General features: G+C 40.8%; 1 protein-coding gene across 9 annotated transcripts; it reads left to right on the top strand.

The window, feature by feature from the left end:
- Positions 1-51,360: 51,360 nt before the first annotated feature.
- Positions 51,361-108,935, top strand: PXYLP1 (2-phosphoxylose phosphatase 1). Of its 9 annotated transcripts, XM_056358775.1 has the most exons (8): positions 52,563-52,607; positions 52,962-53,124; positions 65,779-65,918; positions 68,740-68,871; positions 92,613-92,774; positions 93,663-93,789; positions 104,105-104,244; positions 106,595-108,935. In XM_056358775.1, exons 4-8 carry the CDS (start codon positions 68,793-68,795, stop codon positions 107,524-107,526), a joined length of 1,440 nt encoding a protein of 479 aa, XP_056214750.1. In that variant the 5' UTR covers positions 52,563-52,607; positions 52,962-53,124; positions 65,779-65,918; positions 68,740-68,792; the 3' UTR covers positions 107,527-108,935. The 9 variants fall into 9 exon arrangements, with proteins under 9 accessions (XP_056214748.1, XP_056214751.1, XP_056214750.1 ...); XM_056358773.1 differs by lacking the exons at positions 52,563-52,607; positions 65,779-65,918 and adding an exon at positions 51,361-51,495; XM_056358774.1 differs by lacking the exon at positions 65,779-65,918 and having other exon boundaries at positions 52,962-53,112.
- Positions 108,936-144,179: the final 35,244 nt, after the last annotated feature.

Here is a 144,179-nt window from a genome sequence, read left to right as displayed (position 1 = left end):
GAAACAGAAGTGGGAATGGCTAAAGGTAGCTGGTACTGCAGGGGCAGCTGCAGCTCAGATGAGGCCTTGTTACAAGTATGCTAAGCAAGATAAAGCCCAAGGACTTGGCAGCAACAAAATGTGAGTAGGGTGTTAGTCCAAGGGGGAAAACTGTGAGCTGCTTCCACGAGGAAGACAGAAATGAGGTTTTAAATTATAGCTTTTTGTGCTTTGGAAAAGGAATAGTGGGTGACTAAGGCTTCCTATTTTCATATTCTTTTCTATGTTCTACAAAGTGCATTTTTAAAAGTCATTTGATTCATCATTTGTGAATGGATGAAGTACAGCTTGTTAAACAGCCGGCATTAATTTCCTTGTATGTCTGGCTGAGAAATGAGACTTGACCTAGTGTTTATTAATGACACTGAGAAATTGAACTGCTTCATTACTGCTAATGAAGACCTGGCAGAAAGGTTAAATTTAGATGTAAAGTAAGCCTTTGGGAAGAAACTGGATGGGTTTCTTTAGTACGTGGTATATGAGATAAAGATAATTTGTTTTGATTTTTTGCTTTTAAATACCATTTGCCTCATGTTTTATCTAGTTTGTTTCCATAAACTGTTCAAAATGGGGGGAGATGATGGTTATGCTTTCACATACAGTGTTCTTTTTCTCGCTGCGAATATGTTCAGAGAGCTTTTAAATGAAGGTTTTAAACAAAAGAATGTTAAGACATATAAACCCCAAAATCTCAAGACTGCCCTATAAATAATGTGTTTTCTGACTTGTGTGACTCAGGCTTGAGTGATAAATACCATCAGCATAAATGATGAGATTATGCTTTTTGTTGCCAGGAGTTGACCATGTTGAAAGTTGTGGATCTGGAATCATTGCAAGACATTATAAGGTAGTTTTTTTAGCTCGTAAAGTATACTGGAAGTAAATAAAATGAGTGGGGTTTTGCTGCTCTTTTGAAACCGTAGAAATGAATTTGAGTTATGGTCTAAAGTACAATAGTTGGAGGACCTCTACTCCATCCTAGCAAAAGCTGACCACTTAACTCTCAGAAATTAAAAAAGTGCTGTGATTTTATTAATACTCTTCTATCAATCTGTATATGGATAAATTTTTAACTTTCACAAATAATGAAGCAGAATGAGACAAGTCAGTTGTTTAACTGAAGCCATTAGACAGATCACTGATGGATTTAGAAATAGCCTTTTGACAAATACAGTCAGCAGGGAGACTGTGGTAAACAACTTTCTCTATACTTTGTGTAGGTTGCCTTTTTCTTGAGAATGGAGCGGTCTTTGTACCTTGAGGACACATACATTTTTATGTCTGTTGCTCAGTGGCTTGTTTATCTGAAGTTTATAGCTTACAAAATCACGTTGGAAATATCCAGAAGGTAAAGCAGAAGACGACAGGGAAAAAGGATAATATGTAGGGAAAGAAGAAGAGAGGAGCTGCTGATCTTCTTTAAAAACAGGGTGGGGAATATCAATAGCATGAAAATGAGGACGGGGAGAGTGGTATAGGTAAGACTGAGAAAAACAGAAGGCAGGATGATTTGCAAACAAAGAGTGAAGGACAGGTCATATCAGTACCTGGAGGTGCTTGCTGGGGAGGGTATAAGCCCTATGTGTTGAAAATGGGATTTTAGAATTGGGAACATCCAGATCTGGAGAGACAAGGAAGCAGTTAATTCTATTGTGCGTGACCCTTGTGAGAGCTGAGGAAAACATTTTGCAGGACTTAGGCTGTCAGTTTTCAAGACAGGTGTATTAAAACGGAATCAGGTGTACAGAAGAGCCATTCAGGTTATCTGGGAAATGGATGGCTTATCACATCAGAGAACACTTAAAAGATTTGGTTTGTTTAGTCTGGGTAAATAAAGGCTAAGACAAGGTATGATTGCTGTCTATAAATACATCAAGGGAGTAAACTACAGGGACCAGAAAAAGTAAACCACCGCATAAGCTAAAGGTCAATGTTAGCAGAGTTACCAGAGGTCATGAATGAATTCAAGTTGAGAAAAAGTGAGTGTCACGTGTTTTTTCACAGCACCTGGAGTCTATAATGGAAGATTTAAAGTACTGTATGCACGTTATACTCAGATGAGTCTCAAATTGTGAGAATATGGGTAGGTTACTCTATCAAGGCATTCCTCTTTTGAAAGAGGCAAATCCATCACGCGATTGTGTTTCAGCCCATCTCTAAAGCACAGGCTTCTGTCCTTAGCTTGCTTTGAGTGCGATGCGTAAACAATATCCCATGGATTGGAAATTAGTTTCCTGGTATGAAAATTTTGAGAGATTTGAGGAATTCAGTCCTAAATAGAATGAAGCAGAACTTCTGCAGTTTTTAATCAAAAGCCAGAAGGAAGAGCAGCTCATTTAGAAAAGGTGCATTGTCCCTGCCTGTGGCAGGGGGGTTGAACTAGATGATCTTTAAGCTCCATTTGAACCCAAACCATTCTATGATTCTATTGTTCTGTGACTGCATAGGTTTTGTACAACTGGAGTAAAAACCAGGGAGCTTAGTAGTAGTGTGGTTAGTAACGGTACCTCACTGTTGTGTTTATTGGAAGAGGCTGGGTGTAAGTGGGGAGGGGGGATCACAGCAGTACATGTTGGTCTCTGTGGTCTGTTGGCCTGTAGGGTTTAATGTAAACAGCCTGATTTGGGCAACTGAGCAAATCCAACCATTTTAGATGAGCATGCAGGCTATAGAAGTGTTTTCAGGCCACTAGCAGTTGCCTAGGGAGTCAGCCACTCTGCTGCTTTCACTTGACAAATGTGGCTTAATAATTAATTTCCATCTGAAGGAGATGTTACTGCTTTAGCTTGTCTAGGCCTGGACAAGGAATTTGCTGACTGAGGTGTAAGTTAGGGAGCTAAGCTTCATTATTGTTAATGAACCAATGATGGAAGTATTGCAAGGAGGCTTTGATTTTTCAGGAGATAATGCATCTGAAGTTTTGGTACGTAGCTGTACAATATAGTTTTTATTTCCTGGGTTGCGCCCTGGATATCATGCATATGACACACAGCTCTGTTAAAACCTCAATTTTCAAGTGTAGCCACCATAATTAAAATAAAAACTGATCAGCTGCTGCTACAAATGGAGGATGTTAAAGTGTTGTTAATAGGTTGTTTATCTTAACAAGGCAAATGTTGCTTCAAATATTATTTTCAATTTATGAAGTCTTTGTTATTTTTTGTAGGCTATAGAAATGCCTTGTCATGTTTCAGATTGTTCTGGCACTATCCTCTTTTACTTTCAGAAACTGGGGGGAACGGACGGACGGAGGGATAGGGGACAAAGTTTGTTTTTTTTAAAAAGGGTGTTAGGTTATCAGGTTGTAGTTGATTTTCTGCCTCTGAACAACCTGTGGGAGTGATTCCTTTGCCTAAAAAAGGCACTTATAAGGAATGGAAAGAACCTGCTTGTAGTGTAAGCAATGCCAGTTTAAAAGTTGTTTAACAGTGTCAAAAAGGAAACTTATAAGTTGATCAATTTTATTCAAGATTTTGAGGAATAGAGATTTACTTGACCTTTGAAAACATCTTAACAAGATTATGATGAGCAATTAATGGTAGCTCTGGGAGAGGCCATCAGGTCAAACATGAAATCCTTACTTGTTCGGGAGTTTATATAGCACATGTAGGATCCTGCAAGTTTGGGAGATACATTGCGTCCCTCTCTCTTCCTTTGTCAGAGCTGTTATTTCCTCTAGAGCACAAACTCACTTTTTTAAACCTGTTTTCTAATCAAACACAACCCAATCAAATGAGTCGCATTCCCCTAGTTCTTTGAAGATACTCTGGAAAATTATTTGCACATTTTTTGTAAGTTTAGACAGAATGAACCTCAAGTAGTTGCATTCATATGCTTTAAGTCCCTAAGCCTTGGTGAAATTGCAGCTTCGATGAATTTGGTATTATCAGCCTTGTGGAAATAGCAGTGGGCTTAGCGATGTGTTACCAGTGAGACCGGATGGAGATGGTTTTGACAAATTTATCTTTCAAGCCTTGACTGGGTTGGGAGTTAGGTTGCTAGTAACTGTGGTGGGAAGAAATACATTTTTATCTGTGACAAATTAATGAGGGAATTTTATTGATTGTCTTGATTTCATGATAAAACATATGTCTAATTGGATGTATTTCTTCCCACAAATGAAATGGAAATTCTGTATTACCCAGCATGATTGGTGACCTACATTTCAAAACTCCTGTTTTTAATCATACTGTGAAATTTTACATCTGTCTTTTTAAAAAGACTCTTTTGAATTTTCATTTCTCAGAAGGCAAGAATTTCTGGCTAAGAATATACTCTTTATTCTTTTCCACAGTGTTCTTCCAGTTATAGTTGACTCTTATCTTAGTTTTAGTTTGCCATGTGAGCAAAGCAGCAGTCTATTATGTGTCCACAAAGCCCAGTCTGTGTGTGATTATGTAATACACATGTGCTTCAAGTATCTCTAAACAGAATTCAAATGTTCCTAAATCCAGCTGGGTGGTACAGTACTGCCTTTGTTTCCTGTTGCCCTTCAGGTTCTGAGGATAGATCAGTTGAAGTTTGATTCCTTGTCTGTGACACTGTTTTATCCAGACTAGTGCACAAGGTTGAAGTTCTGAGATATTTGGCCACGTTTTTACATGAAGTGGAGTCTGATGGGAGGTTTGCTGTCTAACTTGAGGCTTATGTCTGTTTTCCATTAAAGTACATGGTTTGAATTGTATTTTTTAGAATTTACTAATAGTTACTATAAATCAAGCTCTAGTTCCTAACAACCACCTCTCATTGCAAGGAAAGGAAGAGAGAGCCCTACTGCAATATTGGTACAGACTTAATTAAGAGACTGGGTGAGAGGAGCCTCTGTATTGCACCTTTATTTTCTTTGGAGGTGGAAAAGAACATCAGAGAAAAAAGGCTGAATTTTCGTGAACCCACTATGAGTCTGAATTTTCAGCAGTGGGTCCTAGAAGAGATGGCATGGATCCAGCTATGGGGCATACCCACCGCCTACCCAAGGGTCCTAAAGCCTTATCTAACCAGAGACCTGGGCCTTCAACCCTGGCCTAAGCTATATCACAGAGGTTGTACCTGTTCCCAGTCCTGTTCAGGAATTATTGTTTGTATTTCCCAGTTTGACCTTGGGTCTCACTTGTTGCTTTGCTTTTGTCTGATGGTCACTGGACTGTTGAGAGGATCTGTTGTCATCAGTCACCTTGGGTGCTGCGGGACTGTGCCCTGTGGGGGAGCTTGCTGCCCAGCCAGTGTTGTGGCCATCCTTGGCTCCCCTCTAGCCTTCCTTTAGGGAGCACCCTAGCTCTTACTGCTCCACCCCAGTGTCCTTAACAGCCTTTTACTGATTTTTATGGTGTCAATAGTAACGGTACTTAAATGATGAAACTCATCATTCTTGATGTTAGAATCATTCTCAGGGTAATTGGTCCTCCCAGGATGGATGTGGTCCATTCTGATATATAAAGAAGGGTGGATGGGGGAAGCATGCAACTTTTTTCAAGTAACTGTCAAATTTATATGTAGACCCCTGCATCTGTGGGATGGTGGTGGAGATATTAACAGTGGATTCTTATTTTGGCTTTTTCCTGAGATAAATGTTAATAATAGAATGGCAGCTTGTATTTTAGTGAAGTGTGAAGATGTCTTTTGAAGGGCTTTGTCTTCTAGTGTGAATGACAATACTTGGGTGGTTGGCTTCCTCCTTACGAAACTGAATTCGTAGTGTTTAGAGGCAAAAGTTACTGCCCATTCTGTAACAATTATTTCCAGATCAGTAGGCTAATGGTGAGCTGAATCTAAGACCGATATCTGCTGCTTCCTTCAGGTAAACATATCCTTAATTTAAGAATGTACCATTCTCAGAGCTTGGCAAGTAACAAAGATTTATCATGGTAAGAACAGTGATTGCCTGTTTAAATAAACCCTACAAAATAAACCCTCTAGGTTATAATCCAACTCCAGGCTGAGACATAAAAGCATTATTGATGGAATATGTCCAAACTGCCAATGAAATATGTGTGAAAAGCAGTTCAAAGTATACTGGCGAGCATTACAAGAAGAAAGATATGTGGCATTTACAGGAAACAGTCATTCCATATTATGCAAGAGAGTTACTGAAACCAATTGCAGTGATATATTTAATTTGCTTGGGGGGGGTGGGGGGAGTGGAGGGCGGAAATCCCGGGATCTCAACATATGTTAAATGTTAGAAGTGAGACTTTCAAACTTAAATTTAGTATGAACAGATGGGATTTTTGTTTCCTAATTCTGTGAGTTGCCTTTAAGAATTCCATCCTAGAGTGGATCTAAGACACTTCCCCGCACCCTCCCCCCCCCCCCCCCCCCCCCGGTTTAGTCACATATTAGAAAGGACTGGAGATCTGAGGATACGCTGATACTTTTATCTTCCTTTAAGAATTTCATAGAACAGCAAATAAATTGTGCTATACATGTGCAACTTGCTTCTATAAAAATAATGAAAACCTATAGAAAATAAATCATGAAAACTGTCGGATTGCCAGTGAATGAAGATAATAGACTTACTCTGTTTCTTTTAAAAGACAGCATATAGAGGAACTAACAAAGGCTTGCTGATACATCATGGCAAATATTAACATATGCTTATTGAAAACTGTTCTGCACTTTTTGCATTCTCCTGCCTGTAGTTATTAATGAGATTTTCTGAAAGGAGGAACTGTGTTTTCAAAATCATAGGACAAATATGTCCTGAAACCTTTAAATATGACAAATTTCCCAGCACTGCTAGCTGCCGATGTAATTTCAGAAACTTAGTTTTACTTTTGATATCGTAATGGGTTGCTGTGGAAGTTAATATTCAGTCTCAGCCTAGTTCTAGAAAGAAATAGATAAAAGGATAATTTAGAAATATAGATCAAATTTTTTCCATATTTTTGTCACTGCTTAGAAGAAAAATAATTATTGCTTAAGCAATATGTTGCTCATATATATTTAAACAACACTGATGCTGATGATGTGATGAATGCTGTAAAGGAGCATGTACCATGATGTCAACAATATGCAAGCAGGCAGCAGTCTGTAAAAAAACCCAACTGAACAGCTACTAGGTGATCAGAAGACAGGCTTATGTTTCACCGGGTCAGATAAGTATATCTGCTATTTTGACTACAGTTCTGAGAATTTCAGTAGCTGGAATTTGGGTTGCAGTGTCAATAGAAGCTTGACTTCATTGACTTTAATGATCTTTGGCCCAGCACTAAACACCAAACAGATATTTTTTTTTGGTTATACCAAGTGACTTCTCACAGTGAACTGGAGGTGATGCAACTGTGTGTGAAGTACTTCAGTATGAATAAAACTGAGCAATCCTCAAACAATGTGACACTTCCAGTTCCTCAGACTCTACATAGAACCTAATTCACACTGAATGTAACCAGTTACAGTTCAACATTGGCTAATCTTCAACTGAAATCAATAAATCAGCCTAGACAGGGAGAGATTAGGCAAGTCAGAAACATGTACTGTGATGTTTGCTTTTGTAGTCTTTTTGAGAGGTCAGATAATGGAGACATCAATTAAAGCAGGATAAATATCAGGTTTCTTCCAGTGCTGTAGCCTTTTCCTTTCTTAAATGGGAGTGTGAATTTAGCTTCAGAACAAGCTGAGAAATCATTGGTTATGTTTATATCCAATATATCACAGATTTGGCCAGTGAAAACTTCAGTGTTCAAACGTGCTTTATAGAAAGCAGTGGGTTTTTTCAACCTCATTCACTTTGCAGTGTTTGTTCCAATTATACCCGAATGACTTCAACATTCAGAGTGAAAGTTGGTTATGATGCATGTGTGTGTGAAGGAAGTACTTCAATTTGAATAAAACGAGCAAACCTCAAACAATGTGTCCCTTCCAGTTCCTCAGGCTCTAAGTAGAACCTAAGTGTACTATCTCCTAAGTGTCTTTGTCAACAATGATAATTTCTTCTGTGGGGTGAAACTACAATATTTATCCGTTGACCTTTATCATCCAGGCTTTTTCATGTAGACATCCTTTTTTCCTCCACTGCCTTGTAATCCAACAGGCTTGGTAAATACCATGGTTTCATCTTCCTCAGATGCGATTTTGTTGTTTGTATCTTTTTTTTTCAGGCCAGCCTTGTTTCATAGGCCCTAAACAATGACGCTTTAGAGGTGCCATCACTGAGGTAAAGTATATGGCTGAATCAGAACGTCTGCTGAGAAGTGGTTTGGCAGTGAGCTTGTCCTCAAAGCTAGAAAGTAGGCTGGCTGTTCTGATTTTAAGGGCCAGTAGTCTTGGGCTTGCAGAAGAGAGAGAAGTTCATGAGGGGCTTTATGGAGTTGCGTTCTGCTCCACAACAGATGCAGTCGTTTGTCTGTAGCTCAGAAAATTTACAGGCATCTTATTAGAAAAGCGAGCCAAAATGCAACACTCTCTGGTAGTTGATGGTGATTTCTTTACATTGTTTTTGATACCGCGTAGTTATTATGCAAGAAGGCATAGCCAGCTGTGAGACAGATGGAGCCACATATGTTTCCACACCCAAGAGGGAGGTTTGTGTGCAGAGCTACAGTCAGGAATAAGGCTGAGTGAATGATACCAAAGGTTATTTGTGCAGAGATGTCTGGATCTGTAGATAAATTCACTTGGATTGTATGGGTGATTGGTTGTTTTTGTGTTAACTCTGACTATAATAGAACTTTTCTTGCATCAAAGCCTATAAAGTGCTAAATAGTGAAGAGGTACTTGGAGATTATTCTGGTCGGCATTCTGAATTCAAGAATATTGTGTCACTTGTGCATGTGGTCTCTTTCCCAAACTGGGGTGGCTGTGCCACCTTCCTCCTTTTTCCCATAACCAATGGCACCTTGCCACCACCACCACCACCACCTAGAAATGTCTAGTGTAAAAAGAGATGTCAGTTTCTTTTCCTCTCTCACTCGATGCAGCACTGAAAAGCTCTGCAAAACAAAATTAGAGTTGCTGCTGTGCTGAGCCTTCAGGATCAGCTGAATGTGAAGATCAAGTCTTTGTTTATTTGTGGGGTTGTCTTTTCTCTCCTAAATCAATCAGAGCACAGAAGAGTTGCAAAGACAGGAAAGCAGAGAACAGTCACCAGCCAGGTTTCTGCTTGCTCGCTGTAACCTCAAGTAGAGGGAAGAAAGTTTATTCAACAGTGCTCTGATTCCAGTCAGCAGCGCCCCTGGACACTGGTCATGGCTGTAAGCAGGCAGATCAGGGGGTGCCAGTATTACCCAGGACAGCTAGAGTATGTGCCATCTCATAGCCAACATGTATAAAAGGAGTGCTATCTTTTAGTGTGAGGTAAAGTTGTTGTTTGGGGTTTTTTTTTGTTTTTTTTACAGTAAGTGTTCAGATTGTTATTCTCTGTTATAACTTCCTTCTTTAATCTCTTGCCTTTTTGGAGACAATGGGGCTGAAAAGATTTGTCCATGTTTCAGCCTTATGAACAGCTTCTTATGCTAACACAAAATTAGAACAGTGCTGTGGAGAACTGAGCTCCCAGAGTGCATACAGCTAGGAGCTGTCGAGGGCTGAGCGAATGCACCAAAAATAATTTGCAGATAGGTATCTGGATCTTCCTAACAAATCTCCCTCCCCTGTTACAGTCAGTCTAAGGTACCAGACTGCCATTTCTTCCTTTTGTAAGGAAAAAAACCAAAAACCATTGCTGGGATTAAAGCAAGTACAGAGAATTTCAGATGAGGGAGAAAGCCAAATGTCAGTAATCATAACAGTAAAGCTTCCATTCCTAGGCTATTCAGTGATTTCCAAAATGACTTTAAAAAAAGAATATAACATTTGAGGACAGATGTTTTATATCTTTTGTAATTTATCCCAGAAAAAATCACATACATATGATCTGTAATTTGTTTTTATTTCTCTACTATTTACCACACAAACTTCCTTGAAGAGATGTTAGTCTTTAGAAATACTGAGCATATCTTCAATTCAAGCTGAAATCAGAGAGCTGCAGACAACTGGCACTGCTAAAAAGCAGGCTGTGTTGTCTTGACTAAGACTAGTCTGCAAGGGGTAGATTTTAATGCTCTCAACAAAAGTAATTCTTGAAAGCGGGGACCCTACAGGCTGAGGGATTCTGCTTGGATTGTAAAACATCTTCAAGAAAACTTCCTGGCCAAATAAGATGTTGAAAATGATTTGAGGTGGGCTGTAAATATTAGCGTACCTAGCCTATTAGTGAGTCAATGCTGAAAAGTGGAGGCACAATTCAGGAAGATGAATTGGGTAATGGTGTGCCCGTTGAGCTGGGCACTTTAAGTCACAGCTCTACTAGAAACAACAACCAATGACCAAATATGAAGCTACAGATTCTGCTATATGTCATTACACACTGGGTGTGTCAGATGATTTGGGTGGTGTAGAGGGTCCTACCTTCTGTTGCAGTGTTGTCCTAGAGAACCAGCCAGCCAGACTATGTTTTTTTCACTCTATCCTGTAACATGATTTATTAAGTGTTTCTGAGGCTAGAAGGCCAGATACAATGCTGCATTCCCCTGTGGTAGATTAGCTCAATTTCTAATCAAGATGTGCTGAGCACTGTTTATATTGCCTAATACTACATAGACATTTTTACTGTAAGTTCTCTAGATATATGAAGTTCTGCCTACTTCAGGAAGAGCTGGTAGAAAGGTACATACCCAAAAGACATGATTCCCTTTATTCTAGCCTGTAACAGAAAAATAGAGGGCGAAACACCTCATATTTTGGCACCTATCTGTATTCTTGCTTTCTACCATTTTGGCTTCCTTTTTTTTACTGCTATGGTCCTGCAGTGACAGCAGGAGCTAGAAGAGCTGTCACATTAGTTCCCACTTGGCCTTCCTGGTAGTGGAGCTGCGTAGCTGTTGCACCAGCAGCAAGTCCCCCTGCTTGGAGCCTGCCCAGAAGAATGGGAAAGGCAGAGCAACTAGAGCTACTAGATAGATGCAGAGTAAGATACATCTTCAAAATACCAAACAGGGTATTTCATCCTAAATGTATTGCAATAGTTTTGCCACAATGTCATGGGAATTTTTAATTAAGCTTAAGGATGTAGTTTAATTTAAGCAATTTGGAGATTTGCAGTCAGCAGTTATGTCATCTGCAGTACTCTTCGAACGCTTCAATGGAAATAAGTTTGACTCTGAAGGCCATCTAAGGGATCAAACTTCATGGGGCAGTGAGAGAAACTAGCTCTTCAGAACTTACTCTGTCCTCTTTTGTGAGTGTGCAGACACTGGCAGCAGAGACAGCCAGTAACACCAGTGTGGCATTGCTCCTGCATTACACCCCTCCATAGACTGGCTGCTCAGTTTGTTGCCTCACAGTTTCCAGTATGTGCACTAACACCCCACATAAAGTGTGAGGTAGGTCTTCAGTTTTTAATCACAGGTAACTAGGGCAAGGCCGAGAACAGAAACAAGCCTTTGCAGTCTCCGTGCTATATGTATGGAGGGAAAGAGGCACTGTGGATAGTTAGTAAGCTCTAGTAGCTGAGCGAACACCACTGTGATTCTTGTTAGAGCTTTTGTTATACCAAACGATGTGCTTCCATCTTGAATGAGCTGAACCTTAGCTGCCTTTCTCCCTGTCCTAACATGCTGGTGAGATGTTAAACCACTTATTTTCAGTTAGAAGGACCTACATGAAGCTGATGTTGACATTGCCACAAAAGCCTTGCTCAGCAGCTTAACCCCAGGGTCTTTAAAAGCAGGAGTTTCGTCAGCCAAGTGTGATGACAGTCACAATTAAAGTCAGTAACACCATTAGGGGTGAAGTATTCAAGGCTGATGAGAGGCTTTACAATCATCACCAGAATGCCCAGTTATTTGTGTTCAGTTACTGAGGGGATGTTCAAGAAACAAGGCCAAAATGGCCTTTTTACAATACTATGGCAGCAGTTCGTTGTGGGCACCGAGGAATGCCTGTGGAGTTAAACTTTGCTTTTCAGTAGCAGTTCTTCAGACGAGCAGGTTGGAATGATATTGCTAATACCGTCAAATATTTAAGATGAACTTCAGAAGGAAATGAGTGGTAACCTTTGGAATAGTTAAATTATGACCCAAAAATGCATTTGTCATTTGTATATGAAATACACATTTGGCAAAGTGTGTGAAATACTTACCATGCCATAGTGCAGGTAAGCTGAGCCGTCTACCACGAGACCGGTTCTGCTGGACAAGATTTTTTGTCTGGTATTGCTGAAAACTTCTTCTTCCTACAGAACTACAGTGCAGGAAATTAAAAAGCTATATCTGCTTCAAGACAGACTGCAGTGGCTGCTCTAACCATTTTGCATCATTTCCAGAAGGTGTAATGTTAAAAAAAAAAAGAACATGATACTGACAATTAGATATTATGCAGGCAGTCTAGCCAGTTAACTTCCAGCTTTGCCATACAGAACAGCAAAGGAGGAGAAGGACAGCTTTTAGGAGGTTCTAAATTTACAGAAAATTCAGGGAGAAGTGGGACAGCTAAGTTCAGGCCTGACACGCTGCCTGTCCTCTTTCCTTGGCATTTACCCTCAGTTAAAACCAGCTGGATTCCAAAAAGTGGTTCAGTGCTTCCATGACCTCGAACTGGAGCAGTTATAACTGACAACAGTTCCCTTCCTTGTATTTGCCTCGAAAAGCAAAATCCTTTTCCTTTCAATGATGTTTTCAACGTACCTAGGTATGTTGCTTTCATCAATATCAGTGGCTGTTTGTTCGCTGGAGCCCTTTGGACTCTGCACTACTCGTATTCACATGATGCTCTCACATTCCTCCTGGAGGCAAAAATGCATGTTCATGCTGCTTGAGAGTGGAAACTTACTGATTGTACAGACGTTGGCAGAAGCTCTTTTTCCAGTCTCCTGACAGGAGCAAAAAGACAGGCTGCATTTTTGCAAGTGCTAAGTTGATAAAAGCCTTCCTATCTCTGCACTGATATTTCTTCTCAACCTGTCTGTCCCTTCCTCCAAACTCATGACAAGTATGCAAAGCAAGAAGGCTTCTTGTTTCTGTTCTAGTCAGTGATGGAGGCAGAGTTTGGAGCAAATGGAGTCTCATTGTAATAACATTTGTTAGAGCCCTGCAAGTGGAACTGCCTACAGCAAGTGCGCAGATTATGTTTAATGTCTGACACATCCATTTATATTAACATGTTATAGCAGAAGATGGATGTGTTCCTGTGGATTCCCCAATCGAATTAACAGTGCAAACTGGCTTTCTAGTGCTTGGAGCTCTGTTCACACTCCTTGTTTTAACTCTATGCTAGCCACAATTAAGACTGTGGAGAAAACTGCAGTGAAATTGTGAAGTGGCTGCTCTCTACTGTTACAGTTCAAAAACTGCATGAACTTTCATTTTTATTGTAATACTAATTTATTTATTGCCTGTAGTGGAAGTAGATACCTGTGTATTTCAAAAGCTGTATCAATGTGTGGCTACATTGGCAGAGAATAGCTCAATGCATAGGATATTTTCCCCATTTTCCTTTTTCAAGCATTACTGCTAGTAAGCTTATTCCTACTAGTAAGCTTTAAGAAAGTGGTTCAAACACACCTGCTGACCCCGAAGCCATAATTATGCAGATGCTTATGGGGAAGGCTTGGTGAGTTAGTCCTGAAGGTTCAGAGCAAAGGCAGCCAGTTTCTACTTTCCTTCTATCACTTAATGCCCTTTTTATGAAGTCCTATAAAACATGCATTCCAAATGAGATATACCATAGGCTCTTACATAGTCAGACATGCAGATGGATCAGCATTAAAGGTATGTTTCCAAATGTTCATCAAAATAACCAAGACTAGTTTTCAACTTGGTTGTGATAAATTGTATTTTTGCAGGCGTGCATTTGCATCCAGTATGCCTGAATTTGTGATATACATAATAAACCTAGCAGAACAAAGCCTTAATGATCTGTAAGTATGATACTAAAAGTGCCAGTCTGATATTTGGAAATTAAAATCTGAAAGCAGATTCTTATTATAATTCTTACAGGGTAGTAAGGAGCAGTGAAGAGCTAAGTCCAAGTCTCGCTAGGTTGTAGTGCAGTACTGAATGTAAATGCACTGTCACTAAACCTCTGATGGATATGAATGCCAAGGGAGAGGCGGATTAGTGCTGCACCATTAGTTATGTTGAGAGGTACTTTGAAGAATTTTGAAAAACTATTTTTGTTATCAGCAAAATCCATAAGCCTTAGGTTCAGTTAAAAGGTTCTGCTTTCCCAAGAAGTATTTAAAACTCTATTAAACACTGGGACCCAGCTTGAGCTTCCAAGAAGATAAGACAGGTGAGCTAAGACTTTTCCCCTCCTTGTCTTTTTGTTGTTCTTGGCTGCTGACTGGCCCTGCAGTGACTCACCAGCTGTTCCGCATGGGGAGCATTTGAGCTGGAAGTGAGTGAAGGACAGGTGAGTGGTTGGAGACTGTCCCCACGCTTGTCGGTCAGGTAGTTCCTCGCTTTGGGGAAAGAGTGCACAGCAACATGGGAACAACTGTGCTGTGGGACAGGTGGAGTGGTTACAGTTCAGCCCTGTATTAATGCAGAGAAAGAGGGTGCCACACTTGCTGGGGTTTTCAGCAGGACATTGACAAAAGATTGATTTGTTCTTCCGGATTTTTTTCCCCACTGTTGCAGCTTTCCCCTCTCCTAGCCGCACTCAGTCATTGGCAGGATGTCACAGCACATTCATGTATTATCTGTGCTGTATCACTTTTCTAAGAGGTGATTTTTCTCTGCAAGTGCTACCTCTCTTGAGAACCCCAAACCTTTATAGTCTGTAGTCATTTCAAAGGGACAGAATTGCCAGAATACGTGACAATGAAGAGGCTAGCTTAGCTAAAGTTTGGTAGCCTCTGGTTATAACCTCTGTAACACAAGCAAGGGGAGAGAAAATGTCAAGTAATGGATGGACAGAAAGTCAGACAGCTTGAATCCCAAGACGCTGTGTTATTGCTCAGGTTTTTTGTTCATGAGCATTGAGTACTTTCAGTTTCTTTCAATGGTTTATTTTTTTGTCGGCAAATGATTCTTGTGTTGTTTGCTTTTTATGTAAGAATTATTTTTTTAATGGAAAGAAGTGGGAGAACTTAAAAATTTTAAAACAAAGAACTTGTTTTATGGAGCCACGGCCAATATGAAAGTGCTTTTCTTACCTGAAAATCCTGAGAACAAGAAAAACTCAGTGAAAATGGAGAACTCTTCAATGCAATAAGTGATGAGAGCCCTTGTTTTGGTTAGCTGTTTGATTTCAAGAACAAAAAAGAATTTATGGATAACTGTGATGCTATGGAGACAGTTGTTTGAACTTTGGATTTACTAATACTAACAGCTTGCTGATATCCTTGGGAGGAAAGTCCTTGGTAGCAGTGCAAAAAAACCCAAGGCCAGTGCTTTCATCTGCGTTGGCAAAAGCTTTACTGAAAATATCACTACTGTGAGTACAAGGAGAAAGACTTGTTGTATGGTCTGCCTAGAAAAATAACAGATGAAGGAAGCAGTCTTCTGAGTCTGATATGGATGGAGTTAAGATTAGGATTGGGCACTTGGATTTGATTGCCTTGTGGTGTGGTGAGTTTCCTTAAGAGTTTGGTTGCATCTTTATGTAAAGCTTGTATTTCATTCTGAAGTTAGATTGTGCATTTCTTAGCAGGAGATATATCTTTGAGCTTATTTAGGAAAAGTGCACAGGGGTTTTGGAGAACAATCAGTTCAAAAAATTGCAAAATGGGAATCCAGAAGTCCTGGTTTAGGCCAGAAAAAATATTAAAGCCATAACACAGGCTTCCCCTCTTTTTAATACGTAGCAGGACTTGGATTTGGCTGTTAGGTTCTGTCTCCTATCTGACATGCAACAGCTCTGAAGAAACTTGTTGTGTCGACAACTCATGATAAGGCAAAGCAGAACTTGTACTGGAAATGTTGTCTTTTTTTCAGCCAGTTATCAAAGTCCTTGCAGCTTCCCATCAAACATGTAATGAACATGGTGGTTGATACCCTGAATAACTTAAAAACAAAACAGCATTAAGACACCCACATGATTGCTTTGGCTAATGCTAGCTGTTATTTAATTGTAATGTACATTTCCCACCCTTCACCTGTTTCCCTTTCTAGTCTTCCATCTTGCTTTCAAGTTACTATCTGCCAGGCTTTGAACTGTGCTTACCAATTCCCTTTGAACCCAGCTTCAACTGGGAGCAGGCCCAACCTGTGGTAGAAAGGGTCTAAAACTAATCTATTGTAGCAGAGATGTATTTGACTAGAAGCAGACAAGGATGTGCTTTATTATGTATTAGGGTTTCATGCTGCCTTCCAGCAAGGCAGAGCTGAAAACTGTAGCCCTTTTGAAAGCAGTAATGCAATTATGTGTTTCATAAACGCTTTAAAAATTATCTAGTGAAAAACAGCCAGCTCTGTTGTTAGCAGCAGTGCTGAGGAAGGCACAAGACTGTATATTTCAAGGCATCTCAGCAGTGGAATGATTAAAACAACCAGAAACACTACCACCCCTGAAATTGGTGTGTAAGTCACATGTTGGGCAGAGAGCTACAAAAACATTTTAACAGTACCTTCTAGACATTATATATGCATTGGGTTAAAAATTAAGTTAAAATTTACTACTACTGTACTATTGCTACCCCTACCACCTCTAAGCAGATCTTATTTTGAGGGCCTAACAAGTGTAGCTTTTGGAAGGTTGTTACATGTTTCTGCTGATGACTAAATGTGTGGATAGGTACAAGCTATTTGACAGCATATTTTAAGAAATCTGAGACATAATGCACAGCATAATATTGAAAAACAGTGGATTCATCTGTATTTCTTCTTTGCCTCAGCAAAGGTCCCTTTGAAAGAGCTTGAAAACTGTGCTTGCCAAAGTTCATCTGGAGTCCATGCAGTCAGCAGGATTGTTTCTGCTGACTTCATGAGCTTTTGATATAACAGTGCATATGAAATGGAATTTGTATATTTCATAAACGTTAGAGACAGAATTATCTCTACAATGAATCTGAAAAAATACATATTCTCTGTTAGTCTAACAGATTATTTTTTATGTAAAAATGGAAACTGGCATTCTTTTAAATAATCCCAAAGTTCATATCTAATATTAGTAACAAATTATATAACCCCTGTTGTGTGAGTCATAAAGAAATCTGGATCAGAGATGTCATTTTCCATATAATGGCTGCTTAGAAATCTTCCATTCATATGCTACCGTGTTTTTCCCCAGACTTTGGTTTAAACAGTGTAAACTTAATATCAGAATAATCAGATGTCACACAGAGGTTCAAACATCAAATGGATTGAGTAGTGGCTGGGATGAGATCAACCTTATCTTTTAGCAAGAAAAAAAGGACAAAGGAATGATGTGCAGCTTTATTGATTCTTTTCTGAATCCTAGCGCTTGGATTCCCAGGTGTTGAAGTGCTTCATCTACTCTAGTCCCAACCAGCTATCACACTGTTTGGCTTGTCTTTACCCTGATAGAGCAGCGTGCAGGACAACAGCAGCAGGATGACTGCATTCTAATAACAAGGTGTGCTGGCACAGATGTCTGGGGTAGCTGTCTGTAATACTGTTTGCCAGGGTACCAAGTACACACACACCCAAGCAGTTGCAGTCACTCACATTCTGTTTAATTAAACCAGAGCTCAGTTTCTCAAGTAGAAGGGTTAAATATGTGCATGACAGCACAGGAAAAAAATAAGCTTGCTGACCAAGCATATTTGAGTCATTAGGAAGGAAAACAAAAAGGCAGTTCATAAGCTAGCGATACTTCAGACAAATACAGATTTTATGTTAGATGTGTACAATGCTTCCTGCTTGCTTGGTTCTTTTTCCTCTACAGGTGAGATGTCTCAAATATCCTCTCATGAGAGGTGATACACAGGCAGAAGTTGATCAGTAATGCTGGGTGTAACTTCAACAGCTATTCTGATCTCTTCCTTTCTCACCTCATCCCATTTGAAAAGTCTGTAGGATAACTCCGCAGGCAGGGAGGGATTCTGCTTCCTCAGAGAGGTAGGAAAAATGAACAAACCTGTTTGAACGTGAAACATAGCTGAAATGGGCTAGGTCTTGCATTTGGATCCAGTGCAGGTAGTGCTCAGTTGGTCATGAGAGTTTTCCAGTTAGCTGCAATATTTAAAAGTGCATCTAAGAGTGCTGTCCAAGGGTTATCAGTGTCAAACATTAAGCGTTTGCATCAGACATGGAAGTTCATAATTATTTTAAAACAGGATTACACTTGTCATGGAGAACAAAATCATTTTACAGTAGAGTTTGGGATGCGGAAGAGTCCGTAGTCTCTGGAAAGTGTTGGCTGAACAAAAATCACACTGCCGGCATTTGGGAGCATGTCAACATTAATGTAGATGTTTGCTGCACCTCAGGAGGAGATAGAATTGAAGCTTATGAGGCTCCATCACCAGAGGGAACTGCGTATAGGTGAAACAGAGAAATGTATGTGCCCACATCCTGGGTAACCTCATGGTGCAGCTTTATGCTACTCTGTGATACTATGTCTAAGCAAATCAGCCATGGTCACAGTTAAATGGACCAAGAATACTTTGACAAATGTAATTGGTAAGACTAAGTAAGCTCAACCTATTTATCCTGTCACAGAGGACGAATAAATATTTGCAAGTGTATAAATGGAATTACTTTCAGCTGCTCACAACTTAGCTCTGACCTTCCCCTTTCTGCAAAACAGGGTAGTCTAGAAGAGGCATTTGAAATCAGGCATTTGTATTCACAGAGCTACATTGACCGGTTTCAGACTCAAAACACACCTCACAGCATGAGTCTCCAAATGCCTGAAAAAAATAAAGCAAAACTACTTAAATTGTTTGCATTCACTTGGATGAACACCAGCATTTACAAGACAGGTGTTATTGCAGGTGTTTAACTAGAGGCATATGAACTGAGGCAGATGCAACTGCTTACTGAAAGCTTCCCTTGACTCAGTCTGAGATCTGCCTGACTTGCTCAGTCTTGGAATAAGTTAATGCCAAGGCAAGGAAAAAGATTCATTTTGGTGATTCAAAGATCAGCAGCTTGTGCTGTTTCCCTTCAGTTCTATGGGGAACAAGCAGAGAAGAACAGGTTGGTAATTTGATGTATTTCCACGGTGTATATGGTGGTGCTGTTTGACCAAAAAGAGAAGGAAACATAATAGTGTAGCTGGTTCTCAAAGTGTTAACAAAATAAGGTCCACACCTCACTGATCCCCAAGGGGACACTGAAGTTGCTCTGACAACAGCAGTTCTGCTTTCTGGTATAATCTACTCTCACTGACACCTGGTTTTATTTGTATCACAAAGGTACTTTGTGCACAAAACGTGCTGCTGTGATGTCATTACCTGGCCACCAGGTTGGGAAAGAAAGCAACCTGTGATAGCAAGTAGGTATGGGAAGAAGGTGTTATTTCAGTTACATTTTAAGAGATATTTTTTTTTCACTCTAGTTCCCTGCTCTGTTCTGCTACAAGTCAGAAAGTATGTTTAGTTTTGGGACAGATTCTCTTTTCACTTGCTCTAATCAACAAGTCTCATTCCAGAATTTGTACAGTGGCATAAATGGTACAAATGAAAGCAACTGCCAATTTTTGGACTTTGAAATAAACAAGGTGTGTGTGCAATCCCTGAACCTTCTTAAAGTCCTTTGCAATAGTTCCCAGCGACCCCAGATGTGTGGTTGTGACGTTCAGTTACTGTGTTAGTGAAGTTGGCTTCAGTTTGGAATACCACACCAGGGCAGCCAGTGTGCATTTAGCACTCTGTGCAGTGATGCTCAAGCACCACGCAGCCACCTGCTCACTTGCCCTCACCCAGAGGGACAGGGAAGAGAATCAGAAAGGAATGTAAAACTCGAGGGTTGAGATAAGAACAATTTAATAGGAAAAGCAAAAGCCGTGTGCACAAGCAAAGCAAACAAGGAATTCATTCACTACTTCCTATGGGCAGGCAGGTGTTCAGCCATCGCCAGGAAAGCCGGGCTCCATCGCATGCAACGGTTACTTTGGAAGACAAACCCCCTATTGTATGTCCCCCATCTTCCTCCTTCTTCTCCCAGTTTATATACTCAGCATGACTTCCCATGGTATGGACTATCCCTTTGGCTAGCTTGGGTCACCTGTCCTGGCTGTGTCCCGTCTCAATTTCCTGTGCCCCTCCAGCCCTCTCGCTGGCAGGGCCCAACAAACTAAGTCCTTGACTTAGTATAAACATTACCCAGCAACAACTAAAAACATCAGTGTCCTATCAACATTGTTCTCACAGCAGAGTCAAAACACAGCGCTGTACTAACTACTAAGAAAACTATCTCTATTCCAGCTGAAACCAGGACAAATAAGCAGTTCTTTGTGTTGAAACACTTTCATCTCAGAGTAGGACCAGCGTTGATCCTCCTCCCATGAGGCAGAGAAAGCTAACACATTAGGAAAAAAACCCCAGCACAAACCAAATAAACCCCCAAAATTAAGTTCCTTTTTCAATATGGTTTTATCTATCTTATTATGTTACATTGAATTAATGGAGGACAGTTAGTGAGCCACATTCTTAACTGTTGCAGATCTCTACTAACTTTGGAAATTATACCCAGTTTGCGGTGGTGAACTTGGCCTACTTGTACAACACATAATTGTAGATATGAATTTGGGTACAGTTGAAATGGGGCTTAAAAATGAAGCCATTGCAATTAATCAATCCAGTTAGGAAGATGAATATTCAAAAAGGCAGGATAATTTTATAACTGATGCTATGGGCCCTGCAAGCTCAAGGTAATTCGATTTCATGCTTCACTGCTTGCACCTGAGCTGTTGCCTAAGGGACAGCAGAATTTCCTCCAGTGTTCATAAATCCAGTCCTGGCTGGAGAATCTCTGGACAATTCACTTGACAACTTTCCAGCATTTTGTTTTCTTGCTTCATTGATATAGAACCTACAATGTTACAGATAATTTACTGTAGCCACCACTTTTGGCTTAAGAAAATTGGTTATGTGACCTTCAGAATTAATCAGGCCTATCTTGAATCTCAGAAAAATTCCTGTAATTTTTTTTTTTCCTTACAGTAAAATAGATGTGTCTTTAAGAAAGGTTCTGAGTCTGGTAGAACAGTTCCTTTATGTGAAAAACATTCATCAGTGAAGGTTCATGCCAGCTCTGAGGAAAGCCATGCACTCGGGTACAGTATGGAAGAATGGAAACAGCAGCTGGTAGTGCTGCAAGTGCGAGGCATTGAGAAAATCTTGGAACTCGATCTCATGCTTATCTAGATAGTATCCACTTCTGTGCAGGTGAATTTTTGATTTCTTATATCCGGCTTCCTGAAAGTAGGGTCAGATTTCCTGAGATATGTAGAAACATGCAAAATGCTTGTTCTAGAGAAACTGAGAGCAAGTCTATTCAAAATCAAATCGGTGACACTCAGCATCACTTCCACAGGAGTAGCTCTCAGTCCAAGCAGTTGTATTCTTCTGTCCTTTTTTGATCTAAGTCATTAATAGTAAATACTGTAATTTATTTGGAAGTACAAAAAAAAAGGGAGACTGTTGGTTCAATTTTTGTTCAGGCTCCAAGAATTTTGTTACCCCCCTAGGAAGGTAGATTATATGGATTAGAGCAAAGAATCTAAAACTTCTGTATATTTTACATGTTCGGAAGAATTGTGTATAGACAACCTCCATTTATTTTGCTTGGATTTGTCCACAAAGAAACATGGAATGAGTAAAGTTTGAGATGTGTATTCCTCAGCTTCCCCAGAAGAGAAAATATTTTCAGGGAGACTGAAAAGGAAGAATTTTAGAAACCCCTGTTCCTTTTAATTGATTCAAGTTAATAAGATGATCTAATTTTCATGAAGAAGCTACACTAGTTTGAATCACTCAGAGGCAGATATTTGTCAGTCACTATTCTTGGAGACAGATATGCTACATTAGGAAAACCGCATAAAAACAGATAGGACAGAGAAAAGGAAGGAATTAGCAAAGGTAAAATATAAAGTCAATCTTATGCTCATGTGAATACTTCGCTTTTATCAAGCAAAGTACTAAACAATCCTCCCTGCCTTGTTAAAGAACAGAGGGCTGCGGTACTGGCTGTAAAAACTGCGTGAACAATGTAGCTCTAGGAAATTATGCACATCTAGGAAACAGTACTGCACATCCTTCTGTTTAGTTTCCATTTTGTTTACCTTCTCTTAATTCATCTATGTCTTTGCGATGCAAACACCATAACTGCATGCTGTATGTACTTAGGATGTGGGCAAAGCAAAGATTTATATAGCCACAAAATAATGCTTTCAAAATGTTGGTGATTTTTTTAAACAAAATATTTTGCACCTTTTTTCTCTTTATAATGCACTCAGAAATCAGAGTGCTAGAAATGTTGTTCATGCAGCTTTATTTGCTCTGAATCAGACATAGGAAGCAAAAAAGCATCTAAAGATTTACTCAGATTGAATTAGGCAGCAGTTGTGCCTTGTGTATTGTAGGCCCTTACATGACTAATTGGCAGGAGATGAAACAGCAGCTGCATTGTTGCTGTACTTGAAACGGCTGCCTCCTCGTGAGTGCCAGTGGTGAGACAAATTTTCTATCTCGCTCTTTCCCTGCAGGACAGTCCATTTGATGACGTATCTGGAAGATAATAGGTGGGTTTTGTTGAAAGTATCCCACATAAACAAGCCTTCTAGGTTTATGGCTGTTTCGTGGTGTTGCAGTAGCATCCGGTACTCTTTGTGTGAAGAAGTGGCCCCTGGACAACTAAATCTGCAAGTCATTTCTGTTTGCAGTCTGTCTTGATGGAGCTGGGGATCAGTTATCTCTCTGATCTAGGTATAAATAATACACTAGAAAAGGAGCTTAGTACCAGCAGTTCCTGAGATATCTGTCAGTGAATTATAAAACTCAGTGTTTAATTAGAAGATTAATGCAATCTCATGGCCAGAGAAGCTCAGAGTAGGCCATCTGAACGAGCAAGAACCTGTTTAGACTGATTTGTTCAGAGCACCACTCACAAAAGCATTGGTAGGGGAATTATTCTAGGAACACAGCTTTGTAAAGGGAAAGAAATCCCAGGGGCCTTGGAAATCAGTGCAGGGCCTGTTTTTAGCAGCTTCTGAAAACTGTTTGACCCTTTCATGGGAGTAACATGTATCTTATTGTCACAGATGCATTTTATTTTCTTTTTACTGTTACTACAGGAAAACAACTTAAATGTAAGCTTTACCGAGTTGAGCTTAACAGAACTTCATCTCAATCCAGTTTTCTTCCTACCTGTATTGCCCACACCTAAAACTTCATTCTAAATCATCACTCTAATCACTCTCTTACGCAAGTTGATTGCCCAGGGAGGACATGAGGGAGCAACTGTATCAGTTCCAGGCTGCTTTCCGTTGAGCAGAGATCAATGCATATCTCTGTTAAATAAGGTCTTGCTTCACGTGCTCTTTCTTGATACAAATCTGGAACATCAATCATTGCTTCTCTTCCTGCTTTCCAAAGATACTTGTTCCCTGTGATGACATTAATCATGGCTAACTTAATCTTTCAGGGTTTGAGCTACATCTCCACTCTGCCTACACAGATTCCCGTAAGGATTCCACAATTACAGACCAGTGGTTTACTGAGAGTTTTCTGCAGCAACATCTCTGGTTGGATATTGGAAGTTTTACTTGAAAAACTGATGTACGGTTTGACTTAAAAACTGGTAGATGTTTCGTTATCTTTGGCCCTAGGATAGTCCTTCCAATGACCAATATATGCAGGTTTTTTTACTGTTATGTATTTACAATTATTCTTTCATTTTTTCAGATGCTATACATTTATCTATGTTAGAAGCCTCCCTGTTGACTTTTGTCCAGTTCTTAGAATGGAGAAAGGTTGCACTTAATCTGCAGCTCTGGATTTACTTTTACATGCTCAAAGCCTATATAGAACTTCATGTGTGGACCCAGAGAAACTAAATGTTTAAGAAAGGAAAATCAGACTAACTGAAAATCTCTATTGTTTTTACATTGATTATGGAAAGGGAGTGAAGAAACTATTCAATAAGGACTTGAGTGTTAAGATAATGAAAAATATTTTTAGGGAGCACTGGAGGAAAAATTTCCAGGATAGGTGATATGTATTGAGTTACTAATTGTGCCACATATTTCTCACTGCTTCACTTCTACCCATGAGTATTTATTGGCCAATCTTTATATAGGAAGAACTCTTTTTGAGGTGAAAATATAGGTGAATTCACATTTTTACTCAAGTATTTGTTCACCTTTTGATACTGCCAAGATGCCACACATTAAAGCTAATTGCAGTGGAGGCAATTTGTCTCTGGAAAATTGGATTTGGGGCATGGAGTTTATCCAGGTTTCAACAGCAGCACCAAATTTCCTAAGTCTGATTTTTCAATATTATTCAAAACTGTTATTTTTGTAGTTTCTGTTCCCTCCTTCCTTTTAAAGCAGTAGAAACTCCATGAAAGAATGGACCCTTTAAATATCCCAAGTAAGATATGCACAAGAACACTACTTTTAATTGACAAAACAACCTTTTCTCAAAGTAGCTGAGTGCTTACCAAACCCTGAAAAGACCTGCTACCTCACTGCAGTGCTTTTTAAAAACCTGCTTTACAGACTGGTGAACTGGAGCATGACAAGTTAAACCAAGGCCAGAGTAAACCACAGCCAAAAATAAACCAAGACTAGAAAGCAAGTTATGTTTAGATTGCATAAATTTTAGAAATCTGGACCCTTAATCCGCCTGTGTGCTAATTTCTGTAATGCACTTCCTTTTACTCCGTTAGGCTCTGTCAATGACAGTATTTGCAGCAGTGATTTGGAGTGGTGTAGAAGTGAGCTCAACAGAGGTCCAGTGCCTCATGGTGAGCTAGTTGACTTCAGCCCACTTCTCACATGGCTTGCATGCATTTAGAAAACCTGGGACTGGCCTAGAAGGGTCTGTGGCCTTTTGGTATATACTGTGAGAAGAGCTCCTGCTATTCTCTTTCTGTTTTGAGTTACCTAGAAAAGGATTGAGAACATTCTGGCCTTCAGCATGAGATGTTGCCTGAACATTATTCATGCATGTGCCTTTTGTAATTTAAAGTTTGCTTTTATATAGGCTGGCTTTTTGCATCTATCTCTTACGAACTATGCAATATATCTTATATATGCATAGCTGGTGGGTGGTTATAGATGATAGCAACAAGATGTTGGATATTTCCTTCCTCTTGCCATAGGTACTAAACTTCACTGAATGGGTATGTTTCCTCATTGCCAGTGGTGTGTGCATGGAAAGAAGAGCTCTAAAAAAGGGCGATTGATTTTTCAGAGATAGATTCTCAGAGGAAACATTTGAAATCACTACTCTGTGTGTTCCCAGTTCCACACGGAATCCCAGCAGCAGATTGGTTTCTTTTCTGTATCAATATATTTTAGTTAGGATAGCCAGATGTTTTAGTTAAAAGAAGTTTACAAGATTTTGCCATATCTGCATTTATAAATATGGCTGTGTATTTAAAACTTCTGTTACATGAATTCCAAAAGCAAACTTTGAAGAATAGATGGCAGGTTTGCAAGTGTTTCATCTTCTGCCTTCAGGGGTTATTACTGAACAAATAAAATGATCTTTCTTGCTCTACAACATGGCAGGTATCTCTTAAAAATACTTAGGGACCTGGGTGACTTGTGGATGAATTAGAAATCATGAATGCTTTTAGCACCTTGATGGAAGAGAGAGATAAGCAAGCTGACGAGTGGCTGGTTGCGGTATTCTTATGCCTTGTTCCTCATCCAGTTATTACTTATCTTCAGACCATATTGCCAAGCTCTCAGCCCTGTTGTTGATTTCAACAAAATACTGTCACAGGTCACTGAATGGCAAGGCAAGAAAGAACATTCTTTCCACTCCTTGTTGCTATTTCTGTCTTTCCCAGCCATTCCTCTAAGCCAGCGTCTGCTCCCAGTTGCACCATCTATATTAATGGCATAGCTGGTCCTCCACAGAAAGTCTTTGTTTTATTTTTCTACTAGTTACATAAATGAGATAAGGAGCACATATAGATATTTTAATGCCTTTACTGGGTTCTCAAGCACTTACACAAAACACTGAAGCGGTCCCTTGATCTTACTTGGTTACTAGACAGACTCAGATTATGAACTGTTTGAGGGTGGCACTTCTAGCTGTTGCCATTTATTTTGAATTGTGTTATTTGAAAATACACCCTTAGATCCTTATACTTCACTTCTCAGTCTTCACTCACATTTTCTGCTTCAGAGTTCAGGTTAACGCATGAAAATTGAGGTGAAATACATAAACAAATGGTAGGAACCAGCTGCTTTGCTTTCAGGTAAAGCAGACTTTTACTCTAGCTAGGAAGTGGATTCTCCACTGAGACTTGTCAGTATTGTTGAGTGTTTCAGATCTGCTGGTCCCGTTGCTGCTCTCAGACTGTGCTCCGTGCTGTGATGCCTAACTCCTGTCATTCTGTGGCAGTCAGTCGTTTCTAAGAAATTATTATAAAGTCCTAGAAAGAGAAATATTTTCATTTTAGGTTTATTTTTTAATCAAAAAGAAACTCAGAACTAGTCAGTGCTGGAGGTGATGTGTAAAAATGCCATGTCTCATTAATTTCTTATTATGTTGTAGAAGAGTTGTTCAGTAAGGATTTTACTGTGTGAGCTATGTTTCTTTAGTTTTAAAAAGTTTCTGCAACTTACTACTTTTTGCAGCAACTTTGAGTGCCATCTCATATTTATCTAGAATGTTATAAAAGCAGAGAGAACAGTTTTCCCCAGGAAGTATATGTATGATTAATTCTGGGAATTAATATTAAATTATCTCTCTGAAAGTGAGGTAATGGTCTTAAAATTTTCTGTCTGGGAAGGATCATCAGCGCAGGAGAAAGGCATGACAAATAACAGAATGCATCCCCCAGTGCTAAGCATGCCTCTTGGCTCCGTGTTGCACTTTGGGCCAGAGGGTGCTTTAGACACGTGACACAGTCCTGCTTGCTTTTCCCCTGGGCATCTGCCGGAAGAGTTGTACTTTAACCACAGTTTAAAATGACAATCCACTGGAAAATGTTCAGAGAACAGTTGTTCTCAGATTGCAGTAGTGAGAAAACCCTTGAAGGTGATGCTCAGTGAAAGTCTAGGTTGTCCAAATACTCGGGGTGGGGCGGATCTGGAGGAAGGAAAAATCTTTCTTCATTTATTGTGGCCTTTAAGCAAATATTTAATAAAAGCATGGAAGGGGAATATCCTTCCATCTGTGCCAATCTGATTTAGACTGTTTATGCTGCATTAACAGATAGGAGATTGTGCATAGAAGATCTGTTTATTCATGACCTATTGATATTTCAGGCGTTAATTCATTAGCAAAGAACAAAGACCAGTACACTGAAACTATTTTCCTGAAATTCAGACACAGGCGTACACCCCAGAGGGCTTGTGGTTTATCTGTTGTTATACAAGAATTTTGTTCTAATTTGATAAGTCTACAATAACTGGAAAACACAGACATAGGATCCCAGGCTAAAGGAGAGATGATATGGTTTCTAAAGAGACAGTACTTTTTTTTTTTTTTCCTTCTCCTTTTTCCTTTTTTTTTTTTTTTCCTGTACCGCTATTAACTGTTTAGTATTGTCTAAGTTTTGGGACTATATTCTTTTCTTATTTGCGTAATCCTCTTGCTTTCTGGAAAGTTTACGTGCTTTGAAAATTCACTTCATGTTACACATTTTTGGTCAGGCTTTTGTGGAGCAGTTATATGAGAACTTCTTGCCCTCTAGTGGTGATGTAAGACTGGGCTCAGACGTTGCAAGAGCTGTTAAAAGCAATTTGCAGTATTGAACCACTGAAAAATCAGCTGGATAGATCATCATCCTTTGTGAGCTACGCTTCAAGGGTCAGTGGGCCATCGAAAAATTTTTAACTACAAGTGATTATTTATGCAAATAATGAAAATTGTTCTGAAGTGTCCAAGCAAAGTTTTTCAGTATTCATAGTAATAGTCATCGTTAGTTATTATTATTAGTGATAGTGTTCTTTGTAAAACAAAGGCAAAGGCTAATAATAAATGCCCTTTAAACTATTCCAGAAAACAAACAAGTGTACTACTTCAGTGTTATAATAAGGCTTTAGCCTGGAAAAAGAGAAGTTTAACCAAGTTCTAGAGATTTATAAAAGCTTCCTTTGAAAAGCCTTAATCTGTGAGATTAATATGTTAATTTAGAATAATTTTAATTATTAGTTGAGCTCAGGGTTCAGCTACTTTACCCTGGAATGTGTCTGTCTTAGTATTTTTTAACATCTCTTCATAATCGCTCAGGCATTAGAGAAACTACAGGATTACTGACATGCTCTTTGCCACTGATGATGCTTTTGGCTTCCAGAGCACAGAGAATTCCCTTTTGCTTATTCCAAAATATTTTCAGGCTTAAACAAGTCAGAGAAATGAGTTGCTGAGCTCCTGGCAAGCTGTCCATTAATCAGCTCCTCGGTAGTGCCATGCCAGTGTAGAGACAAGAGCTGTGTCTCAGGAGCTCTTTACAAATTGTGGTGGGTGGGTGCGTGTGTTTCCTGGATGCACAGCTGAGCGCCAGCTAGTGTGTAAAGGAAAGGACGCAGATGGAGCACTGACGACGCATGAAGTGGTTGCAGCGGACCACATATGCGGTCACATAAGTAATTTCCATTTACAGGCCTGGCAGTTTGTTTGCTGTGCTGGGTGTTTGCCTTCTCAAGGGGGTGTACAGGCTGCTAGTTCAGTACAAATTCTCTCTATCCAGCACAGGATCCCCCTAAGCCAGGCCTCCCTAAAGAGAATCTACAAAGAACTCATGGGACATCTGCACAGAACAGAGCAGATGAAACTGCAACCTTTTAAAAAAGCTGGTTGAGCAACCACTGTAGGAGGTTTGGGCTTTGAACCTGGCAGGGGGTCGCAGCACAAATTGTGCTCTTCAGCCCTGTGCTGTGCTATGGAGCGCACTAACCACAGGGAGGCAGGGCAGGCAGTCTTTAGTTATCGCGGAAATTATTCAGCATGTCAAGCGTTTCTGCACTCACCACATCCTAAAATAGCAAAAGGTTGCTCCTGTGTTCCTATTAACGGCATATTTCGCTTGTGCATTTAAGACACAGAAAAGTGATCAGATATCTGTGAAACGGTGAGAGATGGGGTGGGGTTGCTTCATTTTTCTTAAGCGTAACTGAACTGTAGCTGGTGTGCAAAGGAAATGACACAGATGGAACAATGGTGATGTACACCGTGGTTTTTAGGACACCACATAAGCAGCCCCATTTATTAATTTCCATGCCATGACCTTCATTTAAAATTTACATGCAAGGATAGGCAATTACAAAGGGAGCTGCAGGCTGGGGGGAGTTCCTCCCCATGCGCTTTTTTTCATTTTTAAAACTCTCTGCTCAGTAGCGTTGAAGCAAGCAGCAAGGTTCCCTCTCATGCATCATACAAACAACTGCTTTAGAAGTTACAGTTTACTATAGCTTCCCTTTAGCTAAATTACTTATAGCTCTTGTGTTTCCAGTTTTAAATTGAACACCGGCCAAGATCTGCAACACATTCCTCTGACACTAAATCAGATGCCACAAAACTGACAGCTTCTTCTAGAGCAGCTTCCCTCAATCTAGTGTGAAATGACACCCCCATCTAATGTTTCTGAGGACAGCTCTGTGCCAGATTGTGACACGTTATTGTAAAATCAGAATCCAATGAAGTTCAGCAAAGGCAAGTGTGAGGTCCTGCACCTAGGGAGGAACAGCCCCATGCACCAGTACAGGCTGGGGCTGACATGATGGAAGGCAGCTCTGCAGAGAAGGACCTGGGAGTTCTGGTGGACAGCAAGTTGCCCATGGGCCAGCAGTGTGCCCGTGTGGCCAAGAAGCCAGTGGGACCCTGGGGTGCACTGGGAGGACCGTGGCCAGCAGGTGGAGGGAGAGGATCCTCCCTCTGCTCTGCCCTGGTGGGGCCGCATCTGGAGCACGGTGCCCAGTGCTGGGCTGCCCAGGTCAAGAGAGACAGACTGCAGACGGTCCAGCGGAGGGCTACAAAGATGATGAGGGGACAGCAGCATCTCACTTGTGAGGAAAAGCTGAGGGAGCTGGGCCTGCTTAGCCTGGAGGAGAGAAGACTGAGAGGGAATCTTATGGATGTCTACAAATACCTTAAGGGCAGGTGTCTCGAGGACGGGGCCAGGCTCTTTTCACTGGTGCCCAGTGACAGGACAAGGGGCAATGGGCACAAACTGAAGCACAGGAAGATCCATCTGAATATAAGGAAAAACTTCTTTACTCCGAGGGTGACAGAGCACTCGAACTGGCTGCCCAGAGAGGTTGTGGAGTCTCCTTCTCTGAAGATATTAGAAACCTGCCTGGGCGTATATCCTATGCAACTTGACCTAGTAGCAGGGGGGTTGAACTAGATGATCTCCAGACGTCCCTTCCACTGTGAAGGGTTTTCAGTTGGAACCAAGGAAGAATTGGACAGAATTTGGAGTGGTCCTCAGCTGCTTCAGTTTCTCCTTTAATTTGTTTGTTGGTCTGAGAATATGTGTTTGGAAGAAGAAAGCTGCTTTTGAGAATTGGTGCTAGTGGTCATGAGAGGTCCTTCTGCCTATGTTATTGCCATTGAAATGTATTGTTTCTTTCTTTCCCAAGCTTGAAATACAACAGGCTGAAGTTATGGCATTTACCCTGCAGAGAGGTCTGAGAATCTGGGCACCCTGAAATGTTTTTAATCATACAAATACACTTTAAATAGCAGCAGTACCCTTAACCATAGCCATAGCTACTCTTAAACTTCATAACGTCCTGTAATTTTATCAGCTTTTTCTAAGCTTTCAAGAACAGGAAAAAGCACCATGTACATAACCTTGTAAACAGACTTCACCTTGTTATGGTGAGACATTCATTACCTGCCTGAAATAATTGCAAGCTATCACTTTGTCTATTCTTTTTCCTTGAAGGAAAAGGACAATTTCACCTTTGTTTTCTTTATAAAAGTACTAGTATGCCCCATCTAATTTATTCTGACATCTCTTTTATACACATGTGATACGGCTCATTAAAATATCCACAATGCAATAGGGCATTTCTGTATCTGTCTTTCAGAGCAAGTTTCCTTACAATGATTCTGATCCCTCTTTCATCTAGTCTTGAAAAAGAATAACTGTTACTTACATTCCCATCTTCCTGAAAAATGTTTTTCTTGGCTGAAACACAGCAGAGTGGCTTCCACTTTTGGGAAAAGATGATCAGACTAACTTACCACTTCAACAGTTTAAAGTACTAGCAAAGAAGCTGGCAGTGTAGGGTGGTGGGAGATTGTCTCTTGTACCCGTACTGAGGGAGACTGGGATTAGCACAAACAGACAGACAGTCCTTGCCCCTGCTGAGGGAGAGGGTACCTTGGGAAATAGGCAAGTATCTTCCTCCTAGCCCCACTTCTTTCTCAGCTTACAGAGCAAGCCCCAGCTCCTCTCGGGGCGTTGCTGGTGGAGGAGCAGTTGTTCCTTGCAAAACTGGCAATGAAGAGCAAGGAGCTGGATCTCCAGGAAGAGCAGTTATCTTACTCAAGTCTTCCAAAGCCTTCTACAAAGCCCCCAAAGCTTGCTGATGTGAGAGCTCTTGTCTGAAACCTTACTGACTGACTCTGCATTTCACAGCTGTCCTCAGGCTTATCCTGAGTTCCCAAATGACTCCTTGTCATTTTCCCCTTCCTCCTAAACCCTACTGACTATTTCTGTTCCGCAAGATGCCATTGGCCTTGTCTCACTGCCACCCCAAACCTGCTTTATTACAGCACTGTGGTTTTGCTGCTCAAAGGTTTTTGGGCCGGCAAAATTCAGTCTGATCTGTTCTTCTGGGGAGCTTTGAACCTGCTCTGAGCTGTAAAAACCAGAGTGATACGGTACCACATTGTCTCTTGGAATAACCCAGCTCTGCCTAGAAAGCTATTCAGCCTGTTAAACAAAATAGGGGTCATTGGCTGTTGAAATACCATTTGCAGTTATATATAGTAGCATGTTTCATGCAGACTTCCTATATGTTTTTCCCCATACTCTACTCCTTGCTTAGCTTGCCATTACTATGGAGGAAGCTATGGCTCATGTTTTTCCCCATCAGTAGTGTAGTAGGTAAGTAGAACTCTATGTGATCCATCCACCTCTGTAGATTACTAGAAATGTGTCATATTCACAGGGCCCCTACTCTCTCAAAGAAAGAAAAACACAGTATACAAGGAAAGGAACTTCACAGGGGTTTTTTTCTGCTTCACTTTCCATCCCCCTACTCTCAGAGCAGCTCTGCTTTAGAAGAACACTTTGCTTAAATTCTGAGTTCCTGTTTTCTGCTCTGTTGGCCCTCTGAGGGGCCACGACATAACAGAACTGTCATTTATCCTCATTTCCTGCTGATGGTACCTAGAATCTTTCAGGTTCAATATTCACATTTGCCTAAAGTCATTACTGTATCTGCTAAGTAGTGAATAATGAGGTTGCCAATACAGCAGCACTTTATTCATTTCATGAGGAAACTGTGCACTGACACTTAGCTAGGAGTCTCTTGAATTTTTCTGACTATTGATCTACCTTCTGAAGTGCACCTCAGACCTTCTGTCTCTTGACCTGATCATAATTTTTAGTCCTTCATTTACCATGAATTAAAGAAGCATTTCCAGTAAACCCAAGTATACCCCTGGAATGTTGCCTAATTTGTTGGAAAGTACTGTAACTGCTGTTTTCAGAAAGACATTTAGACTTACATCCTTAAAAAAGAGGCTCAGGGCCAACTACTGACTTCATTTGTACTGCAGTAACTATAAAGTAGTTATTCTGCTTGTAGTGGAACCCTTCTGTCTTGTAATTTTCTCCCTGTTTGGAATCTGCAGAATATTTGTCTGGAGTAGTAACAGTTTCCCATGAAAACGTCACCAGGAAATGGTCAGTGAGTGGCAGATCTCACATGATTTCCCTAGACTGGTCAGTGAAAAGACAGATAGATCAAGCAAGTTATTGCTTGGCCTCTAGTATCCAATGTCTCAAGATCTGTGCTGTATAGCATTTCTCAGAAACTAGGGAAAGATCTGGCACTTACTTAACTCCACTTTTAGCAGAAAGGCTCTTTCCTCATCCTCATTAGATTTTTATTTCCAAGCAAGAAACTGTCTGCTCAGGGAATGGGAGGAGAAGGGAGAACTGCAGATATATGCTCACGATATTACAAAACACTGCACCTCAGCTGAACTGTGATGACTTAGCGTAGATCCTGAGCTGTATTATCAAATATGAGGTAAATGACATTGACGGTAAAGGGAAAAAGGGTGCCAGTGCAGAGGGCACTGGGATGTCAATGCACACATTAGAATTCAAAGCACTCCTGTGTGTTTTCGGTCCCCTGAGACCAGGCCACAGATGGCTTGCAAGATGTACCTCAGCCTTTTGAATATGAACTTACAGCTGCCAGCTGATGCCCCGTTTCCCACTGCTGGTTGCAGTCTGGCTGGTGGAGATCAGACAATATTACATTGAGTTGACTGATATGCCTCCACCACATGCTTGCTCTTTAAAAAATACCCTCAAAAGCTCTGATGTAAAAGCATCACCACATAATTTGTTATGCTAAATCATTGTAGTTAGTGAGTGTGGGTAAAGGGAGACCAACTTCTAGCGTTTGGCTTTCCCTGTCACAAACACCATTTTAATTACATCTCCTGTGGCCAAACAGCACCTAGAATACTGAGTTTAAACAAACATGTCAAATGGGAGTTTAGAATTAGTGCTTGTAGTTTCATTTTGGCTCACTTTCTAGCTTTTAAATGTAGGATTTACTCTGATAATGTTACCAAGTTTTGCTCTAAATCCATGAAAGCTTGAAAAATTTAGAAATGCATCATCTAGCTCTAGAAAATCTGGAGGCCCCTGGAACAAGGAGATCAGCAGCTTAAGTTCACATCACTGCCCATGGATGAAATAGTCATAATCTTTTAGAAAAATACAGCTTGCAGAATCAGACACAGAAATTTAGTCTACCTGATAACAGGAAGAAGAAATTCAGTTGAAAGTGAAAGAAATGGGGTGGCAAGAATAAAACAAAGGGAAAATGCTATTTACATATGACATGAGTAGTGGGCTAAGGGAAAGGACTTGCTTTAGGAAGGGGAGCTATGCAGAAGGGGAAAGAAGCACCCAGAGGGGCAGAAGAGCTTTCATTGTGCTCATCCATCATAGGAACCAACCTAGCCAAAACCCATTCTGTCTTCCGTAGTCCTAGCAACAGCATAGAGGTAGAAGGGTAAAGCTGCCTTAAATATAATTCTGTTATAGCTTACCCCAACTTGGAATAGGAATGAAACTGGTTAGTTGTAAACTCTGCATGTACACAGACAAAGCAGGCTGCCAGGTGAGCAGATTTATGAGTTGAAAAGCATTTTGAACAACACTAACAAAAAGTGGCAGAAAAATCCTTGTTCTCATACCATAGGCAATAAAATGGGCCACGCAAAACCTCTTGCTTCCTCTGCGTGCCTTGCACCAGCCCTGAGCAGCATCAGTCTGCACCAGAGGCCTGGCTGTGCCTGCTCACTGCCCAAATAATGTCAGTCTAAAAACCCCAGAGTGCCTCACAGGGAGTCCTACCTACTGTCTGCTCACTTGGTAGGGGTGGAAAATTGTAACCTGTCCAAAACAAATTAATTATCTAGGTTTGAGTCAAGCTTAAGAGGAATTTTTGATAATTTCTAAAAACTGTTCAGCTGGAGTTGTGTAAGGGAGGAGGCTATGGCAAGAGAGTACAAAGCAGCTGAATTTCAGCATTTGCTTGTATCAGACAAAGTGACTGGGAGAGAGGCATCTAAAAATCCTAAACCAACAAACTGATCTTTGTGCTTTGTTTGTTAGAAATTTCTGATAATTTTCAGATCTGCTGCTTTAAGAGTGGCTCTGTGTGTAGATCCGTGTACAAATGCCTGTCTTTTCAATCCTGGTTATCTAAAGCCTCTGTTCTGTACAATCACAGCTCTTGCACTTGCTTGCTTTGTTGTTTTCTCTCCCCACGATCCCCATCTCACCCCCTGCCCCCAAAATGCACGCAGAATGCCAGCTGAATTGAAGAATAATAGAGGTAGGAGTAACTTCTAGTTGAGCTGTTACAATCTTTTGGTGTGGAATCCAAGAGGATTAAGATGCTGCTGCTACAGCCTATACTTGCTGTAGATAGCAAAGTTTAAACCAAATTAGACAGGCAGTCTGAATGGACTGAGGCACATAAACACAATGTGTCCTTACTTTTCTAGAGAAAGTAAAATCAAGGCAATTTTAGGATACAGAACTAAATAGTTGCATTTGGCAATTAGGAGAATTAGAAGAATGGCAGAGGGGCCGAAAGAAAGCCAGTTTGATGGTCATATTCTTTACTGCTTTCATTATGTTGCTGTTATGCAGATGGGAGCACAGTTGTGCTTAGTGCTTGTTTACCAACTCAGATCCAGCTGGGAAAGTGCAATCAGTGCTTCCATGAATGAGAGGTAAAGCTTCTGGTTTTGATACATGTCCTGTCTGCAAAGTGCTGAAACTCTAGAATTCCACCTCTCGGAGGTATTTCTGCTTTTCAGGTAAATTACACTGAAGAGTTCTGACATCCTTTTGAAGGCTTCCTGCAGGAAAGATGACATTTCAAACCTATATGTTACCTGAACCTTGATCACATCTTGTCTGCTATTGAAATATATGACCCAAAAGTGCTTTCTCATGAATTAGGCACTCATCATGCATTTTAACCTCCTTGGAGAAAATTATGCAGGCCTCTGAGTTGCCTGCATGCATTATCTTTTATTCATTAGAATCCTAAATGTTATTGAAATGCATTCTTAATTATTCCCTGCTGAAAACAGTAGTGTTCTTGAACAAGTATTTTGCATTTGTTATGTCCTGCTGCTAGCATAGTTAATAATGTATATAATAATAAAATAAGAAACTATCAGAGCAGAATAAGAGAACTTATTAATACGATTCAATTTAAGAAAATTGTTACTTCTGCCTTTCACAGCCTATGAACAACATTGTCTGAATACTTCAAGCATGCAGAATCTTTGCTATAGATCTAGCATAGAAATAAAAACATTGCCAAAAGAGAAGCTGGTAAGATATCACCTGCTATTTCTGCATTCATATCCTCTAAAATCACTTAGCATAGTAATACTTTACTTAGTGGAACTGATGTTGCCAAAAGCTTTCAAAAGCAGTCTTTGGCTGTATTTCTGGAATGGCTCTTTATTCAAACAGAAAATCACAACCCCTAAAAAATACATTTTTCCTTCAGTTTTTCCCCTGTCTTTTCTCCTTTTCCATTGTTCTCCCTCTGTGTACACATGCATACTTGTCATTTGCTGTTCGCTGTATGAGAAGCTAAAAGGTTTCTAAAAATTCAGAAGCTGGTTCTGAAAAACTACACTATTCAGGGTTGCTCTCTGGTAGGAAATCTAGAAGCATCAACAAAGTCAGTGAAAATTACAGCCTTTTGTTCAGTTGCATTTCTTGAGCAGCTGCATCGTACCCCTTTGACTCACCACACAGAGTGTGAATGATTTGCCAGCGTGTCCAGATCTTTCTCCTTAGTCATTTGCAGCTGCCTGCAATTCCTTAAATACATGGCTTTGCATGCTGTGCAATTAAACATCATCCAGTTCCTATACTGACATCCCCAAGATCTTTCATTTCATTCTGTAGGTCATTTCAGTCCTTTCTGATACTGATAACATGGCCCACCTTTGACATTGACAGATATTGCCTCCTGCATCTTTTTAAAGGCAATGACACAAATAAATATTAAAGAGAGAGGTAATCCCAATTTCAGACCTTGAAAAGACCAGCTATGAATCCATTTTCAGCCTCCTCTTTTGGGCACAAATTATCAGTTCCTTAGTTTAATCAGATCCCTTGCTGGTTTATACTTATTGCACTAAATGTTTTTCTCAGATTGAAAAACTTAACCTATTTAAACACAGCAGGCCTAAACTACTTGGGATTTCTTATCAAAGAAGGTACTAGGATGATTTGAAGAATGTGCTGCTGGTAATCTGATATGGGATATTATCTCATTGTCCATTCATCACTTCGTCTTCAGTATTTCTTGCCTGTAAAATAAATCCTAAAGTCTGACAACCCATAAGAGAGACCAACAGTCTTGTAGTTGCTTAGATTGCTTTTCTTGCTGTTGCTTTCCAGCCATGTGCAGTTTAGCTGTCAACACCTCCCTGTAGCATTTCTTTCTATTTCTAGGAATCATAGCATCATAGAATAATTTGGGTTTGATGGGACCTGCAGAGGTCATCTAGTCCAATTCCTCCGCTCAAAGCAGGTCAAACGAGATCAGGTTGTGCTGGCACATGTCCAGTTGAGTCTTAAACACTTCCATGGAGGGAGGGAGATTTCACAACCTGCTGCATTAACCTCCACCAGCATTTGACCACTTTCATAGTAAAAGTATTTTTTTTATATCTAATTGCTTTCCCATGTTCCAGCTTGTGTCTGTTGCCTATCATCCTACCATTGTGCACCTCCAAGAAGAATCTGGCTCTCTTTTCTCTGTACCCTCTTGTATTCTGTCACTTCTTTGACAAAGAAGCAAAAGAAATTATAGAGCTGAAACATATTTGCCATCACTTGTGTTTGAAAACCCTTCAAGTTAAAAGCCTGTAGGGCACCAGACTGGCTAGTGGTTTACAAGATGTTTGAAATGTACAGGAGTAAAGACTGAGTTCAATTTTTTTCTTATAATACTCTTTAACTTCAAGAAGTAGTCGAACTAATCCACATTTGACATTAAGTAATATTTCTGCTCTTCATCCATTCACAAATTACCTGAATATAAAATTCTGCAAGATGACATAGGTATGGGGAGTTTGCTGACCCTGTAGGATTCTGGGTTGTTAAAATAATTTCTCAGCTATACCTGTAACCTGCATCAGAAGAGAGAAACATACAAAGAGAAACTGAAATAATTAGAGGTGAAGCTGAGATACCATGTGCAGTCTTTTGTTACACTGCCTTTTCAGAAAGTAAACTTGTAGAGCAGCTGTTTCAGAGGCACTACCTGGGATCATATAAGATAAAAAAGATAACCTTGTGGGCAAACCTGACTGACCTGATCATTTTCAGATTTTTACAGCAGATGGGCAATGAAGTTGTGTCTTCCTCTTCAGGCAAAAAATTCCTCAATATACTACTGGTTCACATTCAAGTCTGAAGTTTCATCTGTTTTATCAGGGTGCTTACAAATGAATGCCTTTGTGCCTATGTTCTGTTGACTTTCAGGGTGAGAACAGTACATAATCACATGTGACATAATGGGCTGCAACTCCAACAGGAGTTTGTCTTGTAACAGCAATGACATGCTGAGGAAAGACAGAGGCATCATAATTCAGACTCTTTATATTTTGTGGGTTAAAGTCTGATCCTTCTTCCATTTCTCTTAGGATTTTTTTTGGGGGGGTTGCTGATTTACACTGAATTGTGCAACTTTAAACCCACTTTTCCAGACTGCTATTCTAATACTTATGTGCTGCTGCCAACTGACACATAGCAAAGTCTTTCAGGGGATGAGATTAAACACACCATGAGTCTCCATTTCTAATGAAAGCTCCATGGGAACACCATTGGGATCCCTGCTACTTCACCGCAGTCAAAGTTGTGTGAGCCCATGTGCCATCCCTTTGTGCATTGGGGAGACAGCAGTATCATAGATACAATGCAGCGTATTCTGCTTTCACACTTTAGGGCATTCATCGCAAAGAGTAGCAATGTTTTCCTCCTGTCCTCAAAGCCACTTGTTTACCTACCTCCTTTGTTCAGAACTGAAGCGTTTAGCTTTAAAACCAGAGAGGAAAACTGCCATTTTTATTTATCGGTGGTAGAAAAGCCACACAAAATCAGTCTCTATTAATAAGCCTATTTGTTTAAGCATCCAGGGTGTTAAATTAGCTTTCTCATCTATATGTGGTTTAATACCCCACCCATCTATTGGCTGAGAACAAAAATGGCCTTAACACAGTATTGCCGGCTGTGACAAGTGCTGTGATGAATTAGATCTTAAAAGATCGTATTATGAGAGCCAGTATCAGAAGGGCTTAAAGTCTATCGAACTTTATACTGACTGGACTATGAACTGCACGTTTGTTATAAAAGTAATTATGTACATGAGAGAGGAAGGAAAATGTGCCCAAGACTGCTGGTGTTAGATTTTTTGGGAAAAGATATCTTTTACCAATTCTGCTGCTGACTTAACATTTTCAGTGAGAAAGCTGTTAAGAAGCTGAAGACTACTACATTTAATCAACAAATTATTCAGTGTAAGAGTTTAAAGGTTTACTAAGAGTCTACAGTTAAATATTTTCCCCTCTGCAAAGGATTTCTAATCTGCCAGATTAGAAAAATCCAAAAGAAAACATACTTTCAATGCATTGTAAATAGGGGCCTCTAAATGTTGGACTACCCTTAGAGAAACACAGGTGGTTGTATAATCGGTTAAGAAACAAGTATTTGCTTCCCATGTGCAAGACCTGAAATAAACACATACAAACAGTACAATCTCACTTTACTTACAGAAGGTTTAACCCACAAACCTGACTGAGATTTATACGGTGGTTTTACTTTTTTTAAGTACAGGCAACCAGCAAAAGACATTTAAGGTTCATAGCACATCCTGTGTAGGCCTGGTTTTAGATGTCCTTCTTCCCAACTGCACATGGTTCCCCCTAAAGGGCCATAAAGCCTTAAAAGTATTTACCTGAGTTACCTGGCATAGCTGGCCTGGCTGCTTTAGATTGTTCCCCTGAAACACCCCTCAGCTCATCTTCATGATTCCCATCTGGCTTGGTTTTGCTTCTCATGCAGGGAGATGAAGTAAATCTGACACCAGGGTAGCTGACAGCAGAATGTAAGAGACAGTTTATGTTGTATCTGTGCCAATTTAAAGGAAATTTAGGGTTTTTTAATTGCCTGTAAACATGTACCTAAGATTAGCAGCAGTTCAGTGGAACTTGAATATGTAATAAATGCTAGAATGCTTTCCTCATTTGGAACTTGCACTTGACTGTGGACAAGAGGCATTCGTTGCTATCTGACTTCTAAAAAGGGCAAATTCTCCTCCTCTCAGTCATGCTGATGTAACCCTGAAATAACCCCACTGAGGTCATTGGGGAGATGGCAGAATCCTTTTTGTGCATCTGAAATCAGCCTACAAAATAAACACAACCAACACTTTAAAAGCTACTTTAAAAGCTCTAAGAATCTAAGACTGCCATTGCATACAGGGAAAAAAATAACTTAAATGCTGTTTCAATTTCAAATACAATCTTAGAACATCGGGCTTTGAGAAAAAAAATGACAAATTTCAGTGGCTAATATTATTTTCAAGCTTCTGGAAAGGAATATCAAACTATTGGAAGTGGGGAAGGCTAATGAAAGCCTCAAAATAAAAAACTTTTCATTTGAAGGCTGTCAGGAAAATAGCCCCCTGGTTTCCTGCAGCTGTGAAAGCAGCAAGAGCTCTTTAATGACTGACAGGGAGAAGCAAGTTGCTCTATTTTCTTCGTACTTGTGCTACAGCTCAGAATGTGTATAGGCGTTTGGTGCTGGCATGCAGATTAGTACACCAGTACTCCCATAGCACAGCCATAGAGAGGACATTCCAAACTGGGAGATATTCGTAGACCTTTGAACAAGTAACAGACTGAGAATATTCATGCTCTGCCTGTCTGTCTGGTTGGTAAAGTCCATGGCATGTATTCCTTACCACACTATATGTAAATAAGTAGTTTGGTAGGACCTCTGATCCCTCAAGTATGATCCTTAACTCATATTTAAGGGGGTCTGCAGTTTTTCTGGGTAGCAAAAGTAAAATTCTTGTCTCTCCTATATCTGAAAATGAAGCTTTTAAGACTGCTGCAGCTGAGTCACTTCGTTTGGGACTGTGAGATTAATCGGTTTCTTACTGACAGCTCCATTCATATGAACATGTTTGTTTTCAGGCACGTACTTGCACTAATAAGCATTTGGGCTGTTGCTTGATTCTTTTCATTATGGGCAATATGATGCTCATCCATACAATCTGTGTTATTTAGCTATTCTCTGCAGTAACTATTATCAAATGTTTGGGGTTTTTTTATCATCACACAGTGCACAACTCATTTGTCTCTCTCACATTCCTGGCTCAATACCCTCCCATCTTTTTTTGATCTTGTCCTGCCCTTGGAACATGCCAGTTAGTTGTATGCAAAAATTAAGAAGACAAAGAAGTTGCAGTTTTTCTGGCAAAAAAAACCAACCCAATCATGAGTTCTCAGAGTGATAATGAGAAATTATTTATACTGGCAGGCACTCTTCTTGAACCATGAATGCTGATAGTCTGTATTCATGCTGGGTAGCGATGACCTCTAGGGCCATCTTCTGGCCTGTTGTTTGTTCATTTAACAAAAAAACCCCTATGCTGTCTTTACCATACTAAAAATAAAAGTATTACATTCCCCTTATGACATGTGCAATACAGGGTAACCTCCAAGTAGTCTTTTTAGCATCTATCATTTTACAGAGCACTTCAAAAGTTACAGTTTTTTTCAAGCGATCATCAGACCTGTTGAAGTAGATTTTGTTGCTGTCCCATTACACGTATTGGATCTTCAGCCGTGGGAAGGCATCGTTCTCTTAACCTGCTATCACGTTTTAGCTTAGTATCCTGGCCCTTTGCCTCTTTAGTTTGTGTTTGCCGCCCTTCACACATATCTAAGCTGTTAGTGGAAATCCTGTAAGAGCTGATTGTTGAAAGCCAGCGATGCCATTTGTAGAATATTAAAAGAACTGCTTAATACACAACACAGTTCACTGAGGAAGGTTTCCCTGGGCATGGCTGTAAACAAGAAACATTGCCAGAGGTTTATATGCGAAGGAAATAATGTGTTATGGCCCTGAGGGCACTAACGGGCCTTAATAGTCCTGACCTGCCCCACCTGGTGTCCCCATCCAAACCCCTGTCTGTGGGCCCGGGAGCCCATTTAAGCTCTGTCTGGGACCTGTAGTCCTGGTGTAAGCTATGCTGTTGGGGTGCTGGTCTCTGGTTCAGCTACAGCTCTGCCTCATCATGGACTGCATTGATCTGGAGCCTGGCTTGCCTTTGGGCTTGGATTGTCACTGTGGACCTGCTTGCAAATCACTTGGTTTGATTCTGACCGGTGGATTTACTTCCTGGCTTGACCTGGGACCTGATTCCTCACCAGGATTTCACCTGAGGATCTGGGCTCTTGCTTGAACCTGGCCCCCACCCCCGGGTCTGCCCTGCTTCCCTTGCCCGGGCCCTGTGGGGCTGGCCCCAGGTGGCGATGCCCCTGCCTGCTGCGGTTACCGTGCTCTGCCCCGCAGGGAGCAGCTGGCCCTTTCCCTGCCCAGCGTGCAGCTGCAGTGCAGGAGCAACGGGAATGGGGCACGCACCGTATGCAGTCATCAAAGGTGCTTGACTCTAAGATAAATTGGCAATAATTCTACTAAAGGCAGTGGAACTATCCCCCTATGTAAGAAGTGCTACTAAACTGTATTTTCAGAGGAAAGAAGGAGAGCCTTAAAAAAGGAGTACAGAGACACCTTTAGGAAAAAGCCCTAGAGTTCAGGAAAGTAAGGACACTTAGGACCTATGAGGCTGTAGTAATGTACATTAACATTAACAAAAACATTGTGAGTTTGTTAACAAAACTTGAATGGCCAGAAACATTAAATGCCGTTTGAAATCATGATTCTTAGACCTGCTGATTCTGCTTCATGTTCTAGCAAAAATAAAGGTCTGTCTAGGGCTTTACCAGCCAGGATTGGGCCTAATATGCTTTTTCTTTTTCTGCTAGGAAAAAAAGATGTTAGAAACGAGATTAGGAATTGACACCTGGGAGAGTGATAGTTTCTCAGCTGTTCTGAACTGCCTAAGCAGTGCAGAACGCTCTGACCCATTACCTCAGTATTTAAGTAAGCTTATTACGATCTAGAAAATCTTCCCTAAAAGTCCATGCATCTGTGTGCACGTTTATCTTCAGCTGCTCTTTATTTCCTGGTTTCTGTTCTGTTTCAGTTATATTGTCGAAACCTAATTCTGATGAAGCCCTGGCTTTGATCCCTGAAGCTTCAGCTGTGCAGTATCTGAAAACTGTAACTGGAAAAGTATTCTAGTCCCTTAAAAAAAGCAAGGGAAGCATTAGGAATTAACTGGCTAAAGAATCCATAGTTAAAGAGTAAAATGGGATTTTTTTTTTCTCCTCAGACTGTACTAGGCAAAATTTATAAGAGTAGAAGCTTAAATGACCTGAAAGGAATCAGGCAGTGCTACAGTTGCGGTTTTCTTATCTAGATCTTCTCAGAATACTGCCACTTGCCTGTTCATCACTGGTGTTCACAGTGGGCTTATCCAGGTTGAATCAAATATTAAAATATGGCTTTTTCTCTTCCTTGTCTGAAAGCAAGTTCTCCTAGGGTTGCAGCTACTCTTAAGGCTACTGGATTTGTTTATTTGACAAACCTTAAAGTAGTGAGCAGGAAATGAATACTTGAAACACTCACTCTATGTGGGTGTAGAAACCGAGAAGCCTGGCTTAGCCACACTGACTGCTTTTCCTCTGTCATTCTGAGAAAACACTACACAACTCATTCACTCTCTACATTCTACCCACTTTCTTATTTACTCCTACAACACTGGGGAAGTGCCTTATGTATGTTAATGCAGAAGAATTGAGCCCTAAAACTGAGGTGTATTCCTGACATGAATATTAAATACAGATAGAAAGAAACTATATTGAAGTGTCTGGCTTTATATCTGCTTAGTACATTACTATTCCTGCCTTGGAGCAATGTATGTGTTCACACTGATACAGCAGTATGTGCATGTACAGGTGTAGAAGTCGTCTTCTGCTGATTCACAATATATCAGTCAGCATTAATTTTAAGCAGTAAGGATTAAAAGTTTGGGTAGATGGGTGTTGCAGTACTATTTACTTAAAATAGGACATGGCTCCAGACTATATGTCTTGCATTCCCAGCCAACAGTTTTGTTTACAGAAATAGGAAGCTAGGACAATCAGATACTTAAATTGGTTGGTAATATTCATATTTCAAGTAGCAATGACTTAATATTCTAATTTGAATGTTGTTCCTGCTACACCCACCCATGTTCTCTGTATTCATGTATACATTCTTTCCTGATGGAACATCAGGTCAGTATACCAAATGCAGCTGTACCCGCTGGCTTTAATGCAAACCAGCATTACTGACTATAGGCTAAGGAGACTGACATACCCTGTTCTGTATGGAATTTTTGCCTCTCTGATGACAAAGGATACAGCATGAAAAATATTTATATGTCAACATAAGCTTCTGTGTGTCTTTTCTGTATTCCAAGGCTTTTCCCATCTTCAGATTTTGGACAGCAGTGTGGGACATAGATCTGCTATATGGGTGCCCTTGGTATTGGTTTTAATAGAAGGACAATGACTAAGGAGGAACAGCCATCCCTTTTTGTGTCTGGCTGGGGTCCCTCCTGAGCAGGTTTGAAGCATATCAGAGAACGGGGTAATAAGGAAGCTGGCAGTAATAATGTCAGCGCCAAGGACTTTTTATCTAGGTAGGTATCCCTAATTAGACTTTTGAAGTTGGCAGTTTCCCTGAGAATTAAATACAACAGGGAAATAATATAACGTGCTTAAAATTCACCTAGCTTCATGGACAACCTTTTAGTCCCACCCACCAGAAGGGTCACAAATCTTCCCCAGCGAGGTACCTGGGTGTTCCTCAGGCACCAGGAAGCATCCAGACACTCTAAAGCCAGTTTTGCTGGCATCTAACCATCTGGTCCCAGCTCACCCGGCAACAGAAGGGCTAAAAGCTGTCACTCGGAATAACTTAACTGCCTACCACTTTGGCAAGTTGAGTCTGAATTTAACTAAAATCACAGCTTGCAACAAGAATATTTATGAACTAGGGAACCCTCCTGTGAGCATATAAGGGCAATTATATACATACATATATTTCCACACCCCCTCCCCTTCTTCCTATCTCCATGTAAGCAGCACAGTGATGCGGCCACCCTGGTTGCCTAGGAAGCTGATTGCTGCTCCTAAAGGATCTGTTTAAAATTCCAATCCAGATTCTAGTCAGGTTTGTGAGACCCTGGGAATGGAGCTCTTGAAGTGGTGGGTACTTTCCATTTTTTTCCCCTCCTCAGCTCCTCTGGACTGAGGGAAGGCAGCTGTGCTTCTTTGCTAGACAGAGCAGCTGGACTTGGTTACCCCTAGAACCAATTAAGTGCTGTAAGAATGGCTTGCCTTATTCCGGGGAAACAGAAGGAGCTGTTTGGGATCATAAGTAACACTGGAGAGTAGTTGTGTACGTATGCAGTTATTTTAAGAGTTGGTTTTGAGGCTTTTTCTAAGCACCTGCTGCCTTTTTGGGCATTTGTACTTTCATCTGAGTTGTTTGAAATGCAAATAAAAGCAATGATACATATTCAGTCGCTTGGAGACCTGTGTTTCAGAGGACTATGCTAAAGCCTTTGTGGAGTTTCTTTTCAGAAGTTAATCTTAGTGGAAAATTACCAATTGGAGCTTTAAATAGGTAAAATAATAGGCTAGCCAAATAGTGCACCTATGGAGTGGCAAAGGTGGGTGTTCTCTCTAAGCTGATTTCCATCTCAAAGCCCTACTTTGCTGACTACTATTTGGAGAGGCAAAGTGGGGTGAATTAAAAGCGGAGTTCCTTAACATTTAATTTTAGTTTAAGGCTGTTGCTTAAGAAGTCTGTCACATCTCAATATATGTGTAATTCAAAATAGGTGTTCAGAATAACACCTGGATAAAAATCTATGAGTAGAATAACTGATTATCAATGTAACACACATCTTAGATGGCAACAAAAGCTACAGTTTGAGTCGCTTGTTTGTGCTTTTAAATGAGTGTAGGATCTTATTTAAAACTGCTTTGAAGTGTGAATTATGAACAGGAGTCCTTTGATCAGAACTGACGTATGATGTGTCATAAGACATTATGCCAAAAAAAAAAAAAAAAAAAAAAAGTCGCTTAAACTTCCTTTCCAGTGGCACTGAGTGAAATGGGAGCTATGGTTCCCATACTGTGTCTTATGCTAGCATGTCCACGCTGAAGAAATTTGGCTACAAAGACCACTGCCAAACCTCTGCAAAGTGGAAACAGGTGTTGGGTTTTCTGTTGGGGAGCAATCAGCAATGCATGATATAGGTATTCTCTTAGCATACTTATAAAGTCTATTTATATTGCACATATTCCTCCATGACTGTGGTCCCACACAGGCTTCCTCTTTCAAAAACTTCAGCGCCAAATTTAGTTTGTGGTTTCTGCTGCTTGCAGAAATTTCTCCATAAAGAAGTGACAACAAGCTCTTTTCTTCAAAATATCACACCCTGTTTGCACATTTAGAAAAAGCACAATGGGAAAGTGATGTGCAATATTGCCATTTGGTGATAACTATCCCATGAATACTATAACTACCTTTGTAGGCAGCTGTGTTGTTGTTGAATGACTCAATTAACTGGTCTTTGTTATTCTGACATGCACTGACAATCCTCTGGTGACCATGTAGGGTCCTGCTAGGATAAAATGTCAGCCTGCTGGAATGACATGCCTGTATTTTAATCCCATGGCTGATATACATCCAGCTGCATGACAGTGGGCCTTGGAAATGGAAGGAGGAGGAAGTAATAGGTCAAACTAACTATTCAGGTTACATTTGTTCAGAGGTCATAATTTCTTTTTGATAATCCTGCAATTAACTCAGATGATTTTCCAAATGAAGGAGTGTTATCACAAAATCACAGAATGGTCAGGGTTGGAAGGGACCTCTGAAGATCTAGTCCAACCCCCTGCTAAAGCAGGTTCACCTGCAGCAGGTTGCACAGAATCACGTCCGGTCAGGTTTTGACTGTCTCCAGAGAAGGAGACTCCACAACTTCTCTGGGCAGCCTGTCCCTCTCTGAGCATACCTGTTTGTACTCTAGGTCACAGTTGTGTGCAAACAGCAGTCTTCAGTACACTCTGAAAAAGAAACAGGGCTTTCTGTGATGCTATCCAGAAGAAAGGGGAATATTGGCAAGTACAGCCAGATAAGGCATTTTCTGCTGTCTGTTTCTACCTAGAAACAATGTAGAATTTGTAATTACTATTTGGGGTTTAATCAACCTGTGAAAGAGTAGAGGAAAATGATGAAATATGTGGTAATATTTCAAGTTTGTTATTTACTTGCTGATTGCTTGATTACAGCTGAAACTGATGAGGTCGAGTGTGATGATATTATCAGGAAGTTAAGCCTGAGAGCAGGAGATGGAAACGTAATATTTAACATGAACATGATACACTGCAAAATAGCATGTTTGAAGGTTGAATGGAGTGACTCCCTGCAGAGATAATTTATATGCTGTAAAGTCATATATGTAGAAATGCTGACGAATGAGATAATAGACAGCCTCTGAAGAAAACAGAAGCTGCTGTAATGCAATAGAAGAGTTACAGAGATTGGGGCAAGTGGCTGCAGCATCATATTCAAACCAATGGTTATAATATTATTGAAAGATTCCAAAAGATCCAATGAAACTCAGATTGAGGTAATTTAGTGGGTAACAATACTGGCATCCCAGGAAATTACAGGAATATAGTGTTGAAATATACATGAGTCATCAAGGCACTCAAAGCTATAAAACCAGGGCTAACTTTGTCAGGCGTTGGACAGATACGCCACATAACACTTGGAATGACGCATGAACATGCACAAAGCAACTGAAAGGTGACATCAGGCTCCAGGTACATGGTGGCAAAAAGCAGACATAAATAACTGTTTTCAAAGGGGTTTCCTTCCAGAACTGTCAGCAGTTTCTTTAAATACTTAAAAGCGGTAGGACTGAGATGTAAAGCATCTCAGTCAGTAATGAGCAAACTGAAAACAGTGCTTGCTAAGAATGGGGTATTGTCAGAAGCGACCTTTTGCTAGATGGAGAGTAAGGACTCTCTAAAGCATTCAGGCGTGTAGCTGAGAAATCCAGCCAAAGTCGAACAATGGAACTGAAAGAATGATTCAGACCGCTGAAACTCTTGTGTTCTTAAAAGAAAATAAAAAAACCCCAACCCCCAAAAAACAACCAACCCACAAACGTATAGGGTCCGAAACTGTTAGAATGAAGAAGTAACCTAGAACTGAAATACCTTATTCAACTATTACTTCATATGAAATACTGTCACACAGTTCAAATGTACAATAGTACAGAAGTGCCTGAACCACTCCTTTATGAGCAAAACTGACTGTAAAGTTGTCTGTAGAGCAGTGACTTGCCTTTCTCTTTTCCTACTCACTTCTGCTTATGTATTATACTCCATTGCTTCATAGCTTTTGGGAGCAGTAACTGGGATCTAGCTGGTATTTTGGGTAAAGTCTTTGGGCTTCCTGATTCTTACTTTTTGCAGAAGTATTAGCTGTTGGATTAAACAGAAAAATGCAATTATTTTATGCCGTGAAACCTAACTGATGGTGTACTATGTATGTTAGGATTTGTCTGCAGGACAGCCCTGAACCAACCTGTACCTTCTCCCAAGAATCTCCTATTCAAAAACTCTGGCAAACAGAAGGATGTGTAGTTGCTTTAACTTGATGACTAGAAATGAAGTAGAGGGAGAAAACTCCTCACCTAACAGTTGCAATATACATAACTCTTAAAAAAAAAAAAAATAGGCTTAGGACCAGGCGCTCAGAAATCCAAAGAAACCATATAATTAGAACTGTCCTCCCTGGATGATGGGACTGCGTTTCACTGTGACCTATCCTTTGTAATTCAGGTTGTCAGTTTACCTCTTGGGGTTGAAGCCAGAGAGAGGAATACTACAGGGTTTGGCCACATATGATCGTGGATTGTCTCAGTAGCAATTGGTGGTTGTTGGTGAGCGAGCTTGCAGTTTTAGCATCCATACGCGGTCACAGCTACTGTCTGGTTAATGCAACAACACTTTGTTTGTCACAGCTAATTCACTCGGCTGTAAGGACATCCTTACAATACTTCCTGGAAGAGCAAATTCTGATGATATGAAGTAGTATTTGCGCTATGAGAAGATAATTGGATGCATAATGGTATGTGTATGAGAAAGTAGATCCAATTAACAATAAAATCAAGTGAGGTGATGTGGTGGGACTGTGCATAACTCCAAGTCTGCTCCAAGAACAACAGTCGCACATGCTCTGCCCTGCGAGTATTCATTTTGTCTCCTCTGATTTGATCTTTCAAATCCAAGTGTGCTTGGAAAAGAGAATTTTTCAGAATATTAACAGCTTTTGAGTACATAGTCAATTGTATTATAAATATCATAATGACTCTCTCTAATGAATTTTATTTCTTTTATGTGTATAGACAACTGTATTTTATTTTCCAAAGCAAAAACATTCTGTGAAGAAAATTAAAACCTTTCATTACATGGAGAACAGATTGACAGTTCCTGAATCCCAAATCCTTTGTGAATCACACTTTATTCTGGATGGAGGTGGAAATGTAACTGCCCTGGCAAGCATTTGCTATCATGGTAAGTTATTGCTTCCGTAGGGAGCTGATTTTTCCTTTACAGTCCGCATTCTGCTTTCTGGGTAGGGAAAGGTCAGATTTCGCTGTGCTGATGTCAAGCATTATGCAATCCTAACATGCCCTGAAGGGATCTAGTGAAGGCAGGCAGAAGTCTCAGCGTTCCACACCTAGGGTCCCATAGTTTGTCTTCCACTCTCCTGCAAACTTCTTTTTCAGATGGTCAGCACTGGTTTTCTAAAAAAATAAGAGCACCTTTGTGGTCAATCTGATGTGATATGATGCTGGTAGCAGGGAAGAACAGCAGTGTCTGTGTGTTAGATGTGCAGCAGTTAGTTGGCGGGCCAGCCACCGTGCTGCTGAGCATCTCTGGGTATGGTTTTTAAAGAACAGCAGCTGGCAAAGGCTCCAGTCCTCTGATCTGCAGCTGGGCGACCCCTCGGCACACCGCTGTGCAGTCTGTTGGTTAAAACTAGAATAATTCCTACTTCTTACCCCAAATGGAAAGATGGAGAACCTCAGCATATTTCCAGGTGAAATCATACTAGTCAGGCCAAAGTACTAATCTACCTAGAAAAACAAGCTCAATCTTTTTGCCACGTACATTGGCTCTGTGGATGTGCAATATCAAAGAGAGAAAATTTGGCTCCAAGCTGCTGTTTGTGGGGCAGCGACCACCAGTCACCATGACCCAAGAGTAGAGGCCATGCAGATAAGTAGCTTGGCTGGTAGAGCAGCGTGACAATGCAGCTGGAAACTGGCAGAAGTATCCAGGATTGCAAGTGGAACCACAGGAATACGTGAACATATGCTCTTCGAGGTGACTCCTGACTGCCACAAGACCAACCTTACAGCCATTTGCCATAGACACTGCTGCCAAATGTTTACCGTCAGCAGGTCTGCTTTGATTGCCCAGTATTTGCATAGGTTCTGCACAGACATGTCGAAGTAGGTGTGTAAAGGGATTTAAGGCATTCCCCAAACCTGCAGAATTGGTTTTAGTATCTACTTTGGGGATACATGAAAAATTGGTGTCATCCGGAAGATGATCAGCTTGTGGGATCAAAGAAGTGCTCCTGCTGGTAGAGCAGAATCGGCTCCTGCGAGGGGAAATGCTGATTAACTGGGAGCTGCTGTGCTGGCAATAAAACTAGTGAGTACTTTGTGAGTTACGAAATGACTTCACTTGCATCAGCTATATACGGGATTATGTTTTATCTTTTGATCCACATTCGTGGAATTCTCCTTTGACCAGAACTTGAAACTGGCATTTCTTACAAAGGGCCGCGTCAACTCCAGCTGTACGTCTCGGTTAGTGCAGTATGGGAGGGATTTGCCAGACGAGTCCTCGGCAGCGACCGTTTCCCTGCGCGGCGCCCGCTGTTTGTGCTGGCTTCCCAGGGAGCCGCCGGCCGGCTGCTCCGGCGCTGGAGGCTGCACCAAGTTGAAAGCCGGGGCTCCGGTGCAGCCGCGGTCCCGAAAGGGGCGCTCGGTGGGCGGGGACCGGCCCGGGGACCGCCACGGGCGCCCCGTTCCCTCCCCACGCCCGGCCGTGCCGCCGTGCCAGCGGTGCCGCCGTGCCAGCGGTGCCGCCGTGCCAGCGGTGCCGCCGTGCCAGCGGTGCCGCCGTGCCAGCGGTGCCGCCGTGCCAGCGGTGCCGGGAGCCGGCGGGCGGGGACCCCCGCTGCGGGGCGGCGGGCGGCAGGGGGCGCTGGCGGGCGGCGCGGGGGCGGCGCTCGCAGGGGCCGGGGCGCTCGGCGGGCTGCCGTGCCGGAGCCGTGGCGTGGCGGCGGGCAGCGGCTCCAGCTCCAGCCCCGGCCCCGGCCCCGGGAGGAGGCGCTGAGCGCGGCGGGGCAGGTATGGGGCGCGGCGGGCGGGGGCAGGTGGGACGGTGCCTTGGGAGCGCTGCCGGGGAGCGCTGGGGCTGGCGCCCCTCTACGAGCCGGCTGTATCCGCGGGGCTGCTCTCCCCCCGTTAAACACCCGGCGGCTCCGGCCGGCCGGGGCGGAGTGGGGGCGCGGCGGGGAGCGGGGGCAGCAGAAGTGCCTCGGCCGGGCTGGCCGGAGCGGCCCGGCGGGCGCAGGGAGGAGGGCAGCTCGGCCGGCGGCGGGCGGTGCCCCCGCACGGAGCCCGGCCGCCTCCGCCAGGCCTCGGCGGGCACAAACTTTGCCCCGGGACGGTGCCCGCGGGCGGGCTGCCGTGTTGCCGGTCTGCCGGCGGGGCTCTCGGTCTGCCGGCGGGGCCGCCCCGTGCCGGGCGGGAGCCTGCAGCGCGCTGGCCGCCCCCGTCCCGCCTCCCCCGGCCGGTGTGCCCCGGCCCCGGGCGGCAGCGCTGGGGAAGCAGCGCCGTGGCAGGGCGGCGGGGCGTCCCCTGGAACCCCGTCCTCTGCTGTTGGCCGATCTGCTGTCGCTGGAGTGGAGGAACTTACTTGAATTTACCATTTTTTTGGATGCCCGTTGACTTCAGTGTATCTGATAGCGGCCCGTGTCATTACGTGCACTTTAACCTACATATTTTTAAAGCCTTGAACAGGCTGCTGTCTGTTTCTTCTGCGTATTTCTGTGCTGCAGGTTCCTGAAGGATTATCCTGAACCTTTTGACAAACACTTGAGTCTTCATCGGAAGCATGTTCTGACCTGGTGACTGTCTTGGCCTTCGTGCAGAAAGTTGCACTAAAAAAAATTAATTATATATATAAAAAAATCAGTGAAAGTATTTTTTAAAATGCTGGGAAGCAAGGGGTTAAGCAATGTGTTTGTAAATACTGAAACCAGAATTTCTGGACAAATCACTTTACACAAAGGCTGGGACAGTGGAAATGACAGGGTGGGAGGAGTGTGCTTGAGGACCTTATAAGCCTTTTATTTTGTCTGGCATTATAGTCTGAGCTAAGCATCTAATTCAGACCTTAAATTTTCTCTTTTACAAATTTTACGAGGATAGTTTCACGTGGATGAAAAAACTGCAGAGTAAGTGGCTCTATCCTTGACTAACTGCAAAAGCTGTCGCATATAATAAGTTATTGTGCCAGTATTACAATGGTAATGGGATATTAAACCAACACATTTTGGCAGTAAGTAGCTGTAATACTTACGCCCTATTTTGACGTCTGTAGAAGGAGGATTAGCTCAGACAGAATTTGTAGTGGGTGGGTGTGAGTGGGATGAAAAGCAAAAGCTGCTTTATTTTAATCTTCTCGAAAAGGTAACTAAAAGTAGTGTGCATGGTTAAAACACAGGCGCTCGTCTCTCTAATGGCTTTTATTTATAGTCTCTTAAATATTTTATGTAAACTCAGTAGTGGCGAAACATTAATTTTTGCAGGTTTCGACACATACTGAATGAGCTCCCCGTTCTGCAGAAAAGGAGGTGCTGGAGAACAGCAAGGTCTGATGTGAAGGTCTGACCACAACAGAGCCATAAACCCAGGTTGCTGTAACTAAACCGACGTGTGTCCCCACGTCCCTGCACAGAGGTGTGCCGTCGGGTAGGCTTCAGGCCCTTGGTTACACTCTTTCAGTTTCGTAATTGTGAATTTGCTTGTGTCTAACTGCCTTCATTTGTCTTTTGGGCTTTTTTTTTTTGTTGTTGTTTAAAAAGCAGGCCTTGTGGAATGAATGCACACAAAAAGCAATGCTCCAGGCTTAGCAAAACTACTATCTCATGTGAAGTTTGCTTTCTCCAGTGGTTGCACAATGAGATGTATATTTTTACATATTTATCTTCCCTCACGAACTCCTTAGATGAAAGAAACCTTGACTGTCATGTGAGGTTTCTTATGTAGGTCTTTGTTCGTTTTCATAATCTCATAGGAGACCTTTGAAACTAGACTTCGGCTGAATTTTTCTGCGTCCTTTTTCTGCTGAAGTTGCAGATTATTTTTTTAGTTTTTATTTTAGTTTAATTTTGCTTAGTTAAAAAAGGCTTGTATCTTAAGTGTACCTGCATATTATTGCCTGAAAGAGGAATGATGAATTCATGTGGTCCTAACTGTGGCTTTTATCTGGATTTATGGTCAGTTCTAGTTGTATATTCTCTTCCTCTCCCAAAGGTTTTTACTCTCTTTTAACTAATAGAAAATATTGGCAATTAATATGCAAAAAACCACCATTGAGATGCGTGCTGCTCACAAACATACATCAAGTGAATGTAGGAATTAAATGTTAAGCCACCTACTAACATATGCTTTATGATTTAGATATGATTAGATTTGTGGTTTATGATGGATACTACAAAGGAGATGGTGGTACCTTAATAGCTTGAGAGGGTGGAGTCTTCACATCTGTGTCTACCAAAATGATGAAGGTGCCCTCTCAAGGACCATTGGGAAGCACACGGAAGACATAGAGCTATTGCTTTAGGTGTTAAAGAAATCATTTAGTGAAGGAAGTATGAGAAGATTAAAGAACATGAAGTTTGTTACAGGTAATACAGGAAGGTTTTGGGAGTTACTGGTAGATGCACAAGGTAGTTACTGGTAAGATGCATGCAAAGACAGCATGGCAGCTCAGCTGTGCCGGCAGCTACTTACCAGCACACATAAATACTGCTAGACAGCAGCCTCAAGGGTGAGGAAAGAATTGCCTAAAAAGAGCATTGATGGTCCAGATGTTGGACAAACAGTGTGATTTGGGTCAAAACCACTGTTCAAGTGGTGCATCACATTTGGGAAGAGTTCAAAGGTAGCCTTTAATCTTGACTCACTGGGGGAGGGAGTCAATAAGTGAGCTGTGCGTTGATTCACATTCAGAAGGTTGTATTTAAAAATACTCTAGCTCGGGTGGTAAATTATATATAAAAATGAAAACTTAAATTGTGTAGCAAAAAGGGAAGAAATGCCAAATGCCTGGGAGGAGGCTTTAAATGTAGATTTCATGCAAGGTTTTTACTTGCATGGGTTTTAGTGTCGTGGTAATTTTACTGGAATTGTACTAAAACATTGCAGTACCGATCAAAAGATTGTGCTTTAAAATACATCTCTTTCTTTTTTTTTTTTTTCTCCTTTGAAATGCTTTCCAGAATGCTTTCCATAATGATTGCGTGCTGATGTATGGTATAAATTACACAGAAATTGAATTGGAAACAGTTGATCATAAAGCTTACATACAGGATGATGATGACTGATGGTTTGTGTAGCAGCTTTCCAGAAAGATAGTAGAAGTGTCATGCAGACCATGACATGCTTCATGTTCTGTTAAAATCAGGCTGCACTTTGGTGAAACCCAAATGGAATCTCCTTAAGCTAGTATTTGGCTTTGCAAACCATTTAGGGCAGAAAGTTTTGGAAATTTTATTGTCAAAAAATGGTAGTGGAGGACACATGAGTCTTGACTTATGTCTGCACAGGGGCACGTGAGCTTTGCCCACATGACTTGCTTTGTGGCATTGGGTTTAGGTTAGAATTCAAAAGTAATGTTTGTGTTTGTCATGAAATTACTAGATGATCTCTTGATTACAGCTGGGTGACATGTTCTTGCTCAGTGAAGAAATAGAGTGGGAAAGTGTGCTGTGACAATCAGTGTTTATGATTCCTTTTAAAAAATCAGATAATGTCATTTTCCAGGGTTTAGGTAATGCCTGATTCATAAATGTAATTATTTCTTCTAAGCAGCAAACAAGCATTTTTTTTATTGTGAAAGGTGATAATAGGAACATTTGCCAGGAGGGCTACAAAGGTGGATGGTAAACGTGTGCTTATGCGCTGAGTGGTTCTGATGACAGGCTAAGGATTCAGAGCAAGATTGACAGGTTCTTTCGTATTGATTAGAGAGGTAAACTGGACATTGAAAAGACAGATAGCTGGTAGATGTCTTACAAGTAACTGATTTTTTAAAGCGGAAATAATTAGACTTACCTATTTGTGCCACGTGGTAAAGACATTGTTCAGAAATGCTGTTTGGAAATACTAGCCAGTGACTCCTTTCCAGACATTGATTCAGTTCCTACAGCCACCTTAAATTATTTCATGTACCAGGAATGAAGTCCCATTCCCCTGGAAAGTTGTCACGTGATTCATGGCTTCCTTTGTGAGTAAAAAAAATAGACATCATAACTTTAACTGATTGCTGTGATAAATTCCACAATTACTTACACAGTGGAAGATACCGTATAGTGTTTTCCTAATGCTGATAGTTTCTGGCGATAAAAAGGGAGGCCGTGTGAATACCTGGTACACCCTGTTGTTAATGATTATTTCAAAAGGACAAAGCAGTGCTGACACTGGATCTTGTACATTGCCATATTTTTTGTGCTTTGTTCATCTTCCTCACATCTGTGGCTATGCTGTTGGGTTACCAACTGCCTCTGAAGTAGAAGCCTGAACACAGGCTTACATTTCTGTCCACGAGGACTTCATAGATACCTTCATGAGGAACTTCTGTTGGGCCAGTACACCGTGAACACAACTTTGTGGAACTAAGCAACACAAATGTGGGCAAAGAGCCTTTCAAATGATACCATGTTTAATGCTAGCTCCATTTACTTAAACGTATTTTTATTTTTCCCCTTGAAGAAATAAGTTGTCTGCTCGTACCTTTGTGTTCAAGCCACCTTTAACTGTAAGGTGGCATATTTCTAGAGGTTAGCTTGTGGTACCTTTGTGTTCAAGCCACCTTTAACTGTAAGGTGGCATATTTCTAGAGGTTAGCTTGTGGTGCTGCCATGAGGATCAAGGAAAAAAGCAGGCATGCCCTTTCACTAGCAGCACTGCAGTTTTCCCAGTGTGTTGCCTGTGTTATTCCCCATTCAGCTTTCCAGCAGCCAGGCAAGTTGGCAGTTGTACGAAGTGTTGCAGGAAAGAAAGGGCAGCGGAAAATGCTGACTGTCTGCTAATGCATCTGTGTAATCACCGTTCTGGGGTTAGATTGCAGGAAGATGGCAAAAGTGCTGAATAAAGTCTGTTCAGTCTTTTATTTTCCTTTTTTTTTTTTTCCCTCCCCCCCCCCCCCCCCCCCCCCCCCCTTCCTCTCCAGTATGAGCGGCCAGCTGTTGGTGTTGCAGCGGGTAATGGTATCGCCTGCGGAGAGAAACACAAGTTTTCCATTTGGAAGACAGGAAACAGAAGCGTGTATCAACCCTGTAATTGTGAATCCTTGTGACTGCGTAGAGGTGGTTGAATATGGAAGTGTTGGGTGACCTGGCATATGATGATAGGATGGAACAGATCTCATAGCAGGGCCACAGTCAGGAGAAAAAATATTTTGAGATGAGGGCCAAAATGTGGCTTGATCACAAGGTTAGAATAGAAATGTAGTCAGTAAGGAAATAAATGTCAGTCCTTCCATGGCTCTTGCACAAATGCTTCTAATATCAGGTTGTTGCACTGCCATTTTTCACGTGTATAATTTAGATAATTTAGTACAATTGTGTTTTACTTCATGGAAAGCTTTCAATAATGGCCACATCACCAGATGTAAAACACTGTGGCTTTAGATAAGCCGAAGGCATGACTAGTTATTGGTTACAGGTGAAGCCATGGGTGAGTTGCCAGGGGAACTTGGTGGGTTCAGATTTTACCAGTTTTCCAGAGCGTGAGGGATAAAGAACCAGTTGAAGAGGGGATCACGACGGGATGGCGAGTAGGCTGAAGAGCTTGGAGTAATTAAATCAGCAAGCTCTTGTGACTTAACTAGAATCTCCCCAAACCCATTCGATATACATACTGCGAGAAAACCAACTTGTGTGAAGCCCTGAGAACTGTGGGCGTGCAGCCTTTCAGCGTTAGAATCTATACGTGTGCAGACAGTTTATAAACAGACCCAGTGTAAGATCATCTGGAATTAAAAGAATAAGAGCAGATTTGGGAGCTCAGGTGTTATTCTCAAATCAGTCTAACCTGAGTGGAAGGGCAGAGATGCAGAGGAAAATACTGTCCTTCATACTAACGTAATCTCGAATGCTGGATGGGATAAATTTGACCTGGTGTGGGAAAAGAAACATTTTCCTACGTTTATGAGCTTTTTTCATTGATCCATATAGTCAGCTGGACTTCACTGGTTGATCACTGGTTTTGAGTGCATCCCTGCAATGTCTCCTTTCATAGCTGGTGCCAGAAGAAGGTATCTGCAGCAGAATACACCCCTGACCCGGGCAGGGGGAAGCCGGTTCCTGTTCAGAGATGTGTTCAAAGGGCTGTATTGGAAATGCACGCGGGGGGGTGTGTGGAGTTTTAGAGTAGGAGAGAGAGGAGTTCTAACAATTTATACTGTTTAACTAAAAAAAGAAAAAAAAAAGTGAAACTATTCAAATATGTTAACTGCTTTGCCTTTGCATGCTTTTTGGAACTGTGATGTTATCTGATCAGCCACTGGCTGTGATCTGTGTGCGATTAGGATCTATGCTTATACAATTACGAGCATATGGTACACTGTTTTCAAATTGTAAGTTTAAAATAATTACATTCTGCTGCTGTTTTTTAAGAATTATTTAATTGTATGTTCTGAAATGATTTTGCTGCCAATTAAGATTCAGTTCTGGCCTGGAGCCATCAAATTCATAAGGTTTCTTTCAAGTTTCATAGTAATGTTTAAAAAGGGTTGCTCAGTTTCCTTAAAGGAAGTAAAAGCACTTCCTTTATTGGGTTTTTTTTTTTACTTTCCCTGCAGTTCAGAGACATGTATGACCTACTATTGCATAGGAAAATGAGGAGGAATATCTTGAAGTGGATGACGAAAGAGTTGGGCTTGTGACAGATTTTCCTGGAGAGTAAAATTTTGTTTCCACAGGGCCTTCAAAGTGATGTGCTGGACTGGTGGGTTGTTACTGACTTTGACTTTTCTCAGTTTTCTAGAGAGTAATGTATATAGTTGTAGGACACTGACCTTATGTCCGACCAAAAAGAGGTGGTCAAGGCCAGATCAAAGCGCTGACTGAGAAGCTGGTCTGAATGGAAGGATCTCTTGAACTAAGGGTTTAAATGGACCAAAAGAAACTGAGGCTAAGGACACCTACTCCTTGAAATACTTCGTGCTCTCATACATTTGCTGTTCAAACAAGTAAACCAAATGAGACCTATAAAATCACCATAGTTGGAAAACCAAAGCCCAAAGCGTGGGAACTTTCAAAAATTCCTAGAAGGAATGTGAAAATGAGAGAGGAGGTATTCAGCTAGCAAAGGAATCGCAGTAGTCTTCATAGTACTTATGATTTGGGAATGCCATGAAGTCTGACTTTTTAAAAAGGGGAACAGTTTGTGTTCCAAAGTTATGTAAAGACTTTTTAGATCTTTGTAATTGGACAGATTTTATTATAGACTGGATTTTATTGATAGGCTTAACACAGCGGTGAAGCTTCTTGGTGGTTTGACAAGAAGTAGCACATGCTATAGCATGTTCTCTTCAAAATGCAGCTTCAAATTCAAAACCACATCCATCTTCAGAGGATCTGCTGTGCTTGGAGAGACCTTACAGCAGTGGTAGAACTGCGGGTTTCTTCCTGTTGAATGAAGTGGTCTTTCTCAGTCTTCATTTTGCTAATCTAAAATGTGTAAGTGTAAGTTCCTTAGGGCTGGGGACTTTTTTTATTTTTTTTTTTATTTTTTTATTTTTTTTAGCTTTTCGATTCATTTGAGCAGGTTGGTAGCAGGTGTAGCATAAAATGAGTAGTCCCGATAGGCAGAGATGAGGGAAAGGAGGTTTGGGAAGGCAACAGCAAGAGAAACTCTGAAGTGTAACAAAAATGCACATGGCAGCAGCATGTGCTTGTTTTTGATGCTGTTAGTAGTAGAACTTTCATGGGGCTCTTTTTCTTATTTTAGTGAGGTGCAAGGGCACATTCTAAAATCTTTTATCTATATCAGAGAATCAATCTGCAGCAAATATGTTTCTGTATAAACCCTGTCCTCAAAGCAGTGGTCAAAGGCAGACTAGTGTGTAACCTAGAAACTATAAAGTTTTGTATTTACATGCAGGTTCTCTGTATTGTCAGGCAGAAAACAAAAATATTTGTTCAAAATACTCCAATTTGTTTCCCGTTTGTTTTTACTTCCTACAGGAGGAGATGCTGCTAATGAACTTTCAGTGATGCTTTTTTCCTGTTACTTCGTAGGCTTTTTACCTAGTAGGAGTTCAAGACATCTTAATTACGTATTCATCATTAGGAAAACTGAAAGATACTGCATATTGACTTCAGAGTTTTGTTTCTATTAAAATGTAGAGGTGTGAAACCCAAGGATGTGTGAAGGCCTGTAATTTGCTCTGATGTTTGTAGAAATTGATTATATGTCCATTGCAACTTAAAAAACAACTGCAGCAGTGTAAGTTGACTGTAACAAGCTGTAGCGGCGGCGTATTTGGGGTTAGCACCTGATCTCTGTAAACTCTGAAGCAGGAAAAGCCAATGGAAACCTGTGCTTGTGTGTTTTTGTCCCTATGTTTTGATGGCTTGCTCGGCAGCATGCTGCTTTAGAGGCAAGCCCAGCAAGGTAACCCAGATACATCGTGTGGCATCGCAGCATCCGTCACCAGGTCTTTCCTGGATGCATCCTACAAATGCAGTCCTGTGCGTCCTGTGCTGGATGCAACCAACAATGGCAAAATTAAAGCTTGGGTCATATTTAGTATTTGCAGGCAGTGACATAAATACAGACTTAAATAAAAAAAAAAAATGCTGACCAAAAGAGATTAAGATTTCTTTCCAACTTGTACACTTACAGCAATTTTGGTGAATAACCAAGGAAAGAGAAATATTGTGTGTTATATGTACCTTTGGCATAGGTACATGTTGTATGTAGGTTTTGTTGTTGTGTTTTTTTGGTGTGGGTTTGACGTTTTCTTTTAATATATAGGTACTGACAGAATTGAGATTATCCAAAACCTACTAGGAAGGGTGAGGAGACAGTAATCAGTTGGGGACTTGAAAATATGTGGAGGTACAGACTGTAAAAGGGACCAGGTTAAAGGGTGGAGATGGTTTGCAGTGATAGATGACAGAGTTAGCAAGGAGGGGAAGAACCGTGTGGCACTTACTAAAGTAAAGGAATACTTCTCTACAGCTGGTGGAAAGCAGGATCCGCATACCTGTCATGTGGAACCCCAAAGTCAGTAGTCAGTCATCACCAGTGTAGGTCTCTGCTGAAGGGCTGGAGTTCACAGGTTCCTGGGAGTACAGTGTGGAGCTTTACCTGCGTGTTCCCCTTGACGTGAAGCAGAATTCAGCAGAAGGGGTGCTTGTCTCAGCTCTGAGCCCCCTGGGGTGAAGTGATACAGCAGAGCATCAGTGACTAACGAGTATGACTAAAAGCACTAATCAAAAGAGAGAGAATGCATGAGCTGGCAAGCATGAATTTTGATGCTGACCATCCTGTTGTCCTCTGATCTGAGCAGATCTCGAAATCTGGCACAAAGTAGAACATCAGGGAGATTACAGACAGGTTGCAATGAATGGTCCGTAATTGTTTCTATGTGCAATCCTACTTTTCCTCTTTGTTTACAGTCAGAGCTAATTTAGACTCTTGTAAGTTCCTCCAGGCAGGGAAATGTCATCTCTGTGTCCTGGCTGATGGGAACACTTCATGTTCTTTATAAACAAACTAGGGAAGCTGGTAGGAGGAAAAATGCCTTTGCTGTCAGAATGCTGCCAGAGCCTGGGCACGAAGGCAGTGAACTGTCTCCAGGCTGAATCTCTAAAGGTTAAGTGTTCTGCGAAGAGGGGGAGACTAAATTTAAAATGTTTCTAGTTATTTATTTATTTTTATGGGAAGGATGTGCAGGACGTGGAAATTATATTTGAATTGCAGCTGTATACTGATAATTTTAGGAATAGCAGAGAGGCTGGAGAAGCAAAATAGGGGTCTAAGGCAATGGCATTATCACAAAGGAGTCATGTATTTATAGTACTTTATATTTTGTCTCTATAATCTCTGTTGGTTCATGCATTTTTTTTTCCTTATTAATTGGCCTAGAAACTATTGATTATGTAGAAAGAACTGCAGTACTGATGCCCTTTAGTGACTACACACCAAAAATTACTGTGCTTAGTCTTAAAAAAAATAGCTTTGGTGTTCAAGTGTATTTAAGTGTGATTTTGAAATGTTTCTGTACAAAAAGGATGTTTACAGGTCACAATTACGGTATTTCTTCCAAAAATTCTTGTTTGAATTGTCAGAAGCATTTGCTTTTAGAAGTGATTCCTTGCAAGGTGGTTAGCGGTCGTAGTACAGGGGAGGTAAGCTGGTGCACCTAAACGGTGCTCTGCAGAAATGTGAAAAGATAAAAGAATCAAACACTTCATGAGCTTTTCGTGCTTTTTAACAGTCCCGTCCCCTCCCCCAGTTATCTTTGTTCAAGAAACCATGGGCATAATTTCATCAGAAAATTGATATGTCGAAGGAGACTCCAGAAACCGGGAGATCTCTGTCTGAAAAATAAGTCGACTTCTAATGCTGGGAAACCCATAAAGTGTAGTTGTAATGTTATAAAGTTACATTACATTAACTACAACATTAATGTACTAAACACAACTTGAATATTTATGTCTCTGCATGACTGTGTTTATTGCCCAGTGTAAAGAGATTCATAGACTTGTAGGTTCTAATTTAAATAAAAGAATTATATTTTAAAGACTTGGACTGACAAAAATCAAATGCAAGCCTAAACTATGTAAAAACTTGGTCTGCTTGTGTCTTTTAGCTGCCGATCTCTGAAAGAAGGCAACTCATAACGGCGATTTGAGTAGGACTTGAAAAGCTGGAGAACGTCCCTTGAAGGATGTAGGCTGAAGTTGTAAGCTGAAGGCTGCTGTCCCAGAATTTCCAGCGTAAAACTGTATGGCAGTCCTGCTCAAACCTGAGAGCTGGTTAGGAGAAAGTTGCTCAGAATGTTCACTATGTTATCTGCCTGCACACCTTGAGATTTAAAAGCTAAGAGAGGCAAGCAGACCATTTATTTTGAGAAGAGTGGGTTATCTTCAAGGTGTGGTCAAATTTTGGTATGGCTAATGGTCCCTTCATCACTTCTGAACGCCAAGCAACTCTTCCCCTTATTAAATCCAGTGGTAGGTTTGCTGCACAGTGAAAATAATGAGTGTTGTAGAGAGGGACAAAACTGTTCGAGCAAGAGCTCTGTTTCATCCCTTAGCTTTATGAAGTGAGAGCTTGTGTTGGTTGCTTTGACAGACAGGGCAATACAGCTGTGCCATTTTCAATAGCTTTTGCACATCTCCAGACCAGATGTGCTAGTATGAGGATTTTAGAACTGCCTAGATAAGGAAGAAACTTGGAACAGGAGAGAAAAGAAATGTAGCTGTAACTATTTTAATGTTCTAAATACTAAAAGTGTTTTTTTTAAATTGGATGCTTGCTGCTAAAATTTTAAGTACTTTGAAAATAAAATTATAAGTAGCTGTTAGTTTTTACATACCAACATGTAGGTATGCTCTATTGGATAGGTGTTGCTTCCTGCTGTTCCTTCATGGGGTGGTACGTGTCAACTTCTGTTACCATGGCTTTCCTTCTCTCTTTTTTTTTTTTTTTTTTTTTTTTTTTTTGTGTTATATGAGGCTGCTGACCTGTTTGTACTGTCAGTTAAGTTCCGTGTTTCCTGTGGTTGCTAACTTCCAGTTTAAGTCTTGGGGTGGGTTAACATAAGTTACAGTACTGAGCAGGTTTTATTTAATTTTTTCGATGATGAGCTGGTTTTACTTCTTTCAAAAATGCCAAGTGACCTATTTTTCATAAATGCTTTTTTAAAAAAGGGGAATGTTTGTTTCTTTCTGATAGAAAAATGAAGAATTATGATTAACGATATTGCAGAGGCTAGCTTTTTACTTTCTGATGCTATGCAAAATGCAACTTCGGTGTTGCAGAAATCATATGTCCAGTTCAAATTGCTGACATTTCAGTCATCTGCAGGGGTTTTGTGAGGGTTTCCTTAATGTGATGATTACAAGCATGAGTAACTAAGCAGGTCGTGCTGACTGGAGAATTGGTTCTGCCGAGTTTTTCTGTCTCCTCTCTGTTCTGGTGCTTGCCATAGATCACTGTAGCACTGGTCAGTTTGTTCCAAACCACAAAATCCTAGCCACTATTTTTCATTTCTGCAGGAAAAAAAGCAAATTCTTTGAAGCACCAAAGAAAAGGTTTGGCTTGTGCCACTTGCTGACACAACTATTTTCTGCAATTTCCAATTCAAGAGTATGAAGTGCTTCAGCATCCAGACATTCTCAGACGGCTGGACTTGTGGGTTTTAGTAGATTAAAAATGTACTGCCCAGTAGTCTGCTGCCAAATGTCTGGGAAATAATTGATAGAGCATCATGAGTTAAAAAGTAAAGGCAGAAGTCTTCATTGTAATTGTATCAGGAGCTGTCACCTTCATTTCAGATGTCTTCAGATTTTTTCAGAAAATAAGCTTGTAGATGAAAGATAAAAGATGCATCAAACAGCAATTACAATTAAAAACTGTCTTCTGCAATCTAGAGACCTCAGACGAGTAAGTGGGTCCCAGTGTTCTTACGTGACTTTTTCTAAAATTATCTGTGAATGTTACTCCAAACCAAACCTTATGTTGTCTGTAGGCTTTTTGCTCTCCCTCCTAGGGTCTGTAAACTTGCTAGAAAATATACCTCTGTCTGCCTTTGGCATATAGTTAGGTACAGACTTAATGCTACCTTCCTTTTTGGGCAAAGTCACCATTTCTCTTTCCTGTTCCTTTGCAACCACTTTTTCTTGCTTGTGTTTTCAGTAGACAATGTCATTTTGATGTACCACATCAGATAAATACAGTAATTTTATTGAGGCAGACTTTGAAGAGTACTATTGATTATTTATGGAGACATGCTATTTTAATCAAGTAAATTCATTTAAGCTGTCATGGTGAGTCAGTGTAATAATGTGCTTACGCTTCATGCTAGACAGTGGGTTTGTATTCTAGATGGATGCGCGTGATTTGGAGGATGGAACAGTATCAGTCAGTTGGCGCAGAAGTTTGGCAGTGGTGGTTTAGTGTCATGTCTAACGTCACAAGTGCTTTGGAAGCATCGATGTCAATTTATTTGCAGGACCTGACTTAAAATAGTCAGAAGAAACAGCTTAGCTAGCCAGCCCTGCAAAAACCATCATCTTTGTATTTTACACAGGCGGAGGGCTTGCTGGGGGCAGGGTCCCTGGGGAGCACTAGCTAGCAATACCCAGCTAGCTGGGCAAGAAGTAGGTTAGTCGTGGCAGCTGGGCTGCTGGGAGCGGGGTGCCTAGCCTGGGCTCTTAGCAGATGTGTCCCAGCATTTCCAGGTAGCTACTAACTCTTCCAGTGAAATGGCCTGAAACGGAGAATGTGACTTGACCAAATTTTTCCAAGAGCCTAGCAGAGGCTTGGCTGCCTTCCTGATTCCCTGTCTTGGCCTTCAGTTGTAAGGCTGTGGTTACCCTTGCGTGAGCCGCAATAGCCTAGCAGCTCACCCTAGCACGTGTCGGCACTGTCTTGTGAGATCAGGTAGGAGCTGAAGGTGCTCTAAATGCTGTGAGTCATTCTGGCATGTTTTGATGAGTTGAGACTTTTGGATCAGGTTTAAAAGAAAAAGATAAATTCTGTGCGTAGGTAGGTATGCTGCAATAGGTAGCTCAGAAGTAGCCTTTTGTTTATCTGCATTTTATATATAGGATGCTTTATTAATAACTGTCCTTCAGGATGTCTGGACTGCTTGTGTGTGCCACGCTTATAATTAGTGTTACCAAAATAATTTTGGGGTTCTGTAGATGGTCTTTATCAAGTCCTGCATTCATAGAAACATAGATTCATAGAATCATTTAGGCTGGAAAAGACCTTGAAGATTGAGTCCAACCATCAACCTAGTGCTGCCAAGTCCATCACCAAACCATGTCCCTAAGCACCACATCTATGTGTTTTTTCAACACCTCCAGGGATGGTGACTCCACCACCTGGGCAGCCTGTTCCAATGCTCAACAACCCTGTCAGTGAAGAAATTTTTCCTAATATCCAATCTAAACCTCTCCTGGCACAACTTGAGGCCGTTTTGGTCTTAAGCAGAAGACCTGTTCTCAGGGATGAGTATAAATCACTTTCCTTCTGACAGGCGTCAGATGCTGCTGCCAGAACGCTGCTGCTCTCAGGGCTGAGTTGCTCCTCTTCTGCAGCGGTTCGGTGCTTACTCACCTTTAAAAGCAGTAACTACATTATTTCTCTCTGAAGCAAAGCGCCGAGGCCCATCTCTGGAGACGAGTGAGGCGGCGTTGTCAGTAGTTGATAGAATTGATCTCTGAGGACCGAGAGCTTACGGGCACGGAGCTGGCGCGGCTGGGGGCACCGCCTGCGCCTGGCCCCTGCGCAGAGTAAGTGGGTGAAGATCGATGTGCTCTAAATGCCACGTTAGCGGCAGATGCTCTGCAGCCTCTTGCTAGGTGGTAGTACATTCTGGAGACCCAATATGCATTTTGTTGTGTGGTTTGGTGGTGGTTTGTTTTTTTTTTTGTTCCGTCTGCATGTAAAAATAGCTTTGTGGGGAGATAAGGTTGGTTAGCTTTTTATCCACACTTCCCCCGGCTCAATTTTATCTTTTCCAGCTTACAAGTGCTCACTTCAGTGAGTGCTTACAATGCTTATTGTACTGCCTTCACTTAATACGTGCTGGCTAAGTGCTGTTTTTCCCTGGGAGAACCTTATGTGCCCTGGGAGAACCTTATGTGCCAGCGCTGAGGAGCAGAGGCTTCAGTGCTTGGTCTTACGTACGTTCACCTGATTCCCAGCAGTTTGGCCTCAAGTCGGAGCTGATGACAAACTATCAACAGGCTTTTCTTTAGCAGCTGCTCCACGGGAGCTGTTCCTATGCCTCAAAACTTCTAACACAGCAGCTCTGAATTTGTTAACAGGCCAAAGTATATTTAAAAGAAAAATATTTCCACCTGGTTTATAATTTCTTGAGTGTTGCATTTAAAACTGAATGTTTTAAAGCTTCTGATCTTGCAAATAGGGCTGGAAGCCGTTTTAATTTTTTTCTTTAAAGTGTTTTGCTAATATGAGGTGTGTATGATCTGCCTTTTTCCAGTCTTGTAAATTTTCCTTTTCTGTGGCAACTTTTTTTTTAATGCAACAACAGTATTAATGAATGTAGACTGTGCACAAGACCTCTTGTTCCTGAGAGCTTTTTAATAGATTTTACCTTCTCCTCCCTGCTAAGTCTAACTTTGCTTTTTCCTGTGGTTCCCCTTCTGTTCTGCCATCTGTTTAACTGCTTTATTCTCTCCTGGTGTTTTATATACATTAATCCTTATACCTTCTCCCCTTTGCAGCTTTGTTTAATTTCAGTTTAGTTTCAGCATACTTTCACGAAGATGTTCCAGGATGAGCTATGATTTTGTGAAACTGAGACTGTTAAAATAGTTCCTTCTCTCTCTCTCTCTCTTTTTAAAACTTTGTTTTTATGACTGCTTGCACATGCCATTTATGGTGCTGTTGGCATTTTGGAAAAATACTGTAATAGCTCTGGTTTCTTGCTTCCCAGAATCTCTAGTTCTTTCCATTTTTCCACAAATTCCAAAAGTTGTAAAGGTAGTTCTCCAAGTAAAATGAAATGGAACGACCTCAATCCTGCAAAATGTCCATGCATAATACATTTCACTTATGGCAAGTCCCACTGCCTTTATTTCTGGACGATCACCACTTATGCTCTGGGTCCCGTTGCTTCTTAATATACAAGTCACCTGGGGACAACTTGTAGATCCCAGAACTTATTCTTAAGACTAACCCCAATAGGTAAAATAAGCTCAGTGATTCATGAGACATTTTAAAATACCAATGAGAAAATTAATGGCTGGGAAAAAAATCTGAATTTCGAGATTGTGCTTTTACATGGTTTATCAGTGGTCAGAGACAGAGGTTAAAATCTTGCTAAGATATTTTTTGATAAACTAACAAAGAAGAGTTTTGATAAGCAAGTATGTATTTATTACATGTATATGTAAGCCTTTCATTCTCAAAAGCAGGAAAGAAGCCTGAGGGATCTCTTTCTGTAAGCAAATAAGTGCTGGGGCAAAAAGAAACAGTGGTAGGGAAAAAAAGTTATTTTCTGTCAAAATGTTTGAATGTGCTGGCATAAACAGAGCTCAGTTCAAAGGATCTGGGAATCTCAGATTTCTTTCAAGACTTAACTAATTTCCTGCAACGTGCTGTCAGTGCTAGGAAAAGGCATCTTTTGCACCCAAGAGCAGCTGGTTGGTTTAAAAAAAAAACAAATAGTGTGTAGTGATAAAGAACACACACACACACACACCCCCATTATATAGAGCCACTTTCCAATGGAGAAAGGACATCTGTAAAAACAGGGCACTCAGCAAATTCTGTGCACTTCGGGATGTCATTTTGCAAGGAAAAGTGTGTTCTCTACTAACGGTGCTTGCCCCTTGTTTGGGTATTTTCAGGAGAGCGCTGGGGTTTTTTTATCCTTTTTTAACTTTTGTATTGAGTTATTTGAGTTCTGAAGTTTTATTAAATACTCTTGATTTGAAATGTATTATCCTGATTCTTGTCAAAACAGTTGTTTAAAAATAATTACACAGAATTATTCCAGGTGTTAATCCTAAATCAATATACTTTTCCATTTTCTCTGTAGTGGTATTGGTAGTTTTTCTTACTCTTTATTCTCTTGAGTAAGAATTATGAACTTCATGTCAGTAAAAGAGCTCCCAGTTAGAGAAACTATTTTTTAACTTTTATTTAAAAGCATGTGTGTGTGTACCTTTTTAACATGTTATGGGATTATTTTGTTTCTGGGGATGATTTACCGCATTGCTCTTGAGAGCCCTTAAGTAATAATATTCTTGTGATTTGTTTTGCATAGGGGCAAGAGACTTTTGTTAAAGAACTGCTGACAGTGTTGTGACGTAAGCATTAACCCTGTGTTATCAGGATAAAATGTTATGGGAAATGGTGACTTTTTTTTTAAATTTACTTGACAGCTCTATCTTGTGGAAATATAGTTATTCTCGTAACTGGGGTGAAGATAACTTATTGATACTGTTGTTGCCAATTTGAATTGCCTCATGTGCTTTCCTTTAAGAAATAACTTGACACTGTCAGAAGGGTATTTGAATTTTCTTTGCTGTAGCTGATGCTTCCACAGCTGAAATACATATGCCAATGTTTTGTTGTTTGCAGGAACCGTTGATATATGAAGATGAAACCATGAAGAGAAAGCAGAACGAATAATAATGCTTTTCCGAAATCGTTTTCTGTTCTTGCTGGCTTTGGCAGCCTTACTAGCCTTTTTGAGCCTCAGTCTACAATTCTGTAAGTGTCCTTCCCTTTTGTTTTATATATATAGTAGTCTATAGGTGTGTGGACTGTGCGTACATGTTGTTTAAACATTCTTTCTGTATTTAAATATTTGTTGGATTTGTTTTTTGGGTTTTTTTTTCCTCAAAAAGTAGGAAAATGAATGTAAGAACAATAGTTGAGTGTGCCATATAGGGATCTATACAATCTAGACACTTTTCAAATCAGGTTATCTCAGAAAAAAATCTTAATTTTGTAGTGCACTTAAGTAATTGAATGTGATTGAATCCTTCCATGAAAGTAGCCAAAACACACTTGGTATGGGTAAAAGCTGCTGCAATTCCTATTTTACATTGCATCAGACCAGCTGGGATTGAGAAAACTGCTGTGAGGGTTGAGTGTTGGAACTTCTTATTTATACCCTCACATTAGGAAACTGTGAACAGTTGAATTGGCTCATCACAAGTGGCCGGTTTGTTTAAGAAAAGATAAATTATTTTGTGCTTCAGATCAAGTAATTGTAGGTCAGTCCAGAGGGCCCTCACTTGGTGATGACTAAGCAGGAAGGTGGTGCTGAATGCAAGGAGCATTGTGCCACATGACTGCTTATCACCTAGCTCAGGAATAGTAATGTTTGCTAGGTAAAGAGATGTTTTGTGTAAATCTAATACATACTAATACACACTGATGGAATTAATTGCTCTTAGAAGGCAAGGAAAAATGCATATCCATATTATAGGATAACATTCTGTGTTGTTCTTGTCTTGCATCATGTTTTAATGTAAGAGTGTGGTCCCTCTCGTCTATTTTTGCATAGTGTTAAAAAAATCCCCAAGCCAGAGGATTTAGAATATGTCTTTTGCATATGGTGGACAACAACAACAACAAAAAAAGAGGGGAGTGAAGCGGAAAGAAACTTTGTGGTTTTATGTTATTGTTTTGTGTGTGTTTGAACTCATCGTGTAATACTGGGACCTGTGGCTCTGAACTGCTTTCCCAGCCTGCTGTGGGTACATGCCAGTGGGTCTGATTGCAGCTGGTTTTGCCCTTTAGGCAAAGAACCCATTAGGCTCTTTGTGGCTCTGCCCTTGATGTTATAGGGTTGGTTGTGGATTGTCTATAGGGTGAAGGTTGTAGAGGAACTTCAGCTGAAATACGAAACTGAGTTGTTAAAAAAAATGAGCTTTATTTGGAGATGAGGAGGTAGGCATATAGGAGTAAGTCGCATTTCATCAAAAGAGGAAGTATTTTCCACTTAATTAAGAGATAACATTTGTGCAAGAGGAATTCCAGGAGATAAAGATATTTGAGGGGTGCTTTAAAAAGCACTTAAGCTACAGCAAGCAGCCACCGTGATGCTTAGTGCCAATACCAAAATGCATATAGATGTTTTTACATAATGTGAACTGCAATACAGTGTAGCACAAACCAAGTAGTTCAAGACATACAGGTAGCCCGATATTTTAATTTCTACCAGCCTCAGCTTGTAGAGCAATTAGTTCAAAACTTGGAAGACCATCTCCAAGACAGAGACAAAACTCTCTTCTGTCATCGTATAAAACAATTATGGAAACCAGCTGGAGTCTGGAGAATTTAAAAACTGAAGTCTTAAAGCCAAAACCAATTTTTACTCTCCAACTGCAAAACAATCCACCACCTGCGAAATTACATTAGCATCTACAAGTGCTTGATGAGCTGCTTTCAAATTAAACTAGCTGTAAATTTTTAGTCTTCTCCAAATTATAGTTCCTGACTAGTTTAACATTAAATAAGAAAACATTTGATTCTGAACTTGAGCTTTTAATGCAATGGGCATGCAAATATTTAAGGGAATACTTGCAATGTGATGTTAATGGAAGCGTAGTTTTAGTACTGTCTTAGAGCAGAGTGTTTAGTCAATGTCCGTGATAATATAAATACATAAAAAAGCTGTTTTGGTAAAAGTGGGCCAAGGACTAGCACATGGTGACCCACAAGCTGACTCAATAAGGCATTAACCCCCGCCTTCTGAAATTTCAGAATATCTTTCAGAAAACATCTGTCAGCCCCTCTGATATTGCATGATACAGAGCACTTTACTGCAATAGAGCATTGAAGGACAGAAAATTTGAGTGTCCAGCTCCATGGGACATAGACATTACGTACTTAGCAGATCTGTATTTACAATTTGTTTCCTATTGCCATGTTGAAGGTCCTTCCTTGCAGTGAATCTGTTCCTCTTAACACGTGACAGTTCAGAGGCATGCATCCCTTGCAATTTGATTTTCACTGTTGCACTGTAGTCTTGTTTTATGTATAAAGCTTTTTCCTGAGAGCAGGATGCTGCTTTTCTTTTTCTTCAGACTGTAAAATTTGGTTTCCAAATTTTGATCCCTTCTGATATGCCTGGAGAAAAAAGCTTGGTTATGCTGCTTTACAATAATGAAATACTGTCCTGAGTTTTGGGCCCCTCACTACAAGAAAGATGCTGAGGTGCTGGAGTGTGTCTGGAGATGGACAATGGAGCTGGTGGAGGTTCTGGAGAACAAGTGTCATGAGGAACATCTGAGGGAACTGGGGCTGCTTATCCTGGAGAAAAGGATGCTCGGGGGGGACCTTATTGCTCTCTGCAGCTCCCTGACAGGAGACTGTAGGCATGGGGGGCTCAGTCTCTTCTCCCAAGTAACAAGTGATGGGACAAGAGGAAACTGCCTTAGGTTGCAGCGGGGGAGGTTTTAGATTGGATATTGGGAAAAATTTCTTCACCAAGAGCATTGTTGAGCTTTGGTTGGGGTTGGAGCAGGCTGCCCAGGGAAGCGGTGGAGTCACCATGCCTGGAGGTGTTTAAAAGACGTGTAGACACGGTGCTTAGGGACAGGGTTTAGTGGTGGGCTTGGCAGTGCTGGGGTAACGGTTGGACTTGATGGTCTTCAAGGTCTTTTCCAACTTAAATGATTCTATGATTCTATAATTTCTATCAGGTCATGGAATGATAATGAGAGTTTATACATTTAGACTTCGGCAAAATGCCCAAGCCACTGATGTTTGGTTTTGGTTTGGTTTTGTTTTCTGTTTTGTTTTGTTGGAAGGGGGTTACCTCCTGAAGCATTTGGAATAAAGTGGGTGTTTTACGCTGTTGTGAGATTGTGATTCCCAGTTAGCAAGCAGTGCACAGCTTTGTGGAGGAGGGCTAGTAATTCTAAACTGCTTTTCTGAGCAGTGAATGTTGAAAATGTCTCTTCCTTTCTGTGCTAAATTTGTTTAGAAAAGTGAAGCTGTAACATTAAATGCATAATTATCCGTATGTATAATGGTACGTATCTTCCTTTTTTTAACGCCTGTTTGAGGGCAGAGCATCACTCCTGTAAATGCCTGATATTTAATCCCTGCTAGTCCACAAATGGAACTGTGGTGATTTGAAGCCAGACGTGTGAGCTGTAGCTGACTCTGAGGCAAAGGGAGTAGTCAAGGCCAAGTTCAGCTGGTTTTCCATAGGCTCTGACTCAGTATTGCAAACAGCCCACACTGGGGTGGCTGACCAGATCAGTCTGTCCCACGCTTGAGCTGTGAGGGTTCAGGAATTGCTTGCAGCAGTTTGCTGCTTAGTCAGGCAGAAATCGATGCTGGTTTACTTTAACAGACTATGCTGTGAAGAGTCTGGAACTGCTTTATGAGCAGTGATTGCTGCAGCCACGGCGAAGTGGAGGTGGTGGGTGTCGTGTCAGCAGTCCTAATGTAAGTCTGTCCTTCCATTAAGACAAACTCCCAAGGCAGCTGTTTCAGAGCTAGCAGTTGTCACATCGTGGGTTTAGACATAAGGAGAGAAATGCTGGGGGAAACCACCACTGTTGGACTTCAGAGTCTTTAGTGTTGGTAGGCTGGGGATGGACCCAGGATCGACAGAAAACTGTCCTGTTTTGATGTTTGTTCTTGGTCCCTTTCTCTTCTGTTGTGGTTCATGAGTTCCAGTCTGCTTTCCTGTGTTGTTTTCTGCCCCAAGGCTGGTGCTTTACATGGATACTAGCACTCTTTAACTTACAGGGTAAATCATTGAGAAAGTTTCCCCCCCAGTCTCTCTTTGACAGCAAATAACAGCTCCGAATGCTAAAAATATTCTGTCCCACCAGCAGTTGCAGTGGACGGACGTGGACCAGTTGGCAAGGATCGCTTAAACCAGAGCAGAAGCTACCCTCTGCCTTGCATCTGCAGTGCCACGGTACCAGAGGTACAGGAGGCAGCTCTGTGGAGCAGTCGGTTCACGTTTTGTCAAACATTGTGTGCTGGACTGGCTTTCTGGATCAAATGCCAGCTGAATCTTCTTCATTTCCTTATCCTGAGAAGAGGGAGACATAAGCAGACTGCACTTTGCCAAACAGTTGGAGAAAGGACTTTTTTTTTTTTTTTTTTTTAAACTGTAATAGTCATTCTTCAAAGATGATGCAGTTGCTGTGGATCCCATATGATACTTTCCTTCCTGCTGCTTTCCTTCCTACCTCCTGTCACATAGGTTTTGGGCAATGGGGGACTCGACCAGTTCTGCTCTTTGTGCCCTTGCACAGGAGCAAGGGGCACGGGGTCTGAGCGTGGTCTTTTCGTACGCTGCTTCCCACTGCCAGGCTTGTCCGCCTGAGGTCCTAGCTGGCTCCCTGGGTATTTCACTTGGAGCAGTAGGGTAAGGGAACATTCTTCAGGAAGTCCTACTGTTTTCAAGCTGTGGGCATTTATTTACATAAATAATGCCTCACATTTTATTTCTGAACATATCTGGTGGATGGCAGGAGAATGAGACTTGAAACAAGTTTGAAAACTTTTTGGAATATCTCAAAATGTATTCATAGTTTTGCCAGGGTTCTTTACCTTTTCTAGTAGGCACATAGAACACTTTTTATAAAAAGTTTAAGCTGGATGAAAACATACAAGTCTTAAAGGTTTTAAGCATCCTTTATATAATTGTGTGGCCTGGACTTTGAAGCAAAAAACTGGGAGCTGGGTGTGTTCTCGAATTCAGTTTGGCTATTAATTAATTGTACAGTGTGAAACATGGACTGGATCAGCAACAGAGGGAAGCTTTCTTTGAGTGGCAAATGCCCCGGAATTTCGTAAGTTTTAATCTTCAAATAGTATAGAAAAATGACAGTGTAAAAAGCTGAAACTCCTAAACTTTTCCACTGCTTGCTGAAAGCATGCTGTGATGTCTCCATTGGATAATTTATAGCAGTGAGAGTTTTTGTTTGGGAAACCCATTGGGTAGGGCAACTGGTTGACTTCCAAACCAAATATGACTGGCAGCTTAAAGTTTTATTGGGGCTAGTCATTGTTTCCCTCTTGTTTTATGTTTGAGGTCAGATGGAAAGGAGTGGTGATGTATTTTCCTTATAGTATTTATCACTCCATACATGTTTTTATTTTTCCCCTCTTTGTTTATGTAAATGGTCATGGTTCTAAAACAATTTAAAACTTCAGTACTAGGGACAAAAGGGAGAACTGGTTTTAATAGACTTTTCAGTTAAACTGTTCTAAAATGGAAGTACATTGTTCTTCTTTTAAAGGACTTCAGAGTTTTGCTTTGTCAAAAAAATAATAATATGCAGAATGGAAAAATAACCTGTGCTAGATTGTGGGCTGTGTTTTTGTCTCTGTCGGTATTATCTGTAATGCTGTTGACAAACTGGGCAGTTTGCTTCTGTGCAGAGTGAATGCATGTTGAGGTACTTTTTTCTTTTTTGCCAGAGGAAAGGGTTGCAGTGGTTGAGGTCTTTCTTCTTCCTGTGTGCTGTATAAAATGCCCAGAGTAAGTGCGGTGGTTGGGAGAGCTGCTGTAGTACAGATGGCGGATGGCAGTGCAGCTGGATTCAAGTGTGGTGTAAGGGATGTGTCAGATTCCAGCTGTGGCCCTGCAGCCTCACACTGAGGGAAAAAGGCATAATTCAGGACCCGGTCAATGTTAATTACATTGGTTAGCCCATAGGTCAGCTCAGGAGCAGGAGGTTGCAAGTATGCCTGAAGAGCTGCTTTCTTTTTTCCTTGGAAGACTGGTCTAGTGCATGAGAACTCAATCCTTGGGCAAGCACAGACCTTCCAAGCTATTAGAACAGCTGTGACTGACAGTGTGGAAGCCTGAAGGTGGGTCCTTTTAGGATGTTTCAACTATTTATCTTTGAATTACCTTGAATAAACCAAACTGAAAGGAAATGTAAAAGCTAGCTGTTAAGGTGACATATGTAATCACTGTAAAGTTTACTTGGCAGTGACTGTGGATTTTAATTTTTTAATTGAATGCATTTTGGTTTCTGCCACTACTTTTAGGATGTCATCTGCAGCCCTGGCAGGGTGCTGGTTCCTGTGTGAAGTGTGGGGAGTTTTTTTTCTTTTAAATACTTTCTCTGCCTTGATGGCTCGGGCTTGGGTGTTTGGTGTTTTAGCATGTCTGGAGATGACATTTTACTTTTCGAGTAATAATTTCCCTCTGCTATCTGTCATCTGGTTTTGCACTGGAGGTTTTGGGTTTACAGATGAGTCATAGGAAACAGAAATCAGGATTCTCCACAAGGCATAGCAGTAGAGTTTTATTTTATCGACTTGAGTGCTGCGGGCTGCTCGTATTTTATGAGGACTCTGTGGGCACCGTATGCAGCCCCCCCGGGTGTTGCCTTTAGGAGGGAATTGCTGTGTTGCTGCACAGGTCCTTTTGGAAGCCTGTTTATTTTTAAATGCCAGCCCCCCTGGTGTGGTTGCTGCTGTTTGCACCCCTGCTTGGTGGCCCAGCACAGCTGTACAAGAGCAACGCTGAGGCGTTTGGGGCTTAGCTCCATATCCTCCCCGCTGTTCGCTTGAGCTCCTGCTGCAGGAGAAGCTGCGGGACAGTGGGTGCTGGGGGGGTCTGGGGGTCTGGATCTGGGGTCCTGGGGAGCGTGAGCCCGTGCCGAACGCTCAGCCGGGGCTTGCAGGTGGGAACAGAGGTGGAAGCCGAGGGGGTGTTGCATCCCTGTTCAGCCTTGCCATTTGCAAAGCAGGATGGGCTTCCTCAACTTGGGATGCTGTGGCTGTGGCACTGCAGAGCTGCCACCAGCTCCTGATCTTCACCCCGACCCAGAACGGGGGTGCGAGCTGCACCCACAGCCCCTTGCCCAGAGACTGCCTGTGGGGCACTGGGAGGAGCTGGGATATGCGAAGTCTGTGGAAAAAGAGTAGGTGAGCAGGGTTTTTCCAGAACTTAATTTCTGAAGGAGAAGTGGGGAGAAACCCCCAGGGCATTAAATAAAAAGGGAATTTAAGCTTCTGGCTGTTTCTGGACAGAATACATATCATCTCTCTCAGGTGAATTCCGTACCATCTCTTACAGTTCTTTACCAACAAACAGTAACTCCTCATGGTTTGGATTTTAAGAATATAGTTTCTTCAGTAAAAGAAAAAAAATATTAAACTGTTGCATTTTGCTGATTTATACAACTAACTGTATTTGAAAAGCCACAACTGTAGAATTTTTGGTGCAGAGAACTTGTTTTTGTCATGTGTTACCAGCATAGGAGATTAAAAGCAGACCAGATATCTCCCTTCCTGAATTTTGCCTTCAAGCTCACAAGCATGGCAGATTTTCCACTAGTGAGAAGTCTCTCTGGGTTTTTGAAAGTACTAATTTAATCTGAATTTAAGATTAAAGGGAAAAACAACCCACAAATAATACATCCAAGGCTGTGTACATTTGAGTAGTGAATGAAGAAAAGTAATGGTAAATATACAGATTTTTGTTAAAGACGCTTGCTCTGTTGTAACTGGAGATTTAAATATTTTTTTTATTATTCTTGAAAGTGGTAGTGCAATGTACCAGTCCAGAAATTAAGCCTTGAAGTGGGACACGTGAAGAATACTTGAGAACTATATTATGGGACATTCTTATTTTCTCCCACAAAAATAGAGCAATCTTTTTAAAATATTTGCTTTAAATGTAGGTCAGGTTAAGTTGCTTCGGACAGGATTTGACCAGTAGAAGTTACTTGGCAGGCTACTGAACTTCATAAATCGCCTTTAAATATGCAATTCTGCTTCATCCATAATGGTTAGGTGAACTGCATTTAAGCAGAGATTAATATGAGCTGTTAAAACACATGGTTGAAGGCTACTGTAAAAAAAGCCCAATACTTCAGAAAAACTAACAGCGAGTTATTAGTTAGGTGTCTGCAAATCCTTACCACAGTATTGAGTTAAATCCTAGAGGGAATGAAGCAAGACTGGGACGTAATAAGCATTTTAACATAATTTCTCTCAAAATCCATCACACATCTTGGTCCTCAAACCTGCAAGGAAGTTTGAAAGTGTTGAAGTTTGTGCTCCAGTCCTTTAATAATTACAGTGATACATGCTGCAATTATTTTAAACATATGAAAAGTCATCAACTTGTTATAGGGGCAGTCTTGTAGGTACGTACCTGTCCTTAATTGTTTGAGTTTTGAATGGATAGTAAACAACCAAGGAAAATGCATAGTCCTAGTAGGAGAAAATGTTATGCTTACAGTTATTAATATTTCTCTCAGTCTTTACAGAGACCAATGCATTGATTTTAATTCCCGCTCTGTATATTTAACCTGGGAGTGAGCTCAGTTTTGTTGCTAATGGTTAAGATACCTTTGGCATACCTGTGCTGTAGTTAAATCCTTCCTGTTCGTGCTTCCAGCCACACTGGACTCTTGCACTGATTGCAGATATCGATACAAATAGGATCCACCGAAAGATGACTTGTATGTTATATGTAGTTGTATGTTATTTAAGTGAATTTGACCTACCTTTCTTTCAAGGAGGTGGGTAATACCTCTGTCATCCTATTTATTATGGAGCTGTCTTGAGATACTTGGGTTTATCACCAGAATGGGGTTGTAAAAGTAAATGAGGGTGAAATATGACATGAGGAAGGATATAAATTGTGTTCATTGTGACTGTGAGAGAGACCTGTTGGTTTCTTCTGTGAAGGTGTGTGTCAGGCCTTTGCTTCTCCTAAAGCTCCTCTTCAGGCCATGGCCCTCTTGTGTCTTGTTCTTGTGGAGGCCCAAAAGGTGGAATTATCTCTAGACCAGGTGGTTCCTCGAGGAGTGGGTTATTCCTTAGTGACCTGCACTGCTCAGGTTCTTGCAAATCAATGTTGTGCTGGTGTAACTGCCAGGAGCTCCAGTGCCGTTGAACCCTTGCAGCCACGTGCGCGGCCAGTTTCCTTGCATGAAGGTCTGTGGGCATGTGATAGACTTTTGGGGGAGCTGATAGAAGATGATGGCACCGTGTTTTCTTCTGGTGACTCACAGGGGGTTTTTTATAGTTTTTTTCCTACCTCTTCAGATACTGCGTTCATCTGACAGTCCTGTGAGTTTATGTTGTGTTATTCTATTACAAATTCAATAGGGATTTTTTTTGGAACCGTTGCTTGGGACTGTCTGGCATTGCACTTGCAGAGAATTTGAGATATACTGCATAGAGTAAGTAGCCCAGATTTTCTGTAGAGCTTTAAAAGAGTGCTGCTTTTTTTTTTTTTTTTTGATAGGGAGTATGCCTCTTGATCCTGTTCCACTTTTTCTCCCTCCTTTTTGTCCTTCTGTGAGCCAGTAGTTGCTTGCCTCTTTATGTCAATTGAGTATCTTGTACTTCAGCGTGTATCAGTTTGGTGATGGCCAATTTCAGTTTGTCATTAAGGACAGTGAAGAAATTTGGACTTTTATTTATTTTTTTCTTTTAAGAGTTGCTTAGTCATACCTAAGCTTTAGTCTGTCTACTATCATTCTAAGCTGTAGATGGTTTTAACCAACATGTGTGACTTTCAAACCATTTATAATTGACTGAACAATGCCTTGAGCAACCTGATTTGAGTTAGACCTGCTTTGAGGCTGGGCTGGAGCAGATGACCTGCAGAGGTCCCTTCCAAGCCTAAATGATTAGTTTATTGTGTGGCAGAAGATCAGGTGTCTTCTTTTTATTATTATTATTAGCAAATTCTTTTTTTGTTTTTTGGTATTTCAGGAGTGTTACTCTTATCAGCTCAACAGGACCTCGTTAATCCAGTTCTCTGCTGTTCCTTTTTCATAGCTCTGTCATGCTGAGTCAGGCTGCCTTACAGGTAGCTGCAGATGTGTTTTGGATTGGCGTGCCTGTCTTTTAAAGCTCAAAAAACTTATTCTTAGGATTTTTCCACAGGTTAGTTGTATACAGACCCGAACCCTATTTTAACACTTCTAACATTGCTTTTTAAACCCTGAAATTCACCTTATTTTGTTTGTTGAAATGGTAAAGAGGGTTAGTTTTGTTTCTAACATGCAGCTGTTACGTTCTTCAGAAATGTTGAATTTGGTTTGGTGATCGAGGGTTAGTTGCAGCAGGTGGAGTCTGCACAACGTAAGCCCTCGGTTCTCCCAGGAATACAGCCCCCCTGCATGGGGTTCACAGTCTAGCTCATGCTTGGGATTTTTGGGGTGACAAGTTGCAGCACTGTGGTGGCAGCTGTGTGGATCCAGCCCTCGCAGCTGCCAGGGAGACGTGCTCTGGGGAGCTTTGGGCTCTGCTGGCCTGTAGGCGAGGGCAGGGATTGCCTGGGTCTGACTTTGTGGCTCCCTTTGGTTCTCCCTGCCAAGCTGTCCTGGTCCAGCTGGCTGGGCAGTGGGAAGTGCTTCTCATCCCTGAAGGTTTTTTCTTTTCCATGTGCAATTTCTCAGCTGCTCCTTTCCTTGCTGTGGGCTGCCTTCCTTTGGTTTTTTCATGTTTTGTTACAGAGATGATGGCATCGAAACAAAACCTGGGTGTCTTAAACTAAGAAGAAGGTACAGCCAGCCTTGTCACCCTGCTTTGTTTTAGTACAAGCCCTTTGTTAATCCTTTGCTGACTACTCTGATGTCAGACCTGTTTTCTGAGAATTCACAATCAATTCATGCTGTATGAGCTTTATCCCTCTTTTACTTTTATCAGGGCTTTTAGGACAATGCTATCTGTTAATTGCAGATGGATTCCTCCTATGTTAATTGTTGCCCTTTGTTTGAGATCTGTGTTCTGCATCTGCATCAGAGGAGTGTTCTGACCCAAATCTGCCTCCTCTCCTGCTTCAGGCTGCAGACACAGTCTCAACTGGAGAGTGCCAGGAAAACCATCTTAACGTCAGTGGGTACAATGCAGTCCTGTTCCCCCTGTTTATAGGCCATGTGCAGTCTTCAGAAAAGCAGGGATGACTACTTAAACTTTAGATTTGATGATAGGGTTGTTCTTTTGCACGGTGCTTTGTGCCTGCCTTAATCACCACTGTGCTGCTGCAAATTTGGGTGGAAGACCACAGGTTTTATGGATGTGCTAGTTCTCCTGTATGTATTTGTTTCTGAAATACCTAATATTCTTTGAATAGTTATTGTTCGTGTTTCTTCCTAGTCCTCTTAATTTTCCTCTTACAATTTATCTTCTGGGCAGTTTTTTTCTTTTATCTGTGCTTTTACTGTGCTTTTATGGCTGAAACGATACAGTGACTTGCTCAATCCAAAGTGTCTTGTCACTTCACTGTAAAGATTTTTGAAAAAAAATATTACGTGTTCTTGGGCTTGTGTATTTTCTGTGATCAATAAGGTTTCTTATGCTGTACTGATTTCGAAGATTTTAAAGCCTGCAAGCAGTTTTTTATCGCTTTTTTAAAAAAAAGGTTGATCTTTGTTCCAGAAGTTACTTCCCTTTTAGATTTTCAAAGCTCACTCACTGAGGCAAAAGCAGTGCTTGCACATACTAAATGGTATTGTGGTTTATCTGTTAATGAGGTAGGGTCTAAGTACTTTTTATTTAAGAGACTGAGGCTTTTGTGGACTTACTGCAGTGAAATATGAAGTCTTCGGAAGCCCTTTATGATTTTTGTGAGATGGTTGGATTAAAAGAGCTGGAATCCCAAGGTATGTGGTGTAATTTTGGGTTTACTAACTGCATATAAATACTGAAATCAAGAAATAAGACTCGCCTTCTTCCTCGAAGATGGTTTAAGGCAAGTGTCCTAAAGATACAAATAATTCTCTGATCTAGAGAACACTGTTCTGCATTTCTGAGATTAATGACTACGTCTGTCATTACAGGCTTCCCCAGCACAAAAATCTGTCAGGCTGTACTGTATTAAATAAGTTGTTGTGGGGTTTGCTGCTAGCAAATCCGTGGCAGCTTTCTGTGCCCTGGTGTTGACAAGGACAGACAAGCGAGCTGGCTTGGCTTGGGTAAGCAGTGGCATATGGTGTTGAGATCACTTCCCCGAGCAGGTCAGTTTGTGGACAGAAAACAGTTGGGATTAGATGTGAAACAGAAAGGTGCTAATTCAATGCAGTAGTTAAAATATTGATTTGAATTTGTAAGGCTTTTTATCTTGGAAGGACACTGATGTAGAGAAGTGCCAGATGTCTGTGGATTGTATTTGGCTGATGACATTAACATATTAAAGAGTTTGTGTCCTGCGCCTTTGCAGAGGCTACTGGTGAACTGTGGACACGGTGGGTTTTCCTGCCTTTTGGGTGGCAGCCCTTTGAGAGGAAGAGGGATTACTCTGTCAGGCCCAGGTGTGCAGACACAGATACTGCTGAGAAGTGCAGAAAGCGGCTTTGTTGGTGTTGAGAGGTGACAGAAAGATGATGTTACCAGTGAGCAGATGTACAGAATTTGTTGCAGCCCGAAAAGCTGCTGAGTTGGTGTCATGACACCAGCGGAGCAACACTTGTAAAGGTCTAGTGGGCAGAGTGCGAAGGTGTGTGTTTAAGTTGTTTTGTTTCTTTAGTTTTACTTGTTTATTTTGTGATTTCTGTTTCAATAGCCTGATGTTCTGGTACACACCCTAATAAAAGTTGACTTGAATCTAAAAAGCCATTCAGAGTATTTTGGGATGCTCTCTAAGGAGAGGCCTAAGGCGAAGAGGCAATGACATGCCCTTGAAGCTCTAGATGACTATATGCTCCTATCGTCCAGTCTTTTAAAGGGGGGGACACACCCGTTTTATCTAGGATGATAGAAAACAGTTGTGCACACTTGCTCTTTATATCCACTTGAGGAGCAAGAGCTTAGGAGCAGGAGTTAGTGAATTTGTTAAAGAATACGTGCAGGGGAGCACGAATGTTTCAGCAGCAGAGAGCCCGTGTCAAAGACTTGAAGTGTTAGCGACAGCTTGCTAGATAACAGAACAGGAGTGACTGTTGAACTATCTTGAACTCTACTATATGGAACATATTTTTGTATCATTCTCAGCTGCTGTAGATGAAAACATCACTGAAGCCAGAGGATTTGCAGTCCACGTTCCTGAGAAAATACTTTTTGCCGTGTTTTCTTCTGCTGTGCTGAACACTCGGTGTAGCCAGCCTCTATGTTTGTGTTTGGTTCACATGTGAAATCTGCCAAGCGCCTTTCTTTCAGTCATGATGTGATCACTGCTGCACAGCTTCCCACTCTAGTATTTATCACATCCAAAAAATACACAGGATAAAAAGAAACTAACAAAGGTCACCACCCACAGGCAAACTGTGGCAGTGGCATTCAGTATATTGTGTCCTGCAGCTACCTTTTTATGTTGACCTTCATTTTGAGACAGTACTATGGAAATAGGAAGAGTTGCCAACAGTTCCTGAACGCAGCTGATAAAAGCTGTTTTGAAAATCTGTTCCAGGACAATTCAGCTGGATTAGTTCATTTACCAGTTGCTGAGTTCTGTAGGACTGAGCCTTAAAAAAAAAAAAAAAAAAAAAGCCTGAGAAGCAGGACGGAGCCTTAAAATCTTATTGTAGTGCTCATGAATCTTGTTAGATAAGTAACAATGGCTGGATCTACTGTATTTTTTAAAAGCATGCTTTCAGGCCATAAAAAAACTCCTACTTAGTCTTTGTATACTTAAGCCTTGTTTGGTGGCCCTCAGGACACTGATTTGAGACAGTCAAAGCCATCTCGCAGCCAGATGAGATGTGGCAGCTATTGCAGGTACGTCTATAGGAATGGCTTCATTTATAGCATTGCGGTGCAGTTGATGTAACACATCTCATTTGTGAATCCTGATGAGCCCGTGGGAGGCAAGGGATCAACATAACTGCTTCACCATAAGCCGTGGTGGGGCTTTTGTTTTTTTTTATGTATCTTGTAAATAAGCTGGAGCACAAGTGATACCTGACTTAGTGTGTTCATAGAGCAGGAGATTTGTCTGCTTGTTTGGATGCTCAGTAGGAACCTCCCCCATCCCTGTCAAATCGACTGGAGAGCCAGGCAGTAAGGTAATTAGTATGAAGCTGGCAACGGAAAGCTTTATTATGGCGCTTTTTTTTTTTTTTTTTAAAGAAAGGAGTGCATTTAATTGATGGAAATATCCATCTTTTCCATGTTAAACAATGTAGCGTCTCAGTGTAGTAGGAAAACAGAATAAAATACAGAGAGTAATTTTTCACTTTGGGAAGTGGAAAATAACTGTCTTCTCCAGAACTTGAAAAGGCTCGAATTTGCAGTCAGCATTGCTGTGTTACTGCTGTCAGGCTGAAAATCCTGGAAGCTATTTAAGCAGTGCCATATGCCCTTCTGAATTGTCAATTGAAAAACAATTGGGGAAGGGGGGGGGAAAATCCCTAATACTATAAAGCTCTTTTCAGAGCCACATCTGGACTCAATAAATGCAAGCGCCCATTGTATAATTTAACGTGTCTGATTAAATTTGGTCTCAAATACATAACACGACAAGGCCTGCCACGTTGTGCTTTGGTGCAAGAAAGATTTTCTTAACATATTTGTTTTCCTTGTGTAAGTCAGATTGGGACCCTGTAAAAAAAATAAATCACAAAGCACGCAGCTAATACAGCTGGAAATAAGAAACTTTTCTGTGGAACCCTGGCGCGAGCCGTTTAAAGCTGGTAGGGCTACCATGCATGGTGGTCGTGTGTAGTTGTTCTATTTCTTTTTGAACTGGAACACACAGCCAAGGTGATCTGGCCTTTGTGCCTGAGCCTGGTCCGCTGTGGGAGGCTGCCCGGGGCAATCAACCCAAGGTGAGGAAAAGCTTTACAGAAGTTCCCAACTTGTGATCCACAAAATAGGCAAATAGGCCTTGACCCACTCCTGGAAAGGGGTCGGGGATTTGGCTATTTCTGTCCAAGGCTGTGAGAAACAGCTAAGAAAAGCAGCCAGTTCATCGTAGATCTCAGTTGTCCGTAAGGGGATTTGCATCTCCAGTGGGAAACTTTAGGGATCTGAAAACCCAGAAGGCTGAAAACTCTGCTAACGTTAGACCAAATAATAAGCTTGTGGTTGCATTTCATGCAGTAAAATTATGTCAATGTTGATTGGTGAAGTTAGGATGCACTTACAAGTTGCAGCTGCAATCGTTCTGATTGTTCTGGGGGGAACGAAGCGGCTGTGTTGTGAAAGCTCATACTGGGGAGTGCATGGATAGAGTTCCATTCTGGTCAACTGAAATTTAGCTTATCTTGTATTTGAGGTTGTGCATGGCAGGAGACCATTGTGAAGTCTCTCTTCCTGCCCCCCCCCCCCCCCCCCCCCCCCCCCCAGGCTAGTATAAGTTAGTTTTTCTTAAAAACACACACATTAAAAATCCAAACACTTTACTCCTCATACTCATTCCCCTGCATTCAGATCTGACTTGCAGTAGATCAGCTGAGGTGCATCTGCAGCCTCCTAGCCTTCCGGAGTTTCCATTTTCTGCCAGTAAACCTGTGACATACAGGGTGGTTCTAAAAACTTATTTTTCCTACCTTTTAAACTGAGAAACAGGATTTTTATTTACTTTAATTAAAAGTGGCTCAGACTGCTAAGGGGAACATTGCCCTGTAGTACAGAAAAGTTACTGAAAAAAAAAAAAAAAAAAGAAAAAAAGAAATCTTAAGGAACTAGAAAAAAAATTAATGGAAAATAGAAAACTTTAGGTAGCTTTTCTTTAGTCTTTTTTTTTTGTTTATTCCGGTAGAAAGAACAGGTGATTTTCCTCGGGTTACAAATGAAAACGTAGCAGGCAAGCCAAAAAGAGCATTTGTTTTATTTTCAGTGAGCTGAATAATAGCAAGTTGCTATAGCTGCAGGTCTTGTTGCAATTTTTCCTCAATGATATTTTTGACAGTCTTTAATAGATAGCTGAAGTGCCTTTACTTTGAAGGCAACAGCAATTAACAGCAAATGTGGCTTGGGCTGGTGTTTTCTAGTGGTCAGCTTGATGATGGTAACTTAATTTGAGTAACATTGGCACAGTAAGGATGCGCTTGCTCCGGTGGGCAGCGTGGAGCTGTGCAAGCTGCTGTCTAGGTTTTCCCATTCCCAGGGTGCGTAGGGTGAAAAAACAGTACCTGTTTCTGCTAAACCTTAATTCAAATTTCCCATTGAGTATCTTTCCAGTGGAAAGCGAGTGGTTCCTCATGTCACCTGCCCTGCTCCCATCCCCCTGTGTTTGGCGATGAAGAGTGAGTTCTGCAGGTGGAGGGAAGGTAGTGAAGGAACTGAATCTTCAGGCTTTGTGATGTCTGGGTCTGCAAGAGGAAAAGAAAAGAGTAATTACCATTACCAAGCAGTAATTTGGGAAGGAAATGGGACTGCAACTTCTCTGTTGTCACTTTGAAACAGAAGATGTAGTTTAAAGAACATGAGGAAATACAAGCTCGGCATCAAGGAACAAACATTAAAGCAGCACTTTTCTAATATTGACCCACATAATCACCCTACAAGGATCAGTGCGTCAAAATGGAACTTTCCTCCAACTTTGTGAATTTAGCCAGTTTCTCTTGGCAGGTTAATGGTTACATGTAAGAATTCAAAATACAATGTTCTGTTCCAGAAGTCTGTTGCAGCATGCCTCGTCTTCACAAGTAATTGATATTATTGCTGTTGGAAGAGAGATGTCTCTGTTTACCTGATAGGATCAAAAGAACTATTCTAGTGGGCTTTATCTTCTGGTGTCAGAATGTGCTGTAAAGAAGCATACTGCCAAAATCTGCAGTTCTGGAGTGTGAAATGCACGTATTCAAGGCTGCCATAGCAAGCATTTTTCAGGGCTTTTGATTAGAAGCCTGGCTTGAAAAGAATGTTTTTTTCAGCAGTATCTGCTACTTGGTTACTACACTGATAAATACTTCTCATGAGTGTATTTTAAAGTCTGTCTTAGAACTTGAAACATAGGGTGCTGGCAATAGGATTGTGCTGTAAGTCAACAGACTCCTTGAAGATTACCGTGCTCTCTCTTAGAGCAGGGAGAACTGTAGCAGCAATCCAGAAACTGAACGTATGTGAAATAGGTGTGAGTGTCCGGGCACGTCTCGGTCCGTAACTTGGCACTAGTGCTGAATGTTTGCAAATTCTTGGAAACTCAGAGGAAGGGATCTGTAGTGTCTGTTCACTCCCGTTTGACTGCTCAGTGAATACTGTGAGGTTGGAAATTCCTGCTCAATTCTGCAGTGAGGCTGTGGCGAATTTGTACTTTGGGTGGTTCATTTTTGGACCTTTGGGTTGGTAACATTTTGAAGTGTCTGAGAAGGGAAGTGCTTACCTCTGTGGCCCAGCTACAGTTGCAATCTGAAAGCTGTACCTATGTGACCTGAAACGCGTACTATTGCTAGGTTGAAGTATAATGGAGAAATGACACTCGGAGGAATCTTCTTTAGCTTGCCAGGGACGTGTCAAGGTGGAGCATTTTGTTGTTGCTATTCTAGATTAAATTCCAGTGTGTCCCCTCCGGCCCCACGCTGTTCTTTCTGTTACCCACCTCCCCCATAGCTCCGTTTGCTCTTTTTGACTTCGGAGTGGTGCTCAGAGAAGCTGGCAGGGCTCTGGGAAGAAAACCTTGACGCTTGGAGCCTGCTCTGCAGAGGAGAGGGCAGCCGTGGCAGAGGGAGCTGTCTGTGGAGAACACAGTGGTGCTTTGGGGAGCCCTGCCCTGCTTGCTCCTGGACAGGCAGAAGGCACAGCAGAAGTGGAGAAAGTGGAAGGGCACGTGCTAGGGAAAGCAAGTACGTGGTGAAAGAGGTAGGTTCAGATGGAGGTGGTTAAGGAGCAGAGACTGCAGAGATACTGAGGGCTGTCACTTCTTCATAAATTCTCTGAGGACAGATTTTACATGTAAATATGAAATTTGTCATTGGGTTCTGTAGGGCAAGTGGTTTGATTTAGAATAAAAGTGACTAAGGGTTTGGGGTTTTTTATTAGATGGGCCAATCTTAATAAATTAAAAGACAGTGAAAATTTAAGACAAGCTTACGTAAACATTTAGTAGCCCCATTTATATTTTTATATAAATGTGATATCTGAAGCTTAGAAGTTTATGTTCACAGGCTTAGAAAGCCTTTTTAAAGGTTTTCATGGTTTTTTTTCTTAATAGTATTTGATAGTTTGACCAGTGTGAGGCTAATAAGCCTTTTTTGTTTGTGTGATTGCTCAGCATTGAAATGCAGCATATGAGTGATTGTGGCATTGTGCATTATGGATGAAGGCCCCCACTGTTAATACAGATCTTACCTCCGAGACTTGCGAAGCCTTTATTTAGCTGTACAAAAGAATAAAATGAGACGGGTGGATTGTGTGTGGCACAGGCGTATTTGAACTGCATTGATGTCCAAATATGCATTTATAAGCCGAAGCAGAGCTCTGGAAGCGACCCCGGGGATGCGCTGCCCAGGCGTGTGCCCAGGCTGCCTTGCCTCTGCACCGGTGGTGGGTACCCCAGCATGGCACTACGTGCCCTTCAGCCCACGTGCGCCTGGTCTCGTACCAGGTGGTTTTTCTTGCTGCAGACATCTTCCCATCTTCACCTTCCCCCCTTCTCCCCATCTCAGTTGTTTTGAAGCATTCCTGCCTTTTTCTGGTGGTTCTTCCCTACGCTTCTCCTTTCTGGCTTCCATTCTTTTCAGAGAGAGCTCAGCTGGGGGAGAAGTCTCTATTCACCATGAGAATTTCAGCATCCTGAGTGTTCCTCTGTGCTGGGCAGCCTTGTTAGTGCCCTGTTAGTTGCAGAAAGGGGGGTGGGGGAAGGGAGAAGGTGGAAGAAGTATAAATAACTTTTTTGTGCTCTCTGACATGCGCATTTGCTTCTCTTAATCCATTAGCATAAGGTTACCTACAGTGGGTTTGGTTTGGTGGTTTGTTTTTTTGGTGGTTAGGTGGATTTTTTGGGTTTTGCTTCCATTTCTGCTGTGTGGCTTCATTTCCATGTGACTGTTTAAAATAGTATGTTTGCATGGGGCTGAAAGAGCCTTCTGTTTTAGGAAAGATGAAAATTTCAGGTCTCTTTAGTCAGAAAATTGAGACCAACGTGGCTACTTGTGCAGCAGCTTCTCAGGCTGGTTGGAGCTACAAGAGAAAACAGAACTGGAAAATGGTTTTATTGCCTGTCTTTCTGGTTTTAGGTAAATGTTAGTGCTTTTTTTCATGGATAAATCTTTTTTCTCCTTGGTAAACAGTGGTGATACCTTTTATTTTTCAAGCTGAAACTAGGACTGCAGGAGGGAGGGAAACTGATAATGGAGTGATTAACATCTAATTTGGTGTTTCTTCTACATGAACTGCACTTTGCTTTGTGTTTGTTTTTCTGCTGTACTGAATTCTGTCAAATTCGTGTCAGTTTTGTAGCGCTAATTCAGATCAGCCTGGCTCCCTGCTTGGGCTTCTGAGTACAATAGTTGATTTGATAAACTTGACATTCTTCCAGAGGGGATTAGTTGCTATGTAGTAAATGTTACAATACTGAAAGCACTTCTCAATGATTGTCTCTCCTGCTTAGAAACTACTTGTCTAATATTTGTCTTTTTTGGTAGACTTTGTGGCATTCAGGAACCGGGGGGTATGGAAGTCAGACAAATTAACTTCTTGGTCTTTAAATAGGCCACATTTAGTGTACCTTGAGAATAAAATCACACGTCATAGTATTTCAGATGCCATTGGTTTTGTTCATAAAGACATTTCATAGTCACACAGTTAATTTTAAAATTTGGTCTTCAGCTTTTGTGGTTTGACTTAAAAATTACTGGAGTTTTTTTGTTTAATGAAACTTAGTATCAGAGTTCAGATTTTATTTTCTCTGAATTTTGTTGTCTTAAAAAAAAAAAAAAATCATCTCTCAGTTTGGAGCTGCAAAAAAGGAATGATTCTACAGCAGTTTAACTGTTCTCCTGTGTGACCAGTGCCCAGCTTTCGCAGGACAGCACTTGCTGTTTGCTGTTGGACCAGGTCTTTCTTGTGTCTGGTACCAGCCTGTGTGTTTAGTTTTACTTCATGTTTTAAACAATTTAACTTGGTAGGACACTGAGCACAGTTGTATTGAGGTCTCTCTCATTTTATTGTTTCTGTAAGCCTTCTACTTTTTTTCCTAGGTATAACTTTCTCAAAACAAATGTTTCAAAGTAGTTTCTACGTAGCTTCTTTGGTTTTAAAAATAGGTTTATGAATATTGGGAGATAAAATGTATTTTCTTTTCCCTTTTTGTTGTCAAACTACCTCTATAATAATATGTATATTCTTTATAGTTTCAGTGTTTGCAAAGTTTCCAGTTAGATCACCAAATATGTTCCAGATATATTTTATTAACTGCCCTGGCTGTAGGAAATGCACATCAAAATCATCTGTTTCGTTTCTGTTTTACATTGTCGTATTCCTGTCATAGTAAAACATGAGCTTTGAAGGGCACAGCAGTGTAAAAATCCTGTTCAAAAACGCCCTTAATCAAAGATTTAAATATGACTATATACACATTGGCAGACTTCTGTTTTGGGCAAGTGCATGTTACTGTGAACTAGTACAGCAAGTCATATAAAATAGTGCTAAGCTATAAAAAGTCATGTGAAAACTACATAATAGAATTCTGGACTTCTAATGATTTACAGCTGAAAGAGCAGAACAGAGTTTGGAAGAAAGATTAATTTCAGCTCCCTATGAGGGACTTTTTCCTTTTCCTTTTTGTTTGTGTTTCTTTTTGTTTGTGTGTGTTTCTTCTTTTTGTTTGTCTCTGAGTTGTGTTGTGTCCATCACTATTTGTAGGTCTGCTGGTTGCATATGGACCAGAGAACCCTCTTGGGAGACAGAGGTGGGATTGTCAGTGCAGAGGAGGACATTCAGTAATGAAACACTGGGATACAGAGGGACAGTCAGCTCTTCAAAGGGCTTTAAATAACTGCTCTGTGTGGTATAAGGGTTACCAAAATGGAGAAACAAATTGACCTGTCTGTGCAGTAGAAAGCTGGAGTGGATGAGGTGTGCAAAGGAGGACATGACAGCTAGGAAGCGGGATAAATGAAGACAGGGAGTGAAGCCCAAACGCTTGAAAAGAAAAGGGAGGGAGAAAGGAGAAAACAAATATGTGATGCACTAACAACGTCTGGGGAATGGCAGAAGATGAGAAAACAGTTGAAATGCCACTGAGACATTGGTTGCCGCTATGGAAAAGCCCTCTGTCGTGGTTTGGACCAGGCAGAAGTACGAAGAGGGGCTGCGTCACTTGGGGTCTTCATCCCAGAGCACTGAAACTGCAGGGCTGGTACAGCTGGTGAGGAGCTGTAACAAGGGGAGGGGAGGACCAGTCTCGCTGGGTGAGCTCTTCAGGGTCACCATGCGGGGAAGGATGAGCAAACAGAAGACAGCTTTCCAACTGGAATTCGCCTGTCCTTGGTCCTGTGTCGTGTCTTCCCCCAAATACTTGCAACGTGCATACATTCTGTGGAAATTTCCAGTACACTGCCTAGACTGGTGCCGAGATCATACAGGGTTTTTTTTCTTTTTCTATGTAACATAGTTAAATAGAAGACCCAGGTATTTGCATTGGTAGTTTCGTTGATTTGGGGTTTGACGTTTGCCCCCTCCCCACCCAATATGTGTTATTTCAAGTGTGCTAAAAGTAAATACTACTTGTGGTGACAGTGCTTACTGAGGCGACTGGAATTTTTTGACCTTGGTAATTTTTGTTGTCCAGCCTAAAACCAATTTGAATCATTTCAGTCGAATCATAGAATAATTTGTGTTGGAAGGGACCTTTTAAAGATCATCTAGTCCAATTCCCCTGCCATGGCAGGGACCTTTTTCACCAGATCCGGTTGCTCAAATATGTTCAGAGATCCAGAGACACAGTTATGTCCCAGGTGGGTTCCAAGTTAGAACATCTTTTAGCCCAGTCTCTATCTGAGATACTTGGACCGTGGACAGGGTGGTTGTAGTTTAGTAATGCTGTTTATTTGGAGGGTCCAGCAACTGTTGTAACAAATTCTTAGGTTTGGGGTATATACCCCAAATACAAATTTGTACAAGCCCCCTTCAAGCCAGAGTTACCAGCCTCTGATAGAAATTGCCGAGGCTTTGTGTCACTGCAAGAGTTTCTTGGTCAGTGGTTTGCAATGTCTCATAATAATGTGAGTCTTAGCCTCAAAACGAACTTAAAAATGACTGATAAATTTAAGTGCTGGAATGGCAGCTGAGCTCTTCAGTTTAAGTGGCCGAAATCAAAATTACAGTTTAATATTTTCACTCTGCACAAGCCTGTGGGCAGTCATGCAAAATCTGAAACGGTTTAAGGAAAAGTTTAAATTCACTGCACTTCGTGGGTATGACCCATGTCAACAGCACTAGCAAGGGTGTGGAGAATGCTTGAGTTCTGGTTTTGGCAGGCAAAGAGAAACCACATAAAAATATTTAAAGCGTAGTGTATTGTAGTTTAAAAATGAAGAGCCTGTGTTACATTAACGGCTACATGCTCTTAAAATCTGTGTTTCACTTCAGTTTGCTGTCTTCATTTGTTTTCTTTGTCCGCACAACTCTGTATTGTGGAACAAATTCACTGCTAAAATCAGGACTGGGAGTCAAGATGCAACCAAGGAACTGAGCCAGCAGAATTAATAAAATTCTACTTCGAAATTTGTTCTCGTCTTTTCTTTCTTTTTTTCTTCTCACCACAGAAGACTAATAGGGGTAAAAATATGAACACTTTTCTTCCTCATTTTCATCTCTGAATCCTCTGGTCCAAATACCAGAAAATACTAATAGGAAAAAAAAATGTGCATTTGTTATGGAAGTGTAGTCTTGTAAGGCTTATAAATTAACTAGTGCTTTCACATCAAGACAAGGTAAAGAGACGCTGTCAATACAACCCTGGCCTTAAATTCAGATATACTTCAGCATGTTTCTCTATGTCAGAAGATGTAGTAGTGGTATTTCTGTTGATTTCCCAGCTGTGGGTAAGCATTAACTGCTTTTCTTTGTATTTGACATTTTTTGTGGTGGTCTCGGTTCCATTTCAACGAATATATTCTGTGTGCTTTTTTTATTGGGTAAGTCAGACTATTGAAGGCTGGCAAGGTAGCCATGGAAGGGTGGGGATTAGTAAGGAAAATGATGGACAGTCAAGCCCTTTTAATCTGAACTACTTTGTGTTTCCTGTGGTATGTAGTACTATCATCGTAACTGTGCTCTGTCTTTGGCTGATGTGTTTCAACATCAGTTTTTAAATTAAAATGATGAGAGACAGCTGTGCCTCTTATGGCCCTTTTCTTGCTGCTCACACTCTTAGAGCTTCATGAGAGGCTGACAGACAAAGCAGCTTCAGGAAGAGTGCAAAAGACAGAATTGTTCTACATCCAGATGTATTTCTGGAGTCTTAGCCAAGCATCGACTTTGCTAAAGAGCTCTCTGGCTTTGCCTCCTTGACTATGTAAATCATGAAAAATTCGCAACAGAGATCTATCCTGTAGAGTGGCATCCTTTCATCAAAAACATAGTCTTTGTGCACAATTAAAAAAAAATAATAAAAACCCCACCATAATTCTAAAGGTATATGGTATATGTTTTGTATCTTTCAGTGCATTTAATCCCAGTGAACCCCGTCAGGGAAGATGGGTTGAATCCAAAGAGCCGAAAGAGAATAATGCCTGATTTGCTGACTGAGCCTCCTGTAATAGATCCTGTTTATGAAGCTCATGTTTACTGCAATATTCCCACCATTGCTGAACGCAGCATGGAAGGTAAGTTCTGTGAATGCAAATGACGGTTTAGTGGATTGTTGGAAACAATAACTGTGCGTTGTCAGTTCTTTGGTGCTTGGAGGACGTACAGCAAACACCAACTGGTTGCTGAATAATGTTAAATCATTCAAAATATGCTATTCTTTGTTTCCTTGCTGTTGTCTGAGTTTTGGAAGTCGTTCTGTTTCTAGTCAGTGGTCAACTGGAGGCCTATTTGAAAGGGATGGGGGAGAGAGAGAGTTTGAATGGTAATTCTTATTACAAGTGAGCTGCATTGCAAGGAGTTGACTTGGAATTCTGATAAAAATCTCAGAAGTAATTAATTTTGGGACTCCAAACCATTAGATGTAGTCAGCTAGAAGGTGCATTTGCATTCTTCACCCTGTAGTGGATACAGCAGCAAGTTAGTCTGAATGAATGTCCTTATTAGCATATCCCACTAATGCATATAAAATGAATTACCAAGTAGTATATCAAAAACCTCCACATTAGGCATGCTTCAAAATCTGCCGTTATGATAGGGGTCCGGAAGAAAGGCACCATAAAAGTAGGGTAACCTTATTGTGTTGGCAGAGTTCAGTGCTTGAGTAATGGCTTGTATGCTTGTTGGACTTTAGATGTAATATGGAGAATGTGCTAAGAACCTGAGTCTTTGTATAGGTTGTCTTGGAATGTAAAGTAAAATCTTTCTTAAGATGGTAAGTTACCATTTCTTATGGTTTCTGATTTTTTTTTTTCCTAGCAATACCAAAGCTATCAAGCTAATTATACCTGGTTTTTTTTCTTAAAGAAAACGTGTGCAGGGGAAGGATTAGGTAAAATTTACTTAAATTTTTACTTTTTTTTTTTCCTTCTTTTTTTATTGTTTTCTTTCTTTCTTCACTTTAGGTCATGCACCTCATTATTTTAAGCTAGTGTCAGTTCAAGTGTTGATTCGACATGGTGATAGGTATCCACTATATGCCATTCCCAAGACAAAGAGACCTGACATTGACTGTATGTTGTTGCCTAGCAGGTAAGATTCTTTGCTTTTATCATTATTAAGCCTGTGTTTTGCTTGATAATTATTTTTTTCCTCTTCAGGAAATAATTTGTGTTGCTTGAAGTACATTGAGACTTCCAATCTTTGTGTGGTGTCGTGGATTAAGAAAAAAAATAAAATCAGTGGTTACAGTATTTCCTTTGAAACAGGAACTACTACCTGTTACCAGTTCAGACCAGAAGAAATTCTTGGTATTTCTTGAAAAAGCAGAAGCTGTTTACTCAAATGTTTAGATTACCGTTCCTCTTGTCTTAAATTTCTACACGTTTTCAAAATGTAAGCGTGCTTCCTTTTTGTGTGAATGCAGAAAGGTCCCCGTTCATCATTACCATAGGAAAATTGATATTTGTGTGTTATGTTACTGTTGTTTTTCTTTGACTTTTCAGAAATATAGGTTATCAGGTTCCCTTTAATGATTTCATTCAAAGTTGGGAGAAAAAATGGGGGTTGCACATTTAACTATTAAATTACAAGTTAAACAGAAAGTGTGCTGTTTGCTACTTGAAAACTACCATTTTCCTGTAGCTACCACTCGCCGTTCAAAACTCCCACAGAAGTTAGTCCTGTCTGACTGCCATTAAAGCATCATTGACCTTTCTGTTTCAGTATAGCGATCTTCTGCCTGACATCATGTCTTTGGAGCTTGCTGATGCTTGTCTTCATACCTGAGCCAGTTTGAGCTGTAGACATGGTGGGAATTGCTGCTTTTCCTGGTGGAAGAGCCTTTCTTTCCTGTTTAGAGTTTACTCATCACTGAAGGTGAATTATGGTGTAGAGCTAGCACAGAGCACCAGAAATGATCGCTGATGATGTAAATCACTAACCTTTACCCTAGCTTGCTTGATTACACATGTTTTTTCTCTTGTTAAGTAGGATTTGTGGTATTACTTAATTTTTTCTTTCCTACTGAGTACTTCCCAGTGAACTTACTGAATACTTACAGTTAAAATTTTTTCTTTATATTTTCTATCAGTTGTGTTAGCAAATCCTCTAGAAAAATCTACGCCTTAATGCTGCTGCCCACTCTGCAGTGTCAGATGTGGCGATTTCAGGGACTGGGGGCTGTGTCTGCTTTGTGTGCCTGCACATTAATTACTTGGGAAAAGAGGCATAGTACGTCTTCTGATCTACTGGTATATAAAACAGGGTAGATACACCAATAAATACCTTTTTCCAGAACAGTGTGGAATTTCCTCAGTCTTTAAAGAAATAACGTTCTTGCGTTTCTGGTGTAGAATTATTCAGAATTGGCTTTTTACTCTTGTTACGCTGAAAGTGCTAACAGCACACTGAAAGTATATTTCTGACTTGGGTATATCAAATGCACATTTCTTTTTTGATGGATTCGTGGGCTGTGTTCCTTACGTTTTTTTGTAGCTTCCTGTCATCAGTAGCATTTATGATTTTATCTTTTAAATCTGAAATTCTCTGTGCTTTCAGCTTTTCTTCAGTGGGCTTGACTCAAAATAACGTCTCTGAAGGAGAAGATGGGTTATGGTGTGCTTTTTAGGTTTGTTGCTAGCTAGTCTGGGGCAGTTGCATTTAAAAACCGAACCAGTTTTCATATCTGGTCCTGTGTCAGTTTTGTCAGTTTCTGGCTCAAGTATATTAAAACGCAAACACAGTAGGAATGTTGCTAAAATATGCTGAAATGACATGAAAGAACACCTGAAACTAGTTAAGTGTACCTTCATCTCATACTTGTAAAGGTGATGGGAAGCTTGATTAAAGAGGCTTGCTAACTAGATAGATACGGTAGTGGACACGAAAGCTGGCAGAAAATGATCAGCGAATTGGATCTTTCTTTGAAGAAAACTGAAATAGGTTGCTTTTATTTTCAGATATCTGGCTGCATAAAAGAAATTGCCCTTGTTATTAGTAGGAGTCCTGAAACTTGCAAGTCGTGCAATGGTGTCTTCAGTTGTAGCCAGTGTTGTAATGCTATTTGGCGTGAGTAATTGAAAAGTAAATGTTATGGCTGAATCAAGCTACTGTTGTGGTGGTGGGAGTAATCCTATGAAAGTTTGAAACCATCATCAGTTGTAGCCCATCCATGTGTCTGCCTGTTCGTAGGAAACAGGCTTAGGAGCTCCTAAGTTATATTCAGGCTGCCCTATCTATCTGCCTACATTTTGTATGAATATCTAAACGGAGGAAAATTTACAATATTTTTCCCCTCTAAACAGAGGAAAAAGTACAGTATTCCACGTAGGTACACTTTTGTCTACAACATACAGAAGTATACATACCAAAACCTATGTATACATTTTCGAGAGGAAAATGGGAAGGCTAGATACGAGGAATCTGCTTTTTATAGCTAAAGCCATTGGAATGTAGAAGATGCAAATAACTTCAAATTTCACTGGTTTTAGAGTGTATATATGTACCCACACCTTTCTTAGCTGCTTGGTACAGGTATCAAAATCCAAAACTGAGCAAAACCATATCCTCCTTTTTTTGAAAGGAGACCACTCTTTTGGAATGCCTCTGTGAGTACAAACTGAAATACCCGCTTTTCTGACTGTACTAAGTTTTACAAGTGATAGTGATCTGGCAACTTCTAAATAGTCCGATTTTTTTTTTTTAATTATTGTTTCCTCTGCTATCCTGTGGGCTGCTTCTTTTCTGTAGTCATAATTCAACTTCCACCAAAATGCTGGTTTGTTAAGAAGTGGCGTTCAGTGGTCTTACCTGACATCCTCCACGAGAAGTGAGATTTCTTTGAGAGGTGCCCAAGCCCAGCAGCGTGCTGTGCCTGCTGTAAGCTGACGGGCTTTCTGAGGTTAGATATGCAGGCAGGAGACCAAACTCCAGTTCTTTCTACCGTAGAACTGAGTGGGCAATTAATTTCTCTAACAAGATGAAAAATGAATCATTTGCTAATGGCTCTGATAACATTTATGATGACCTGCCTTCAAGGGGTGAGAGTATATTCAGCATGAAATACTAAGTAAAGTATGATCCAGATTCCTTTTGGAGTTCTTAAAGGCTCTGATCTTCTTGATCTTGCTCAATATCTGTCACATTAGAATGAATGTGAGAAAACTTTATTGCAAAGACGTTAACTGCAAGTGGCAATGTTGGATGAGTAGCAGTATTTCTCAGTGTTGCAGTACCACATGAGGCCTCAGTTTTCTGTTTGTCTGAGAAGGTTTTATAGCTATTTCCACTTCAGTTTCAGGCAAGGAATATGACGTGAAGGCCCTGGAGTCACAAAAACTGTCGGTAAAAGGCAAGAGAGTAGTGCAGCTTTTTGCCACTGCCAACAGAACGACCAAGTGAAGCGGTTAAGAGGGCAGTGTCGGGACGCGAGGAGGCCAGCAGTGTCAATACCCTTGCCTGTTACTGGTTTATGAAGTGTTAGAGCATCAATGTATAGCTGATACGTCCCTTACAGTTCACAGCCACTAAAAATGAGTGGAGATCCAAAAAGACCTTCTGTCCTTGAGAACAAAGGTTATGTAAAATAGAATCTCCTGGCCGACTTAAAGGGCAGCAGGAAGATGAGAGGAGCTGGCTCTGTACCATTCTGTCCAGATGTGTTAATGCTGACCTTTCTAAATAAACCTAGAATTGCTGCTGTGTGTGCCATAGCTTGGAATGGAACATTTATTACTTTAGCATCAGGAAGCTATTTGCTGCATTTGGCTGTCAGGCTTATATTTCTCTGTGATATAAATTTGGTGCTGGACTGTAAATGTCTACATTGAGAGTATTACAAGGTATATAATTGTTACCTTTGGACTGAAGGTTTCTTGATGCTATATAATGAAGTTGAGATGTCTGATTGAAACTCTGGTTTGTTTAAGCTTTCTGGACTTGAGTTTCAGATAAGTATGCTGCTCATATTCAGTCTGTTCTTTATTTGATTTGGCATTCAGCTGATGGAATTCATTAATTAAGCAGATTATGCTACAGCCCCATGGACTTCTAATGGGTATGCAGAATAGCCTTGTGGTCACGCTTTGGTTTTGTGAATTATGGATTGTGACATATAAGTGTGGAATGAATATAAACAAATGGATTAAATGCTTTGGAGATTTCTTCCATCTAAAACTTCAATTAATGTTATTATTATTATTTTCATTGTTCTGGATGCAAATTTCCAAAGGGAACTGAATAATATGTACTTTTTTCCTCAAGAAAATTAATTGGATGATGTTATGGAAATCCTTTCATTGTAGTGTTTGCTTATGGGGGGGAATAATTTATCTCCCACTTCTTTTTCCCCTTTGTATCTTACATTTATAGTGTAAAAAGTTTTTTTTTTAAAAAAAAAAAGAAGCAACATTGTTTCTTCATTGAATTTGTATGCGAGAGAGAGAAGAAATGCTTTTTGTAAGATGCTAAAATGATTTCAGGAGACTGCTATAATGTGATAGTATGCTAAATTAATTAGCATATGCTTTAAGGCATTTTGAGAGGTGTTGATGTTAATCATAAGCAGCTTACTAACAAATACTTGAATTTTAGGTTCAATATGCACATGTCTTGAAACTGCCAGGAAAATGAGAGAGAAAAGTGTGGGGGAAGCAAGTGTCATACTGTGAGCTGAAGGAGGTGTGGGTTTGACTTCGAACGAGGTCAAAGCATGATCCAGACAAGAATTAGGTGAAGAATCATTCATATTAAACACTATATGGAATGTTATTTTAAAGTCACATTTAAGCTAGATGTATACAGTTCCACATATTACGTAATTTGACATCACCCAATATTGTAGAAAAATCTGAGATCTTTACTATATGCACGGATTTGGGTGTTGACTTATGTCTCATCAGCTAAATAATAGCTAGTAAAATGACTTGGAAATGCAAGTTTTAGGGACAAAACAGGAAGAACAGACTCTCAATTAACTGTCATGACTTCAAAAATATTTTTATACAATTTGTGAACTGAAAACGCAGTTCCAAGTGAATTAGGCCTCCTGAGGCCTCTTCTGCCTTCCGTAAAGACTCAGAAGAGCAGTGTGGTAGACTGGATAACTACAGAGTTTGTTATAATAATGTAAGAGCTTTGTGAATGTAATGTGAATGTAAGACCTTTATGAATAAATAAGCCCCAACAGTACTAATGCTGTCTTGGGGATCTCTTTTGTAGGCTACAATAATCTCTTGTTGTTTTTAGTAGCTCTTTCCATTCATCTGCCTGCTAAAAAGGAAACAGTATAGTTCTTTGAGCAGAGACATTTTTGGTCTATTTGAACTTCACAGAAAACACGTTATTTTTGCTTGAAGTAATAAAATAGTCGTTTGCATTTTAAATAAAGAGAAAAGGGACTTGCTTTTAGGCACAGTTAGCAGACAGAATCTGGTATTGTTACAAAAAGGTAACGTGAATTTGTCAGAAGCTTGGTGTGTGCCTGGCATGGTCACGTTTACTCACCGAGTGACACTGAAGGTTCTGCAGCTCCTTGTGAGAAGTTTGGTCCTTTTGGCTTTTGCAAGTTCTGCATTCACTAACATAAGTGACATTTGCATAGGTAAATCCCATTTGTAAAGGGAAAAAATAAATCAGTATCTCATTTGTATCATTATCTACCTCCACAAGCTCTTTCCTGAAGTATATAGATCTCCTGCAGAACTGTACTGTGCTGTGAGAGGACAGCACTGTGCAGCAGCATAGGTAAGATGAATAAAAAATATACCTGTCCTTAATTCTGTGATGCATCCGTAAGCTGCTGTTAGTTTTCTACTTGATTAACTATTCGGTTTTAGCTTTTAAATAAATGATTCTCAGTAATTGATCTCAGCAACTAAAGTATTTCTTCTATAGCAGTCCCTCTTTTAATCATAACCTTGACCAACATATTTTTGTGTCTGTAGAATTTTATGTGGTGACGAAGGTATATTATTGATGCCACTCTTGAATTTTTATGAACATGTAAATTACGAAATGTAACTAGTTGCATGTAGTCTTCAAGGAAAAAGGAAAATTTTATTGAAGAGTGTCATAGAACGGTTTGGGTTGGCAGGGACCTTCAAGATCATCCATTCCCAGCCCCCCTGCCATGGGCAGGGACACCTTCCACCAGACCAGGTTGCTCCCAGCCCCGTCCAGCCTGGCCTTGGGCACTGCCAGGGATGGGGCACCCACAGCTGCTCTGGGCAGCCTGGGCCAGTGTCTCACCACCCTCAGAGGAAAGAATTTCTCCCTAATATCTGATCTAAATCTGCCCTCTTCCAGCCTCCAGCCATTCCCCCTGTCCCGTCACTCCATGCCCTTGTCAGAAGTCCCTCCCCAGCTTTCCTGCGGGCCCCTTTAGGCACTGGGAGGCTGCCATAAGGTCTCCCCGGAGCCTTCTCTTCTCCAGGCTGAACAGCCCCGACTCTCTCAGCCTGTCTTCCTAGGAGAGCTGCTCCAGCCTCTGACCATCTTTGTGGCCTCCTCTGGACTCGCTCCAACAGGCCCATGTCCTTGTTACGTTGGGAGCCCCAGAGCTGAAGGCAGCACTGCAGGGGGGTCTCACGAGAGCAGAGCAGAGGCGGAGAATCCCCTCCCTCGACCTGATGCTTGCCCAGGATACAGTTGGCTTTCTGGGCGGTGAATGCCCATTGCCAGGTCATGCTGAGCTTCTCGTCAGCCAGCACCCCCAAGTCCTTGTCCTCAGGGCTGCTCTCAGTCCGTTCTCTGCCCAGCCTGTGTCTGTGCTTGGGATTGCCCCGACCCGTGTGCAGGACCTTGCACTGAACCTCATGAGGTTTGCACAAGCCCACCTCTCCAGCCTGTCAGGCTCCCTCTGGATGGCAGCCCAGCTGATGGCAGAAATACACATGCTGTTCAAGTAATTGCACAGTACGATTTCTTTTGTGTGCACTTATTACAGTGTAGCAATGAAGAGATGACATTTTGGTATTAAAGCTTTTTAAGATCTTTACAAACAAGATATTTAAATGTTGAATAAGGATTTAAATGTTGGTCCGTTTTAATGCTAGTGCATGAAAACTACAGTATTAGATCTAGGATCTATTATCCCAGTGTTTAGTTTGTAAATAACAAAAAGGTAAGCTGAATTCATTATTTGAGGGAAAAGAAGCATCCTCAGTTTTGTTACAGATAACATTTATTTTACAAAAATAAAACCATTAAAAGGCAAATTAACAGACAGTAACATGGGAAATGAATGTTCAAAATTAGGAAAAAGTGTGGCTATTACTAGTGGTGTTGGATGAAAAGACATTCCACGTTCTGGCAGAATTTGAAATATTTATTATAGTAATACATTTCCCAGATGTGGTAGTTTACCCTCATAATGTGCAGCAAATTACAGAAGGGTATCTCTTTAGCCCATTTTTATTTTCTTGGTTACTTTTATAGAAATAAAATTTTAAGGATATTTCCATCTTTTCAACTATACAACTGAGTAATTTTCTTTGCTTCCTGCTCAAACAGTCCCAGCAGTCTTAGCTGTGTTGCCTAGATACTCCATCTCCTGCGGCATCTGTAAATTGGCCAATTCAACAGGGGGATTCATATTCTAAATAAAAGACAGATCTTGGGGCAGGGAGGGGGAATCAGTTGTTTTCCAGTAGCATGAGCAGTGCTGTAAATTTTGCTGTTGAGAAAAAGAATTTTTCATTTGCTCAGTTGTACGGGGCTAATCAGGAGAATTGCTGGTATGTTCAGAATTTGGTTACATACGTGAGGATTACATTCAGGATAAAAGCATATTGCAGCTGAAGATGTCTGTCCCCTCCAGGCAGAATGGCCCTTACTTCTATTGTTTGATCTTCATTTTTTTTCTTGCAGTATATTCCTACAATATATTTAACGAGAAGTAAGCTTTGAATTCAGCATTATGTCTGACAGTCATATTTCATAATTCACTTCTGCAAGCATGTGCTGAACTTGTGCCCATTTAAGAAGTAATATAATCCAAAGTTAAGTAACTTGCACCTGTGCGTGTATATTAATACATTGGAATATAACTTTATCCACCATCATGCATTTTTATTATTTCATCTTGGATGTTAGTTTATCTTGCTTGCCACTTTGTAGATAAATCTTTTTGCAAAACCTGATCTTTTTCTTTCTTCTTTCCTTTCTTCCTTCTCACAAGTGATTGCTGACAGTTTTATCAGTATAGGTTTGATTCCATTAGTATTCAGGTTTTTGTAAGCAAAGCAGCAAAAGACACAGAGTGGAGTTCTTGTCGTTTTCCTGCACGTGTATTTGTAGAACTTGCTATAATTAAGTAAAAAGGATTTAAGGAAAATTGTGATTGACAGTTTATTCATATTTAGAGTTTCTTAAAGTGCAAAGGTTAGAAAATTGGTAGTTCAGCCTGCTACATCTGTAATAAGCTTAAAAAGCTATTTGCTAGTGGCTTCAATTTGATTTTCTCAATTTGATGATTGCATTTATAGATTGCACTGCTGGACTGTGAAAATAGTGAAACGTACAAAAAATTCTGTTTGAAATCCACATCTGGAGCTGGATGAAGTTTTCTAATGTATGCTTAGTGCAACAGGGAGGCTCCACTGCTTCAGGAAGGAACAAAGCCTTTTTGATGTGCCTCTGCTTCTCAGATATTAATCTCCATTCGCGTTGTTAAAATTATAAGGTACAGAAGCAGCTGTGGATTTAGACTGTTGTAAATTGGCTGGCTTTCCTTTCAGTGTGAAGTAAAAATGAAAAATTCTTTTGATATTTTAATCTCCTTTTGCTTTTTGTCTCATTTGGCATTTTTTCTCACTGGCAGTTGTACCATAATTTACTGTAACATTTTCCTCCCAAGATTTCCTCCCCCCCCACACCCCCCGGTAAATAATATACTGGAAAATTCAAATTTTATCAAATGACAGGACAATGAGCTTACCTTTCTAATGACGGAGGCAGTGATTTTCACGAGCCCCCTGTATGCGTGCTGTGAGCACAGCTCTGCAAGGGGTGCTTTCTCATTTAAGAGAGTTTCTGAGTTGGCTCTTCTATGTGAGCCTGAACGTCTTTCTCCTGGTAAACTTTGATTCCAAACACTTATTGATACTTTAGTAGTGTTATTGCTCCCTCTTGTGGTTCCTGCAACTCTGGAAGATTATTATTATTTTTCTTTAGACGTGATGTGTTTGTATCAAAAGTAGGTTATCATTCTAGCAAAGTGTAAATATGAACAATAAACACAACCTCCGGGCTTCAGTAAAAGTTCTCTGACAAAATCTGTCTGTCTTCTTTTTTGTGTTTGGGTTTGAGGGGTTTTTTTGGGGTTTTTTTTGGTGAGCAATATACAATATTTACCATATTCAGGCTGAAAGTCCTATTAAAATGAGAACTACCTGAGGCAGAGTTGGGTTGCCAAACAGTTTCAGATTTAATTCTGCACTGAAGTAGAGAGATGACTGTGTGACATTTAATGAAGAAATCCCTACTTTAGAAGTGTGATCATAGATTTATTTTTTTTTTTTTAAGGTTTTAATCCCTTTCGATTACATTGTTTGTGGACTTCTTGTATATGTAGTTTTCAGCACAAGTCTATAGTGAATTTGAAATTTGCAGGACATTTTAAGAGATCTAAGCATTTTTTCACTGACTTGAATTCTGTTTCAGTGAGTTAACTCAGACATTTTTGGGTATATCTCTTCTCCAGTTGTATTCCATTACTTGCATTGTGGGGGTATCTGATCCATTTAAGTGCTAGACTCTTTCTTCCTGGGTACAATAGTACAATAGTCAAAACAACGACTTACAATTTTAACGGGGCCACTGGATACTACTTTCCAGGTACCACTTAATTGAGGTTACATGTGCTATTTGATTTGAAGCCTGGAGTAATTAAAAGTAAAGGCTGAGATTGTAATCAGCATTCTACAATACAAAACTTGAGAATCCCTTCAAGATCATCTACTTAAAATACTGGTTAATTGAACCCCTTTAGATTGTTAGTGCCTTTGGCTGTGGTGTTAAAGTGCAATGGTACTTCAGAAACTGGAGACAATGTATTTTTGGTAAGGAATTTATTTGGTTTTTTAAAAAAATTCACAACAGTATCAGTGACTGCATTAAAAAAACCCCAAAACAACCCAACAAAAAATCTTTCCAGATTACTTATGGAAAGGTATCGTAATTTTAATGTAACGAGACATCGGTTTCCCTACAGCTCTTTGGTAGTTAGTAAGTAGTTAGATTTCTTTTGCATACTTGCAAAAGCCCTGAGTAAGAGCAGATGTTGTCTCAGTGGGAAATAACCTCAGAGCATGAAATTTCAGAGCTGACATACTTAGAATACTTGACTCTCTTGAGCCGTTTTCCCACATGCTTTTGGAAGTTTTCACATTTTGGTTTATCTCTCTAGGAAACCTTCTCATCCAGAGCTTGAAGCTTTCATTAAACACATGTCCCGAGGGTCTGCAGCCCAAATGGATGGTTCCCTGAGCAGCCTGCCTCGCTACCCGAGTCATTCTTTGTGCGAAATGGGAGAGCTTACACAGACAGGTAAGTTTCTGTAGCAGCTCCGTCTTTACTTCTGCAGTGTTAAATACAGTCTGCTTGAAAAGGGATCTTCTGGTTTTGTTTATATCGAAACAAATGCTTTTTTATGGGAAACGTATAATGTTGGTCATAGCCTAGGTTATGAAGCTGGGATATGAGTAAAGTATTAGACTTTCTACTGTGAAAGTGCTAACAGTTCTAGAAACCATGCTTTATCCTATAGCTTGCCAGTTCTGTTACAGATTGATCACGCTTGGCATCTCTTTTGTCTTTTATTTGTAACAAGTCTGAGCCCCTCTCCTTGGTGTTGTTCCCCACCACAAAATTGCTTTGGCACCCCTGTCAACAGCAGCATCGCTCAGTCTCTCCTGAGGAAGTTCTGGTCCTCTGTTCCTGATGGGTTTGTAATTCGGAGTGGCCCTGGAACTGAAGAACAATGGCTTAGTTGCCAGTTTTTACCTGCGATGTAACTACTGTGTGCCCTGCAAGAGATTCAGATGTTACAGACAAATTTGTTGCTCGTATCATGGAAATAGAAAAACTTTATATGTCTGGTGCTTTTCTCCTTCTCCCCCCACCCTGCTCCAAACTTTATAATGAAGTTCCAGGAGCATGTTTTCTGGCGTATTTATTTGTGTATAATTTCACTGCAGGAAAATGAAACTTATTTTTTGTCATCTATCAGTTCTGCTGAGCTAGTTTTTGGGAGAAAAGGTAGAACTAGCAGCAATTAAATTCCAGCCAACTTTTTTAAAAAGTTAAGCTTTGACACTTTATTAATGCTACCACTGAGAGAAAGACTGCTGAACTCTGGTAGTGAACGTATTATTTGGTTTATGTGTACCAAGAGGGTAGGGGAGATGGGAGGTAACTGGAAGTGTTGCAGTCAGGGATTTGACTGTGTAGAAGAAAGTATGTGGAGAGCTGTGAGTATCGTGGTGCTGGGGGCATTGCAAATGTTAGAAGGAGGTAAAGGGTTTGGGATTGGAGAGAGGAACTGGAGGTACCGCTGGATCAGAGCAGTGATAAAAGGGCCATTTGGAAGAGGTCTGGGACTGATGTCAGCAGGCAATAGAAAATAGGAGGGGAACAAAAGGTAAGAAGACAGAAGTATAGAAACAAGTTGCCCCTTCGTAAGAAACAGATTTTCACAGGTTCTGCAGCTCTTGGAATTGTGTTCTGCCGGAATAGCCAGGTGAACTGGCCAAGTCCCAGTGTGTGTTTGCTGCACTTAATTCATGACAGTGCCTCAAAAATGAACATACAGAAGCGCTTTCCCACAAAGGTGGAAACATAGTGTTGCACAACTGGCTAGAAACACGATTGTGAAAAGGGTTAGTCACATGTGGATTTTTCTCTTCAACATTCATTACTTTAATTTGAAAATTCACATTAGTAATACTTTTCCGTTCTCCTGTGTCATTTCGAATTTAAGCATTGATCTGTTCCACTTTATTCCCAAACCATGCTTTTAACTGTGTTGCTCTTTCTATCTTAAATACCAATGACTGAAAGAGTGTAACATAGTGGAACTCCTCCCAGTGCAGCACATTGTGTGTGAAACTGGGTTCATCGGTGCACACAGCTTGTAACCGAGTTGGTACCTGAGGCTCCTGTTGCCTGTAGCAAGTTACAGAGATGTTCTAGTGCTTAAACGGTTTGTGCCTGTTGCTTTGCTGCTGTGGGAGGATAACGCAGGCGGGGTGGATTCCGGAGTAAAGGCTTTGGTGTGTGAGCAGGATGCACACCCTCTTGCTTCCCAGCTAGGTAAAGGCAGAACGTTAGGGTAAGAATTAACAAGCTGTTTGAGTACTGCCTGAAGGAAGATGGAGAAGGAAGTTCGATGCGATTGCCACACCTCACCACTCTGTTCTGTGAGTTTACACACTGGTTTACACTCTGTGTATTCATGTCCTGACTGCTGGTAGTTTTACTGGCTACTATAAATTTGCAAATTCGCTGCCTGTCTGGAAACCTGACTTGAGTGCAGTCTGGATCCATTTTCATAACCATCTTACTTTTATAGTCATGTGAGACCCATTCAGTCTGTGTCCCTAGTCCAAAGAACAAACATTAAACCACTAAGGTTTTAAACAAATGTTGTGGAACTAGCTCTTTCTATCGGTATCTCAGTTTAGCTCCTAGAATCTGAGAGGTACTGAAGAATAGCAGGTATCTCATATTTCATACAATTTTTCTAAGAGTCAAGCATAAGTGAAGTTCCGTTTTGGTGTTAATAACAATTTTAACTAATTGTTCATTTATTAGTAAGACTGCCAGCTGTATTTTTTTTTCTGCAGAACTAAGAAGATTCTAATCATGTGTTGTAATTTCTTAAAAAAATCTATTTCAGGGGTTGTGCAACACTTGCGAAATGGACAACTATTACGAGAAATTTATATAAACAAACATAAGCTGCTTCTGAGTGACTGGACAGCAAAACAGCTCTACTTGGAGACAACAGGAAAAAGTCGAACCCTGCAGAGTGCACTGGCACTGCTCTATACTTTTTTGCCAGATTTTGACTGGAAGAAAATTAACATGAGGCATCAGTGGAGCACCATTTTTTGCTCCGGAAGCTGCGACTGTCCTATGCGAAACCACTACCTAGAAGAGGAGCAGCGCAGACAGTACAGTTTACGGGTGAAAAACAATGATTTGGAGAAAATATATGTGGATATGGCAAAGATTGTAGGCATTCCCACCAGGCAGCTGAGAGCTTCTAACCCAATAGATTCTCTCTTGTGCTATTTTTGCCACAATGTCAGTTTTCCGTGTACCAAAACTGGCTGCATTGGTATGGAACATTTCAAAGTAATCAAAAGACATCAGCTGGAGGATGAAAGAGAAAGACAGGAGAAGAAACTGTATTTCTTGTATGCACTATTGGCTACTCATCCTCTCCTCAACCAGACTGTTAATCGGCTGCAGCGTATTGCAGAAGGCAAGAAAGAAGAAGTATTTGTTCTTTACTCGGCACATGATGTCACGTTGTCACCTGTTCTTAGTGCCTTGGGCATTACAGAGGCCAGATTTCCTAGATTTGCCGCCAGATTAGTTTTTGAGCTGTGGCAGGATGGGAAGAGACCCAAAGAACACTTTATCCGTATCCTGTATAATGGCGCTGATGTCACATTCCAGACCTCATTTTGCAAGGATTATTATAAACGTTCCAACAAGCCAATGTGCCCACTAGAAAAATTTGTCAACTTTGTTAAGAGGGATATGTTCTTAATTTTTAATAGCACTAGTTATTATGATGCATGTCGCAGAAGACCGCTGTAGGGAAGGGAAATGAAATGGAAGCAATAGTACTTGCGTATCGGTGAAAGTCTGTATTCTGGTTGAGGCGTGGTTCAGTTTTGTTATTTCTTGTATTGATACGTGTAAGTACAAAAGGATATTGCTTGAAACGGTCTTCAAATAATTATATTTTCATTCAGACTGCAGATGGTCTCCAATAGAAGAACAAATACTGTGGAAGCATTTTGTGTATGTGTATGCTCACATATGCTCTGTTAACTATAATGATAAATCACGTGGGCTACTGTCACCTGGACGTCACTTGATAACAAGTGAGAGAGCATAGACTTTGTTTCTCTGTATTCCAGAGCAATACTTGGAGAAGTTTAAAACCAAAACCATTCTTTTTTTCACCACCATCTCACAGTCATTTTAAGCGGTTTGTATCAAGGTCTTTAGGAATTCCAGGCATCTGCATTATAAACCATTTGTAAGGAGTTCTTGAAGCTCCCTACTGAAGGACAAGCCTTTTAATGTTTAGAGGCACGTCTTTAAAGCAAAGTGCATGTGTGTATCTGTACATACTTACCTGAGCATGTACAAATGAGCGTGTGCCTTTTTGACCTCACAGACCTATAAATACCTTGCTGTTGTTGCCAGTGCCAGAGCAGGGTGTACTGGAAAATGGATACAAAACTCTATTATTTGATCGCACTTTCAGCACTTTGAATAGTTCAAACACAGTCTAGAAATATGTAAAGGTCTTGTGACATTAAAATAGATAGCAAACGCCAACATTACCACTAGACCTGAGTGGGAAATTAGGATTAGAAATCAGTCTTACGGTGAAGTGTTGGGCTCTTTCCCATTGTGAACATGTTCAAACTGCTGTGCTGTGGAACAAATCAGTGTTTTAGGAATTTGATATAGTGACTGCTTGAGTCTAACACTAAGAAAATTTTGTAGTTGAGTTAGTATTTTTATGGACTGGGAAGATCTTATTTTGTAAGATCAGACTTGTACATATTGTACTGTGTGTATTTATAACACAGTAGATGTTTCTTACTTGTTTAGTTTGTAAAGACTTGTGAAACTCACTTTTAAACATTTTTTCCCCTTGATCAGGACGTTTAGACTTAAGAATAAACTGTCTTTTATGGATAACTTGAACAATGAGTAGATATGAAAACTTGTACTTCAAACTGTTTTCATCTCTAGGAGTAGTAAATTTAGAACCAATTTTTAATAGAACTGATAGAAATTTTGTAATGGTGGAGGGTTTTTATACCTCTAGAAATAATTTAGCCTGTGACTTGTGATTCAATGGTGCTAGTTTATCAAAGAAAGCATAAATCAGCATAAGTTCTTTGACTATTGGCATTCCACTCTCTCTGCTTTCAATGCTGCATTTGGACATGTTTCTTTAAATAAAATTGTGGGGACTCTTTGTATACTTGTGTGTTACGTTTATTCTGATTTCCTTAGCTGTTTGCAGTAACAAGTCAAGTATTGTGGTGTTAAGCAGCTTGTTGCATTAGTAACTTCTGCTCTTAATATGTTCTGGTTCCCAGTCTAAGAAGGAGCGGGTAAACATTTTGTGAGTACTGAAGTAGAAATAATGATAGAAAATCCGGGGCTGTTGTACCACATTCTAATGTGTAACTTCTGCAAACGTTTCCTTTTTAAGGGACTAGCTCTGTTAGTCATCGTACGTGTTTGTGTGCTGGAGGGCAAACAGGAAGAGAGAATCTGAAAGCTGAGCTCACTTGGTATAAATGATGTGACTGGACTGTTTGTCCATTAAAGTACCAGATACTCCAAAGAGCTGTCGAACTATCAGCAGAAGGCAGCTATAGCTCTTCGGCATGTTACCTGTTGGGGCTTCGATGCTGTTTGGTGACCATTTGCAGGAATGATGCTGAAGTGCAGAAAACATTATTGCGGGCATATCATTGATGTTTCAAGTGTGTTATTTAGAAACGTTGAACCCTTAACAGCTTCTGCAAATGCCAGTCTTCTGTCTTCAAAAGCCTGTGCTAAGAATATCATCTAACCTTGCATTTTGTCCTGAAGACAGACCACAGAAGTGTTTTCATTTCCTTGTCCATTGATCTGAGATCGTGCAAGATCTTTGTCTGTTATAGGCGTTCTGAAATGTAGCCATGAATTGGAGAATATGTGAATTTGGATGGATTTCTCATTTATTTGGCTCAAAGAAGCATTGAGGTCCCAGATATTAATGGATATTGCAGCTGTTTTCCAAACTTCTAGCTTAACTATTTCGTAGAGCAGCAAAAATACACTGATTGTATAGACCTTTGGTTGCTGGTCAACTAATAAGCATTATGCTTGAAGTCTGAAGTAGACCACGGGGTTAATCCCCCTAGGTAACTCAGTTAAGTTGGACGCCAGAAAATATGTTCATCTGTATTGTCATACATCAAGAAGGAAGTGAGACAGATGCAGAAACATCAGGTTCTATTAATAGCTGCAGTTCCTCAGATTGCTGCAGAATGTCAAGTGTTTGTCTTTTCTGGATGTCTAATCTAAATCAATGCTGCTGTGTTGAAGGATGTCCCTAATAACAGTGGTAATGGTGAAAATGAATTGTTGCTATTGTCTAGCCAGAGTTCTCCTTATGCTTAGAGAGGTATGGGAATGGATAATTCCTCATTTATGTTAACTCTTCCTCAGCCTTCATGAAAGTCAGCGTGGTTCTGTATGACTTACTGTCACGTTAAGAAGGGAGTTTCCTCAAACCCTTTATATTTGATCGGCCTGTCAGTCTCCCAAGACAGATGAGACCCTTGTGTCAGACCAGCCCGTCCGCTACCTGCGTTTTGGCAGCCCGCTGGATCGGAGGGTGACTTGACTGACCTGTTCAGGGACCTCCGCTGACAGTGTCACCGAGTCACGTCCCTTCTGTCAGCTACTGGGATCTCTTGCAACTTACACAAAATGAGCTTCAGCTGAAGATCTTTGTGATGCAAAATGCAAGTTTGTGACAGAATAAGGTTCAGAGATTGCCGGTGCTAATAGAGACTGCAAAGCAGGCTTGAAGCAATACACCTGGTAACAGCTGGCATGGTTGGCCATAGAACAAAGTTCTTGCCCGGCGGGAGTCCCTGTAGGGGAGAAGACGGGTTCAGCCCGTCGACTGATCCCAGAAGTGAGGATGGAGTCTCCCCTGCTGTCGCGACGGAGGGAAGACACAGTTGCTCAATATGAGTGATCAGCAGACTTCGTTTATTGTACCTTACAGTCACCTTTTATGCCTTGTTATAATTAGCTCATACATATTACAAAAGTTAAGCTCATTATTGGTTAGTTGCCTAAATACCAAGCCCGCCACTAGTTTCTCTTCTGTAGTTTTCTGTTCCCACCTGCAACATTCTTTTCCCACCGAAATCTTCCTGTTACTGTATAACAAGGACAGCCAAAGACAGTGTATTTTGCTTTACTTCAGATAAGCTGAGAGCGATGTGCATTTTTGTCCAGCCAGCTGGACTATGTCTATGTGACCCTTTTCAGCTAGTCAGTTATCCACACCCTGCCTTCTCCCCTCCTTTCCTTACTTTTTACACTTCATGGTACGTTACGTATTCATCACCGCGCACAGGATTGGTGACAAGTTTCTCGCTTCTAGCGCAAACCAGTGCACATCCTCAGACTGCTCTGCTGATGTGTTTTGCTCGCTGCACAGGCTCCGAGCGGGGTTTTCCCTCCCTGGGGGGCCGCCGTGTGCGTGTGCCGTTTGAGTCGGAGGTTGCAGTCTCCCACCACCACTTTTGCCTTTGTCCTACTTCCACCTTAGCAGCTTGGCCAGAACTTTCTCACGTGGAGGCTTCTTTCTGCATAATTTAGATGGGGAAAAGAACACCATTTATCTGCTTTCCCAAGGTTGACTCCCTTGGGATCAGAAGCCCTTTCAGTCATCAGTTTCGATGACTTTAGAGGCTGGATCAGCTTGACCTAAACTATGTGCACCGAAATGTTTAGTACATAGTTAAACACTAAATCGGAGTTTGGTAATTTGGGAGCGTAGACAGCAATTCCCCCCTTTTGGAGTTATTTTGGCCCAAGAGCAGTTACATTTAGGTGGAGCTTTAGTGATTAGTCGTACATATCTTTGTTGCGGATTGGTATTGCGTGCCCAGTGAGGTGTGGTGGTACCTTGGAGGCAGGTAACTTTGGGATGGAGGCGTGTGTTAGCGTTACAATGAGATCATCTCATCCACGGAAAGCAGTTTCACCACGCTTGGTAGCTCAGTAGCAGGCACCTTCTCATCTTCCCAGCTGTGGTACCAGCAAGTTGCCATTCCTGCAGGGAGTACAGCAGAGCCCGGCCGCGGTGTCTCCTCCCCACCCTCCGTTATTCCTATCGGCCTGTGCCAAGCTGGCAGAGTGTGTCACGTAACGAGCTGTGGTAAAGGAGATTTCGTGCGTGCCAGCCATCCTGAAAACAATAACTGGATTTTACCCTAAAAAAGCTCTGTAATATTATGCTTCTGTTAGGTCCCGGTTTTCTCTAATCCCTCCCTCCCAAGTAATTTTCCCACACTTAGAAAGAACAAACCAGTATACAGTATATAAATGGAAGAGCAATGGCTGAATGAAACCCTTTTTCATAGAGAAAAGTATAAGAAAAGAGGTGTGTGGCCATAACAGACTGTAACAAGGTGAAAGGAGGAGTGCACTTAATAGGGGTTGATGTTTTGTCTTTGTCAGTTTCCCTGGTAGCATCCAGGCTGTAGAAGTTTGTACTGCATGCCTGCAGGGTAGTGAAAAGGCACCCGAGTTATTTTGACTGTTCCCAGTTGTTGATCTCCCTGCATGCTTTGGTCCCTCCTTTGAAGAAGAAACAAGGTTACATGAAAATTATCAGGTAAGTAACTTTTCTTGTTCCTATGGGAAATGCAGAGCATTTTGGTGTATTCTTATGGTTAGCTTACTTTAAACATATATATACATTGTTGTTAATGAAACTCCTCCAGAACTCCCACAAGAATTAATACCTTTATCATATTACAGTATGTCTGCTGTCCAGCCAGCTTTTGAATATCTCCAAGGATAGAGATCCCACAACCTCCCTTGGCAACCTGTGTCAGTACTCGGTCACCCTCAGAGTAAAAAGGGGAAAAAAAAAAAAAAAGTTTCCTTTATGTTTCAGGTGGAACCTCCTCTGTTTCAGTTCGTGCCCACAGCCTCTTCTCCTGTCACTGGGCACCACTGACTGAAAAGATTCCCTTTATCAAGATCCTCCCTTTAGATACATGCATTGATGAGATTCTCCCTGAGCCTCCTCTTCCCTGGGAGAAGCAGTCCCAGCTCTCGCAGCCTACCCTCACGTAAGAGATGCTTCAGTTCCTTAATCATGATGGCCCTTCAGCGGGGACTCTCCAGTAGCTCCATCTCTCTTGTTCTGGGCACGATAAAGAGTACGAAAGCTGTTTCAGACAAAGTGGTCTTCCACTTTGGCCAGGGCAGTGGTAAACAACCTGGAGTGGGGACTCTTAAGGAGTATCCGGAGCAAAATTTGGAAAGGTACAGAAGGGTCGGATTCTTCATATCATTTAGATGGCTGAAGATGCAGATCAGTTACAGCAAAAGGTATCTTTTCCTGTCTTTTAATATTTTTGTGCTAACATAAGTAATTTTCCTTTTTTCCTGCAGCAGCTGGTGTGAACAAGAACTAACTTGCCATGTTGCTAGGACTTGCTTGCTTGTATGTCTGAGGGTCAGTGGGACAGGCATTACCAAATCTCTAAGGTAAAAAAACCCAAAACCCAAAAAGCTAATTATTCTTCTGTATATGTATAGTCCATTAAGATACGCTTGTCTCTTCTAAGCCATATACTCTGAGGATACGAAATGCTTCATACTTCTCCAGTGCCACTGAAAGAGCTAAAAGAGTGAGCTGCGGGGCTGAGATCCTTCTGACAAACTTCTGACTTGGCTATGGAGAAAAAATACACAAACTGCATTATCAAACTTGATTAATTATTGAGTTTTAAAGTTTGACCTAATTTTTGATTCAGTTTGCAGTTGTGAGTGGATTTATATTTGGACTAAGGTAATACATTTAACTGCCTCAACAATGGAAAGAGGAATTGGTGGGAATTTACTTATCCTGGAATTGATGAATACTCTTTCTATAAGGATACATTGATGAATTAGACCTACCGTCTGGGAAACGTTGACATGTGCAGTTGCACAGTTTAATCAAATGACAGAGCAGAAATAGAAGCTGCTGCTTTAAGGAATGCTGCTTGAGATCTTGTTCTTGCCTTGAAACTGATGTAGGAGTGGGATGCTTTGTTTGTGTGCGAACTGCAGTACTGATGTTTGAACACGTTGAGTATTTGTAGTGTGAGTGAAATGTGTGTAGTGTTTCCTCATAAAATTCAGCTTATTTCTCAGTGCAGTGCTGACGTGCAGTCTCTTTCCCCCACTGCCATTTGTTTCAGTTCTGATAGAATAGCGTTAGTTTCAAAGGCTCCTTGAACATTAAGAATGCCAAATGTCTTAGTTTGAGCTGTCATAGCCCGTTTTTGTATTTGGGAGTGGCTGTGAAGGCATCTAAATGCAAAATGCTCAGGTGCGAAGTAATACAGAAAGAAGGTTCTCTTGAAAATGCTGAGAGTAAGAGATGTGAAGAAAAAAAATAGAATGCCCTCTCGTGGCGGATTTCTGTTGTACGAAAATGGATTTGTGTGAATTAAACTGGAGAAGACTATGCACTTGCTCTGAAACTGCAACACTGTGGAAAAGTAGAATTAAACCCAGGTAAGCTGTAGGTGAATTTTATCTTGCAGTCTGAAAAAGAGGCCTCCTTCTCCATGGTTCAAACGAACGGTTGGCTGTTTATAGCAGATGCCTAAAATCTTGTGGGGTGAAGTAGGAATAATGATGACACCTGTGATGGTTAGTTTGAAGTAATTCACATTGCTAAACACAGGTGTGTTCTCCAGGTCGTTACAGCTTTGCTGTCCTATGTACCAAATTCAGTCCTGCGCTTTCCAGCAGAGCAATTTTTGAGGTTAGCAAAGCCTATAGTATATGGCGTTATAAAGCAGATAATTTATTTCTCTGGCAGTTTGCTGGTTTGGTCTCGGATAGTTTGCTTGTCTTGTGGTTTGGCTTCCCCTCTTCTACATGAAAGGAGCCATGTCACAAGTGTGTACTATGTCATTATTCAAGTAGATGAGCTATGGCAGGCTCTGAACTTTGCAAAGTTCCTTCAAACAGAAAACAAATACCATTAAGCCCTTTGTTTCCGAAAGTCCTGGACAGCCATTTTCAAAAGTGATTTCTAACTACTCTTAAGCTATTCCTTTAGGATCCCCTGACAAAAGTCATCCTTATAAGTTTTTTTTCTATTAAAAGTAAAAAAGAAGGGTGAAAAAAGAGCAATAGCATTGGAAACGTAAAGCAGTCCAGATCTTGCTCTAAGAATAGTTTTTATGGTATTTAAGATGCCATTGAAAAATGGTCATTGGATAATGTGGGGAGAAAAAGTTTATGAGCTGAAGTTGTTGCTGTTTAAGGCTACGCAAGATAAAAGAAGAAAAATAGGTAACCCAAATAGAAAATGTGGCTTCTGTTGCAAATTCTTGCATGTATCTGCCCTGGAGCAGGTACAAACAGGCAGCTGTTTTAAGCACACTGGCCAGGAGACTGAGGATCCAGGCCCAGCTATGGGATGCAATGAATGCCCAAGGCCAGTTACAGGGGCACCTATAGTGTGTACGCGGGAATGCTGGCGTGTGCACATAGTGTGTGAGGTAACTGGAAGACCGAAGGGTCCAGGACCACCTACTGGGTAGGTGCGGTGCTGTCTGGCTGCCAGCTGGGGCTGGGTAGGCAGAGCAGCAGCAGCCTTGCTTCTGTAGGGCTGCTGGGTTGGGCAGCTCCAAACAGTTTTGTTATCAGAAACAGAGTCATCTAAAAGGGGATTCTGCAGATGGAAATGATGGGAGGGATGACTGTAATACTGATAAAGCTGTGTTTCTTCCTGAAAAAAAGTCTGTCCACCCCAAAAGCAGTGAGCAACAGAGAGGGAACCAAGCCTAGTTTCTGACAAACTGATATTGGCCCACTGGTTGCTAATTTCATTCTCCTCCTTGAACTGGTCACATACTTAATGCTATGCTTGGACAATGCTAGTTATAACAGGCTTTGACCAATTCAGTACCTCTTTCATTAAAAAAAAAAAAAAAAAAACCAACAAAAAACCAAAAAAACAAACCAAACAAAACCTTTGCAAGCAGCAGGCTACAGTGCTTTTCTGCTACATTTATACATGCACAGTTCAGGTATCAGAAGGATAATTAGTGGCTACTGACATTGCTAGCTGTCAAGCGGGCAACAATAATGTCTTGAGTGTGTTCTTATTCCTATCTCAAGTGCCAGAGAGGTATCTTTTTGCTTAAACCTCTTCCATAGGGGTTTAAATGATGTCCATTATTATGTAATAGAGCTAGTGTAAGAGGGCATTTGTCAGCAATTATTGTGCTTTCAGCTGTGTTCCTAACCCTTCAGACGTGAACCCACAGTTAAGTAGGTTTATTGAAAGTTTTACCTCTTAATAATTAACTTCTCCTTCAGTCTGCAGTGTGGTAATTGGATTTTTGGTAAGAAAGAATGCTGAAATGCATCAGACTGTAGAAGAGTGATAAAAATATTTTTGCTTTTAATAGGGTACTGGAGCCAGCCAGCCATGCTCTGAAGTGGCGGTTTTAAGGAGGAAGGCAGCCGGTTTAAACACAGGGGTAGGCAGGATCTCGTTAACCTTAAGGGCTTGTTAAGTGTCTGTGCTGCTTCGGGCTGCCATGGAATAGGAGTTAATTGTCACAGCAGTATCCGTGTGTCCTGCTAGCCACGAGAAACTGCAGGATTTGACCAAATCTTGCCATTTCATGAAGGACTGACTGATTGCTCTCCTTAATTTTTGTAAAGCAGCCCGTTGGGATGCAGACCTTCACCTCTGCCTGTTGGGCCAGCAGCCCGCTAGATGGAAGAAATGCTGCAAATCCTGGAAGCATGTGGCAGGAGGGAAAACGGCATTTCTCTGCCCTCCATAGCTGCCGGGCAGGGCGGCTTTCCCTGCCACAGGGCTGGCCCTCTGCCAGCCATCGGAGTGGTGATGTGCAGCGGTGGCTGGGACCTCGCCCTGTGTCTTCACCAGCTGCGCCACTGGCTTCCTGCTGCCAGGGTTAAAACCCGGCTTATTTGCTCCAGCTTTTCCTGTGGTTGTCCTCCTTTTCATTCCTGTCGTCATCTGATGTCTGCGTGGGCACTTGGGAAGTGCTAGATATGGACCTCGTCCTTGCTGCCACCTTCCACGCGGCTTTCCGTGCCAGGCCAGGCAGCTGCAGGGCTGTTGGTGACGGGGCTCCACGCTGTGCCCCGCCACCGCCGGGGACAGGGCTCGGTGCCACCTCACCAGCAGCGCCGTGCGGGGACGGCTGGCGCAGGGCAGGGCACAGGCCCTTGGCGGGCAGGGACCTCATGGCGCCCACCCAGCCCCGCCATTGCCGTCACTCCTGCCGGTGCCTCTGGCCCTTGCGAGTTCCAGCTGGAAAGTGCTGAGGTGAGGCTGGAGGGGAGGGAGGTGGGAGGTGGCACCCCACTCCTCAGGCACCTGAGGCGCCATGGCCAGTGGCCGGGAGGCTCATCCGTGGGCAGGCGGCCATCACCTCACGTGGAGAACGCGTAGGGAAAGTAAATATGAGAATAAAACGTAGTCCCTCCTGCTGCTGCGGCTGTGGGATGTGCAATAATAGGGTGATGGTCTCACAAAAGGTGAAGCCATGGGGAGCATGGCACGTTGTTGCTGAACTGTGAGAGTGAAGCGGGAGCTGGGCCCGGGCAGACCTGTGAGGGCTCACGGTTCTGCCAGCCGCCATGGGCGAAGGTGGGCTGGGGGACCCCTGGTCAGCTCCCACCTCTCCTCCAGGGCTCTGAGCATCACCCAGGCCTGCTTTAACCTCCGGGACTGGCACAGGACTTGGAGTACCACTGCAGAGACTGACACAGCTTTGCCGAAAAGCACAACAGCAACAAAGCTAAGGTCAACAAGGGTTTAATTTTTTGGTATAAAAATCATAGTAATGTCTTAATGGAGCACGTTAAAAAGTTGCTGGCATTTAAGATGTGACAGTAAAGAAACTGTGGAATGTGATCGTGTGGGTGAATGATGGACTAAGGTGCATGCTCCTTGCAGTTGTATTTGCAGTCCTGAGTATTTACGTTTACTCACTGTGCAGGGAAATCTTGGCAGCCATAATTTGTGATGCAATGTACAAGCCAGTGGGTTCTCTAGAAAGAGAAGATCTCGTCTCCCTAACCACAAATCCTCAGAAGGTATTTCCAAATAACTTGAATGCTACCCCAATCAACCTTTTGCTTCATCCAAAAAATCTGGGTATAGGTTGAATTTGTGTCCTGTGCTGATGTTGTACCCCAGCTTCAAATGATGTTTTTTTATTGCTTGAGGGTATTTATGCTGTATCCATAAAGGGAGTAAACCAGCACTGGCATGCTTTGACAGAAAGTAATCAGCTCTTGTACAAATGTGTATTTCCTTATAAATATGGGTATGGATTTTATCCAGCTCTGTCCATTATCAAGGTATTTCGGTAGTTGTATGGAGGACTTGGAACCTGTCTGATCAGGGAACAGAAATACCAATAGCATGTGAATGAGATGAGAAAGCTACAGAATGTCAAATATTAAGTACTGGAAACAGCAGGTGCAGGGAACAGTTGGCATGAAAGCTCAGAACTGAAATATGTTATGGAATCCCTTTTGAATACTTCTGGATGCACTTCAAATTAAGATATGAAGTTGGATTGTGATTAATTTGTGGCTGGAAAGATGATGGATTAATAAATGGTTCATTATGAATACCTCCAACTCTAAATATACTATGAGCAATTTACTTACTGCTCCGGAATAGGAGATGTAATATTGGTTTAGTTTCTTTTTTCTTTTTAAAATGATATTCTGTTTCATCAGTACAGAATCCAGGTCATGTTTTCTCAGTCCTGTGTGCTTTTAAATAATGAATATAGATGGGATGAAACATGGCTGTAGTTTCATCCTCATTTTCTTAAGCTTTCAATTTGTCATGGAAACAGTCACAATTCCTTTTCTCTTGAAACTCTTGAGCACATTTAAATGTATTATTTTATCAGTATGAAAAGATGTTAACTGTGCAATCTTCTCTCATCTATATTTATTAAAAGTAACTCTAAAGATAACTCAAAGGCTAAGGGCTCTGCAGATGTTACTAATTAAGGCAAAATACAAATATTTTGCAATAAAATGGATAAGGAAGGACAGTTTGGAAGGAATGGGTTTTTTTTTAGCAGAGTGGGGATGGGGCTGTGTTCTTGAGGACCCTTAGAGTTATATGAGAGAAGGAGAACCAGAGCCAAGTGATGTTACTGTGTGTGGACTGCGTGAGGGAGAGTGAAAGGGAGAAAAGGATACTAGAGAAGTAGTATGGCCTGCAAAATGTATGGTGTAATCCTTCCACATTCTCAGAACCGGTGAAGGATTTATCTCAAGTGGCATGTTCGCTTTTGGACACACAACCTCAAGAACAGTGAGGATGCTTAAAAATATGGTTGAAAGGCTGAGAGTAGAGTAGACTCCAGAAGAGAAAACTGAAAGGGGAGAAGGATTCAATCAAGTGCAAATATGGTTACTATGAAAAGGATGGAAATAAACTCTTCTTTCGTATGATTAAGATAAGAACCAATTTTAGTGAAAAAGGCTGAATTTGGATATTTAAGAAAAAAATTGCAGGAATAAGGCTAGTGGAATGGTGAAATGAACTGGTGAGAGGGGAATAAAGTCACAGGCCTTCAGTGTCTTTAGGAACAGGAGGTACAAGCATCTCCCTAGGAGCATTTGTTGACTTTGTTTGGCAACTAGGAGATGAACAGGTGACTTCCAAGTCCCTTTCATCCTTTATTTTTCTTTGATTCTATGGAAATATGTTCCTAATATCCAACACATAAAATACTGTTGGCATGTATTAATGGTAGTCTCCTGGCAAACTACACATCAGTTTGGATATTTGGAAGTTGTACACTTCTTCAAAGTCTTCAAGTCATGTACAGCTAGCTGTATGATGACTTCTTATCCATCAAGGTAAAGGCACTGAATTTGGCGGGGATGGTGTTTCTCTCAGTTCCCACTGGAGCGTGCAAATGTAGATTTCATTCCTAGATTCCTGCCAAAAACAAAAAACATCTTCAAGGAAGAAATCTGTATCTCCTTAACCGGTTACCTTTCACTACTTCCTACACCCTTCACACACACACACACACCACACCCCCCCATATTCTCTCTTTCTAAGGAAGTTGAAATATTTTTCTGTTAAATCAGTGACAGCTCAAGCAACTTCGAAATATTGGCATGTGTATGGAGGTTTCTTCTCCAGACACAGAATTTAGAAGGGCTTATTGAATCCCTGATCCACTCTTTTAAGAAATTTTTAAACTTCTTATTTAAACTTGTTGCAAAGTTTGGCTTTTCTGGAATCCAAATGGTGCTTGTGAGTTCATGTGCATTTGTGTGTCTGTATATAAATACAGATCTTTATAGGGGTTTCTCATAAATAAGTACATGGGGGGAAAAAAGCTTTATCTCTGGCTCTCCAATCTGTCAAGTCAGAATCAGGCTTGAATGGTACACTTTGCTCTGTGTGTACTGTTCTCTTTCCTCAGGCCCTTCTAAATGTGAATTTTAAAAATTTCATTATGTGATTTTTCCAGCAATGTTCTCTGTAGAGAAAGTAGATCTTGTAATGAGAACACTTCCCTGCAAGAGGAGATTACAGTCTGTCCTGTTAAATATTGATCTAAATTTCCAAGCTGTTACAGCATATATCAATTCAGTACCTACCAAACCTACTCAGAGGTGTATAGTTTATCTATATAAAGCCAGACAGAGATACTAGTCATTGCCTTCTTGAGATGTCAGGAACAGAAGATGACTTTTGCCAGTACAGGAGAGTTAGGTGCCTCTTGTCAAACGCTTTTAGCAGCTGCCTTTTCTGTTGAAGAGTTTTCCTCGGTCTGTCGGAATGTCAATGTGCTGCTGTTAGCCTGGTAGGCCAGCTCTATAAATCGCCTATTTGTTGGATGTATGGAAGAGAGAAAAGCATAAAGCTTTGGTGCTTTAATCTGGCACTTGACTGTATCTGGCCTACTGCTAGCATTTTAACACAGAAGGGAGGGCTTTTCTATAATCACACCCAGCACTGGTCTGGGGAGAGGTCTCCCCTTGGTAACTTTTGAACCCGGGCTGATTTCAACAACTTTTGACAGGAATGCAGAAGTCACCAAGTTCAGATTTTGTGACAGTATATGACCAGGCAGAGGAAAGAGATCCTCCAATTGCTCCATCTGTAGGGGAAGTTAAAGCATGTTCTGAAGGCCCTGAAGTTGATCAGAGATGGGATAAAAATGCCCAGACACCAGGCTTCTTAAATCCTGAACCTTCTTTTTTTTTCTTTGTTGTTCTCTATCAATAGGCATTTGTCCGTAAAGGTACTGCAACTGAGCATTTCCAGATCTGTGCCTGTAGTCTCAGACAGCTGATCTGCTCTGAAGAGTGCATGTAGGGAGAGCAGGTGCCTAAGTTCCAAATTATGTTTTTGACATGGAAGTCTGCTTTCTTGGTGTCAAGAGAAGAAGCCATTTCAAATGAATCTTGCTGAAAGTGTTAGCATGGCATTTGCATTAAAAAATTGATACATGCCATTCTCCTGATGGATGCTAACAGTCCAGGCAAATGAGCGTGGCCCCTTCAGAGCTGTGAACCAAACTTTGAAAAGCTCACCTGCACCCCAACTGAAAAATCCTGAACTCCTTCCAACACGCAGTGTCTGTCAGGAAGCTCTATCTGAGAATAAGATTCCTCTGTGATTTTACTGACCACTGAAACTGCCAGTTGAGTGAAGAAATGTAAATTCAAAGTCCAAGTGGCTAGAGGGAAACCTTTTTATTAATTCAAGTCCTACAGAGTTTTACAAGAAGTAGTGAAAGGAATTTTAACCTTAGCATTCTGATGAAATTCCAGACTCTGTAATTACATCGGCTCTGAACTCCACCTGCAGTTTTAGTATAGAAAGCTGTTCTGCTTCAAGCTGTAGCCTGCTGTGCAGCTTTGCTGCTCACTGTCAGACTGGTGCTAGAGTTCATCTGAGAGGTAAATGATAATATAATCTATGTAATTTATACAGTGCTTTGTTGCATTTTTCAAAGCCCCTTCAGGATTCCTCAGGATAAAATACAGAGCAGAAATGAGATGCTATTTGAAAAGAGACTTTTTGTCAACCTGGTTGATGAGTTAACTTTTTTTGGAGCCTATATTTTTATGCTTTCTTGTGTGTTTTGCTAAAACTTAAAACATAAATACACTATACATATGATCAATATATGAACACATCCAGTATCCTGGAGCTTAGGTTAACTCTTCTTGTAAAAGCATCAGCAAAAAGATCTTATTGTTTGAATAGAGAATCCGTGCTGCTCCTTTAGGAGCGATTGCTGAGTTCTGTGTGCTGCTCAGGTGTGTATGCGCCCTCAAAGAATGTGCTCTCCTTGTGCAATTACCTCGAACAGAAAGGCTTTAATCCTCCGTTCTGAGAAAAGGCAGTGAAAAAAGAGGTAATCTGCAGCTGGGTGTTGTCGAGTGTGTGCCATCTTTCAGTGTTTTTGCAAATGCAGGCATTACCCAGGGTCTACCACTCTGTAGGTTGTGGTGTAAGGGGGCTGGTCTGCATGGTGGATTGCTGAAAGGCTGTTTGGCTTTAGCATATTTTTACAGGATTTTGGTGGATTTTTCTTGAAGGAGCCAGTTTGCAATTTATGGTGCAGAAGGGTTAAGAAATTTGCATTGCTTTCTTTTCAAATAAGGGTTCACTGTACTGTGGATAGGGATTTACAGGTTGAGCACTACTCCTAACAGCAATGCACAGGACTTCCAACGTCTTATAGCCTGAATTTTGACTTTACACTGGATGTGAAACATTACAGACTGTATTAAATTCTTGTGGGTAACTCAAAAAATTTCCTGTTGCCTTAGATGGATAGTGGTTTACACTGTTGATTCTTCTCCATTAATCCAACTTGCATGATAATAAGAATGATAATTTGAGTTCCCTACTTACGATTGCTTTTTTAAATGTAAGTATTTGTATTTTAAGGCATAAGACTGCCAGATCAGATTAAATCCCACTGCCGTGACGCCAGTGTGTATACTCCAAGAGGTGACCCTTTTACCAAAATGGACTGGGCAGTGAAAGAAAAGTGTCTTGTCTGTCTGATCTTCGCCAGAACCTCAGCTATTTTGCCTAGTGCCGGTTTGATGCTATAAAGTGTACAGTACAGGAGCATCTTTGAAATTGTATTTAATTTGCATCTTGCCTCTCTGACCCTTGCACCAATGGCATATTCTTGCTGTTTATAGACCAAACCACTCATTCTTAGGCTAGCACTTACACAAGGAAGTTCTGAGAACTTTAATTATTATTTTTTTTTATAAACCCCAAACTGTAATTGAATGTAGAACTGTTTGAAGTGACTGGAAGGCAGCTGCTGAATTTAATCAGGACTTTGATGTGTGATACATAAATTTATGACATATATATTCATGTATATCTCACTCCTTCCTTAAAGTCATTGAGTATTCTGTTAATGCTTGTGTAAGAAACCGCTGTGTGTCTTGGGGTGGGGAGGGGGAGAGTAAATGATTTGGGTAGAACTGACACTGTAAGGTGCTGTCCAGTATAAAATGTCAGCTTCAGCCTGCAGGTAATGATTTAGTGTTCAAGTAACTTGAGGGAGGGAATATTTTCCAGTTTGTCTTGGGCACTCCGAACCTTTGTGCTCTAATGCATCTTAGAAATTTTCTCTGCAGACTTTCTAAGGGCTGCAAGGACTTCCTAGGGGCTTTAACACCATACCCGTGCTATTCATTCCTGCCTTGAGGTAAACAGTGACTGAACACTCCTTACGCTGTGAGGAATAATTCCCCTTTGATCAGACGTAGCCTGAGCAGTGGGCTACTGCTCTGTTCTTCTGCTGACTCTTTCTAAATTGGGCTGCAAACTGAGAGAGGTACCTGGAGTTTGATCATTTGTATTTTATTAAGGACTTGTCATAGCACAGGAGGCTGTCGTTAGAAGGTCTCCAAATGAAAGAAATACATTACCGATGTAAAATGAATTTCAAAATCCACAGCTGCAACCACACTGAGCTGTGACTTCATGTTTTCCTTGCCCCATTCTTTTTTGCATTTAATTAGGATACAAATCAGCAGTGTCCAGGTCAGAAACTTCACCGAGAGAGCTGTCCCACTTTCTGCGTACAGCATAGCAGCCGCCTCAGGGTGTAAAAATGAACCCCCTAGGCGTTTGTTCCACAGTATCATAAAAGATATTGCTGCCAATGGAAATATGATGTGTTGGAGGCCAGGCTGCTCATCTGGGAGTCCTGTACCTGTAGAGTTCTTTCATTTTGAAGGCTACAATCAGTCAGAAACTTGCATTCTGTCGCACTTAGTCTTGGTTACTGGCACCACAAATCCCTGCTCTATTCACCTTCTTTTAAAAGGCGATTCATCCACAGGCGGTAGCATATTGATTTTTTATTTTCAGGTTGCCTCTTGCAAGCATCACTTTAAAAAGTTTCACAGCCTTACCTTTTATAAATTCTGCAGATGACAGTCTAAGCAAATATGAATGGATCAGTGAGAATTACCATAATCCATAAAAATGTGAAACCATGTCATCTTGAAGAAGTGGGAGGAGGAAACGTCTAGGACTCAGACTTCTAGCTAAACAAAACGATCCTGTGTTTCAGTCTGAGCTGTTTTAATTTTTAACTGTAGGAGCTAGCCACCTGAAAGGTGATATGCTGCCACGTTCAAAGTGACATATTTTGAAATGCAGGGAGACTGTCAACCAAAGGGATCCCCCTCGTGGAATATCTGAATTTGAGTCAGTTCATTTCATGATTGATTTCATCTAGAGATTATTCATTTCTACTGTAAATCTAGTATCACCTAACACTGTTAATTGCTTAAATGATAATGAGTGATTTTTTGAAGACTACGGTATCTAACAGTGTCTTTGCCGGTCCTGGGAAGAACCTTGTGTATATCAATGGGGAAACATTTCTAGTTGTTGTCATTATATCCAGATTTGTTTTGGCAGTTTGGCTTCAGCCCCCAGGAATATCCCTTCTTTTCTATTCTTAAACTGATGGAGTAGGGAAAGTGTGTCTCTTTCTCCAGGAGAGGGTGTCCCATCACTGCTGGCCGGAAAGATTTTACATGCTCAGGGCTTACACATACTTTCCTCTACTTTTTGCTACGTTATCTCTCCACCAAAAGCAGCTTAGAGAAGTGCAAAGACAGTAAATCTTAGAGAAGAAATAATGTGTTTGAAAAGGTTGATGGAAAGACTTACATGTGTGACTCTTTCACTTTCGGGAACATCCATACTGATGAGACCTGCTGATGAACATAGAACTTAACCTGAATGCACTGGAGACAGTTGTACCTATCACAATTCTTTTTCCTTTTCTATTTATGTAATGATCTACCCTATGTAGTATATTTCATTGATTCCTACTAAAATATAACACATGATTTGTGAGCCATATTTCTGTCCTTGTCTGATTTTGTTTTTTGAAACAAGGTATGTTTTGCATGGCAGATACTATATTTTATACACCCATGCTGTGAAGTACTTCTATTTGATTTTAGCTTCCTCCTCAACATGAAAACAAGATGCCTTTTTAACTTTTTTCTCTTTAAACACTGACTCATTATTCAAATGTATGGCAGCTTTAATGAAAATTTGCATGAGGCTGTAGATTTCGGTCTAGCTGATGGTTATTGAATGAATGTGTGCAAAATTTATTTGGGACTTCAAGTTCTTTGTTGTTGTTTTGGTTGTTACTGCTCTTCCAAAATCCTGGCAGCTGAAGAATGAGAAAAAGAGTAAGCAGAGAGAGGATCGATAGCAGCAAAATTAACTTCTAATATAAAATGACAGTTTGGCAGTGAACGTATTTGGCATGAATTGCAAATGCAGCAAAGACTGTGAACCATAATCTGATTCCCCCCACCCCCAGGCCTGATTCTATATAATTCTGTTCTAGAATGTCTTATATGTACTAACACCATTTGTGTCACAGGAGCCTTAATATAATCAACATCATATTGCAAAAGCATTCTCAGGATAGTTAGAAGTGTCTCATGCTTCCTCAGTGGCATTTACAATTAATTTTTGCAGTGGTAAAAGTGAATTTTTGGGGAATCTGCATAAGTTCTAAATCAAGGAAGTCTTCTGGACTTGATTGAGTCACCTCATAAGAATAGATAATCTCAAGACTTTGGCCTTTGGTACTCAGATGTCACGGAAGTAACTTAAATTGGTGTTATTTCAACTGAATCAAAGCACTAGCCCTGACTTGGCTTATGAATTGTAGCTGCAATCAAATCCAGACTCAGAACTTCACGTCTTTTGATTTAAAGGGATAGCTGATGCCAGTGGATGTGTCATGTTCAATTTCTATGTTGTATACTTGGCAATTGTGTTTCAGTTGTTTCTCCAAATGTTGCACGTAGTGTTTGGGGTTTTCTCCAGCTAATTGTCACTTTGTCTGCTAGACCTGGTCCTTGCCCTCCCTGCGTTTTGAAATAGCCAACACACCTTGCATCATGTGTGAGCCTGAATGTAGCTCCTCGTGGGCTTTCCTTTTGTGTTTTGGGTTCTTTTTCTTTCCCCAGCCTTTGCTGTGTGACAGTCTCAAAGGACCACATACAGAATGTTTCTTTTGAGATTCCTACAAAACAACCACTAATTCTTTCAGCTATTTCCCACAACTGCAGAGCATTCATTTGAACCAAATGAACTGGATTGAAAACCAGGGGGATGTTTAGTTTAGAAGCAATAAAAGGGTAATTGTCTAGCCTAAAATGAGGATCAGAACTAGATGTGGTTTTGTGGCATGAGCCTGTTTTACATCTGAAGCTTAACGTTTAATAGAATGTATGGCTGAGCCTCACCTTGCTGTGGCATCAAACACATTCCTATGTTTACACGTGTCCAATGGAAAAGATGACATTTGAGGAAAACCAATGCTTGGCTGCCTTCACTGAAATTTCCTGAGGGGGCTTAGTACCAGTTTTCTGAGAATGACTTGCAAATCCTGAGTGTTACGGTGATTCATATCTTCATTTACAGCTAAACCAGACCCATCAATTATAATGCTATATTTTAAGACAAGTGGTCATCCCCTCAGCGTGTCCCCCCTCTGCCCCCTGCTTGGCTCTTTGGATATGGATCACAGCTCCTATAATTGGACTCATTTTAATTTCTTTGATTGGTGGAACTGAAAGATCATCAGCCAACTCGTTATGAGAATCGTGATGATGTCTCTTCCAGAGGTTCATTAGCACTTGCTCAGCAAGGTTCCCCAGCGTGCCTGTACTCTTTGGAAGTAGCAACCAGATTGCATGTAGGTGTGTAGTATGTGTCTGTCAGCAACACGGAACATTCTTCAACGATTGTGATTCTTGCATGTGAAAAATGAGTATGAGATTCCTTTACTGCTTTATGTCACACACACTTTATAGCGCTACAAACACTTGCTGCACATAAGGAGTGTACGTAGGATCTTCTGCTTGCTTAAACAACCTAAAATGAGACGGTGTTAGTGTGCTTGCTCATTGTCCAAAATTATGCTGGTTATTGTGCCAAGTTAGAGACATGAATGTCAAGCCATTTCACAAGCCTAGAAAGGATAATAAAAGTATTTATGAATGTTACAGTTTTAACTGTTACATGCTTTAAGCCCTTCACAGCCTGGACTGATTTATGGCTGTTCAGCTCTTTAAAAGAAGAAAAAAAAAATAAAAATAAAATAAATCAAAACATATTGCATACAAAAGAAATTAAGGAAGCCAGAAGCTATGCATTCAAAGAACTATCTAAAGATAAGTAGTACAGCTATAAACTTTAATATCCCACTGAGCCAAGGAGAAGGTTTTTCTTGTCTGGCTACAGGAGTGTGTGCAGTTTTGCTGAAAAGTAGTTCTCATTTTGCCTCATACAGTCTCTATGGCAGTGACTGCTATTTTTATTGTAGACATGGGCTTTTTAATTTCCTTATTTATTTTATGTTTTCATTCTCATCATAAGGGATGCATTGTAACTGTTCTCTGCATACTGCATGTTTAATTGTAAACTCTGACATGAAAGAGCCCTGGGCTGAGCTGTGGCAGCTGGAAATTCAGTACAACTGACATGCAGTCCCCGAGTCTGTAAAGGAAATTGGGTGTCAAAAATACAAATTTCACAAGAGAACAAATGAAAAAAAATGTTCATAGAGACCAACTGGTGTTGCATTACACCCACATCGTGACTGTTCTGTGTCATTGTCTGCATGCTTAGTATTTTTGTATAGTTTTGGCACTGTATTCTCAGCTGGTGTGGCAAGGATTCGATGTTACAGCACCGGTGTCCAGATGTGAAAGGTTCATACCTATTTGTGGCAGTGCAGGGTGGACATACAGCGCTGTCTTTCACAAATGAAGGCAGCGTGGGACAAAGGTGAAATGCACCTTTTGGGAGCCTAGAAGGACAATCTATGAGATGGATTCTGGAAGTCACTTAGAAGAGTAAAGCAATGGAGTCAGAAACTGCTTGTTCCCCTCAAACAGTCCATGGCTTTTCTGATTCTTCTGAAGAAGTTTCCATCTTGGAAGCAAAATTCTAGCTATTCCATTTAATGTCTGCCAGCAGTGTGAGAAAAAACTGATTAAAGTTTTGCTTGTTTTCAGGATGGTACTTTGTTAAATTACTCCTTGGTTTATTCATCATGCTGATAGTCGTGTAAGCAGTGGCCTGTGTGAGGAGAAATGTGAAATTTAGTATTAGTGTCCGTGGATGTAGAGTGTAGAAAACAATGGAGGATTTTGGCTGGCCAGTATGCTCTGGCACTTTTGAGAGGTCTGACTTTCAGAGAGAACAAAAAAATGTGCTTGTTATCGACCACTGAAAATGAGATGTCAGAAATACAGTGAACAATATGTGTACCACTTCAGGATTGAATTTAGGATCCTAGTCCAGAAGTTTTAGCCTAATATGTGAATTAACAATGACAAATATTTATTTAAAAATGCTGTATCAACAGCTTGAAAGAAAGCAAATTCTTTTGATCATCCACAGAAGATGCAGCTCTCAGAAAATACCCATGCTGGGGTTTTTGGGGGGTTTTTGTTTTTTTTTTTTTTTTTTAAATTTTAACATGCTGTCTTTCCAAGGTGATTTGAGTAGCTTTGAACAAGTTGTTTGATAAACAGAGTCTGAGATCTGGATAGGTTTATGTTGCTGATATGCCTGCTTAACCATGTGGCGACATAGCAGTGTGAAAGCTTATTAACTGTCTTCTAGAACCAGTTTCAAAATCTATTTGTCAATACCTGATTTCAGCCTTTGGTCAGGGAAGATGACAGGAAAAGGGACAGTTAAAACATCAGCCTGTAAATCTGTTGGAATTTTATTTCTAGCATTGCTTTGTGCTTGCTGTATGTCCCAAAGCAAGTACCTGGGTCTCTTGGAGAGGTGCATTGTAAGCAATGCTCCGCAGCACCCTGATGGTGTTCCCGTGGGAACCAAAGGAACATTTGTGGACTTCTCTTCAGAAACACTGGCTGAACTCTCTTTCTAGAACACTTCCATATCCAAGGGGTGCATGGACAAATGAAGTGATGTGTGCCCTCGAAAAATGCTGTCGAGATGATGTATTTTAAATGCTTCGGTAATGCAGTGGTAAATCCTATATGAAAAAACTGCATGTGTAACTAGGAAAGAACACAGGGTAATATATAGACTTTCTGCTTTAAGGTATTTCCAAAGCCTAACTACATCTCATGTTCTCCTCATTAGTCAAGATTTCCATGGCCTCCTTTCATCTCTGTTATTCCGTCTGTCACATGCAGCAATAGAAATCTGAGACTGGTTTTCAAACATAATTCTAGGAAGGTGTCCCCCGCTTTAGCCTCTGCTGTGAAATACAGCACAAATGAACGTTTTTAATGAGACATCAATTATAGAATATGTGCAAAAAATGAAATGCTGTAAGACCTTATGGAGTAGGCTTGCAGACATCTGTTACTGTTGTAAAGGGAAGTGACAAGACCCTAAGTTGGCAAAAGCTTTGACAGAAACAGGGCAGGACCTTCTCTCATAATCTCCTATTCCCAAAGAAAAACAAAGGCTTTAAGCTACCAACAAACAAATAAACAAGTTCTATTACAACATAAGCTAGGATACTTCTTAAATAAACAAAATTCATAATGTTCAAGTCAGCCAGGATGTAAATAAAGGAGTTTATTTAAACAGACATGTTCCCCATCACCTGCTCCTTTCCACTTCTACCCTAGTAGTGGAAGGTAGATCCTTGTTTGTATGCTTACTTGAACTCATTTCAACTGTTTTGTGAACTGCAAAAAAGCTTCTACCAGTTCCCCTTAGTCTTTCAGAAGATTTAATAATTATTTCTTCATTTGTTTCTTTCAGTGCACATTTTTTTGCTCCCTGTTTGAGTTTAAGCTTTCCAGCTCTGTGCTGTGGCTCTTTCACTCAGAAGTCACGAGGATTTGGTGGTGCTGTATATGTGATGACTGAGCTGGCAGGATGCTCATGGAGAGGCGATTCCCACCTCATGGGCCCTCGTACAGCTTTTGCCTGGCAATGTAGTAGGGAACAGCTGTGCTGGAAAGATAGATGTGGGTAGCTCTGCTTGTTTTGATCTTTAGAAACCTGTTCATTATCTGTGGTTATGCCCATCACTGTCTTTGCAATACTTTTATTTCTGTTTATTCCACAGTATAATCAGAATATAACAGTATTCCACAGTAAAAGTTAGCGGTAACGTGCAATTTGCAATATTTTTAGTATTCATATCCTTACTGTCCCTTAGCCAGCCTCAAGTTTGCCTTCTTACTCATGCACTTTGAACAGAGGTATCCATTGATAGGTTTTGTTTGGTGGGAGGTTTTTTGGTTGGTTGTTTTTTGTTGTTTTTTTTGCCTTCTTGAGTGCTTACAGTTACTTTATAAGCCAGACATTTCTGTTGTTCAGATGTTGAACTGCATTAAACAAGTGCAGGCTTCTAAAATATTCAGTCCAGAAAACTACCCCCCAGAAATGTAAATGACACTCTTAAACCCCTTCTCCCCAGTCTCTGCAAACTGTTGGTAATCTCCCCTGGAGAAGGCAACAAGATCAAAACCAGATGAATGCTCTGGAGAAGGGAAAGGCACTCAGCCACTCGGAACTGAATCTAAAGCATCCTTATGGGCTCATTCGAACTGCTGATTATCAGTGAAAGCTGAGCCTTGTACCAACTTGCTAAAGGTACTTTTAAGCCATTAACACATCATCATAATTCTGCAGGAGTCTGAAAGGGAGAAAATAAACCACAAAAATAGTTTTCCTTGACTGTAACTTGATCTGGTGAATGACAGTATGTTCTGAATGCTGTTTGTGTAGCTCTCATTATGATTGTGCCCTTAGATAATTAGTTAATTAACAAGGCTATGGCAAAGCCTATGTCACTGCTTTCATCATATGCTGCAAGTATTTCAGGGGTCAAGAATGAATGGCAGAGTCAATGAGGTCTCTTTGAACTTATTTGCCCCTTACTTCTTCCATGAGCTTTAAATCTGCATTCCATTACCTCCAAAACATTTGTTCAACATGACTGTATCTCAGTTAAGATGCATATTCCTGGGTTCAAATAACCTCTGTTGCCCTCTCTTCCTCTCTGTGGCCTCCACTGGGTTCCACTTAAATGCATTTCAAGCTCTCCAAGATGTGGTAGCTATTTGTAGAAGCAAAATCATGCTATTTCTGCTTTTGTGATAATGGCTGGTTTCTTGAGTGTTTTCTGTCAAGTCTTTTAGTCTGTCTGTGGTCTTGATTTTCCTCATTCAGTTTTCCTGGTATCGATGGGTTTCTTTTTCTATTCTTTATATTAAAGAACCACTTTACTTTCATTCTTCTGTCTCACTAAATTTTGTCAATTCAGTGAAACAATTGACACGAGTGAGACAACTTCTGCATGATGTTATGGTCAGCATTTGGAGTTTGATCTGCAATGTCCATTTATCATACTCTTTTCTTAACCTGATGGTAAGTGATCACGTAGTGTTACCATTACCTCTAAGTCTGTCTCCTCTTTTTCATGACCATGTGGTATCTTCCATTTTTTTTTTTTTATGAGAAATTTGTTTCCTGGTAGTTTGAGGGGTTTTCTTCTTTTCTGCATTTGGGAATTGGAACTGAATGGGTTCTCAGTGTCTTTCTCTTGCCTTTTTCCTTGGTCATTTTCATTAGACTAAGGCTGTGTTGCGTTTTACGTCTCTGGGTCCTCCTCCTGTGTGTTGTTACTCTCTGGGTGTAGCCATTGCATTCTTTTCCTCCTTGGATTTTCATTTGCCATCGATCCCATTTTTGTCGTATTGTCTGAACCATTCTTTTCTTGCACTCCAACTAGTCTCTAGCTGCCCCTTCAAAAGATCTTTTTTCCTCCTTTCTGTCTGAGGGTGGCATACAGGACCCGCTCTTTCCTTTGCACTTTTTCAGTGAGTAATCTCATCCCTCGTTAATTTTATTGGTACAAATGGAATTCAGTGACTGTCTCTATGCTGAAGACTGTTGGATCAGCCCATTTCAGACCTCATTCCTTAGGTCCACATCACATTTTCATCCGGTCTCTTAGATCTTGTGGATGCCTAGTCCATCAGCTCAGTTTTGAGAGCCCTTACCTATGTTTGCATGTGGGGAGAATCTGCCTCAGCTTTTCATGCCTTGCCTGACTGCTAGCAGAGCCTCTGCAGATAACTGCAGTTGTCCATGTTGCTTCTGGTTTTATATTGTTTCCATGGATTCTCATGTTTGTTACAAGCACTGGTTTTTGCCTGTTAGTTCCATTAGTTAGGGTGCTTGTGTGTGAACCTTGAGAGGGATCCTGTGGAGTCGATTGTATTTGTACTGGATTTTGTACAATTTTTTTAATGTGTTTTTCTCATGTGTTTTGTACTTAGCAAGACATATTCCATTGTATTACAGTCTCTGGGACTAAATAACGTAAGCTCAGGGAGTGTTTCTTTATTGCACCTCTGCTAAGAAAACAATGATCCTCCAGTTTTCCATAGTCTTTCATACTCCTCAAAAGATCAGTTGCTGGATTTTGACTTATCCAACTTCCTTTTTAGCCCTTTAATACTGATGGTATTGTTAGAAAATACTGGTTCTTTTTCATCTTACTTAAACTAATTTTACACCTGTATATTCCCACTAGCATTGCTTTAATTTACTGTGAGGTGAATGAAATCAGAATCAGGAACCACTGAATGTATAAAACATACTTGGATTTGCAGGTATGATTAGCTGTGAAATGTGTCGTGGTAATTTTGAGTGCAGGGTGGTATACAATGACACACTGTTTGATACTCCGGCAGAGCCAGGGTTGCAGAGCCCACAGGAGACAGGCAGTAGAGCTCTGTAAAAATGAGAGAGGTGACAGAACAGCAAGTGAGAAGAAGAGAGAGAGAGAACGTGAGGATGGATAGAAGAATGTGTAAATGGACTGATGAATGATGAGAGAATGTGCAGCTGAATTAAAGAATGTGTGAGCTGATAGATGGGAGATTGGGCAAGCAAAGAGCAGACCCAAGCACATTTACGGTATTAATAAATATTCCAAAGTGCTATAAGGAGGGAAAGAGAGTGAGGGAGTTTAAAGATTAAAGGGCTCAAAAGACAAAGGCTTTCACAACTAAGCTGGTAAACATTACAGTGAGAAGACCATTTCCAGGAGAATGTTACGGAGCAATTAAGAAAAGGCGAAAGACAGCAACAGCTTCTATGAAAAGGCTTCAAGGAAACTTCTAAGCAACACCAGTGTGGCAGGGCAAATCTCCTAACAGAGCTTTGAATTGCCCTCTAGAGAACATGGCTTTTCTTCTGGGATTGTGCAGGGTGGTTTTTCAGGCCATGTATTGTTTCTGTTCTGAGCACGTTAACTTGAATGAATGTGCATGCATATTCGTTATGGCTCTCCCTTTGGGGACTGAGTTGGGAGCCTACCTATTCTGTATAGGTGGAGAATCTCCAGAGCTCCTCGTATACTCGTGTATTCATGTTCCCTGAGTAACGCTGGAGGCTTAATGAACAGCTGAGGGGAGGGGAGGGCAGGGGGTTAAGCTTTTAATTCTGGCACTGAAATTAGTTACCATGGATTAGACTGTGTAAACTCCCCAGGTCATGAGATGCAGGATCCGCAGAGCATGGAGCTGGAAGCAATCTCTTCTGGACAGCTTTAGGGAGATTACTTAGATTCAGTACAGGGGGCTGGGACCACCCTCATGAATAGTGAGAATAAGCATAGTTTTTTATCTATTCCTTGTCTACTTCCTTTCCTTAGAAAGCCTTAGCTCATGAGGACTGCTTCTAAGAACTGTCTATGTCATCTTTATAAGTTTTGGTTAGGAGAAGACTAAGGCTGTCACTTCGCATGCACTCTTAGCTGGAATTCACTAGTGGAAACTAGTCTGGATTAAAATTCAGTGCTGTTTTTGACTGGTTAGTTTTTATTCTGCATCTGTTGCCCAGTCCATTTTACCATGGTGCTGTACAAGTGCTTTTGCTGGGGTGAGAAATGAGGTGGTAAAGGACAGGAAGAAGCAGCTGTCAGATAAGACCGCTTTTCGTAAGGGCAGTGCTGCCTTTAAAGCATGCGTGAATCTATAGCCAAAGACACTCCTTTCTTACAGTGATTTTTATATATATATAAACTGATGTTGTAACAGTTCACCACCGGAGGAGGGAGGAAGGTAGACTCTTCTTGGATTGCTGTCATACAGCATGTCCTATGTGACAGTACAAGACAGCAAGGACAAGGGACAGGTGCTGCTGATTGACTGCTGGCTAGGTTCATTATGTTTCACTGCATGGTAGGTGCAGGATGGAACTCATTCTTACTGTTTGATCCCCAAAGGGGGAATGTTACTGTATTAATACAACACAGAGCAAATTCACTGTAACATGATGTATCTACCATACGTGAAGATTTGTAGTGCACATTATTTCTCTTTAAAATTCATGAGTGGTTTTTTACCAGAGTAAATGATCTTTTTTGAGTTCTGAAGCCATCCTATCTGAGTGCTGAAACTAATCATATCACTAAAAATGTGAACGCATGAGAATGATTGTTCATAAAGGCCTGTTTCCTGCAGGCATTGTTCTGGTAGGCAGCAGAGCTGTAAAGGTAGTTGCATTTTTAAAGCAAACATTAGGGTGTAACTATTGAAACAGCAATAAATTTAAACCCTACTATAAGAATTCTCTTCTAAGTAAATGGTTTTCAAAATATATTCCTAAAAATTTGGTTCATCCCTATTACATTACATTACTATCTACGTGGTCTGCAAAGAGCTTTGTGAAGCAGAACTGCTTCCACCTCACCTGTGCATGAGTACACACATTCCCATATGCACTACTAGGAGACGGACTAAGCTGTTGAATGTCTCTGTTGAGGACTCTGTGAAGCTTTCTGGTTTCTATGGAATGAGATGATATTTTAGTCTATTTTAATATTATTTTTTTAATTAATATTCTTCAAAAGAATCCAAGTTAAGAAGACGCACAAATGAAACTCCATGCTATTTTATTAAGCTTTGCTCACTGTCAGGATGTTAAATAGGCTTTGATCATCTCACCTAGGAACTGAAGCTGGCGGTCAGCAAATGTATGGTCTTGGTTCAGAATAAGCATGGTGAACAAATTGTGCTCCAGGGAGATGCATGACTTGAGTTATGGAAGTGCTGTAGAGGTCCCACATGAGAGATGTTAGTGAAGGTTATTTGTTTTGGTACAATTCTTAATACCAAATTCAATTCTGAGTAGAAAGTATAGAATTTTTATTTTAATAAACTCTAAGGCTTCTTTCCAACTTAAAAGAAGACTGGTATTGTCACAACTGTGACTTATAAAAAGTGTCTATAAAATAGCTGAAACAGATTAGAAAAGAATCAATGCTGAGTAGTTGTCCTTGCTGATCTGATAGGGGGAGGGAAGATGTTAGAGGCACTCTGATTAATAATCTATACATCTTCACTAGTCATGCAAACCTTTATGGTCATGAAAGATTAAGGATCCTGGCAAGGTTAATAATGGTCTCAGGTCCTCACTCATTTTTTATCCAATCTGTTGACTGAGGAGGATTTGTAGGGGGTACACTGATGCAATTACAAGTCAATACAGTGCTGAACTTTAGAGTTAAGTGATGGGGAAAAAGCAGCATGAACTCAAACACTCCAAACCCATATTATCTATTTCTTTTCTCAAAGAGAGGAAGCTAGCATTATCTGTTGGACCTACTTTAGGATTTTGTACAAAATAAAATAGCAGGGATAGATGGATGTCTTATTGTTTATTCCTGTTAATTCTTTTCTGAATATTTCTCTGCCATGCTTTTACTGGGGCTGGCCTTTTATGCTTAGCAGTGTCAGTTACTAAGAACTTAGAACCTGGTGAGATTTTCACCCCTTTTTGATCACTTAAAACTGGGTAAATTGCCCCTTAATCCATAGCTACACAGTTTTTTTAATGGTTGGTGGCATATTTAGTGAAGTGTTCCAGAGAAGACCACAGTATGACTGTTATCTGAGAAATTATTTCCAGGTTCTGAGCACAAGAAACACACTGATGCTACTCTTTCAGGGCAAAACTCTGCAGAAATGCTGAGAAACTTTGCAAGTTGTAGAATAACCTAAGGAAACCAGTGACTCAAGGCTGATCATGCCACATATTGTAACTTTTATGATATGCCTGTACTGTGCGCTACAAGGCAAAGCAGGATACAAATGTTAGAAACCATGGAGTCAGAATAGTTACTGAGAAGCAAATGGGATCAAGGTAAATTAGGTCATCACTTAAAGTACTCTGCTGGGAGCGGCAAACTTGGCAGATATCCCTCCTATCAGGAGCTGCGGTAGGCTCATCAATAAACTTTGCCTCTCTGTCTCCCAACTCCAGTGGTACCTAGCCTTGCCCACCAGGACTCCCTGTTCAGGACTGTACTGCACTACAGTTCTGTACTTGTACAGTACCTCCCACCTTTTTCTCTTGCCCCTGCAGCCATAAGAGTAACCCAGCCTAGTACCCTGGGGGCAGATGTAATTTTCTTGCATCTGCTGAGAATCCTTGAGTCATTTCTAGAGGCAGGTCAATTGGTCAGAGCACACCACCATGTTGACACAGACTGCTATGGAGCAAAAATGAAACCTATGTTTCTATGAGTTGCACTACAGACACACCAGCTGTCGTAGAGCTAGAGTGTGTACCTCTGGAGTAGCATTGTGCTCTGTTATTCCCTGTTGGGTACTGTGCTTGAGCTTTGGGTTAGCACAATTCCCGCCAGTCAAATAAATTCTGTTATCATGAAAACAACCTAATTGCCTGTTAGGAACTATCTATTTCTCTTCTGGACTCTATGTAATACTGTGTTCCTCCTGCTTATGTTAGATTTTGCCAATAAGGCTTCCTTTAAGTTAACACTAAAGACTAGCTATACTGCTCCCCATCAAGATAGATGCGCAGCTAGCTCATGTGGTGGGCCTGTGTTTCTTCTACACACCTGCAGAGCAGGGCAGTAGTCAGTAGCTAAAAAAATTATGATGGATAGCAGCAATTATAAACCAATAATATACGGGAAACAGAAAAGATTGCAAAGAATTTCCTGCCATATGCATTTAGGAGGCATCTGGACTACATCTGGGGAAGCACACGCTGAGGGAGCTGCAGCTTGCTAGAGGTGCATGTCTGTGCTATCAAGAATAATGATAAAATGCTGCAATTCATGTTTACTTCTTTGTGTTGAGGGGAGGTAAGGAATACTCAATATGAAGCATTTCTCCAAACAGATGGAGTACAATACAGCATTAATTGACTGAGAAGTAGGGGAGATCACCTTGTGAGCTGTTTGCTCACTTTATTGCTTAATCATATTCAAAATGATTGATAACACTCCTTAAAAAGCAAGGTACTGGGATTTCTATTAGCATAAGTGGTGACATGTAAATATGACCGACCTTAACATTTACATTTTGGCTTATTTGCCACAGGGACAAGCTGATGTGTAGGAATGCGTACGGCTAATGAGTCATTAAAAAAGAGGATTGGAACCCATCTGAAAAGTGTGCCTGCTGATACACCAGAGCAGAGTAATTTCTAAAAAAGATTTGGATGTCTTCTGGGAAAATCGCAGAAGGAAGGAAAAAATTATTTCTTACAGAGTATTTTCTAATATGTGCAATGTTTTTAGGTGGGCTGGGTTTTGTTGTTATTGTTGTTGGGTTTGTGTTTGGGTTTTTTATCTCTTCTCTCCCCTGATGAAATGAAAACTGTTCCTTAAGGTTACTGAGCTGATTTTCTTAAGGGCTGCTGAAAGATTTGGGTCAACTAGTCTCTAGTTTATATGCACATTCCCATAAAGATTGAAACAACTGATAGTTATCTGTGTGGTTATTAAAAAAAAAAAAAAGAAAAAAAAAAAAGGCACCAGGGCTCCTAGTCCTGCTGAAATCAATTCAAACAAGCTGTTTTCTGCTAGTGGACAATGATGTTTTGTCCTGACCCACTTGTACTGTCTGTCAAAAGAAGAAGCTTGAAAATCACTTGATGCTAGACTACCAGTAAGATTTTCAAAAGCTTCAGTGCATCTGACTTCTGGTTGCCTTGAGGGTCATGATAAGGTGCTTGAGCCTTTAAAGTTTTAACCTTCAGCTAATAAATTTGACTTCATGAGTATAGTGGGGGAAAAATCATGACTTGGCTTGTGTCTTTTACACAGGCCCTAGGCTAATTCTTTGTTCCATCAACAGCTTATCTGTTCTGGAGGTTACTGTAAAATATATTACTATTTGATCTTCCCAGGCTTGCTATTACTCTCGTATTTTCTTTTGTGTGTATAACTGCACAAAGACTGATGTGTGCAAAAAAGAAAATGCTTATTTGAAAGCAAATTTATTTTATTGGAGATGAGCAATAGTATGTATCTGATGGACGTATTACATGATGGATTATTCCAGAGCTTCAGACATAACTTGTTGAGGTCTGAAATGCATGTATGAAATTGGGGGCAAAATGCTGTGTGCTGCAGTTAATCCAGACCTGTCAAGAAATAACAGTGGCTACACAGCATAGGTCAGCTGCTGGATCCTTTAATAAACTGAGGCGTTACATCAGCACTAATTACATCCAATCCTTTCTACTCTGTAAGTGTCCCTCCCTGGAAGGGATTTAGAATAATTATGGGCCCAAGACCCATTTTGAAGCTGAAATTGAAAGACTTTCTAGTATAAGAGCAATTATTTCACTTGGTCTCCCTCAGGAAAAAAAATACCTTTTACATCTGAAATCTTTCTTTCATGGCTTAGAAGACTAAGTTACCATTTTTTTCCTTGCCAAACTAGCCCCTAAACACAACTGGTTTTTAGTCAAGCTGTCAGGCTTGAAGCTGCTTTTCAGTTGTAGCCTGCCTTTGGGGTAGCATAGTTGAAGTGTACTGGTAGACCTGCCTTTACTACAAACATCTATGGTTCTTGGAAAAAGGTAGTAGGTTTAAATTCTTTTGGGGTTTTTTTTTTCTCTGTGTGTGTGTGAGTTTTTTTGGTTGTGTTTTTTTTTCTTTTTTGCATGATTCTGTAGCCAGTTCTCACTGAGTGCTCGATTGCACCTGAATATAGGCCAGGAAAGTTGGGCTGTATTTGCTTCTCTTGCCTCTGCAAATAGGTAGGTAGCTGGACACAAATATTTTACTTCTTTCCTACTCTTCTGTGGGGGAAAGAGCTTGAAAAGCCTGGTGTAGTATCACAGGAATCAGAGGTGCCTGGAGATTTATGTGAAGAGCATGGGCTAGTTATTCTAGCTCTGACTTGACACTGTCTGTTTCTGGAGACTAAACTAGAAGGTGGTGACTGCAGATGTTGCAAGTCTGTTTGATGCCTCCCACTTCCCAGTGGACTTTCTGCAGAAGCACCTGCACGTTCTAAGGGAGAACAGGATTCTCCCACAGATGTAATCAGCTCACCTTGGCCATAAAAAAGAAGGTCATACCTAAACACAGATCTCCAGGGTACATCATGCCTGGTAACACTTTACATAGGGCCCAGAGAATTACACAATAGAAGATAAATCATTGCTAAAAATAAATGCAAATATTATTAAAAAATAAAACTTACTGATTAAAATTATCAGCACAACAGGATATGCATAGTCACCTAGAGAGCAGATGACATATTGTCATCATAAGTGGAAGCACCACCTCAGTATACAATAGAATTAATTTTTTCCCTTTCTTATCTTTAGGCCTGCTGATTCTTTATGTACTGGGGAGATGAACTCCATACAGACTTGCTTTCAAGTGAAATAAAACAATTAAAGATATTAAGGATGTTGCTGTTTCATTATTTCCTTTCAAGGTTTTCCAGCTTTTTGATTGTGGGTTGTTTTTCTTTTTCCCTTTTCTTTATTTTTTTCCCTTCCTTTTTTTTCTTTTTTTTTTTTTTTTTTTCCTTTATGACAGCATTTGGGTGTCTTTCAGCTGCTGGCCAGATACAAAAGCAACTATAACTGATCAGTGAAGTCTTCTCACAGTGCCTCAGTTTGTTCTGTGTAAGTCCCTTACATTGCTATAGGTAAGACCTGATATAAACATAGTAGGTGGCAGTGCTATCAAGTGGGCTGAAAAACTGGAAATTACTCATGGATTGCTTGGCTCATCCAGTTGTTTATTCATGGTATTTTACAGCAGCTTAACAAATGCCAGTCATACTGAACTTGGCAAACAAAAGAACTGCTTAATTGATTTTGAACGATTTTCAATGGAAGAGTAATAGTGGAACAGTTTTAACTATGAGACACAGCAAGAAACTGTAGCTTTTCCTCTCATGCATACTAGAGTGCTGACAACAAATCTTCCCACACAAAATTCCTTCAAGGGAGAACAAATCTTCTCATTAACTACTAAAATAAAAGATGAGACAATCAATAAGCAGAGAAAAGTTTTACTTGCCTGCTTTTTTTTTTCTTTTTTTTTTTTTCTTGTTGAGACAATGTTATAAGCCAATCATTCTCACAGGTATGGCATTTAAAAAACACAAAGTAAAAGACAGTCTTTGCCTACCACATACCTTTACTCAAAACACAGAATTAGATTGACTTACTAGCTAGTTTGTCTTCCATTTAAAATTGCAGCCACCAACATAAAGCATATCTACCTCTTCTTTGTGTGGAACGATCTCATTCCCATCACAGCTGTCCATTATATTCTAGGATTACATTTGTTGAAAACCCACAAATTTCTGTGATGGGGGTACACAGAAGTAATTCGTATTGTTTTCTCAGATACTCAAAATAATTATGAAACTCTGTGTTGGTGGAATGGAGATGGTTGCTTGCAATAGTAAATCCACTAGAATCTTAAATGCCCTGCACTAAACCACTGTAGTGGCCTCAGTTTGGCTTTCACGCTACAACACTGTTCATCTTCTCCTAAGAGCAGAGGAGCATGTAAGTTAAATACTCATCCTCTGTCCTTGCAGGCCAAAGAAGGCAGTGACTACAATAAAGTGATCTTCATATTTTTGATACCTTTTAACAGTCTAACTAACAGTAAGTCTGAGCAATGTTAGTTGTTGCAGTACACAATAGAAGATTTTGTGTAAATAGGAGTCCTCCAGACTTCCTTGATTCTAATGTTTTTTTGGATGACAAATATTTTTCTATGGCAAATTCAGCTGCAAGTTCTTTCATTGTAAAATTGTTTTTCTTATTCCAGCTTTGTTAACAAAAGGATATTTGAGACACCATTTTATCTCATTATCTCCCATTCCTGCTACTAACAGGATTTTGTGTCTTAGTCCTAAACATAACTTAGTAGTTTTCAAGATCAAATGTACTCTATGTCTGAGCTACGTAGTAAGGTGTGATGTCTTGGTCTTGTTGAGATAAAATAATAATAACAAAAAGGAACCAGCAATTTATTTTTTTTTAATTAATATTTGTAATTTTTGTATGACTTTTTCTGTGTCTGTCTATCAACATTTTTCTTCAGCTAGTTATGTCTCGTCATGGGAATGCTATAAATAACTGCCTTAAGGAAGGATTTCCAAACAGGTCAGAGTATGTATGGGTTTCTGTAGTGTTGGGAGACTGAATTGTAAGAGTTAAAATTGGACCTTTTGGAATAATTTCATCTTTGATTTATATAATTGATTAATTACTGTTTTGGGAAATTTCTGATGCATCTGTAGAAGATATTTAATGGAGTTCTTTTGTGAGACTTGTGTGAAAAAGTAGACATTTTGTGGAACTATTTAGAAAAGGAATTTTCCTGAAGAATGTTTGTGAAGGCAATTTCTGTTTGGCTGTTGGATCTCATGCATAAAAGTAACTTTATCATATATTTATATGCATATCTTGTTGGAAAGAAAGGAGCTGAAAAATGTAGTTTGATCCTAGAGTGGGTCTTATGGGTGATGCATGTAATTATTGTGTTTTAAATAAGCTCTAAAAAAGGAGTGAGACTCTTCCATGAGTGAGTTTCTTTTCTTTCCATCTTTTTCAGCCTTGGGGGATAAGCTTCTGAAGGGCAAGATTCACAGGTCCTAAATATGAAGCCAGTGAATGTGAGGAGTGCAAAAGCAAGTCAGTGTCCTCTGTTGGCCTACAGGGGTGATACAGCAAGCACTGAATTTGTTCTGGATGCTTTAAACAAACAAAGAAAATGTGTCAGACAGAACAAGGGCAGAAAATGTGTAGCCCAAGATCAGATTCAGAAACCGGTGTGCAAATGAAACTGAAGTATGGGAAGGGGTAGGAGGGCCTGACTGTAGCTATTGATACCATTTCTGCTAACAAAGACCTCAAAAAAAAAATCTCAAAGCCAAAGCCTTATTACTTTTTCATAAATGCAATTACCAGACCTGCAGATGACAGTATTACTTCAGGAGACACAATGGCTAAGAATACCTTTCTCTATGTTCTCACTTTTTATTCTATTTTGAAGAAAAAGCTGTTTGTTTTTTAGCATGAGCTTTGTGTGGCCAGTAAGCATCTTTTGATGTTGTGCAGAGGATTTCTGATAGCTTTACTGCTTGAGTGTGTTGTACTCTTCTGGTGATTCTTCCTTTGCAAGTTTGAGTCCCTAGTCACTTTTCTCTATCACCCAGCAATGGCTCAGCCTTTGAATCCTGAGCTGTCAGCTACAAAAAAGTCAAAAGGAAAGAACAGAAATCAACTCCTAGTGCGTAGAAAAAAAACCCCGGGTCAAATGGAGGAGACATCCAATGCTGGGTAGCTATCACCTTGTAACCACTTTGATGAAACCACACAAAGGAAGAGCTGACTGCAACAAGCAGTCCTGCTTACTGCATGAAGAAAGGTGTCAAGTGAAGAGAAGCAAAGCGTGCTAATGGGCATGTCCTCCAGAAAGGCTTGAAGTGCTCTTTCTTCTTTAGTTTCATCTGTTTTCCTTCTTTCGTTTTTTTATTTCCCCCCCCTTATATTCTAGTTTATAGCTATTGTAAAAGTTAACATCTACCTTTGCAAAACTTTAATTAGAATGACAGCTTTGAGCACACAAAGCTGATGAGCTTGCAAATTCAAATGATACCCTGAAATAAGGGAGGCAAACAGCATAAACCAGAAAAGCAACATTTGAAAACTGGCAAGACACCCCCACCCAATTCATTCTCAGAACATTAAAAAAAGTAGTAAGAAGTAAATATTCCATGCTCTTCAGTTATTAATTTAATGTGGACTTTCACACAAAGCTGTTAGAATTTGAACAACTGAAGTGACGTGAAAAATTATGAAATGTTTTAGTATGTTGTTTCAAAGGATGGAGAGGTGTTCTAACAGTATCTGAGAATATTTAATGTTGCCCTTTTTGGTACCTCTTTGAAGGCTTAAAAGTGGAAAAATATAAATTGTCTATTTTGTTGTTACTAACAATTAATTCCCTGTATTTTCAGCCATGTCACCAGCATGTTACTTTCTCACAAGTGTGTCTGTGGAACACAGAGACTAGGGAACTGGAATAGAAAGGCAACATTATTTTGCTTTTGCTTAGTTCCACAACTTAGGCAAATCCCATTTCCTTGTCTCTAGGATTTAATTTTTCTTTTCTCTCCCCCCATAAGTTGTGCAGGGAACCACCTTTCACCTGGTGTTTGTATTTGTTAGTACATTGACCCAACTGAATGGGTTCCCCATTACTTTGGGGATCTGTAGATGCACTTTTATTCCAGCATTCCAGCAATAACATCCCAGTTGCATTGATTTTAAAAAAAAAATTCTTCTCCCCCCCCCCCCCCCCCCCGCCAAAGTCAGTATTAAGAGGTTCTTAAGACCTGATCTTCCATAAAATATTACTGTCAGTTTAGGCACAGTTGAGTTTTGTTCTCTCTCAGATTTCACCCCTGCAATAAAACATGCATGCCATACCCCTGGGTTTTTTCCCCTATCAAACAGCCAAGTTTCAATGTTTAAATGGGCATTTTGTTACAGTAGAATTTCACAAAAGTTT

The sequence above is a fragment of the Falco biarmicus genome, chromosome 13, assembly GCF_023638135.1.
Source record: "Falco biarmicus isolate bFalBia1 chromosome 13, bFalBia1.pri, whole genome shotgun sequence".
Classification (NCBI taxonomy): Eukaryota; Metazoa; Chordata; class Aves; order Falconiformes; family Falconidae; genus Falco; species Falco biarmicus.
The sequence above is the reverse complement of the archived record's forward strand: the minus strand, read 5'-3'. Positions and strand labels throughout refer to the sequence as shown.

What these genes read in the sequence shown, in the direction of transcription:
- PXYLP1 (XM_056358771.1), top strand. Translation starts at nt 88,013, where the DNA reads ATGGGGCTGAAAGAGCCTTCTGTTTTAGGAAAGATGAAAATTTCAGGT. An exon ending in GCCTGTCTTTCTGGTTTTAG is followed by an intron (nt 88,182 to 92,612) that starts GTAAATGTTAGT and finishes TGTATCTTTCAG; the next exon opens with TGCATTTAATCCCAGTGAAC. An exon ending in GGGAGAGCTTACACAGACAG is followed by an intron (nt 104,245 to 106,594) that starts GTAAGTTTCTGT and finishes AATCTATTTCAG; the next exon opens with GGGTTGTGCAACACTTGCGA.